Raw genomic sequence first — 139145 nt, 5'->3', positions numbered from 1 at the left:
CTCGTGNGTCCAGAAACTGATGCATCTCATGTACAAACCAGATAGTTTTGGAAAAGAACCTTACTTCTAAGACCTGCTAACTGCTATATTTGTGAAGGAAAGAAGTGGTAATGTTTGGAATAAGATGAACTGATGACTTAGATTTTGGATGTTCATCAATGATGTGATTATTCAGAGTATTTATATCCAGCTTCTAGGTGGTGAACTTGCCATGTCTGTTTTTATCCATAAAATGGTCATAGTCAATCTTCTATAAGATAGAATTGTGTCTAAAGTTCTTTTTGTTAAGCTTTTCCTCCCTTTCCATCATTTCTCTATTTTAGTTGTGTTAACTCTAAGAAAGAAGTTAACTGATTTTGGTGAATGAAGGTTGGAAAGCCAAATATATCACTGGAAGTTGGTTAAGATTGTAATGCCAAAAGAACTAGTGCTTAGCTGACATATTGGGATCTTAAAATTGGTGATCACTGGGAAGTTGTATGAAAACCACACATATTACAGGAAATTGAGTTAGAGAACATATTTTAGTTCTAAGTTTTCTGCCGAAGTGCGTAATAGATGCAGTGTGTTATAGACTCACTGTTACAGAGCTCAGGTGCACCTTTGTTAGCCTATTTATATCCATGTTTAAACTTACTTGGAATTTGGAAGAGATTTTTACTGCTTATTACACAGATATCAGGGAAGGAAATGAGTAATTTCTGTGTCTTGAATGATTGAAGTATTATGGAATTCATTCACGAATCCAGCAGTGTTATCTGTTGTTATGATTTCTTACAGCAGTATAATTAGGTTAGCAACTGCAAGTTCTTATTTTTTATGAAAATTCATCTGCTTGATTGATAGTTAATCTGATATCTTACCGCAACATAACTACGTCAACAACAGCTAAGGTTGAAGTTTACTTTTAAATTTTGATATCAACTGACTTGAGTGAGAAATGTCTCTAGTTGTCTACTTGTCTTTATTTCCTTCTTGCTAATAAAAATTCACTACGTCAAGGAAATAATTATCTTGAAGAATTTGTTTCCCTTATCTTTCTTATTCACCTTCAGCAGCCCCCTTCTCTTCCTCTGATATACCATCTTTTGCTATATAAGGAGGATGGATTCTAACGAACAAAAGCTCCTTATTACACATGATTTGCTTTTTAGAAAAATTGAGATACTCTTTGTAGTTAGACTTGGACTGGTGGTGTTTATTTGTTCCTTTCCTATTTTTGTGTCTTTATTTGGAATTTAGTCTTTTTCTCGTGTAGTAGATTTATGTACAACTAGCTCTCCATTGAAGGGAGGGGCTGGGACAACAAAAACAATCAGGGGCTGCAAGTGCCAATTATGAACACATTCTTTTTGGTAACATTTGTTATGTGCTTTATATATAAAGACTTTTGTGAATTTTCGAACTGGTTTTACTCCTCCGGACTGCTTTCTGTCTCCCTATTTGGTAGTTTGTTTTGTATGTTCTAATCAAGAAAAAGTCTTTTCGAAGCAGGAAAATTGCCTGAATAGTTTTATATGATCTTGAGATTTTCTTGGCGAAACATGAGGCTCCTGTATTATTTGACTTTCTTTCTAAAGCCAAGATTTCAAGTCTTCCCTCATTTAGGTGATCAATCTATATGAAGAGAGTGCATAGTGACAAACACTAGATAATATTTTCCAGAGGCAAAATTATCTGAGAATGAACAAAATTTTCTGGTACACCTACTGTGTTTTAATGTACAATTTAGGAAATTATATCAATTTCCCTTTTGCCTATTTAGAAGCTAGAGATTAAATATTGCTGATCTTTGTTGTTGTAGTCTTGCTGTAATTTTGATGATGACACTGAGTAGCGGCAACTGTCTAAAGACACAATTAGTGCTTTCTCCAAATCTCCATTTGCATGTCGTTGGAGAATAGAAATGGCATATTCCATGGAAGTCGAATCACATGGTAATGTGATAGGCCCTTCACTTATCAGTCCGAACTCTTCTTCTGCCATCCTGAAAAGCTCTCTTATTATCTCACTTTTAAGATATACTAAAGGAATCATAAATCGTCTTCCATCTGTTGTATAAATCACGAAATGACCCTTATTGGCCACTATTGGTGTTGGCCATGAAATCCTTCTTCTGCTGGCTGCTGCTAGCTTCTTCCACTTTCTTGCCATTTTGAGGAGCTTCTTGGTACTAATCATGTTTGGGATCTGAGGAAAATAGAGGCAGAATGAAATATGAAGCAAAAGGATGTAGAAACTAGAAATGGTTTAGGAATTGGTTTGTATTTGGCTTGAGCAAACTATGACTACTGCGCAAGTTTTTATAGCTCCTTCCTAGAGACATTTGGCTTTAATCTCTCTTGTAGCATACTAACATGCTACTTTTTGGTAGCAAAAAGCATGTGGATATGGGCCCATGCAACCTTGCCAAGCAGGTGGGCATGTCTGGCTAAGCTTATTACCCTGAAGCCATTATTAGAAGAGCAGTTGTGATCAAGTTCCTAAACCATGTAGGCCAAATGATATCTCCTTCTATTGATTTTAGCCATTATATTGCGAATTACTTTTAGAATTGCAACTATTCCAAGTTGGTGGCCATGTCTGGATTTTGTTTAATCTTAAGCTATCACTTGAAGTGCAGTTGTCATCAGATTCCTAAACCATGTAGGCCAGAAGATATCTCTTTGTATTAATTTAAGCATTAAGGCTAATATTTGCCACTTAAGTGTGATTGTGATCAACTTGAGACAGTTGATTTTGTCCTTTCTGTATAGAGAATCAGTTGTAAATGATGTCTCCTGCATCTGCTGTGTTGTTTATTTTGCTGGAATGCCAAGGATCTGTAGCTTCACTGAACATGATGATCTGTGCCAGCTAATCTAGGGCCCTCATGCTGGTTTGAAGTCCTAATCCAGAAGTTTTTATGTATCAAACTTTTTTCCCCTCCCATTGAATGTGTATTATTTGTTGGGAAAGAAGGTGTTATTACTTTATACGCCCCATGTCCCTGATTAGTTTACAGTTTGACTTTTCTGGTCAAACTTTACAAACTTTGACCTTAATTTTTCACGAATACATAAGAAAAAAATATAGTTGTGGAATCATGTTGGATTCGTCGCAATATTTCTACAATGATATAAATGGTCAAGGGTGTGTCATGGAGACCGTGAAAGTGACACCGTTAATCTGAGACATGGATTTTTTTTTTATTTCACTAGATTCAAAATGATTTTCTGTAGAAATATGGTAGGTATTTGTTGTCATTGAATCTTAGAATGGTACAGGATACTCAGTTTTGATCAGTCAACATACCTCGTACAAGTGACTTTAAATTCATTTGCTTGATATAAACTCCTTGTCTGTAGCCAACTTTTTTGTTGTCTATGAACATTGGAGATATTTCCCTTTGCATCACTTTTCAGTTACAGCTCTGTTCTAATTTCTAAGTAAGAAATCAAATTTCAATTAAAAACAGTTCCGAATTTCTGGGTCATAAGCTTTTTTTTTGACAACATACTTGACTATTGCTGTCATGTAGTTTCAGTTGAAACTGTTACTGCATCTGTTTCTGATGTGTATTTTTTATTTGAAATTCTATTATACTTAACTGTTTTTCTTATTTAAACATTGTCAAGGTGTGTATTTTGACGTTCACAGTTGCAAGATATGGGAATATTCTTGCAGGAGGGGAGGGGAGGAGAAGGACTGGAGGGTAAATAACACAAACAAATAGAGATGCTCACAAAATTGTATGAAATAAAATCCTCTTTACACCTATCTAGGTATCTAGGACTATCTTTTAAGTATACAAAATGGTAAAAGATGTTTCTACTTTCTCCTATCAATTCTAGAAGCTGTGGATTGGTAAATGTTGGTTGATTTGCTCTTGCTGTAAGCATGATGATGATGAGTGGCAAGTGCTCAAGGACAAGATCAATGCTTTCTCGAAATCCTTGGCTGCATGTCTTTGCAGTATTGAAATGGCATACTCTATGAAAGTAGAATCACATGGTACCGTAAGAGGTCCATCACTCATTAAGCCAAACTCTTCTTCTGCCATTCGAAAGAGCTGTGTGACAATCTCACTCTTGAGATATGTTAAGGGAATCATAAACCTTATACCATCTGTTGTGTAAATTACGAAGTGACCTTTATCAACAACTTTTGATCCCGGCCATGATACTCTTTTTCTGCTGGCTGCTGCTAGCCTTTGCCACTTCCTTGCTATTTTGATGAGTTTCTTAGAACTGATCATGTTTTTTGAATCTTGAGAAAAAGAGAGAGGGAAAATAAACTATGAATTAGAAGAATGTAAATACTTTTATAAGTAGTTTGTTCTGAGGAAATTTTGAGAAGTGACCAGATTTTATAGCTCTTAAGCAAAGCCCTAACTTTAATGGTGCTTGTTTTGCACCATTTTCTTGGTAGCAGAACCATGTGGATGTTGGCCGTGGAACTATTAAGCAGGTAGGCATGTTTGGATTTTGTTTGCTTGAAGCTTTTACATGAAGGGCAGTTGTCATCAATTATGGTGACCTAATCTACTTTTATGCGTTGTCATCAGTTAGTTGACACTAAACTTGTGTCTGTTCTTCATGAGACCTTGTTTATCCAATCTGTACTATTGTTTCCTGTCTAGATCTTTTGTGAGACATCAGAGTTCCAAGAGAGTTCTATTGCTTACGTTTTTGCAAAAACAACATATCTAGTGATAGGGAAATTAAGTTCTCTGTGTCTTATGAATCTGAAAGACAGCAATATTTTCACATGCCCAAGCAAGGATGACAAAGGATATAAGAATTTGGATATGAAAATTGTATTTTTTAAATCAATTATGATAAGATTTAATTCTTAATAATTTTTTTTAATGATTACAATGAAAAGCTGCCAAAGTTGTTGTGGCTAAGCCAAAGATATATGTCTTCAATGACGTTTTTCTTATTGTTTTGGTAGACAAGGGATAATCCATTGTTTTGAGTGGAACTTGATATCAAATATCTAACTTGTAGGTTGTAAGCTAAAATTTATTTCCTCATATTGATATATAACAATTTAGTTTCTTGTGCTCTTGCGTACTAAAAAAGTAGTCTTTTATAAGCTTCTAGAACAATGGATGATTTTGAGTTCATCCTAATTGTACAGAATTTTATCATTTGACATCAAAGATCCCTTACTAACAATTATCTTGATCATGTATGCTTTTCTAATGTAATTAGCTTGATTTGTTTATAAATGAAAATTTAAGATTTTGTGTGCACCGTCTTAATGACATTGTACAGCAATAACCTGCTTATATATGTCATGTTACTGCCAACTTTATACTTCTAGCTAGAAAGAGGATGTTATGTAGGTTCCTCAAGTTGTTGATGACTTGATGTAGGTAGAAATGCCGCATTCTATCTTGTGTACTGGAAATATTTTAGGTGCAAGTGTGCTTGTTCTCTCTTGGGAAAAACTCTTTTCCTATAAGAAGAAAATGATAATCGAGTGGCAGTGAAACTTATAGAAGTACTCTAAGAAGATATATCTTTTCACTAGATTGATGTAGGTCAACTAATGTTTATCTTTATACAAAAGATAAAGAAATTCTCATCTTGAATTTACATATTAGCATTTGATGGTTTGTCTACCTTCATGTACTGACAATGTTGAGTGTCTGCAGTTAAGCTAATGATTTGATCAAAGCTTCCTCGAAAACCTTTGCTGCATGTCTTTGGAGAGTAAAGATCACAAACTCCATGCATTGAATCACAAGGCAGCATCACTGACATGCAGCTGCTAACCAATCTCTTCCTCAGCTATTCTGCAGAGCTCTCTAAAGTCTAAATATCTCACTCTCGAGGTATGTTAAAGGAATCATATATTGTTAACCAACTTTTGTGAAATGACAGTGGTTCATGAGCCACTGGTTTTAGCCAGGAAATTCTTCTTCTGCTTGCTGCTGCTAGCTTTTACACTTTTTTGCCATTGTGACGAGCTTCTGTATATTTATTAGGATCTGTGAATCATTGGATAATATAGCTTAAGGAGGAGAAAACTATGTAAGTAATTCAAAGTGGAAGTTAGTGGTCCTTGGTTGAGAAGATAGAGGACACAGTCCAGCTTTATAGCTCCACTTCTTAGAGATATTGCTTCATCTTTGGCTTTCAGTTGTCTTTTCTTGAAAGCGAAACCACATAAATTTTCAGGTGGGTATGTTTCGGCCTTATCTGAATCGGAGCAATTGTTTTAGAAGTCATGGGGGCATGGTTAATATAAGCTTCTTGTGAGCCAGATTAGATCATAAGAGTACAATTGATTCCTATTAGAGAAGCAATGATATTTTGCTAATATGAAGTAAGCTCTTTTAATTGGAATAGCTTCTGCAGGTATCTTCATTTATATCTGTCTAGGTAAAACCACATCTATTTTGTACAGGAGGCGACAAATTTTAGAAACTACTTCTAAGCAAGTGGTGATTGCTTTCGTCTTGAAGTTTGTAAGAGCATGACGAATACTTGCAGCTGGCTAAAGATAAAATCACTGCTTCCAAATCTTTAGCTACATGTCTCTGGATCATAGAGATCGCATACTCCATGAACACTGAATTGCATGGCAGTATGATCGGCATGTCATGTCACTTGCTACTCCAAACTCTTCTTCAGCCATTCTGAATAGCTCTGTGAATATCTTGCTCTTTTGGTATATCAAGGGAATAATGAACGGTCTTTTGTCACTTGTGTAAACAACAAAATGACCCTTAGTGGCTGCTGGTTCTGACCATGAAATCTTCTTTCTGCTTGCAGCTGCTATTTTTTGCCACTTGCTTGCCATTTTCACAATATTGTTAGCACTGATCATGTTGTGGGTGTCCAGATAGATAAATGAGATAATATTTCGAAGATGACTTTGATTTGGAGGATTGTATTGAAGAATATGGTGGATGAGTATGCTTTGGGAAAGTGATCAGAATTTATAGCTTCAAGCTTTAGACATATCAATTTGAGTCTTGGACATTGTCTGCCTTGTTTACATCCTTCAAATGCCAAGCCATGTGGATATTCCGGAGGGCATGTTTGGTTTGTTTTTCCATCCAGGATCCATTTAAAGAATCTTAGTACATGTAGGCCAAATATTTCACCAGATAATTGATAGCAGTTCTTACCATCCACTAGACTAGAATACTAGATTAAGTTTAATCTCAAGTTGATGTATCTATACTTTAAGATAAAGTTCCATCCCCAACAAAAAGCAAATGGAGATAAGAGTTTCATCTGACATCTAATTTGTAATTGTCATCTTCCCTACATTGCTAGAAAACCAAGAAAAATCATGTTGGAGATATGCAATCCATATAGTACAGTAGGAAGTCTAGGAACTAACATGTATTTTTTCTATTATTATTGTGGAGTTCATAGTTTTTATTTTTTGAGATGATTTAACATAATTATCGGGGGTATTACTTAGAGATGGGGTGCACGAGTCCCTAGAAATGTAGGCTATTCTTTTGTTGACCATTTGCAGTGTATGATAAGTGCCACTAAAAAGTAACGATGAAGTGGGAATAGCTTTAATTTGAATGATATTTTTCTCAATTGTCATTAACTTTCTATGCAAAAATGTACGGTCTTTTACAGAAGAGGGGAACAAATTCTTTTTTCTTTTCTTGAAGCTACAGATAAACAATTGTGGATCAGTTTGTTCTTGATGTTCATGAGATGATGTTGAGTATCTGCAGCTAGCTAAGGACATGATTAATGCCTTCTGCAAAACTGAAGTTACATGTCTTTGGGTCATGGAGATTACGTACTCCATGAAATTTGAATCGCAAGGCAGCATAATTGGCCCTGAAGTTGATACCCCAAACTCTTCCCCCGCTATTTTGAAGAGCTCTATGACTAGCCCACTCTTCATATATGTAAGGAATCATAAACTGTCTTCCATCCGTTGTGTAGATGACAAAGTGACCCTCATTAGCCACTGTTCGCTGCCAGGAGATCCTCTCCGGCTGGCGGCTGCCATCTTTTGCCACTTTCTTGCCATCTTGATAAGCTTCTTTGTGCTAATCATGTTGTGGGTTTTAAGAGGGAAATCTGTAGTGTCTTGAAGGGTTCTTCTACGAAGAAGTGTTGGTGCCCGTTTGAAAAGAAGGGAAACTGGTACCATTTTATAGCACCAAAATAATGACACATCATCCCTTTAGAAGCAGAACATGTGAAGATTTGGGTGGACATGTTTACTTTGTTTGGCTCATAATGTAAAAACATGTAGGTCAAATGTGTCTCAATTCCTGTTAGGCCAACCTTTCTTGTGAACCACCGCAATTTGGAGGATACTCCACATCGTTGCTATAAACATTATTACACTCTGATTCTCTTTCTCCTCCAGATGTGTTTGGCCCCTTCTCTTAAAATAGTGCATGAAGTTCGTCAGCCAATCCTTTAATGAAATAGAAGAAGAGGAATGCGCATGTCTAATCCCCATAGTAGCCATCCAAATTCTATTGGAGAATTGACAATCTCGAAAGAGATGCTCCAAGGTCTCTGGATGTTCATTGCACAATTTGCAATTTGTATCCACCTAAATATTTCTTTTGCCTAATCCTTGAGATGTAGGAAAGGCGTTGTTAAGAATTCTCCATAAGAAAATTTTCCATTTGGGCAAGATTTTAATCCTGCAGAAGAATTTCGAAATTTGACAGATGTTAGTTGGCTCCTTGGAATTTTGTTGGAGGTGCCAGTACTCCGACCGGACAGTGTAATCGCTAGCTTCATTTTGATCCGACCCATAGTATCCTCATGGTTTCCATCCAGGAGCTGAATGGAAAGAATTCTTTCCGCATCTTGTCTCTTGAAGACCCTCCAAATAATCCTAGCATCCCAACGCCCATTCGCATCAATCAGATTCGCAACTCTAGTGCATTGAAGAAGCTCCTGATCCACTAAACTAGGGTCAAGCGCTTTCTTATGAATTCTTTCCCCAGCCCAAATATCATTTTCTATATCTATAGTTTCCCCATTTCCCACATGCTTGTAGAATCTGCCTTTCATTTGGGACGACGCATACCACATACTTCTGTATGCGTAGGAGCTATTATGAGGTTTCTTCCTTGTTGAGATAGCCGCAGCAAGAGGGTCATTGTGATACTTTGCTTGGTAGATCTTGTGGATGATAGATGACTTGTTCTGATCTATTCGCCAAGCCTGCTTTGCAAGCAGAGAAATGTTCATGTTCCTTATATTCCTCAGGCTTAACCCACCTTCCTCTTTATGTTTTTCCAGAAGTGTTCTTTTCCTCCAATATATTGGTTTTCTTTCCTGAGAAGTGCTCCGCCAATACCTTAAGAGAAAAGAAGTGACCTTCTTCTCCACTTTGAGAGGGAGTAAGTAAATAGAGATAATATGGGTTGCGAGAGATGCGAGGATTGTGTTAATGATGATGAGTTTCCCTGCGGGTGAGATATGCATAAACTTCCAAGTGGAGATCTTTTGGCGGATCCTAGAAATGATATCATTTAGGGGGGTAGTGTTCCTACCGTCTACTTCCATAGGACACCCAAGGTATGCGCCAAAGGAGTTTGAGTTAGGAACTCCTAGTGGCCTCCTCATGAGTTTGTAGCATCTCCTTGGTGTATTGGGACTAAAAACCACATGAGATTTGTCGTAATTGATGAGCTCACCTGTCTTAATGCAGAATTCTTTAAGGAGGTTTATGAGGAACTAACAATTTTTGGGAATTGCTTTAAAGAAGAATAGGGCATCGTCCGCAAAGAATAGATGGGAGAGGGAGGGGGCAGCTCTAGCTATCTTGATACCTTGGATCTCTTTCGTAATTTGCGTCGCGCACAGTTTTGTAGAGAGTGTCTCCATACATAAAATGAATAGATACGGCGAGAGCGTCGTAGTCCAGCTGAAGGGTTGAAAAATCTCGTAGGTTCACCATTGACTAAAATTGAATAGGAAACCGTTGAGATACACCGGGTAATCCACTTGATCCAGACTTCCGGAAAATTCATCTTCTTCAAAATAGCTTCTACAAAATCCCACCTAATTCTATCGTATGCTTTATTTAGATCCACCTTCAGAATACCTGCTTAAAGAGTACCTTTTTTCCTCTTTTTGATCCAGTTGAAAACTTCATTTGTCTTCCCGGAACAAACGCATTTTGAAAATCTCCCACCTAGAGGATGGGTTTCAGCCGATTCACCATGATTTTTGCGATGATTTTGTAGGAGGAATTGCATAGGCTAATAGGTCTAAACTCTTTCACCAATTGTGGTCTTTCAATTTTTTGTATAAGAGTTATGAAGGTCCTATTTTGCTCTCTAAGGAGAACCCACTAGAGAAGAAACCTAGAACACTTTTGTTAATGCTGTCCTCCACTATCCCCTAGTTTTGCTGAATGAAAGAGAAGGGAATACCATCTGGCCCGGGAGACTTGAGTGGCTTAGAGCTGAAAGCTGCATTCTTGATTTCTTCCTTAGTGAAGGGGAGGGAGAGCCATTCAATATGGCTAGGAGTAAGCACATGGAGATTTGATAGTAGGGGGTCTGCATGGGAGATCTTTTCTTCTCCTAAAGGTCTCTTAAACAGGTCCTTAAAAGAGGAGGAGAAATATTCTTTGATGCCTGCTTCGTCAGAAATTGAGGAACCATCGTCTCGAATAAGAGTTTTAATCTCGTTCCTAGCTGCCCTTAATTTCACGCTCTTGTAGAAAAAGGAAGTTGTCTGATCTCCTAGCAAGTCCCACTTAGATTTCGATCTTTGTTTCGAGAATGTCCATTTGTTGTCTATTTAACCAGAGCAGCTTCCCTAGCTTTTATGTCTGAAGAGGCATCCTCCTGAGATGAAATGTCTTCCTGAGTTTGAGAAAGCTCCTTGTTGATTTCCTGCCAATCAATCTTGAACTTCCTCTTGTAATCTAAGCACCAAGCTTTAGCAAACTGTATTAAATTCTCAAATTTCCTTTGGAGGGAAAAAGCGTGGGCTCCCTGTGAGCTTTGCTTCCAAATCTGGGAGACTTTCTCCACTATTTCTTGTTTATCCAGGCACCAACTCTCTAGTTTATACGGTCTTTTCCTTACCTTTTCCCTGGTGAGAACTCTAGGATAATTGGGCTATAATCCGAGAGTAGGACGAGAAGATTATTGACAAAAACATCACGGAATCTAGACATCCATGAATCGTTACAAAAGGCCTTGTCTATACTCTCATCGATCACTTCTTGTCCCTCATGATTGTTTGTCCAGGTAAATCTTACACCATGAAACGGGATATCCAGGAGGTTATTGGAAGTCTTCCACTCTTGGAAGGATCTGACTCCCTGGATTATCTTTGAACCCCTTAGTTTTTCGGAGTGATTTTCAACTTGGTTAAAGTCCCCCATAAGTAACCAAGGTCCATGGGAGGAGTCTATACACTCCGAGATATGGTTCCAAACATTATGACGTTCCTTGGCATAAGGCGAACCGTACACAAACGCAACATTGTAATTACTAGCTTGAGGGTCAGAGACCGAGCATACAATTACATTTTTAGAAAACACTAAAACAGAAACTACTTCGCTTTTTGCCCAACAGAGGAACAACCCTCCACTATTGGACTCAGCATCTACTCCTACACACCCAGTGAACCCCATATTCAAGAAAATTGGTTCGAGGGAATCCACACTACACTTTGTTTCACTAAGAAAAGATGAAATTAACACTAAAGCTACTAGCGATATTACAAATAAAGTGATTAATAGGAGCTGAGATGTTGCTAAGACCCAAACTGTGGAGAGCACTCTTGCTACTAGAAGAAAATACAAGATCCTGCAGCTTCTTGAATTTCAATTCATCCTCATCTTCATCACTAAGCCCAAATTTGAGGACACTTTTTCCTTTGTTTTTCTTTTGAATCTTCTTCCTCTTTCTTGCTCTTGTCTCTTGTTCTCTTGGAGTGATGTTTAGGTCTGGGAGAGAAAAGGAGGACAACAACTTCCTTTTCTGGGAGCGAGGCTTGGGCTTGGGCAAGGGTAGTTGGTTGAGCTGTGGATTGGGGGGGGGGGGTTGGGTTTACAAGTTGGGTGGTAGGCTTAGGAACGCTCGAACTAGCCTCAAAGATACTCATGGCTAAGAAACCCATAGGGACCCAGGGATGGACTCTATCTTTTTCATCTATTCTTTTTGTCCTTTTCACCTTTGAAGGACCAAGATTCACATCAACACTTTGGTCAACAGGATAATTGGGAGGAGGAGGGGGGGACCGATTATTCATGAATTGGGAGAAGTCAAGTAGGTTATTTTGGATGGGAAACTCAGAATTTGCTGAGATAAAGGAGTTTGTAGAACTTGGAGAGTTTGGAGGACGGTGGGTAAAGGATTCACAAGAGATGTTAAATCCTTTAGCAGGGTCGAAATTGCCTACCATTTCCTCTTGGGCCAGGGGGGCTTTTCGTCAAAGCCTCTTGGTTTTTCTTGAGGGTCAAGACTCAGGTCAACTCGGGGGAATCTATTTGCGCAGCAGTTTCTGGATGGGGGTTTAAACATGGACTAGGTAGAGGAGGATTGTTTATGAAAATGTTATTGGCATCCAAATACTCAAGCGAACCGAATGGTATGAACGGGTCAGCAAAAGATCTTAGGGAATATATAATCTATCCGAAAATGTGAGGTTGATAGTGTTGAAGAGGTCAGCAAGATGAACTCCCTCTTCAAAAACATTCTGACGTGTCAGAGTTTGGTTGAGAGTGATTCATCAATGGAAAGACCTGGGATGGTGAGAGGTGGGGAGCCATGAGGGAATATAAACTGAAAGTGGAAGCAGAAAGGATAGGAATGCTTCCTCTTTTTTAGATAATGTTGTTTAAATAAAGGGTAGATAGAGTTGAGTCAAGTCCTAGTCCTTCCCTTGTAAAGCAGTGATTCAGGGTGTAGCTTAGAGTCTTTAATGGAGATGGTTGGGAGGTTAAGTAATGATAGGGAAACGCAGACCTATTCTTAGCTTTTCCCCATGCAATGATTTACAGAGATACCCTTGTTGATGAAACTCGCAGAGTATGCAAGGGTAGGGGCATTTTTGTAATCCACTAGGCATCGATTAATATGGTGGTTGGAGAGAGTAATACCTGGAAGGATTTCCAAATCTCTATCATTAGGAGATTTCTCGAGAATTGGACAGGCCACAGTCCCTTCGATCAACTCTTCGCGTGTTCACGCCCGTTTTCCTTTTGGCGTGATGATTTTGCGAGCTTTTCGCTTCGACCTCCGCGCTTGTTTTGTACCCCACTCTATCACTCTGCGGTGAACTAATTTTTGCTTTTTGGAAGGGGGTTGTGAAGAGCTTTCCCCAATCTCTTTCCTCTTGTGGGAAGAGGATGGACGTGGCGAATTATTGGCCTGACTGTGCGGGTTTCTGGACTGTTGATCTCTTGGGTTATATCTTCTCCTCCATGGGAGCTTTCCGAGTCACCTGATCTGCTCGGACTTTAATGTTCATGTTGATCGTCGTCACTATTGAGGAACGAGTCTTCTGATTGACTATCTCCCTCCTTATCCCTTTCCCAGAAAAACTCGACAAGATTGACATGAGAGATTCTATTTCTTTGGACCCTCTTGAGCCCAATCAATTTGTTTGAGAATAGCGGGTGAAAAGTAGGAGATATGAGGGGTTGATCCACTCCTTGACCTATATCGTTCATCACCATGCGAAAATGCCTTTGTGATGTACATCTGGGTCTTCTATGACCTATCCTCCCACATTTTGCGTAGAACACAAATACTCCCTCATAGCAAAAGTCCACCCAGTCAGGCTCATGATTTTCCGAGACAAAGTAGAAGCGTGGAACCAGGGGATTGTTGATTGGGATGATCACCTTAGCCATCAAGAAATCTTTAATTCCTCAAGTGGATGACAGATTATCAAAGTAAAGGACTCTTCTATTATATAATAAAGGAAGGTCTTCAACCTTTATCCATATTGGTGCCCGAGGGAGAAAGAGGGACTTCTTGGGTGATCTAGGTTCACATTTTGAGAAAAGAAATAGGGCTCCTTGATAGTTTGTTGTTCCAAGGGAAACTAGGTTTGATCTATCTCTTATGTCAGGAACTGAGGACAAATAAAGAAGAAGAGTTTACCTACCTTCCTTACTTTGATTTCGTTGTTAGTAATCCAAAGTTGGTTTACCCATTCTCTGATTTCCTCTTCATGGAAGTCTCTTATGTCTTTTACTCTACCCACAACAGCTTGAAGTAGCTCGCAGTCCTCTGGTCCTGAATCTTCCTCTTCCTTGAGGATGCGAATTCCCATTCTTCTTGTCGTTTCATTTCCGATGTTACGCACATTGTTTTCATTTCCCACTGTTGGGTTCATTGTGGTTGGGCGTCGGAGGAGAATGAGGGAGGGGTGGTAAAAGGGGTTGAGAGGTTTAAGGTGTTTGTATTTTCGTCTAACTCCAAGTTTTCTTAGAGAGAGATGCTCTCTCTTTTTCCTAGAGAGAATATTTCACGTGAGGAAAAAGTTTTTTTTTTTTATAGTAGTCTACAAGTTTTAGAGTCTAGTAGTGTATTTAGAGTTAAGTTCATTTTCACAACTATTCTAGTCATAATGTTGATCGTTTTTTTCGTGAATGTAATTTTTAAAAAAGAGAAAAATATATTAAAAAAAAAGAGACAAAAAAGTTTATCATCACCTAAACAAGATGCAGCCAAGAACAAGTCGTGGAGGTAATAATCAACCACGCCCTGATCGTGATACCATTGTAGCTGATATGCAACAAGAAATTCAAAGGCTTCAACAACGACTTGAACGTTATGAAGGTGAAAGAGGTCCATCTCATCTATTTGATAAGGAACGATTAAATGATGAAGAGGAAGAGTTCAATCCATTTCACCCATTTCACCAATCTGATGGTGAATCATCAGTATCATCTATTGGCACACGATGGTATTCATCCAAATGAGTTCATTGAATGGCTCCACACCATGGAATGTGTCCTTGATTTCAAAGACATTTTTGATGATCGCAAGGTTAAGTTAGGTCGCTATCAAATTTAAAAAGCATGCATCCACCTGGTGGAGAACTTAAAGCGTCAACGTGAAGGAGAAGGCCGTAGTAAGATTCGTACATGGGACAAATTGAAGCCTGAACTCAAACGCAAATTTTTGCCTAGTCATTATCACTAAGATATGTTTCTCAAGTTCCATCACTTGGAACAAGGAAGCAAATCTATGGCTGAGCATGCTGCTAGATTTGAAGATTTGTAACGAAGTGTGATAATTCGGAGTTCGAAGAACAAACCATAGTAAGATTTTTAACAGGTTTGGATATGAATGTCTCTAAAATCGTACAACTTCAGCAATATTTGACGCTCAACAATGTTATCAAACTAGCCTTGAAAGTTGAATGGCAATAGTCTAAGGAGAAAACAAGTTCAAAATCGTTCTCCAGGGAAGCACCTTACCGTGGGAACACCTCAACAAGATTTTCACTAAAGACCAACCCGAGCACAACAACAACAAAGAAGACTGAAAGTCCAGCCGAAACAAGCAAGCCTTTCAAGCAAGCAAATAACCCTACATCAAGAAGATGTTTCAAACGTCAAGGGTTTGGACATATTGCTTTAGAATGTCCAAATGTTAGAATGATCTTATTTGTTGAAGAATACATTTTAGAGGAAGAAGTGCAGAGGAAGAAAGTCAAGGAGATAACAATGACCAAGAAGTCCTACACGCAGATGAAGGTGAATCCTTCGTTGTTCGTCGTATTCTCAATGCCACCCCGTCTGAAGAAGATGAATGGTTGCGCAACCATATCTTCCACACTAGATGCATATCCCATGGAAAGATATGTGATGTCATCATTGATAGTGTTAGTTGCGAGAATGTGGTTGCTGCAACGATGATTGAGAAGTTAAACTGCCTACCAAAAACCATTTTCATACTTATAAGCTTGCATGGTTGAAGAAGGAAAAAGATATCAAAATCACCAAGCGAGGTTTAATTGATTTTCCCATCGCAAAAAATATCAAGATCAAGTATGGTGTGATGTCATTCCTATGGATGCTTGTCACCTACTCTTGGGTCATCCTTGGCAATATGATCGTCAAGCGATTCATGATGGCTTGAAAAATACATACTCCTTTAAAAAAGATGGTGTTAAAATAGTTTCAGCACCATTAAAAAGGTCTTTGTTGGGCAAACCGAGTCCAGATTCAACATTGTGTCCGAGTCAATGTTCGTTACGGCACTAGAGGAATCTGGAGTTGCTTATGCTCTAGTAATAGTCGAAGGGATTAAAGAAGATCAAGAGCATCCTAAAGATATTCAGCCTCTACTTCATGAATACAATGACGTGGTGCAGGAGAGATCCCACATGTTTGCCTCCGATGCGCGATATTCAACATTCAATTGACTTTGTTCTCTTCCACATAAAGCCACCTATCCAATGAGTCTGAAAGAGCACAAAGAACTTTAGATACAAGTCACTCTAGTCACGCAAAAGGATTTAGTACGTGAGAGTATTAGTCCTTGTCCAGTTCCAACACTTGTTGTTCCAGAGAAAGATGGATCATGGCGAATGTGCATTGACACTCGAGCTGTTAATCTGAGCACTACCGAGTACCGCTTTTCCAAGATTGATCTCTGAAGCGGTTATCATCATATTCGAATGCATATTAAATTAGAGAATGGAAGACTGCTTTTAATACCAGAGATGTCTTGTATGAATGGATGGTCATGCCATTTGGTCTTTGTAATGCTCCTAGTACATTTATGCGACTCATGAATCACGTATTCCGTCCTTTCATAGGAAAGTTTATTGTCGTTTATTTCGATGACATGCTTATATATAGTCGGAATTCTGAAGAACACATAGAGCATTTGCAACAACTTTTTCAAGTTCTTTGTGAATAGAAGTTGTATGCCAATTTGAGGAAACGTCATTTCTTAACCCACAATGTAGTGTTTCTTGGGTATATTGTCTCGAGTAATGGAATTGAGGTGGATCCTAGCAAAGGTTGAAGCCATCACTAACTGGCCAACCCTTCAATCATTACACGATGTTCGGATTTTTCATGGGTTAGCATCTTTTTATCGACGATTTGTCATGAATTTCAACACCATTACCGTGCCAATCACAGAGGTGTCAAAGAAAGAGAAGTTTGAGTGGAATCCAACACCCCAACGAAGTTTTGAGGAGCTCAAGGAAACAATCATAAGAGCACCAATACTAGCCTACCAGATTTTGAGAAGCTCTTTCAAGTAGATTGTGATGCTTCAGGGGTTGGTATAGTTGAGTCAAGAAGGACGACCAATTGCTTTCTTCACTCAGAAACTCAATGACTCAAGGCGTAAGTACTCGACGTATGAAAAGGAATCTTCTGTCATTGCTTGCCCTGGATCATTGGAGCCATTACTTGCTCGCTAAGGAGTTCGTGCTATATTCTGATCATGAGTCACTTAAGTATCTTTACAACCAACAAAAACTCCAACGTTGTCATGCCAAGTAGCGTGAATTCCTATCCCCTTTTCACTTCGTCGTTAAGTATAAATCAGGAAACTCAAAATAAGGTTGTTGATGCTTTAAGTAGACGACATGCTTTGCTTTCCACTCTTCAACTTAAGGTTATTGGTTTTGAGGTTCTTAAAGATTTATATGAAGATGATGAATTGGAGAGCTTTGGAAAAAGTGTGTTGAAGGTTCTCACCGTCAATTTCACCGACAAGATGGATACTTATTCAAGGGAAATCAATTGTGTTTACCAAGGTGTTCATTGCGTGAGATGATACTTAATGAGTGTCAAGCTGGTGGTCTTGCTGGACATTTTGGTCGAGATAAGACGGTGAGCATCGTTGGAGAAAACTTCTATTGGTCGCACATGATCGTAGATATTGATCGATATGTTAAGAGATGTTGTGCATGTCATATTGCGAGAGCTCATGATCAAAGCACTCAGCTTGAAGCCCCATAGGAAGATGTAAGCATGGATTTTGTTGTTGGATTGCCTCGTACCCAACCAAAATAAATATTCCATCATGGTCGTGGTAAATTGATTTTCGAGAATGGCTCATTTTGTTCTATACAACAAGACTAATGATGCCACAGAAAAGGATCTTTATTTTCGTGCGGTTGTATGTTTACATTGTATTCCAAAGACCATCATTTCACATCGAGATGTGAATTCGAAGTTCATGAGTCATTTTTGGAGGACTTTGTGGCGCAAATTGGGAACTAAGCTACAATTTAGCTCTAGAGCACATCCTCAAACTGATTGTCAAACTGAAGCAGTCAATAGGACTCTTGGAAACATGTTGAGAAGTCTTGTCAATATGAATCTCCGACAATGGGACGTGATGTTACCTCAAGCTGAATTCGCCTAAAATTGCTCCCATAGTCAAATTACTGGTGAAAGTCCTTCCAAGATCGTATATGGTAAGAATCCAACTACATCGGTTGATAGCTCCGTTACCTTCCCCTCACCGCTTTATTAGTGATGCTGATGAATGAGCTAAAGAGATTAAGAGTTTACATGAGAAAGTTCCAGCCCAGATCATAAGACAAGATCAGCGTTATCAAGCGCAAACGAATAAATTTCACAAAGTAGCTGATTTTAAGGAAGGGGATTTAGTTTGGATTCACCTAAGAAAGGAAAGGTTTCCACGAGGACCACATGGTAAGTTGAAACCTAGAGCTGATGGACCGTACAAGGTGTTAGAACGAATTGGAGAAAATGCATACAAGATTGAGCTTCCAGGGAATACAATGTTTCTCCAACCTTCAATGTTGCAGATTTGTCTGCATATTATGAAGATTGGGAAGAGCAAAGACCCGAGGACGAGTCTTCTCCAACAAGGGGAGTTTGACACAGAAGAACACCATATTTGACGATATAGCACATCCCTATTGCCACCCCCTACAAGGCTACAACCACCTACCACCCCTATGGCACCCTATGTTTGCGATGGTAGAAATTTACTTCCTGTAGCACAAGTATGCGGACTTTGTGCTTCCCATTCTGATTTTGCATTAATTATGTTGTAATAGTATTTGAACTAAGGCTATAAATAGCCATGGATGTAAATGACGGAAAGCAAGTTGTTTTGTATCAAAAATTTAGGTTGAGTGAATCTCTCTGTATCCAAGGTTCCCTCTCTATTCATTTCTAGTGGTGTTTCTGTATTCAGAAATTATAGAGTTGTATCGCCGGAGTTGTCGACCGGCGTGGTGTTTTGGCTAACTTTATCAAACTCATGCCTTGTTTTCATTCTTTGCAAGGAAAACCATGTGAACATGTCTAGTTTACTACATCCAACTGGCATTCTTTTTGGCAGAACTGAATTCATGTAGGCCAAAGATGTCCCTTTTAATAATTCTTTGAAGGTTCTTGGCGGCCACTAAGTTAGGTTATAGTATAAATCTGGAGTGGATAAGTTCTAGATTTTCATTAGATGCCTAACCCATATACTAATCTTGGCGGCCACTAAACATGCTTGTACTTATCCAAAAATTTGCTGTGTTGAATTAATCTTATTCGGGCTTGCAAACTAAAAAATCAAGCTAATGAGAAATTACTTAAAGCTGGTTTTTTTTAAAAAGGTTGTGTTCCCCCCAATCTTAAAATGAAAAAGAAAATTATATAAGGTCTCTTCCAAAATGATGCTTCTATAATGGTTCCGTCACCCGTTCTTCATTAGTTGGTAAATGATTCTATGGAGTCGAGCTGTTACTTTGTCGCAAAAGATTAGATGTGGTCATCTTTAGGCAATTTCAGCTGCAATGATATTTTGAAGGCCAACGCAGGTCAGACTGATGTACACATGCAATCTTTATCTTACAAATTTAATTTACCAACTGTAACTGATTATATTCTAGAGAAAGCAAAAGTTAATTGCAAGGCCAGATAGATTAGCCATAGCATTTATGGTTGTTTTGTTGTGTGTAGGGTTCAATATGAAACATAAGCATGTGACAGGTTTATGTTACTATAGAATGAAGGGCATTTTTAAGTAATATTACACTGTTAGTCTGTTATATTTGCATCCTGTGGTGGATACTGGATCATATATCTTTACTATAGTTACTCGAATTCTGCAGTATCCAATTCCTAAAGTTAAAATACCATATTCACCACTTAGATTTTTACAGCTCCATTCTGTTATTGTAGCCTTTGTCTGTAATGTGTAGTTGAAAAGCACTATTAAGGATAATGTGGAAAATTTCAAAGTTAAAACGGACTTTAGCTTACTGAATTTAGATAGTGGTTTTTTGTTTTGAGACTATTTTACAAAAAACTGTGGCTTATTCTCTAGAGATGGTGGGAGTATATGACTTTCTAGAAAGGTAGGATATAGATTTGCTGATCATTTAGCAGTCATCGTGAAGTGCCACAAGGAAATAAAGGTAAAAGTTCCAGTTTCAACAATGAAATATGAGTTTAATTTGAACGATTTCTTTATATTAACTGTCATTAAGTTTCTATACAAAATTGTACTACAATACTACCTCTTTTGTACAAAAGGAGAACAGTAATTTCTGTAAGAGAACAGTAATTTCTGTCCTAAAAACTACAGATAGATAATTGTGGGTTGGTTTGTTCTTGATATTCATGTGACAATGATGCATATCCACAGCTACTTAAGGACGTTAGTAGTGCCTTCTTCAAGTCCTCAGTTACATGTCTTTGGATCATGGAGATCACATACTCCATGAAGTTTGAATCACAAGGCACCATAATTCGCCCCGAACTTGGTACTCCAAACTCTTCCTCAGCTATTTTTAAGAGCTCTATGAAAATCTCGCTCTTGAGATATATCAAAGGAATGATGAATCGTTTTCCATCAGTTGTATAGACAACAAAGTGGCCCTCATTAGCCACTGATTTTGGCCAGGAGACCCTCTTCCTGCTGGCCGCTGCCTTCTTTTGCCACTTTCTTGCCATCTTTATAAGCTTCTTTGTGCTGATCATGTTGTGGATTTCAAGAGGGATATGAGAGTTTATTTTTTGAAGATGAGAAATTAAAACAAAGATTTAGAAGTTTTGTGTTGGGACTTAGGATGTGTTTGGGATATCTGAATGGTCAAGTTATATAGCTTCAATTTGAAGACATATCATTTCATTAGTAAGTGCCTTGGTCTCATTCTATTGAAGCAAACCATGTGGCTTAGGTTTTGTTGCTTTGGGTTATCTAATAACATGTATGCCAAAAGATGTCTCTTGATAATTAATACTCCTATAAGCCTCTTGTCAGCCCCTCAATAACATGACTGTGTTTTAAGTGGAGTGGTTGTGCCTTTTTGTTTTTGGTTTTTTTTTAAGAAAAAGAAATTTACTTTTTTTTTGTACACTTGATCCTTCTATAATCTAACCTGCACGGCTGTAGTACACTAGGACTTGATCTTTCTATATTGTGTAAGGTATACTAGAAACCTACTAACATGTTATTTACTGCTAGCTATAAGGTTATGAGGCTACTGTTGAAGCTTATCATATCATAACAAATCTTTTTATTGTGTTTGTACGGATTAGTACCTAATCTTTCTGTATTGAACAACCCTAGTACTGTGTTTCTTAGTTATAATATTTTGACTTTGACTATCCATATACAAATTCTGGTTAAATTTTTTTGTCTAGTAATATATATATATATATATATGATCTATGGAATGTAAGATGGTGTTGGATTTATCTCAATTTATATTTTCAAAATATTTAATTTTTATAATCTTTACTAGAAGATAATCAAGTATATTAACAGTTAGATTTATGTGCTGACATGTGTAAAAATCAAAGTCTTGACTTAAGTATACAGAGGGGGTATCAATTTAAATCTACTGTTGTCGGTTATTGTTCTTTTGGTGTACTTCTATTGATGTAAGTCTTGGGGTGAGATCGTAATACACTAATTTGTTGTGAGACTTGAACATGTGCCATGGAAAATATGAAAGCTTATATAGCTAAAAGGACAAGACCTTTTGATACGAACGTCCACTAGAACTTTATAAACTTTCTCTCAGAAATGTACTATTGCATGTTTTGTACAAAGGAGCTAGGAAAATTTTCTATAAACTACATATAAACAATTGTTGATTATATTTTTCTTGATGGTCATTTGCCAATGATGAATATCCACAGGAGGCTAAGCCGCTAAGGACATGAGTAATGCCTTCTCCAAGTCCTCAGCAGTGTCTTTGGATCCTAAAGATTGCGTACTCTCTGAATCTTGAATCATAAGGTAACATAATTGGCCGTGAATATGATGCTACTTCAAAGTCTTCCTCTGCCATTTTAAAGAGCTCTGCTGAAATCTCACTCTTCAGGTATGTCAAAGGAATTATAATCGTCTCTTATCTCTTGTATAAACGACAAAGTGACCTTTTACAGCCAGTAGTTTTGTCCAAGAAATCCTTCTCCTACTCGCGGCTGCTTTTTTCCGCCACTTCCTCGCCATTTTGAGAGCTTCTTAATACTGATCATATTGTGGGCTTTTTAGATGGAAAAGGATAAAAGTTTGAAAAGAGAAATTAGATTGGAATCTTCTTAGGAAATAAGTCTGAAGATATCATATCAATTTGACGTGAAATGTCTGCATCTGCTTCACTTTTCCATCTCTCAAGTGGCAACCATTTGACAGATCTTAGAACATATAGGCCAAATGTGTTACATGATAATTAATACTAGCCTCTTGACAGCCAGTAAGTTGAGTGGATATTGCTTTCTTTCGGCTCGACACCTGAGATTTTCTGCTTTTGATACTGCCAAGTAGTTACCAACTAATTAAATGCAGATGTTTTGGTTGCCATGTGCACTAGAGAACAACTTGTTTATGCAGATAAGATATTAGATGAACAAAAAAGTATGACCATTCAACATTTGGTACAATAATCTAATTGAGTGGGTGAGCAAGAGGCTTATATCAATCATCAAATATCAAGAGACAACGTTGGGCATCATGTTTTGGGATCATCCAAGAAAGCAAAAACTTGCCCGCATGGTTATGCTTCCAAATAATAATGAGGACAATGTAGTCAGCTGTCAATGATATATCATGAGTTTGAAGCTATAAAACCTGACTATGTCCTCACTTCTTTTCAAAAAGTAAACTGCTATATTCTTCTATCAAGAAAAACTCTGCTCTTTGTAAAAATCTCCTTTGTTTTTAGTCTTAAACCCACAATATGATCAGCACAAAGATACTTATTAAGATGGCAAGAAAGTGGCAAAAGATAGCAGCAGCCAGTAGGAAGAGAATCTCCTGGTCACGACAAGTGGCTGACGAGGGTCACTTTGTTGTCTACACAACTGATGGAAGACGATTTGTCATTCCTTTGGCTTATCTCAAGAGTGAGATTATCATAGAGCTCTTTAGAATAGCCGAGGAAGAGTTTGGAGTAACAAGTTCGGGGGCAATTATGATGCCTTGTGATTCAAATTTCATGGAGTACGCAATTTCTTTGATCCAGAGATGTGTAGCTGGCGACTTGCAAAGGGCCTTGATGATGTCCTTAGCTAGCTGCAAAAACTCATCGTTGTCACATGAATATCAAGAACAAATGAACCCAAAATCGTTGATTTGTAGTTTCTAGAAAAACTAAATAGCTTTCTGTTTTGTATAGAACATATGTACAGAATGATTACAATTAGAATTTTAATGAGATTCTGAAAGAATTTATTTGATCCAAATTTTTTTGCCATTATATTAATGTGCCCATCTATTAACTTCTACTGCCGTACGGTATGAGCTGCAATATACAGATTGTAGAAATTCATGTGTTTTTTGGACCCTGGTGTTGGATAAAGTAACTTTTACTGAAACTAATAGCTGGAGAATTTCGGTGAATATTTGTATATAGCAATATATCTTTTATCTGCTCCAGCTGGCTACAAAATTTTGATTTCGTTCGTCCCTGGCGTCTGTGAATTTGGTTGCAGCTGAAAATGGCAAAAGATGACCAGTAAATTTTAAGAGTATTTTTTCAGCTTGATTGCTCTTTTACTTTTTATTAAATTCAGATTCATTTACCAACCAATGAATAGAAGAACAGCCTCTCTACAATAAAGTATTAGATAAGGCTTTATTTTCCGCAAAATAATGGTCATAGCTAGTGGGAGTTTCACAAGAGATACTACTGGATAAGGAACAGTGCTGATATATCCCTAGGAACAAAAATTATATTCTAGATGTGGAAAGTTCAAGTGTTTTTATATCGATGTATGTCAACTAGTTTAGGTGGTAATGTTGTTGCTAGGTACCTAAGACTAATAGAGTCTCGTCTGTGTCACTGCTGTTTGTGGCTCCTTATAGACCTAAAAAGGGAAGGAAATAAATAATCGTGTTGACATGTGTTCACGTATATTACTGGGAACTCTTTAATATGGTTCCTTGATGATCCAAGTTGATATTACCTGACCCTTAAAATTAGTTAATCCAAGTCATATTTTGTTCATCAATTTTGCAAATTATACCATAGGCCATCAAGAGGTATAAGAGATTGGCACCAAGTGATTTGAACAAATTTATCTAAGAACTCTCATTGACTTTTCTAGGTAAAATTCTACTATGTGTTTGTTTGGTACAAGGAGATAACATAATTAATTCTAGAACTACAGATAAATAATGCATATAAGCTCCGAAGTTTATCCATTTTGATAAGCTTTTTCATACTGATCATTTTGTGGAGATTTTTTTGGTAAAAATGATTTTTTTTTTTAAATTGGAGGCTCTACTAATGCGGAATTTTGAAAAGTGCAGTTTGTTTGAGAAAGCTTTGGGGAATTATCAGGTGGATTGGCTTGTTTTCATTCATGCGGATTTTCAGATGGCTATATATGTATGGTTTACTATCCCCAACTTGCATTCATCTTGACAAATTAAAAATCATGTAGGCCAGAATATATCATCTAATAGTTGATATCATCTTCTTGGCAACCACTAAATTAGATTGTGTATAATCTGGAGTGGACATTGTATGATTTTGGATAAGGTGCTACTAAATAGTTGAACTCAATCAAGAAATGTTCTTAAGCTTAGGTACTCATATACCGGCAAGAAAGAAAGATGAAACTATTGATAATCTAAAAAATTTGTTTAAAATAGGTTAGAGTAGTATTGATAATCTATTCCGACTCCGCCACTGGTTGTTATTGTTCTTTAATTTGTAAATGATCTTGAGGTTGAATAAATTAAACAAGTTGGCAATCTTACCGAAGATTTAAGATTTATCATCCTTCGGCAATTCCAGCTGCAATGAGATTGTGAGGGACCAATGCCGATCTAAGTGGTGTAGACCAATAAATTTTTTCTTATAGATTATTACCAACTGATGTAGACCGACAATTTTTTTTCCTTACACATCATTTATCAACTGACGGACATTCAAACTCTATAATCTGAAGCTCCTACACTGTGATCAGATGTCTAGAGAGAGAAAACCCCTCAATAAATGTCATCCCTCCCTACACCGCCTTGCTGAAAGCCCTCCTCCCCTAACCGTGCAAGCCACCAGTGCCCCTGCTGTTCGAGATGATACCAACTCCCCAAGCCCATTTCAGTCTAAAATCCCCATCCCAACTGGAAAAATCTACGGTGTTCGGAGGAGGCCCATGGTTCATCTTGGGTTGTATGGTTTGAAGGACTGGTCACCTGGATTTAACCCATCCCTTGCCAAAATTAACCAGTTTCCGATAGGGATGCACTTACCAATCTCCCTATAGAATTTTATAGAAGAGACATGTTGAAAGATAGGTAATAATGTGGGAAAAAGTGTGAAAATTGATTCTCACACTGTAGATGGGGGGAGACGAAGATTTGTAGCCGTATGTACGCTTGTGGACGATCGGAAAATGCTACCTAAAAAAGCGTGTATCGGAAAATTTACTCATGCGTAGGACGAAGGCCCATGGTGGTGTTTTTATTGTCATATGGTGGGCCACAGCTAGGGATGAAAATGGATCGTATTCGGGACGGGTGGAGCTTCACCCGCATCCATCCGCTCCACCATCATCCATCCATCACCCGCTAAGGTAGACTAATAGAGATGATCATTCCTAATTGAGAAGATCATTCCTCCACAAGTGGATGGGTATTCCTCCTTGGGAGAGGTGTTATATCTTCGGCTTCCAAGAAACAAACTTGTATTGCGGATTTATCAATGACATCGGAGTTTATAGCTCTGTCATCGGCAAGCAAAGAAGTCGAGTGGTTAAGGAATCTCATGTTTGAGATAACTTTGTTGCCAAAACCGATTTCACCAATTGCTACACATTGTGATAGTGATGTAGCATTGGCAAGGGCTTATAGTCAAGTTTACAATGGTAAATCAAGGCACATCGGTGTGAGACATAGTTATGTCAAAGGATTGATGAAAGATAGTGTCATTACAGTTGACTATATAAGGACTACGTATAATCTAGCGGATTGCTTCACTAAGGCTTTAGCTAGAGATACGATAAAGAGGATGACAATCGGTTTAGGATTGGTGCCCATTGAAAATCACGAGTAGGGAAATCTTAACTTAACGCCCAATAAGACGTTGGGTCTTAAGTTCACGACATGTAAGACACTATTCAATGTTTTATTTTAATGTTGGCTACTTTGTTCACAAAAAAAAAAAAAAAAAACTTTGTAATCTAAAGCAATCATAATTGCATGGCCAGATATATTAGGCATAACCATTATGGATGTTTTGCTGTCTGTAGGGTTCAATATATAGCACAAGCATGTGGCAGGTGAATGTTCAAATTTCAGGCATTATAACAAAATTCAAAGGTGCTGTTGCATTTGCCTATCTCTCCTGTTCATGGACCATATATATATTTACCTATGTTACTTAAAAAACTTCTTTTCTATACAAGTTATTTCATCTCCCATCAGAATTTGCGCGCAGTTTGACTCTTTGCCTCTTTCGGATGGGTTCTATTCAACCACAACTGTCTTTATCATAAATATTTTTTAAACTTATTCTTGTTATGAATTAAAACACTTTTAACTCATCTTAACTTCTTTGAACTGTTGAATTTCTTCTGTTATTATTAGCAACATATATCAAACACCAAGAAATTAAGGGTTAACTGAAGAAATACTACAGTGACAAAACTGTTCAAATGACAAAAAAGGTTTCTCAACTGTCCTTTACTTTGTAGGCAAAATTGCACTATATACTTTGTACAAATGGGATAAGCGAAGAAAAAATTCTAGAAACTACATACTAACGAATGTGGGTTGAATTGCTCTTGATTATCTAGTGACATGATGAGTATTTGCAGGTAGCTAACGACATGATTAATGCCTTTTCCAAGTCCTGAGTCACATGTCTTTGAATCATAGAGATCATGTACTCCATGAAATCTGAATCACAAGGCAGTGTGATGGGCCCTGCGCTTGCTACTCCATACTCTTCATCGGCTATTCTGAAGAGTTCTATGAATATCTCAGTCTTGAGATATTTCAAAGGAATCATAAACCGTCTTTTGTCAGTTGTGTAGACAACAAAGTGGCCTTCATTAGCCAATGGTCGTGGCCAGGAGATCCTCTTTCTGCTGGCGGCTGCTATTTTTTGCCACTTTCTGGCCATCTTGATAAGCTTCTTTGTGCTGATCATGTTTGGTTTAAGAGGGATATGAAATTAAGGAGTTGTACTGAAGATGAGAAAATTTTGAAATATAAAAAGCTGAAAAATGTAGAAGCTATTGGCTAAGATGAGTTTGGGAAATGGGTAATGGTCAGGTTATATAGCTTCAAACTGAAAGACATTACCTCATTGGTGACTACCTTGCCCTATTTCTTTGGAAGCAAAACCATGTGAGTAAGGTTTTTTGCTTTGTATTATCTGAAAACATGTATTGCCAACATTGTCTCTTTATAATTAATACAATCCTCTTGTCAGCCACTCACTTAGACTAGTGCTTTAGGACTTAAGTCAAGTGGCTGTACCCTTTTTATTTTTTGTGGTTTTAATTACTTCATTCATGATTACAATGTACAATTTACTGTGTATACTAACTGAGATCTACTGCTGTCAATTCTTCGTGTGCTTGTTCAGCCACTTTTTCTTATTCTTTTTCTTTTTTTATGACAGATTGCTGTGACTGATTCACATCATCTACGCAAGGCAGATAATATATTTGAGATTGATGAAGAGCAATCACTCTCAAAGGTATCTTACTATTAGTACATCATAGTTCACAGGCTTGCTTTAAACTCTATGAGAAACAATCCTAACATGTAATATTACCATTATAGGTAAATTCTTGTGTGATTATATCACTTTGACTGTTTGACATAACTGGTGTGTGTTATTTTCTGGAACAAATTCATGTGGATAATCAGGTGGCTATGTCTGGTTTACTATTTTTGACTTGCATTCGTTTTGACATATTCCAAAACATGTAGGCCAAAAAAGTATAAGCTTCTTGATAGCTACTAAATTAGATTATGTATAATCTGGAGTGGATTTTGCATTGTTTGGATAAGTTGCTAATTAATAAAGGTTGTTCAGCTTCTTTACTCATATTCCTGCGATACTAATAGGTTATATATTATATTAATAATTAGTCTCTCCCAAAATTAAAACCCTAGCTACTTTATTGGTCGTTTTTACTCTATGGTAAATAATTTTCAGGTCCAATTAATAGAAGAAGTTGGTAATGTGTCCCAATACTTCAGTTCTTGTCATATCTCGACAGTTCCAGCTGCAATGAGATACTTAGGGGCCAAGGAAGATCTAATCGATGAAGATTTGCAATTCTTTTTACAGTTTTTTTTATAACATATTTGGATGGTCATTCTGGCTGTTTTGATGTGTAGGGTTCAATAAGAAGCACAAGCATGTGGCAGGTGAATGTTACTAAAAGATTAGAGGCATTCTTATGTATAAAGAAAATCTAAAGATGCTGTCACATTTGCCTGTCAATGTTGTTCGTGGACCCTATATATTCACTTGTGTTAATCTACCTCTTTTTTCTATCCAAGTAAGTTCTTCGTCCATCATTAGAATATGCTATGCAACTTTGACCGTTTAGGGTGTATTCAACTCAAGTGAAACTGTCTTATATGAATTTATTTGAACTTGTCAAAATTGGTTGTTATTGTGTTGAATTTATTCGACCTTATGAAACTTTGTAACTATTTGCAATTTATATCGAGCATCAAGAAGTAAAGGAGAAGTGTAAATTTGTACAATGTCAAAACTATTTCGTTGACAATTTCTTTTATCAATGTCATTAACATTCTTGGCAATTGATGTATATATTTTGTACAGAGGGTGTAACAGAATTATCTATTTTCCTAGAAACTACAAATAAACAATTGTGGATTAGCTCGTTCTCGATGTTCATCATGTGATAATGATGAGTATCTGCAGCTAGCTAAGGACATGACTAATGCCTTCTCCATGTCCTCAGTTACACTTCTTTGGATCATAGAGATCGCATAATCCATGAAGTTTGAATCACAAGGTAGCATAATTGGCCCCGAACTTGGAACTCCATACTCTTCCTCGGCTATCTTTAAGAGCTCTATGAAAATCTGGCTCTTTAGATATGCCAAAGGAATGATGAATCGTTTTCCATCAGTTGTGTAGACAACAAAGTGGCCCTCATTAGCCACTGATTTTGGCCAGGAGACCCTCTTCCTGCTGGCAGCTGCCTTCTTTTGCCACTTTCTTGCCATCTTTATAAGCTTCTTTGTGCTGATCATGTTGTGGGTTTTAAGAGGGATATGGGAGAATTTTTTTTGAGAATGAGAAATTAAAACAAGGAATTTAGAAGATTTTGGTTGGGATGAGTTTGGGAAATGGGAGATGGTCAAGTTTTATAGCTTCAATCGAAAGACATATCATTTCATTATTGGTATGTGCCTTGTTCTCATTTCGTGGAAAAAAACCATGTGGCTTAGGTTTTTTTGGTTTGGGTTATCTCGGAACATGTAGCCCAAAGATGTTTCTTGATAATTAATACTCTATCCTGTCAGCCCCTCAATTGAATGATTGTTTTAAGTAGAGTGGTTGTGCTTCTTCTTGTTTTTCTTTTACAATTGCTACTTGGAATATCTAACCTGCACGGTGTAGTACACTAGTCACTAGGACTTGATGTTTCTATACCGTGTAACTAGACACCTACAAATCTGTGATTTACTAGTATTACTACTATAAGGTTATGAGGCTACTGTCGCAGATAAATCTTCTGGTTGTGTTATACAGATTGGTACCTATTCCATTTATATGTATGACCCTACTACTTCCGTTTTTTTAGTTTTACTAGTGAGTGTCCCGGGCGATGCTCCGGGTTGAATCTTTTCTTAAATTTTTGTCTTGTGAGAAAAAAATTGACCACTATAGTCTATTATCATTACCATTAATGTCTTAAGTATCTAACTACTTGTATAGTCTTTTAATGAGAAATAATTACAAGACCTTATTATAATTTATTTTAAAATATTAATCAATGAACAATGTTATGTTGGATGAATGGTTAAGCTCTCACTTTTCCTTTCGTATAGATATTTTGAGTTTTGACTTTGACTATAATTTTTTGTCTAATACATATATAAATAATTATACGGTATGTAAGATGATACTGGAGTTATCTCCATTTGTTTTTAAAATATAGTTAATCAGGGGAAATTAGATCCCTCACTCCCCCTCCTCCCCTCCCCTTCCCTTCCCTTCCCTTCCCTTCCCTTCCTTCCGTCTGACTTCTCTCATTCTAAAGACACCATAAAAAGTTACCTCACGGTTTTTTTTTTGAGTCAACCCAATTTGATAATAAGTTATTGTGAGACTGCCTCATACAAAATTTTGCTCCTATGTAGCCACAAAATGGACAACACGCTACATCATTACTTAGAGGTGGCCGCGAGGAATTAATAAAGTTTATGGACGCAGGGACTGGTGGTAACAACAACAACCAGCATCCTTGAAACTAACAGTATATATATTGTTCTAAAATGTATGCTTTTCTATCAAATTTATTATTCCCTGTTAAGTCAAAAATTATATCATGGCAAGATTATGCCTGTTAAATTCTTAACGAAAGAATATATGGTGACTGTTTGGTTTCATTCCTGATTGAAGGTTGCTTATTCTATTTCTTATGGAGATGCCGGATAGCTAATGACCAATGGACATAGCTGCAGCTTAAGGATGATATTTAATGTAGGAACCTGGATCGACAACTTCAGTTATGATCTTCTTTTTCTATAAGTTCCTTTTTATTCAGGTATTGTTGATCATAAGCATTTTGCAGTTTAGAACATGTGCCATTAAAAAATAAACACGACCTTTTGATTCAAACTTTCGCAGGAACTTTTATAAACTCTCTCAGTAAATTGTACTACTACATGTTCTGTACAAAAGAGCTAGGAAAATTTTCTAAAAGCTACATATAAACAATTGTTGATTATGTTGTTCTTGATGGTCATTTGCCAATGATGAATATCTGCATGAGGCTAAAGACATGATCAGTGCCTTTTTCCAAGTCTTCATCGACATGTCTTTGGATCATAGAGATTGCGTACTCCATGAATCTCGAATCACAAGGCAACATAATTGGCCCTGAATCTGCTACTCCAAACTCTTCCTCTGCTATTTTGAAGAGCTCTGTTAAAATCTCGCTCTTCAGGTATGTTAAAGGAATTATAAATCGTCTCTTATCACTTGTATAGACGACAAAATGACCTTTTTCAGCCACTGGTCTTGGCCAGGAAATCCTTCTCCTACTCGCAGCTGCTAAATTTTGCCACTTCCCGCCATTTTGACAAGCTTCTTAGTACTGATCATATTGTGAGCTTTTCAGATGGAAATAGGATAAAATCTTGAAAAGATAAATTAAATTGAAATCTTCTGCGGAAATTATCGTGCTTGGTTAAGAAGAATCTAAACAAATCATCAAGCTTTATAGCTCCAAAAAAGTTATCAATTCGACATGGAAGCACAATCTTGTGGATATTCAGGTGACTATGTCTGCTTAACTTTAACATTTGCCAACCATTTGATAGATCTTAGAACATATAGGCCGAATGTGTTACATGATAATTAATACTATCCTCTTGACAGTCAGTAAGTTGAGTGGATATTTCTTTGTTTTGGCTCCACACCTGAGATTTCCTGCTTTTGATTGTGCCAAGTAGTTACCAACTAATTAAATGTAGATGTTTTGAGTTGCCATGTGCATTAGAGAACAACTTTTTTATGCAGATAAGATAATTGATGAATTAAAAAGCATTACCATTCAACATTGTGTAGAATAGTCTAATTGAGTGGCTGAGCAAGAGGTTTACACCAAACATCAAATGTCAAGAGACATATTTGGGCAACATGTTTTGGGATTATTCAAAGAAACAAAAACTTACCCATGTGGTTATGCTTCTTAATTATAAGGGCAATGGTCAGCTATGAAATGATATGTCTTTAATTTGAAGCTATAAAACTTTTCCATTTCCTCACCACATTTCAACAAGTAATCTGCTACATTCTTGACATATCCAGAAAAACTCTGCTCTTTGTAAAATCTCCTTTGTTTTTAGTCTTAAACCCACAATATGATCAGCACAAAGATACTCATTAAGATGGCAAGAAAGTGGCAAAAGATAGCAGCAGCCAGTAGGAAGAGAATCTCCTGGTCACGACAAGTGGCTGACGAGGGTCACTTTGTTGTCTACACAACTGATGGAAGACGATTTGTCATTCCTTTGGCTTATCTCAAGAGTGAGATTATCATAGAGCTCTTTAGTATAGCCGAGGAAGAGTTTGGAGTAACAAGTTCGGGGGCAATTATGATGCCTTGTGATTCAAATTTCATGAAGTACGCAATTTCTTTGATCCAGAGATGTGTAGCTGGCGACTTGCAAAGGGCCTTGATGATGTCCTTAGCTAGCTGCAAAAACTCATCGTTGTCACATGAATATCAAGAACATATGAACCCAAAATCGCTGATTTGTAGTTTCTAGAAAAACTAAATAGCTTTCTCTTTTGTATAGAACATATGTACAGAATGATTACAATTAGAATTTTAATGAGATTCTGAAAGAATTTATTTGATCCAAAATTTTTTGCCATTATATTAATGTTCCCATCTATTAACTTCTACTACCGTACGGTATGAGCTGCAATATACAGATTGTAGAAATTCATGTGTTTTTTACTTTCGGTCTATATGAATGGTCCAAGAGCCATACATTGCATTCTTGGACCCTGGTGTTGGATAAAGTAGCTTTAACTGAAACTAATAGCTGGAGAATTTCGGTGAATATTTGTATATAGCTGGAGAATCCAGGTTAATATTACCTGACCCTTAAAATTAGTTAATCCAAGTCATATTTTGTTCATCAATTTTGCAAATTATACCATAGGCCATCAAGAGGTATAAGAGATTGGCACCAAGTGATTTGAACAAATTTATCTAAGAACTTTCATTGACTTTTCTAGGTAAAATTCTACTATGTGTTTGGTACAAGGAGATAACATAATTAATTCTAGAACTACAGATAAATAATGCATATAAGCTCCGAAGTTTATCCATTTTGATAAGCTTTTTCATACTGATCATTTTGTGGAGATTTTTTTGGTAAAAATGATTTTTTTGAAATTGGAGGCTCTACTAATGCGGAATTTTGAAAAGTGCAGTTTGTTTAAGAAAGCTTTGGGGAATTATTAGGTGGATTGGCTTGTTTTCATTCATGTGGATTTTCAGATGGCTATATGTGTGAGGGACCAATGCTGATCTAAGTGGTGTAGACCAATAAATTTTTTCTTATAGATTATTACCAACTGATGTAGACCGACAATTTTTTTTCCTTACATATTATTTATCAACTGATGGACATTCAAACTCTATAATCTGAAGTTCCTACACTGTGATCTGTCTAGAGAGAGAAAACCCCTCAATAAATGTCATTCATCCCTACACCGCCCTCAAGGCTGAAAGCCCCCCTCCCCTAACCGTGCAAGCCACCAGTGTCCCTGCTGTTCGACATGATACCAAGTCCCCAAGCCCATTTCAGTTTAAAATCCCCATCCCAACTGGAAAAATCTACGGTGTTCGGAGGAGGCCCATGGTTCATCTTGGGCTGTATGGTTTGGGTGCAGGACTGGTCACCTGGATTTAACCCATCCCTTGCCAAAATTAACCTGTTTCTGATAGGGATGCACTTACCAATCTCCCTATGAGATTTTATAGAAGTGACATGTTGAAAGATAGGTAATAGTGTGGGAAAGAGTGTGAAAATTGATTCTCACTCTCTAGATGGGGGCAGATGAAGATTTGCAGCCGTATGTATGCTTGTGGACGATCGGAAAATGCTACCTAAAAAAGCGTGCATCGGAAAATTTACTGATGCGTAGGACGAAGGCCCATGGTGGTGTTTTTATTGTCATATGGTGGGCGACAGCTAGGGATGGAAATGGATCGGGTTCGGGACGGGTGGAGCTTCACCCGCATCCATCCGCTCCACCAGCATCCATCCATCACCCGCTAAGGTAGACTATAGAGAAGATCATTCCTAATAGAGAAGATCATTCCTCCACAAGTGGATGGGTATTCCTCCTTGGGAGAGGTGTTATATCTTGGGCTTCCAAGAAACAAACTTGTATTGCCGATTCTTCAATGACATCGGAGTTTATAGCTCTGTCATCGGCAAGCAAAGAAGCCGAGTGGTTAAGGAATCTCATGTTTGAGATAACTTTGTTGCCAAAACCGATTTCACCAATTGCTACACATTGTGATAGTGATGCAGCATTGGCAAGGGCTTATAGTCAAGTTTACAATGGTAAATCAAGGCACATCGGTGTGAGACATAGTTATGTCAAAGGATTGATGAAAGATAGTGTCATTACAGTTGACTATATAAGGACTACGTATAATCTAGCGGATTGCTTCACTAAGGCTTTAGCTAGAGATACGATAAAGAGGATGACAATCGGTTTAGGATTGGTGCCCATTGAAAATCACGAGTAGGGAAATCTTAACTTAACGCCCAATAAGACGTTGGGTCTTAAGTTCACGACATGTAAGACACTATTCAATGTTTTATTTTAATGTTGGCTACTTTGTTCACAAAAAAAAAAAAAAAAAAACTCTGTAATATAAAGCAATCATAATTGCATGGCCAGATATATTAGGCATAACCATTATGGATGTTTTGCTGTCTATAGGGTTCAATATATAGCACAAGCATGTGGCAGGTGAATGTTCAAATTTCAGGCATTATAACAAAATTCAAAGGTGCTGTTGCATTTGCCTATCCCTCCTGTTCATGGACCATATATAAATTTACCTATGTTACTTAAAAAACTTCTATTCTATACAAGTTATTTCATCTCCCATCAGAATTTGCGCGCAGTTTGACTCTTTGCCTCTTTCGGATGGGTTCTATTCAACCACAACTGTCTTTATCAGAAACGTTTTTTAAACTTATTCTTGTTATGAATTAAAACACTTTTAACTCATCTTAACTTCTTTGAACTGTTGAATTTCTTCTGTTATTATTAGCAACATATATCAAACACCAAGAAATTAAGGGTTAAGTGAAGAAATACTACAGTGACAAAACTGTTCAATTGACAAAAAAGTTTCTCAACTGTCCTTTACTTTGTAGGCAAAATTCCACTATATACTTTGTACAAATGGGATAACCGAAGAAAAAATTCTAGAAACTACATACTAACGAATGTGGGTTGAATTGCTCTTGATTATCTAGTGACAATGATGAGTATTTGCAGGTAGCTAACGACATGATTAATGCCTTTTCCAAGTCCTGAGTCACATGTCTTTGAATCATAGAGATCATGTACTCCATGAAATCTGAATCACAAGGCAGTGTGATGGGCCCTGTGCTTGCTACTCCATACTCTTCATCCGTTCATCGGCTATTCTGAAGAGTTCTATGAATATCTCAGTCTTGAGATATTTCAAAGGAATCATAAACCGTCTTCTGTCAGTTGTGTAGACAACAAAGTGGCCTTCATTAGCCAATGGTCGTGGCCAGGAGATCCTCTTTCTGCTGGCAGCTGCTATTTTTTGCCACTTTCTGGCCATCTTGATAAGCTTCTTTGTGCTGATAATGTTGGGTTTAAGAGGGATATGAAATTAAGGAGTTGTACTGAAGATGAGAAAATATTGGAATGAGAAAACTGAAGAATGTAGAAGGTATTGGCTAAGATGAGTTTGGGAAATCGGTAATGGTCAACTTATATAGCTTCAAACTGAAAGACATATCACCTCATTGGTGACTACCTTGTCCTATTTCTTTGGAAGCAAAACCATGTGAGTAAGGTTTTTTGCTTTGTATTATCTCAAAACATGTATTCCCAACATTGTCTCTTTATAATTAATACAATCCTCTTGTCAGCCACTCACTTAGACTAGTGCTTTAGGACTTAAGTCAAGTGGCTGTACCCTTTTTATTTTTTGTGGTTTTAATTACTTCATGCATGATTACAATGTACAATTTACTGTGTATACTAACTGAGATCTACTGCTGTCAATTCTTGGTGTGCTTGTTCAGCCACTTTTTCTTTTTCTTTTTTTATGACAGATTGCTGTGACTGATTCACATCATCTACGCATGGCAGATAATATATTTGAGATTGATGAAGAGCAATCACTATCAAAGGTATTTTACTACTATATAAGTACATCATACTTCACAGGCTAGCTATAAACTGTATGAGAAACAATCTTAACATGTAATTATTACCATTACAGGTAAATTCTTGTGTGATCATATCACTTTGACATAACTGGTGTGTGTTATTTTTTGGAACAAATTCATGTGGATAATCAGGTGGCTATGTCTGGTTTACTATTTTCAACTTGCATTCGTTTTGACATATTCCAAAACATGTAGGCCAAAAAAGTATAAGCTTCTTGATAGCTACTGAATTAGAATATGTATAATCTGGAGTGGATTTTGCATTGTTTGGATAAGTTGCTAATTAATAAATGTTGTTCAGCTTCTCTACTCATATTCCTGCGAAACTAATAGGTTATATATTATATTAATAATTAGTCTCTCCCAAAATTAAAACCCTAGCTACTTTATTGGTCGTTTTTACTCTATCGTAAATAATTTTCAGGTCCAATTAATAGAAGAAGTTGGTAATGTGTCCCAATACTTCAGTTCTTGTCATATCTCGACAGTTCCAGCTGCAATGAGATACTTAGGGGCCAAGGAAGATCAAATCGATGAAGATGTGCAATTCTTTTTACAGTTTTTTTTATAACATATTTGGATGGTCATTATGGCTGTTTTGATGTGTAGGGTTCAATAAGAAGCACAAGCATGTGGCAGGTGAATGTTACTAAAAGATTAGAGGCATTCTTATGTATAAAGAAAATCTAAAGATGCTGTCATATTTGCCTGTCAATCTTGTACGTGGACCCTATATATTCACTTGTGTTACTCTACCTCTTTTTTCTATCCAAGTAAGTTTTTCGTCCATCATTAGAATATGCTATGCAACTTTGACCGTTTAGGGTGTGTTCAACTCAAGTGAAACTGTCGTATATGAATTTATTTGAACTTGTCAAAATTGGTTTTTATTGTGTTGAATTTATTCGAACTTATGAAACTTTGTAACTATTTGCAATTTATATCGAGCATCAAGAAGTAAAGGAGAAGTGTAAATTTGTACAGTGTCAAAACTATTTCATTGACAATTTCTTTTATCAATGTCATTAACATTCTTGGCAATTGATGTATATATTTTGTACAGAGGGTGTAACAGAATTATCTATTTTCCTAGAAACTACAAATAAACAGTTGTGGATTAGCTCGTTCTCGATGTTCATCATGTGATGATAATGATGAGTATCTGCAGCTAGCTAAGGACATGACTAATGCCTTCTCCATGTCCTCAGTTACACTTCTTTGGATCATAGAGATCGCATAATCCATGAAGTTTGAATCACAAGGTAGCATAATTGGCCCCGAACTTGGTACTCCATACTCTTCCTCGGCTATCTTTAAGAGCTCTATGAAAATCTGGCTCTTGAGATATGCCAAAGGAATGATGAATCGTTTTCCATCAGTTGTGTAGACAACAAAATGGCCCTCATTAGCCACTGATTTTGGCCAGGACACCCTCTTCCTGCTGGCAGCTGCCTTCTTTTGCCACTTTCTTGCCATCTTTATAAGCTTCTTTGTGCTGATCATGTTGTAGGTTTCAAGAGGGATATGGGAGAATTTTTTTTGAGGATGAGAAATTAAAACAAGGAATTTAGAAGTTTTTGGTTGGGATGAGTTTGAAAATGGGAGATGGTCAAGTTTTATAGCTTCAATTTGAAGACATATCATTTCATTGGTAAGTGCCTTGTTATCATTTCGTGGAAGAAAACCATGTGGCTTAGGTTTTTTTGCTTTGGGTGATCTCGGAACATGTAGCCCAAAGATGTTTCTTGATAATTAATACTCTATCCTGTCAGCCCCTCAATTGAATGATTGTTTTAAGTAGAGTGGTTGTGCTTCTTCTTGTTTTTCTTTTACAATTGCTACTTGGAATATCTAACCTGCACGGTGTAGTACACTAGTCACTACTCACTAGGACTTGATGTTTCTATACCGTGTAACTAGACACCTACAAACCTGTGATTTACTACTATAAGGTTATGAGGCTACTGTTGCAGATAAATCTTCTAGTTGTGCTATACGGATTGGTACCTAATCCATTTGTATGTATGACCCTACTACTTCCGTTTTTTTAGTTTCAATATTTTGAGTTTTAACTTTGACTATAATATTTTGTCTAATACATATATAAATAATTCTATGGTATGTAAGATTATACTAGAGTTATCTCCATTTGTTTTTAAAATATAGTTAATCAGGGGAAATTAGACCCCTCACTTGCCCCCTCTCCTCCCCTCCCTTTCCCTTCCCTTCCCTTCCTTCCGTCTGACTTCTCTCGTTCTAAAGACACCATAAAAAGTTACCTCACGTTTTTTTTTGAGTCAACCCAATTTGACAATAAGTTATTGTGAGACTGCCTCATACAAAATGTTGCTCCTATATAGCCACATATTGGACAACACGCTATATCATTAATTACTTTGAGGTGTCCGCGAGGAATGTAATAAAGGTCGTGGATGCAGGGACTGGTGGTAACAACAACAACCAGCATCTTTGAAACTGACAGTAAATATATTGTTCTAAAATGTATGCTTTTCTATCAAATTTATTATTCCCTGTTAAGTCAAAAATTATATCATGGCAAGATTATGCCTGTTAAATTCTTAACGAAAGAATATAGGGTGACTGTTTGGTTTCATTCCTGATTGAAGGTTGCTTCTTCTATTTCTTATGGAGATGCCGGATAGCTAATGACCAATGGACATAGCTGCAGCTTAAGGATAATATTTAATGTAGTCCACCTTGATCGACAACTTCAGTTATGATCTCCTTTTTCTATAAGTTCCTTTTTATTCAGGTATTGTTGATCATATGCATTTTGCAGTTTATAACATGTGCCATTAAAAAATAAACAAGACCTTTTGATTCAAACTTTCGCAGGAACTTGTATAAACTCTCTCAGTAAATTGTACTACTACATGTTCTGTACAAAAGAAAAGAGCTAAGAAAATTTTCTAAAAGCTACATATAAACAATTGTTGATTATGTTGTTCTTGATGGTCATTTGCCAATGATGAATATCTGCATGAGGCTAAAGACATGATCAGTGCCTTTTTCAAGTCTTTATCTACATGTCTTTGGATCATAGAGATTGCGTACTCCAGGAATCTTGAATCACATGGCAACATAATCGGCCCTGAATTTACTACTCCAAACTCTTCCTCTGCTATTTTGAAGAGCTCTGTTAAAATCTCGCTCTTTAGATATGTCAAAGGAATTATAAATCGTCTCTTATCACTTGTATAGACGACAAAGTGACCTTCTTCAGCCACTGGCCTTGGCCAGGAAATCCTTCTCCTACTCGCAGCTGCTAATTTTTGCCACTTCCTCGCCATTTTGACAAGCTTCTTAGTACTGATCATATTGTGGGATTTTCAGAAGGAAATAGGATAATATTTTGAAAAGACAAATTAAATTGAAATCTTCTGAGGAAATTATCGTGCTTGGTTAAGAAGAATCTAAACAAATCATCAACCTTTATAGCTCCAAGAAAACTTATCATTCGACGTGGAAGCAGAATCATGTGGATATTCAGGTGACTATGTCTGCTTAACTTTTAACATTTGCCAACCATTTGATAGATCTTAGAACATATAGGCCAAATGTGTTACATGATAATTAATACTATCCTCTTGACAGTCAGTAAGTTGAGTAGATATTGATTTGTTTTGGCTCGACACCTGAGATTTCCTGCTTCTGATTGTGCCAAGCAGTTACCAACTAATTAAATGCAGATGTTTGGGTTGCCATGTGCATTAGAGAACAACTTATTTATGCAGATAAGATAATAGATGAATTTAAAAAAAAAAAAAAACCATTCAACATTGAGTGGTTGAGCAAGAGGTTTACACCAAACATCAAATGTCAAGAGATATCTCTGGGCAACATGTTTTGGGATTATTCAAAGAAACAAAAACTTACCCATGTGGTTATGCTTCTTAATTATAAGGGCAATGGTCCGCTATGAAATGATGTCTTTAGTTTGAAGCTATAAAACTTGACCATTTCCTCACCAAATTTCAACAAGTAATCTGCTATATTCTTGACATATCCAGAAAAACTCTGCTCTTTGGAAAAATCTCCTTTGTTTTTAGTCTTAAATCCACAAAATGATCAGCACAAAGAAACTTCTTAAGATGGCAAGAAAGTGGCAAAAGATAGCAGCAGCCAGTAGGAAGAGAATCTCCTGGTCACGACCAGTGGCCGATGAGGGTCACTTTGTTGTCTACACAACTGATGGAAGACGATTTGTCATTCCTTTGGCTTATCTCAAGAGTGAGATTATCATAGAGCTCTTTAGTATAGCCGAGGAAGAGTTTGGAGTAACAAGTTCAGGGGCAATTATGATGCCTTGTGATTCCAATTTCATGGAGTACGCAATTTCTTTGATCCAAAGATGTGTAGCTGGCGACTTGCAAAAGGCTTTGATAATGTCCTTAGCTAGCTGCAAATACTCATCATTGTCACATGAATATCAAGAACAAATGAACCCAAAATCATTGATTTGTAGTTTCTAGAAAAAATAAATTGCTTCCTCTTTTGTATAGAACATATGTACAGTATGATTACAATTAGAATTTTAATGAGATTCTGAAAGAATTTATTTGATCCATATTTTTTGCCATTGAAAATATGTGTCCATCTCTTTACTTCTACATCCTGTAAGGTACGAACTGCAATATTATCACAAACGTATAGCCTACAGGTTAAAGAAGTTCATGTGTTTTCAAATTTTCGTCTATAGGAAGGGTCAAAGAGCCATATATTGCATCCCTGGTGTTGGATAAAGTAACATTAACTGGCACTAATAGTTGGAACATATCGGTATGTTTTATCTGCTCTACAAGGCTACGAAGTTTTGATTTATTCTTTCATGCAGTATGTCTGTGAATTTTGTTGCAACTAGAAATGCCAACAGATGACCAGTAAGTTTTAAGAATGTTTTCAACTTGATCAGGTTTTTCAATTTTTAATAGATTTAGAATCATTTACCAAGGATAAGGTAATATTAGATTCAGGATTTATACGTCATATATTTCTGTGAAAAAACGGTCATAGCAAGGGAACTTCATAAGAGATACTATTGGGTAAGGAATGGTGTTGATATATCCCTGGGACTGGAGCAAAAATCATTGTAGGTTTCGATTGTGGAAAGTTCAAATCTGTTGCTACTGTGTATCCCAACTAGTTTGATAATGTTGTGGGTAGGTACCTAAGACTTTGAGACGGACGAATAGTATCTCGCCTGTGTCACTGCTGTTTGTGGCTCCTTATAGACCCAAAAAAAGGGGAAGAAAATAAACAATCGTGTCGACATATGACTCGTATGTTCACCTATATTACTTGAACTCTTTATTATGGTTCCTTTATGATCCAAGTTACTTTGTTCATCACCGCGATGTGGTAATGAGTCTAATTACCTGACCCTTATTAATCCAAGCCATCAATTTGTTCATCAATTTTGCAAATTATACCATAGGCCACCAAGAGGTATAAGAGAAAGGAAAGTTATCAGTGCTGCAAAGTACCAAGTGATTTGAACAAATTTATCTATTAACTTTTTCTTGGAAAAATTCTACTATATGTTATGTACAAAGGAAATAACAGAACTTATTTCTAGAAACTACAGATAAATAAGTGTTGATTAGTGTGTTCATGTGACAATGATGAGTATCTACAGATACCTAAGGACATAATCAATGCCTTCTCCAAGTCTTCTGCTACATGTCTTTGGATCATAGAGATTGCATACTCCATGAAATTTGAATCACAAGGCAGCATAATTGGCCCCGAACTTGTCACTCCAAACTCTTCCTCGGCTATTCTGAGGAGCTCTCTGAAAATCTCATTATTCAGGTACACCAAAGGAATCATAAAGCGTTTTTTATCATTTGTGTAAACAATGAAGTGACCCTTATCAGCCACTGGCTTCGACCAGGAAATCCTCTTTCTGCTGGAAGCTGCGAACTGTTTCCATTTCTTTGCCATTTTGATAAGCTTTTTAGTACTGATCATGTTGTGGAGATTTTTAATAAGAATGAATTTTTTTTTCTGAAGATGAGAGAGTAATTTGGAGGCTGTACTAATGAGGAATTTTGCAGTGCAGTTTGGTTGAGAAAGCTTTGGGGAAATTATCAAGTTTTAAAGATCCAAGTTGAAGACATATCACTTCAACGTGAACTGGCTTGTTTTCATTGTTTGTGAACATCTTCATGTGGATGTTCAGATGGCTATGTCTTGTTTACTATTTCCAACTTGCATTCATTTTGACAGATTGCAATATATGTGTAGGCCAAAAAATATCAGTTGATGATTGATAAAAGCTTATTGACAACGACTAACTTAGATTATGTATAATGTGGAGTGTATGTTGTATGAGTTTGGATAAGGTGCTACTATAATAGTTGCACTCAATCAAGAAATATTCTTAAGCTTAATTACTCGTATACCTGCAAGAACTCAAAGAAAGATGAAACTAATGAGAATTTAGATTAAAATTTGTTAGTAATAGGTTAGAGTAGTGTTTTTTATTTTGACCCGCCTAGATTTTTAAAATATAAGTGAACACTTGGTTTCGTTAAAAGAAAATCCTGGATTCGCCACTAGTTATTGTTCATTAGTTGGTAAATGATTTTCAGGTTGATTGAACAAGTTGTTAATCTGTCCCAACACTTGAGGTTTGTCATCCTTCGGCAATTCCAGCTGCAATGAGATTCTGGGGGACCAAAGCAGATCTAGCTAGCTGATGTAGACCAGCAATTTTTTTGTTACAGGTTAATTACCAACTGATATAGACCGACAATATTTTTTCTTACAGATTACTTACCAACTGATGGACATTAAAAAAAAACTTTGTACTAGAGCAATCATAATTGCATGGCCAGATAGATTAGGCATAACCATTATGGTTGTTTTGCTGTCAGTAGGGTTCAATATGAAGCACAAGCATGTGGCAGGTTAATGTTACTACAAATTTTAGGCATTCTCACATAAGAAAATTCAAAGGTGCTGTTACATCTGCATATTAATCCTTTTCATGGACCATACATATATATTCACCCATGTTACTGAAACACTTCTTCTGATCTCTATACAAGTTATTCCGTCCTCAATCAGAATATGTAGTTTGACTCTTTACCTCTTTAGCTAGGTTGTGTTTAATTTAACCACAATTGTACTTGTCAGAAAATATTTCTTAACTTATCTGAACTTATTGTTGTTGTGAATCGAACCACTTTTAACTTATCTTAACTTCTTTGAACTGTTGAAGTTTTTTTTTTTGTTATTAGTAGCAATTTATATCAAGCACCAAGAAATAAAAGGATAAGTGAAGAAATACTACAATGGCAAAACTGTTCAATTGACAAAAAATTTCTCAATTATCCATTACTCTGCAGGCAAAAATGCACTATATATTTTGTACAAATGGGATAACAGAAAGAAAAAAATTCTAGAAACTACATATCAACAAATGTGGGTTCATTTGCTCTTGATTTTCTAGTGACAATGATGAGTATTTGCAGGCAGCTAAGGACATGATTAATGCCTTCTCTAAGTCCTCAGTCACATGTCTTTGGACCATAGAGATCATGTACTCCATGAATTCCGAATCACAAGGTAGCGTGATAGGCCCAGCACTTGTTACTCCATACTCTTCATCGGCTATTTTGAAGAGTTCTATGAATATCTCAGTCTTGAGATATTTCAAAGGAATCATAAACCGTCTTCCATCAGTTGTGTAGACAACAAAGTGACCTTCGTTAGCCAATGATCGTGGCCAGGAGATCCTCTTTCTGCTGGCGGCTGCTATTTTTTGCCACTTTCTAGCCATCTTGATAAGCTTCTTTGTGCTGATCATGTTGTGGGTTTTAAAAGGGATATGAGAGAGTTGTACCGAAGATGAGAAAATATTGGAATATGAAAAGCTAAGGAATGTAGAAGCTCTTGGTTGGGATGAGTTTGGGAAATGGGAAATGGTCAAGTTATATAGCTTCAAACTGAAAGACACATCACTTCATTAGTGATTGCTTTGTTCTATTTCCTTGGAAGCAAAACCATGTGACTAGGGTTTGTTGCTTTGTATTATCTCAAAACATGTATACCAACAATGTCTCTTTATAATTAATACAATCCTCTTATCAGCCACTCACTTGGACTAGTGTTTTAAGTCAAGTGGTTCTACCCTTTTTATTTTCTGTGGTTCTAGTTACTTATTCATGCATGATTTTTCAATGTAAAATTTACTGTGATTAGTAAATGAGAACTACTGCTGTCAATTCTTGGTGTGCTTGTTCAGCCTCTTAAATTTTTTTTTGACAGATTGCTATAAATGAGCTACATCATTTACCCGAGGCAGATGATATATTTGAGATTGATGAATCGCAACAACTCTCAAAGGTATTTTACTATATTAGTAAACCATAGAAGTATTTCACAGGATATAAACTGTATGAGAAACCATTCTAACATGTAATCTTACCATTACAGGTGATTTTTTTTTTGTGATCATATCACTTTGGGATGAACTGGCGTGTTTTCATATTTGGGGAACAAATTCATGTGGTTATTCAGGTGGCTATGTCTGGTTTACTATTTTCAACTTGCATTCTAAAACATGTATGCCAAAAATGTACTTCCTTCGTTTTTTTTTTTTTACTTGCAGCACTTTTTTTCATCAACTCCAATGCAAACTTTGGATAGGAGAAAGGTAGAGAGGAGAAATGAGAAGACCCCATGTGATTAGAAAGAGATAGAGAGAAAGGAAAAGCAAAAATACAAAGTGTTGCAAGTAATTAATTATTTCCCTTTTAAAAAAGTGTTACAAGTAAAAAAAACAGAGAAAGTATAAGCTTCTTGACAGCCACTAGATACTCCATTGTTGATTGTGTGGATAAGTTGCTGCAGCCTGCAGTAATAACTACACTCAATAAAAGATATTGTTCAGGTTTTTACTCATATTCCTGCAAGAAATCGAAAAACAATGAAACTAATAGGTTATATTTTATACTAATAATTAGTCTCTCCCCAAAATTAAAATCCTGGGTATGTTATTGGTTGTTATAGTTCATCTTATGGTAAATGATTTAGAGGTCAAATTAATAGAACAGGTTGGTGATCTTTCCTCTGTTTCTTTAATAGCAACAAATGAATTTTTGGTGAGTGTATTAAAATAATCAAATATTTGCGACTAAATAAAACAGAGGTAGTATGTCCCAGCACTTGAGTTGTTTTCATCTCTCACAATTCCATCTGCAATGAGATTCTTAGGGGCCAACCGGCCAAGGAAGATCAAATTGATGTAGACTTGCAATTCTTTTTACAGTTTTGTTATTACTATGTTATTGAAAAAAAAATAGAACGTACTTCAGCATAAAAGGAATCATAATTGCATGGCTAGATAGATTAGGCATAGCCTTTGTGGTTGTTTTGATGTGTGTAGGGTTCAATAAGAAGCACAAGCATGTGGCAGGTGATGTTACTGCAAAATTAGAGGCATTTTCATATAAGGAATATTCAAAGATGCTGTTACATTTGCCTATCAATTGTACATGGACCATAGATATTCACCTGTGTTACACTAACTCTTCTTTCTCTCCAAGTAAATTCGTCTACCATCCGAATATGCTATGTGAATATTTGACCTTTTAGGATGTGCTCTATTCAAGTTAAAACTATTTTACGTGAAATTAGTTGAACTTATCAAAGTGATTGTTTGCAAATTGCAATTTATATTGAGCACCAACAAGTATGGGAGAAGTGTAAATGTTTACAATGTCAAAACTATTTAATTGACAATTTTTTCAATGTCATTAACTTGGACAAAATTGCTCTATATGTTTTGTACAAAACTAACAAAAGGGTTAACAGAATTATTTATCTCCCTAGAAACTACAGAGAAACAATTGTGAGTACGTCTTTTCTTGATGTTCATGTGACAATGATGAGTGTCTGCAGCTAGCTAAAGACATGATTAATGCCTTCTCCAAGTCCTCAGCTACACTTCTTTGGATCATAGAGATTGCATACTCCATGAAATTTGAATCGCAAGGCAACTTGATTGGCCCTGAACTTGCTACTCCGAACTCTTCCTCAGCTATTCGGAAGAGCTCTATAAAAATCTCGCTCTTCAAATATACCAAAGGAATCATAAACCGTCTTCCATCAGTTGTGTAGACGACAAAATGACCCTCACTAGCCACTGGTCGTGGCCAGGAGATCTTCTTCCTGCTGGCGGCTGCTATTTTTCGCCACTTTCTTGCCATCTTGATAAGCTTCTTTGTGCTGATCATGTTGTGGTTTTTAAGAGGGAAATGAGAGTTTTTCTGAGGATGTGAAAATATTGGAATCAAAGAAGGAATGAAGAAGTAATTGGTTGAGATGAGTTTTGGAATGGTAAGTGGTTATGTTTTATAGCTTCAAGTTAAAGACACATCACTTCATTGTGACTGGCTTATCCTATTCTTTAGAAGCAAAGCCATGTGACTAAGGTTTGTTGCCTTAGATTAACTCGAATCATGTATCCCAACAATGTTTGCTTATAATTAATACAAGCCTCTTGTCAGCCACTCAATTAGACTAGAGTGTTTTAAGTCAAGTTGTACCCTTTTTTTTTGTGTGGTTACAACTTGATCTTATATCTGACCTACATGCATATTTACAGTATCTGTGACTTGATCTTTTCCTACCGTGCAAAATCCACTACAAATGTCATATCATTACCCAGACAGATAATATATTCAAGATGATCCGCTCTCATATCTTACTATATTGGTAATAACTGTATGAGAAACAAACTGAAACATGTGAACTTATTGTTACAGGGAAATCAGGAAACATAATTGTTGGACTACACTCAAAGGTATCCCGGCAGGCACAATTATCATTTTTTGTCGAAAGGATGAGTTAGGTTGCTCCTATATCAGGAGTTAACGTAGTTTTTCTTCGGTGATCAAAGGAAAGAAAAGTACCAATAGTTAGTAATGGGAACTCAGCTAAGTTTTGTTATTGTTGATCATTTTAGGATCTGAAAATTGCGTCAAGCAGAATTGATTAGTTCAGTAATCTTCAGCACAGCACATCTTTCTGGTGACAAATAGATAAAACTACTCTTAGCGAAGTTTTAATAATAGATATTAAACTCTAACAATCTCTGAAAAATAAGTTCAAAGGCTAAACTTACTGCTTTTAAATTGGCAGGCATCTACCAACTAGTTAAATACAGATGTTTGGATATACATGTGCATCAAAGAAACAACACAACTATGCAAATTAGATGTTCAGAGCCATTCAACTTAAAATAATAATCTGAATGGCTTAAATTAATCATCAAGAAACATGTTTGGGCTACATGTTTTGAGATAACATACACCAGCCTTAGTCACATGTACTGCTTCCAGAAAAAATAGAAGGAGACGGTCACCAATGAAGTGATGTGTCTTCTGCTACAAGCTATATATAACTCCACAATTCCCTGAGAGCTTTTCAACCAAATTAACTGCTAAATTCCTCTTTACTTCATATATTTTCTCATCTTTGAAAAATTCTCTGCTTTTTGTACTCTTAACCCACAACATGATCAGCACAAAGAAGCTTATCAAGATGGCAAGAAAGTGGCAAAAGATAGCAGCCGCCAGTAGGCGGAAGATCTCTTGGCCACGACCATTGGCTGATAAGGGTCACTTTGTCGTCTACACCACTGATGGAAGGCGGTTTATCATTCCTTTGGCTTACCTCAAGAACGAGATTTTTGTAGAGCTCCTCAAATTAGCTGAGGAAGAGTTTGGAGTGGCAAGTTTGGGGGCAATTATGATGCCTTGTGATTCGAGTTTCATGGAGTACGCAATTTCAATGATCCAGAGATGTGTAGCTGAGGACTTGCAAAAGGCATTGATTGTGTCCTTAGCTGACTGCAGATACTCATCATTGTCACATGAACATCAAGAACACACTAATCAACACTTATCCATATGTAGTTTCTAGAAGATCTAAATGATTCCACATGTGTATAGAACTTGTACAGATTGAAATTTTACTTAGAAAGCTAATGAGAATTCCAGAAAGAAGTCGTTCAAATTAAACACTTTTGCAATTGTATTCAAGTTCTCTTCTTCTTTTTTATATTTATGCATGCTATAAGTTAATCACAAAGAAATTTCTAACAAGTTTGGCCTAATATCAGTGGTTAATTCGACGAGTGATGATTCGAACATTAATGGTCTTGGAGGGCACAGTCGTTGTAAGATAGGGGAATACAGGGATCCAGTAACAACCCAAATAAACCCAACTCTCCAACTTGAGAAAATAACTGGTCCATTGAAGCCATCTTGATGGAAAAATATAGAAGGGCATTTGCATTATTAAAACAGCCTTAATTTTGAAGATTTACCAATCACATATTTTGCTTCATTTTGAACCCTACATGCTACAATATATGATTCCTTCTTCCAGTTGTATCAAAGTTATACTGAATCTGAAAAATTGCTGAGCTTAATTACTCATATTTCAAAAGCAGACTATGAAAAATCAAGCTACAGATTACATATTTGTTGTAAAATGATACTGAATTTAAAACTGAATCAAGTTGGTAATTTGTCCCAAAGGTTAGTTTTGATCATCTTTAGACAATTTTAGCTGCAATGAGATTTTGAGGGGCCAAGGCAGATCAAACTGATGTAGACATAAAAATTTATCTTACAGTTTTATTACCCAACTCATGGACTTGAAAAAAAAACCTTCTATTATAGCATGAAGCAACCATAATTGCAAGGCCAGATATATTTGCCATAGCATTTATGATTGTTTATTGTGTGTAGGGTTCGATAAGAAACACAAGCATGTGGCTGCTGAATGTTACTGTAGAGTGAAAGACATATTTAACTAAGGAAAATTCAAAGGTGGTGTTAATTTAAGATGTTATTAAGTATTTGCCTATCAATCTTGTGGGTAGATCATATATGCATTCACCAAATGTCACATATGATTGCAGGTTAATTAAGTTAATATACCACAGTCGTTTATCCTCTGCTTAAATTTTACATCCCCGCCATGTTATTGTAGCCTCTGTCCATATATCATAGTTAAAAGCATCATATGTTTATATGGGGTGTGTTCAATACATTTGATTTTGACGTACCTGAAATAATCTGAACTTATCTGGACTTATTTAAATATGTTCCTGAACTTGTTTTATAACTCGTTAAAACTTATTGGAACTTGTGTAAATTGATGTGAACTATTATCTTGAACTTATTTTTTGCTAAATTAAGTCAATAGAAGCTGAAGATGTCATAACATAAAACAGATGAATCTTTTCAAAGCTCAACTTACTGACTTTAGATGGAGATTTACTCCTTATTTTTAGATGTTTCAACATAAATATTTGGATTATTATGTAGAGATGGTGAGAATATGAGAGTAGTCCCTAAAATTGTTGGGTATTCCTCTGTTATCATTTGCAATTAAAGTGCCACAAAGAAGGAAAGGTGAACAGCAAATTGCTACAATGGAAGAAGTGTTTAATTTGAATTTTTTTTTTTATCAGTTCTCATTAATTTTCTAGGCAAAAATGTACTATATGCTTTGTACAAACAATCTATTTTTCTAGAAACTACAGATAAACAATTGTGGATTTGTTCGTTCTTGATGTTCATGTGACAATGATGAGTATCTGCAGCTAGCCAAGGACATGATCAATGCCTTCTCCAAGTCCTCATTTACATGTCTTTGTATCATAGAGATCACGTACTCCATGAATTTCGAATCATAAGGCAGCGTAATTGGCCCTGAACTTGTTATTCCAAATTCTTCCTCGGCTATTCTGAAGAGCTCTATGAAAATCTCACTCTTGAGATATGCCAAAGGAATCATAAACCGTCTTCCATCAGTTGTGTAGACAACAAAGTGACCTTCATTAGCCACTGGTCTTGGCCAAGAGATCCTCTTTCTGCTGGCGGCTGCTATCTTTTGCCACTTTCTGGCCATCTTGATAAGCTTCTTTGTACTGATCATTATTGCTTTGAAGAGGGAATTGAGAGTGTTTCTGAAGATGAGAAAATATTGAAATCAAACAAGGAAGTTAGAAGTTGTTGGTTTGGTGAGTTTTGGAATTGTGAAATGATCTAGTTTTATAGCTTCAAGCTGAAGACATATCACTTCTTTGGTGACTAATTTGTTCTCTATTATTGGAAGCAAAACCATGTGACTAGGGTTTGTTGCTTAGTCCTATATCTCAAAACATGTAGCCCAAAGATGTCTCTTGATAATTTATATAAGCCTCTTCTCAACCACTCAGTTACATCATTATCTTATAAGTTTAATGCTTATGCATTACTGTTCTTGTAGTATATCTAATTTGCATAATTGTGCTGCTCTCTGATGCACATGCCAACCCAAACATCTGCATTTATTTATCAGATAAACTGCTGAAGTTTAGTAGCTTGTATTCCATCAAGTAGCCCAGGAAAATTGTCTAACATCTGACAGAAAACAAACATACATAAGTCCTTGTTTCGTATGATATCAGGATAAATGAAATTGTTTGAACATTGCTTAAACAACTGGCATTAACATAAATAGCCCATATCTTGACATATATATCCTACAGGAATGAAACTCTAGCCCGCAGGACTAATTTTCTGTACCTTATAAGGCATACAGTACGAAAAAAGTAACCATTGTTACTTGCACCCTTAGCTTGTTTTCTGGTAGAAACTAGAAACTAGAAAGATACCGAAATTACTAAATACTTTTACAAACTCTTATATGAAATGTCATGTACCACGCCATTAGTTGATGGTTCAACTTAAGTTACCGATAAATGCATATATGGCGTTGCTGATAACAGTCACTAAGATATTAATGGGATTCTTGACAAATGACAAGCACAAATCAGAAAACTGATAACATATATTTGGGGTGACTTGAAACGCTGCATCTGATGGGCTGAAATATTTTTTGATTTAATGTTATATGAGCATACTTATATACATTCGTTTTGTTGGCTGGTTGGACTTATTACAGCCACTGGCGATATATATTGAGTGTGTGTGTGTGCGCGCGTTTACCTGAATTTACATTGAGTGACTAGCAGTTCATATCAAGGCATCAAGCTACTTAAAAGCATTATTACAAAGTAGAAGAAAGAAAACATGAATCTCATAATTAAGCTAATTAGTCCCAAAGATGAGCAGCAGAAAAGTCAGCTAGTTAAGAAGAGAACTAAGAAGCGCCTCATTTAGATCAACAATTCCATGGTTGCTGATTATAAACATTGCATATTCCATGAAACCTGAATCACACGGCAGCGTGATAGGTCCATCACTAGGCACCCCAAACTCTTCTTCTGCCATTCGAAACAGTTCTCTGAATACCGCGCTCTTTAGATATAACAACGGAACCATAAACCGGTTTCCATCATTCGTGTACAACACAAAATGACCTTTGTCAGCTATTCTTATAGCCTTAGACCATGTAACTCTTCTTCTTCTAGCTGCTGCTTTCTTTTGCCACTTTCTTGCCAGTGTGATCAGTTTCTTAGTACTCATTACCATATTTTCTTGGAAAAAAATTAGATCTTCTTAGCTTCAAGATAAAAATCCAGAAGTTCTAAGGGAAAGAAGAAATGGTATAAGTTACTATATATAATGCACAAACTAAATAGATTTAGGTGATTAACCAAGGACACTCTTTTTGTACTTGACTTCTTAGAAGCTGGTTTTTTGGAGCAAAAACATGTAAAATTGGTAGAAATGTGAAAGTTTGCCTGTTAATATATGGACTAGATCACTAGAGTACTAATAATGCTATGAATATGCATTTTTTTCGTGCAAGTCTAAGCAAATGTGTCTCCTATGTCCTAACAGTAGCACGGCTGCACGAACAATCTGTGGTTCATCAGAAAGGAATTACTAGAAAGGAAATTAAATGAGGCCTTAAATTGTGTATGAATGATTCATGTCATTTGTGTGAAACCAAAAGGCTCCCTTGCTTGTCTGCTATGGAATGGCATATGGAATACTACATATTAAGATAATGATGTTATATAATTCTCATGTTAGTGGATTATATATTCCATACGTTATGTGTTACTATCAAAATATAGTTGTTTTTGACTTCTTTTAATTTTAGTGACCAACTATTTGGATAAGATACATGGAATCATAAGCAATGTTTGTTTACTTGTGTGTCTTGAGTTTATGCATATATTAAAGTGTTAGTTCTTGACTTCTTGTATTGGTATTGAAAAGTGGTGTAGTAGGACCATGTTCAATTCAACATAAATTAATATTAAAATTAAGTAAAAATTATTTTATATCACAAAAATAAGTTTTTCGGTAACAAATAATTTCAATTTGTACAAATACTTTCATTACGATTTAAATTGGTTGAGGTGAACACACAGTCTAATATGATGTAATCATAAGTTTAAGGAATAAATTATAATTTATTGGTATCTAGATAAAGTGGAACCAATAACACCAACTATGGTGCAACTAATGATGTAATTTACACCATTTGGTGCACGTAGTGACACATAGCTTACCTAAAGTTGTGCATTTTGTCGAAAGAAAATATTATTATGTGTCTTTTTTTAATCTATCATTATTTTTATATTGAGATTCATTATTTATGAGTTTTTTCACGACTAGAGAAATGATTAAGTTGACACATAACTAAATTAAGAGAATTAAGTCCAAGTCACTCCAAACAGCATCGCTTTAAAGTAAATATCTATACTAATATATTAAAAGGCGTTCATGAAATAGTTTGTGTCCCAGTAATCGATCACGTGACCTTTGAAACAAAAGTGAAAGCTTAACCATTAATCCAACATAACACCATTGTTTAGTATTTCAAAATAAAATATCATAAGGTCTTTTTTAAATATCTCATTAAAAGATTTGCACAAGTAGTTAGATAGCTAACATTTTTATGATAACAACAAGAGACTATTATAGACATAAACTCTTACTTCAATTCCTTGTAGAAAGTTAATTTATTGCTTTCATCCCAAAACTTTTAATGGTTTATTTTTCAAAAATCATGCAATTACGTATCATGTAATTACATCAATTTTTCCTAACTTGAAAAAAAAAGTTACAAAAAGTAACGACCCGGAGCATCACCCGGAACACTCACTAGTTTCATATCTATACTAATATATTAAAAGGCGTGCGTAAACCAGGCACGGTGCCACGTGGCGCTCTCCCTATGGAGTTTTAGATCATGTAATCCATGTACAAATAAAAAAAATTAGAAATTGCATAGTATAGGTTTATGTCCCGTGACCTCAAGTTCATGTACTAAAGTTTTAACCACTAGACCAAGTAGTATTTAGTGCTATTATATCAAAGTACAATTTTAATAAATGAAAATTTTCTTATCCGGGGCATAGCCCGGGCCTAATAACTAGTTAAAAGGAAAAAAGTGTGTTTGGATCCTCTAAAGTTCTAAAAATGTAGGAGAAATACAACAAAATAAATTACATTTATGAATAATGAGAAAATTCTAGGTTTATGCACGTGATACGTAAACTTAGTAAGTGTCATTAAGAAAAAGGTGGGCCCTATTGTGCTAAATTTCACTAAACTAGTTTTATGCACATGGTGCATGTTCATTAGGGAAGGGATGAAGGGGCCATTTTGTTTTTTTATCAAAAACAAAGGACAGGTGCGCGGAGCCAGAGCCCGGCATGTTGGCCCAGCTTTTGAAGTTGAGCTATAACTAGCTTTGGATCGCCAGGGAAGAGCAACCTTCCTGACACAGGCAACATATATAATGTGCAAGAGAAGGTATTGGGTCAGATGCGTCCGACCATAATATTTGGTCGGACGACTTTCAGTTGGTTTCAATTTTTTTCAGTTGGTTTCAAAAAAAAATCAGTTGGTTTCAATTTTTGTTCAGAAGACCAAATGAAAGAAAAACAACACAAGCTGAAAGAATTTACATAGCAACTGAAAGAACACAGAAGACCATATGAAAGAAAAACAACACAAGCTGAAAGAATTTACGTAGAAAACTTCTCTCAACTTCGTCTTCCTCATCTCCTTCCTCTCCAACTTCGTTCTCTCTCCGACGACCGCCATTGGCATGTTTCCTGGTGTGGTTCTTCCTCCTCTTCTACCGCCATCGAGGTTTTTTTCTTTCTTTCTCTCTTCTTATTTCATTTGATGTTCCTGTAATCTCGAATTTTTGTTCATCAGTTTTTATTGAAGAAAAGAATGAATTTATTGAAGAGGTTGAAGATAGACAAAGACGGTGAGTGTAAGAATGGCAGTGGAGGAAAAAAATGGGAAAGAGGAGAGGCGATTGATGCTATTTGCAGATGGAAGGCGGTCGTCCGACGGAAAGTATTGGGTCAGACAGTCTGACCCAATACTTTCACAATGTGCAAATAGAATGCTCAATTACATAATAATATTTACAAAAATTGCTCACAAAGTTCAGCGTATTGTTTTAAATTTGTAAAAAGAATCAACGAATTGGAGAAATTGTAATTGTCTTTTGTTAGTTGAGGGTATAACTGTAAGTAGAGATTTTTTTTCTTTTTCTTTAAAACCAATAAATGATAGAATTAAGCTGTAATTGTTTTTTCTTCGTTAGTTAAGGGTATAATTGTAAAAGGTGGTGGACACCATGTCCTCTCCTCTTCACTTATACTAGAGATTTTATGAGTAACAATAATTTAAGGACTTATGATTGTAGCCCCGATTATAATTTTTAACTAAAAACGATGACTTTAATTGGGAAATTTTATTTTTGAGGGAGCTTTACCTGGAAAAATGAATTTCTTCTTGACAAACTTATTTTCAAAGGCCCATAGCAATATAGCATAGCGTCGAGCCCAAAAATTATATAATTTCCTATTAATATATGGAGGTTCTTGTCTAGAAGAGGAAGAGACCTAAGGTGCAAAAAAGTAAGGAAATGCGGGAAAAATGTCAAGAAATCAATATTTTAAGTTTTGAAAGTAGATTAGGATTATACTTTGAGATATTTAAAGACATTGAAAGAAAAAGTAAGCTTTCTTAGGGAAAATATTTCTTCAAGTAACAAAAAACTATGTTAGTCTCGTTTCAAACCACTATCTACTTTCAAGAGAAAATATGAAGTTTTCGGAAGTTTTAAAAAGCATCGGAAACGGAAAAGTGCCTGAAACGTGGAAACATTGACCAAAAGAGAGTGTCAGTTTTAATAGAGTTCAGTTCCATTGAGTTCAGTTCAATTCAGACAAATTAAGTTCGATTTAGTTTAGTTCAGACAAATTAAGTTCAGTCCAAAAAAAAATGAATTTTATACTTTTACGAACTCTCTCTAATAATTCTCAAACAGAACACTCTTACCTTCTCTTACGTTAAAATGATCCTCCGTCAATCACCTTTAAAGACAAAAAAGTTTCACGTACAAATAAACTATCTAAATAAAAAAGGTATAGTTTCTAAGGGTCTATTCAATTCCAATTTTATTTATATTAACATTGATTTTATTATCGTTATGATGTAGATATTACATCATGGTAGTGAATTTTGTACATATATTTGTATTATGTTTTATTTCTCTTTAAATGTAATATGAATTTCCATGTTTTTTCAGTTGCTGTCTATTTGATTGTTATACATGGTCGATTTAACTTATTAGCATTCAGCGATCACATATCATACTTGTTAGGTACCTAGTAATTTAGTGTTTAATAAAGTGGTAACTCTAATTAAAACTAATAATTTGAGGATCAAAGTTGACCTAATGGTTGTGAGGCCTTCCTTCCACTTTTGTGACAAGGATTTGATTCTCATCCCTTGTAAGAAGGATCCTTAATATTTCTCCTTCTTTCAAGGGAACTCTCCTTACCTTTAAAAAAAATAGAACTTATACAAAGTTACACTTTCAATCGGTTTTTTCACCGGGTACCATTGTGGTTTTTCAAAATTCATGGGGTACCCTTACTTTGGGGGTAAAATGTACGAAATCCCTTAATGACTAATGGTGTCAAGTTTTCGTTAGTCATTAGGGTTAATTGACCCATCTAGCCCTAATTAACTAACTAAACCCTAACCTTTAACCCTACCCTAACCTCATAACTTCAAACCCTAACCTCACCAGCACCACCTTCTCCCCCCTCCAACCCTCACCCCATGCAGAAGCCCTCCTCCCTCGTCGATTTTCCCAACCCACCCCCACCCCCAGCAGCAACCCCCTTCCCCTGTCGATTTTCTCAAAACCTCACCCTCACTCATCCACCACCTTACCTCCTCTCATTAAGGGCTTAAGGGTTAGGTGTTAGAGAGTTGTTTAGGATTATAGGGTTAATTAGGATTAATGACTAACGGAAACTTAACACCGTTAGTCATTACAGGCATTTCGTGAATTTTATTGAAATAGTAAGGGTACCTAGTGCATTAAAAAAAAGTAGGGGTACCCCATAAATCTTGAAAAACCACAGGGGTACCTAGTGAAAAAACCATTTTCCAATTCTAGCAATTCTGATCACTCCCTATGAATTGGATGATATTGTTTGATTGAGCATAACAAGTTGGAATTCTAATGGAAAATTCTATTGACCTAGAAGATTCAAAAGTTCATGCTCATGTCAACCAAACAACCTCTTTTATTCTTATTTTATAGAAAGATAGACTACTCATAAATTATAATGTCAATCAAATAACACAGAAATATTTGTTTCTAAACCACAATTAATATGATTAAATAAAGGCTAATTTTTTGACCAATATGATTCATGACCTAATTTATCACACATAATAGGCACATTATCAATCATAACTCCGAAATCTCGAAGTTGTTGTCTTACCCATAATACCAGTGCACAACAAATATGATTAAACAAATGCTAATTTTTTGACCAATATGATTTATGATCATGACCTAATTTATTAGTTTTTGTAATTGTCTAGCCAGTAATTCATTAGATACCTACCAATTACCATAGATTATTAAAAATCTTAAACCCTAAAATTTGAGTTAGAGACCTTGATAACTTGTTATCGCAACATTATAACTAAAGTGAGATTCTTGTTTGGAAAAGGAGAAAACATGTGGATTATTTATCCCATAACTATCTAATAAGTATGGAAGCTTATCTTCTCTCTTCCATCCCTCCCAACTGTTAAATTAAACGGCCATATTTTCTGGTTCCGGATTAGAAAGAGAAAGTAGAGAGAGAAAACATTTAGTGAAGTAAAAATGGCGAGCCATGGGCTACTACCCACTTCGAGTTTAGTCTCGAGAACAAAACCCAGAATCGCCATTTCACATGGTATTCATTCTTCTTTCTAACTTTAAATCAATTTACTCTCTGTTTAAACTCTTTCTTTTCAATTAATTTGAATTTGAGCTCATGTTGGTGCTAATTCACTAGATTTTTGTGGGTATTGAAAAGAATAGCAGTATTGATTTTATCCGAACTGTTGAAATTGGCTGAATTGTGTTGTTGATTTTTCAAACTTATTTTCTATAGTTTGAAGTAGAATTTTTTGTGGCGATAACCTAGAGAATTAAGTTTATGTAAGTGTTTTTCTGAATACAACATGGAAGTAGTAACCCAAGTGAAGGAATTTCTTTGTTTTGATGGTTTATAACTTCATTTTGTGGATACTTTGAGTTAGGGGGTGTAATTAGGTAAATTGTGGAATGAAGTACAAAACTAATGGGAATGGGATTGTAGGATTAAGCGCTTTTTTAGTGATTGTTTAGAGTTTTATGAGGTAGCTTTATCAAAGCGTGGATTATGCACGAGGGTGCACAGTGCTCATTGTGCATCCGAAATAACATATTATTCTTATAAAAGAACACATAATATAAAATTAAAGAACATGTTAATCTCCAATTACAAAAGAACATAGGTCACAATGAAACGAACATATAGTAAATGAACATCTCGTCTAAACAAAAAGAACGTAACTTTAAAATTCAAATTTTTAAAAAAGGAATCTCGCTAACAATCATATTTGAAAAGGTGAAACAAGTTGCAAGATTTAAGGAAACAACAACATTTTTCTCAAAGTCATGGACTCTTAAAATGTTAAAACTACGTCGTTAGGAGCGGGTGCACCATCCTCTACATGAACTAGGTGCATGTTCCTATTTGATGAGATATCGTTTTCGAAAAGCTAAAGATTGTAGTTTTCGGGGTAGAGAGACAGAACTATGAAATTCAAACTTATGTGACAAGTCAAGGTCTTGCAATGGTCACTAGCGAGATACCGCATTTAGAATCTCATTTACTCTATTTTTACTTATACTAAAGCTAATTTAACCAACTAGTAATATGATATCTGAGGGTGCGTTATCTTCACCAGAACTTATTAGTTATTACTTGTCTGAATTGAACTTATAAGACTTGATTATTGGAACTCATCAGCCGTGATTTTATTTATGTTCATACTTGATTGGAACCTGATGAGACTTGACACCTTTTCTCTTTAGATGACGAGAATGCATCCTAATTGCTTCAAAAAGGCAATAACAACTACTTTGGCAAACATACCCGTAAGAAGAGTTGTAGTTGCCTAGTTGGGGTTGATGAATTTGGATTCTCTTGATTTCCTATTCTTTATTTCCTTTTTTCAAGACTATACATAAGCTATTAAAAAAAATTAACCCCCCCCCCCCCCATTTCTATTTTCTAAACTTAGAGGTGCAGTGATCTGACTTCTGAGGTTTATTGGGATTCCCTTGTAGATGTGGCTTTAATTTTGCTTCTGTTGCTGTAGCCTGTAGTTATATGCCCATTATTATCCTAACACTCTATGCTGATTGGATTCTTGCATATTACAACTGATTGCTGAGATCTTTGACCAAATTGAATGTTTACAACTCGTAGAATTCATGACTTCTATCATAAAAAAATGTCCTGCATTAGCTTTGTTTTATCTCATCAGTGGAGTTATGTGATTCTAGAATTTCTTACATATGTTAGATTTATATTATATAGGCTAAGAACTAAATATATGTGACCTTTTTTATATCTTTCTATAAATCTTGGAATTTTGTTATTGTGATAGGCAGTAGAAGTTACGCAAGTTTGATCTTAAGGACGCTGGTGTTAGCACCTTCTAGTAGTTTCCCTGGAGGGAAGTCTAATATTAGACAAGCACGAGCTGTTCGAACTCTCACCAGAAGTGTATCAGGTTCTTGATTGTATGTTTTGCTGTCACAAAAGTATGTAATTGTTCTGAGCTTCTATTAATGTGGATATTAAACTCAAATTATCAGTTTTCAGCGTCTGCACAGCCTTTGACTGAAGAGATGGTGGAGAAGCGTGTTGATCACCCCAATAGTGGGAATGCAATAAGACGGAGATTTCTCGAATTTTTTGCCACCCGTGGTCATAAGGTGCTTCCAAGTGCATCTCTTGTGCCAGACGATCCTACTGTCCTCTTGACAATCGCGGGAATGCTTCAGTTTAAGCCGATATTCTTGGGACAGGTATTCTGTTTTGCATTACCTTGCTTTCGATGCCTTGTTATTCATGAGGTTTATGTAACAATGATACTATTATCACTTTTCGGATGATGTTCGTATTATCTTACTTCGTTAATATACCTTCATGACCGTACTTTAACTTGCGGTGCTCTTTATATTATCTGTGGAGAAGTACGTCAAGGCATGTGATGTGTAGGTGCATGTGTTGTTTGATTTTGTATGACATGAATCGGAGGAGGGTTGTCATCCTAGGAGTGTATTTGTGTACCTTCCTAGACTGTTTCTAAAATTTGAAATTCTTAAACACCTTCATTATTGGCGGTGGATGTCTATTTTCATACTTGATTAAGTTTCTCATGTCCTTTGTTATAACCTTGAGCTTACTATGATTAGGTTCCTAGACAAGTGCCTCGGGCTACTACTGCTCAAAAGTGCATACGTACTAATGACGTGGAGAATGTTGGTCGGACGTCTCGCCATCACACGATGTTTATAATGTGTGGGAATTTCAGCTTTGGAGATTACTTCAAAAAAGAGGCTATTGTGTGGGCATGGGAGCTTTCAACGAAAGAGTAAGCTAAACTAATATATAAAGTTGATGAATTATAAGTGTGTGTATATTTTTAGGGGAAGACTCGTGTGAGAACACATCTCTTATATGAGAACACTTTTTTTATGTGAGAACAAATTTAGGTTTATAACATATGTAACATTTTTTAGAAATACATAATTTTTTTTTATGAAACATACTTAACTTTTTAGAAAATGTGAAACACCTTTTAGAACATATGCAAACACGTTTTAGAACAACATACTTAACCTTTTTTTTCTAGGAAATACCTTTTTAATAACATAATTTTTTTTAGGGAACATACTTACATATTTTTTTAGGAAAACAAACTTAAATTTTTAGAACATACGCAACACTTTTTAGAACAACATATTTATTTAACTTTTTTTTTTTGAGGATACATACTTAGGTTTTTTTTTTTTTTTTTTTTTAGGAAGTATGTACTTCAATTTCTAGAGCATATGTTTCATAACATATTTTTCTCCCCATGTTAATTTTGTGCTTATTTTGTTGATACTAAAAAAGGTTGTTTTATGTGGTTGTTCTTATGCTCTAAATATAGTAAATCATATGTTCTAAAATAGTTGTTCTAGTGTTCTAAATAGTTCTTTTAGTGTTCTAAATAATCATTGTTCTGTTCTAAATAGTTCTTATTATGTTCCAAATAGTTCTTACTGTGTTCTTAATAGCTCTTGTTGTGCTCTATATACTTGTCATGTTCTAAATAGTCGCACTTGAGTTTTGATGTTCCTAATTTATAAATTTATGAAAAAATTAAATATAAATAGTGTTGTATCCTTTAATTCTGCATTTTTTGAATAAAAAAAAATCAACTGAAAATTACCAAAAACACACCGAAATTTCTCGGAATTATTTGTAAATTACTTGCTTTCTTCTTTGGAACATGTTTAAAATATTTTAGAACATACTTGAAATAGTTTGGGACACACTTAAAATATTTTAGAATATACTTGAAATAATTTACGACATAAGGTTGAAATTTTAAAACATGTATATATCAGTATTTGTATATGTGTTGATTAGGTTTTTACGTAAAAAGATGTTTTCATATTCTAAAAATCATAGCATATGTTCTATAAGTTATTGTTATGAAAATCATAGCATATGTTCTAGAAAGTGTTGAATACGTTCTAAAGCCAAAAATTTAAGTATGTTCTAAAAAGTATTGCATATGCTCTAAAAAGTGTTGGTGTATGTGCTAAACATGAATCTGTTCTCATATATGATATAAGTTCTCACATAAGTATAGGCATGGGAGCTTTCAATGAAAGAGTAAGTTAAACTAATATCTAAAGTTAATGAATTATAAGTGTATATATATATATATATATAGATGGCTGGTTGTTAGTATAGAAATTGTCTTTTGGTGATGTTCTTAATACCATCTTGAAATAGTTATAACACGTCAAGTTACAAGTGGCACATATTTAAGGGGAAGCCTTCTCTAAAGGTTTGTGGAAAAGGATAGGGTAAAACATTTCTATATGGAGAATCTATTAGTATCTGGATTTTCAAAGTCAAAACATCTGAAAACGGACTTCAGAGATACTTATGATACTGTGCTAAATGATAGTGAATATCCTGGTGGTTTACTGAAATTTATTCAAAGCTCTATAATCCTGTTAATAACACTCATCCTTTTCATGGAACTTGGTACATAGAGAACAAGTAATTGATACATGAAGTGTCTTCTTACAGATATGGTTTGCCAGCTGACAATTTATGGGTTAGTGTTTATGAAGATGATGACGAAGCTTTCGCAATATGGCGTGATGAGGTGAGCTGGTTTAGAAATTAAAATCATTATATTTATCTAGAATTTGGCTAGGTTGTTTACAGATTTTTTTCTCTGCCTATTTATAATCTGAGTTTTTTTTTTTGAATTTATACTGTGTCACAAACTCATAGTAGTTTTTCAGTGAAGGTCCATTTGCTACTATTTTCATTCTTCTAGGGCCCTAGGCTGACATATTTGAACTTTTTTCATGTGATATTCGTAGTTGTTTCCAATTTGATTGAGCTGAATTGAACATTATAACTCTTCAGTAATTCAACTTCTAAAGTACATCTTGCATGATATATTTACAATTTGGAAACCTAGGATTGAAGTATCATACAAACTTGTTGTCATGGCTCAGGTTGGTGTTCCCGTAGAGCGGATTAAAAGGATGGGAGAAGAAGATAACTTTTGGTCTAGTGGAGTAACTGGTCCCTGTGGTCCATGCTCTGAACTTTATTATGATCTCCATCCTGAAAGAGGTGGTCTGAACGTAGTACGTATACATCTTAACTCCACTCTTAGTTATTTCTTCATGCTCTTCCTCATCATTTTGAACATATTTACTGATGAAAATTAACTACATATATGAAAATTATATCTGTTATTTATGCTCATCAACGCAGGATCTAGGGGATGATACAAGGTTCCTTGAATTCTACAATTTGGTTTTCATGCAGTACAACAGGACAGAAGATGGATCACTTGAGCCTTTAAAGCAGCAAAATATAGATACTGGTCTTGGTCTAGAAAGGCTAGCCCGTATACTTCAGAAGGTAAACAAAAATTATTTGCTCACAGGAAATTCGATCATTAACAGCCTGCTTTTTTTGGAAACCGAAACTTTCTTTTAAGGATCCTATTCATGAAGCTTGTAGTAGATATGCTCCATTTTATGTTCAATTTCATGATATTTATTACCCAGCATAGTTTTCAGCCATCTGTTCCTTGCAGGTTCCAAATAATTACGAAACAGACTTAATTTATCCAATAATGGAGAAGGCTTCAGAATTGGCAAATGTATCCTATGTTGTTGCTGATGATTCCACGAAAACAAAACTTAAAGTATGTGGTGGATGTATTTGTTCATAAAAAGAAGAGTTAATCTTGTCCTTTAAGCTTGTCCGTTTTCATCTGAAAGCTTTATTCTTTTCAGATAATTGGGGATCATATTCGTGCTGCTGTTTATCTTATATCAGATGGTGTTATGCCATCAAATATTGGAAGAGGTTATGTAGTACGTCGACTTATCAGGAGGACTGTCCGCACAGGAAGGCTGCTTGGCATAAAAGGTGATGGTAAAGGAAACCCAGAAGGGGCATTCTTGCCAATTATAGCGCAGAAAGTAATAGAACTAAGCACTGAAATAGACCCAGATGTGAGAGGCCAGGCAGCTCGCATTCTTGAGGAGTTAAGAAGGGAAGAACTACGGTTTGTACAGACATTGGAGAGAGGAGAAAAGTTACTTGACCAGATGTTAATAGAAGCGTTATCAGTTGGCAGTAGAAACGGATGTCCGCCTTGTTTATCTGGGAAAGATGCGTTTCTTTTGTATGATACTTATGGATTTCCTGTGGAGATAACCATAGAAGTTGCGCAAGAGCGTGGAGTTGAGGTAGATATGAATGAATTTCATGTTGAGATGGAGAATCAAAGACAGCAGTCCCAGAAAGCTCATAACGCTGTTAAACTTACAGTTGGAAGTGACGCCGATCTAGCGGAAACCATTTCCGAGACTGAATTCCTGGGATATGAAACCCTATCTTCAAGAGCTATGGTGGAAGGTTTGTTGGTGAAGGGAAAGCCTGCAAAGCAGGTTGATGAAGGAAATGAAGTAGAAGTGTTGCTGGATAAAACTCCGTTTTATGCTGAATCAGGTGGCCAAATAGGAGACCATGGGTTTCTCTATGTCAGCGGTGCTGATAGTCAAACTAATGGTGTTGTGCAGGTGAAAGATGTTCAGAAAATTTCTGGCAGCATATTTGTTCATAAGGGAATCGTAACAGAGGGTGCTTTGGAAGTTGGTCAACTAGTAGAGGCTGCAGTTGATCCCAAACTCAGACAAAGGGCTGAGGTACGTATTTCAGTCTAGTGTTATTTCAAGTAGAATTTCTTAGATTTATACTGAGAAGAAATTGTTGATGCAATTGAGGTTTAGGTCCTAGAGAAGAAAATGTAGTGATAGGAGTGAGGAATGGAGGATGAAGAGAGAGTAGTGTGTGACTGATAATTGAATTGTAGCATAACGCTACTTAGTGTGTTTAAGATCAGTATCTTAAGTTTAGTTTTTCCGTCTTGGTTTACCTTGCACTACTCTTTGATGCATGAGATTTTTTATATATATAATCTGCGTTCAGGTTCATCATACTGCTACTCATTTGCTACAAACTGCACTCAAGAAAGTCGTAGGGCAGGAGACATCACAAGCTGGTTCTTTGGTGGCCTTTGACCGGCTAAGGTTTGATTTTAACTTCCATCGTCCACTTTCAGACAACGAAATTGTTGAAATTGAAGGGCTTATCAATGGATGGGTTGGGGATGCTACCCTCCTTCAAACTAAAGTGATGGCACTAGATGATGCTAAAAGAGCTGGGGCTATTGCAATGTTTGGAGAAAAATATGGAGAACAGGTTAGATTTTTATATCCATAATGTGTTCTATAACAAATAATAATAGAAACTTGATCTTCAAGACTTAAACAAGTACTCTGTTCTCGCCTAACCGTTTGCTGGGAGTCTTCTTTTACCCTCTTTCCCCAGTACACCATCTGAATTCAACAGGACAATCTTCCACACTTCATGGATCCAGCCATTTTCCTACCTTCTTTTCCATGCAAACAACCTCTTTGGCCTTTATATATTAATGCGATTTATCTAAAATAGAGATGGCCAAAAGTGCAGGCCAATCCAACCCATCTAGCCCAGCCTACCTCGTGGGTCGGGCCCGCAAAAAGCCCGGTCCAGCCAAACTCGAACCTTGAAATGGTGGGCGGGCTAGATTTCTTGATCCCAGCCCGTTAAAGCCCGCTACTAAAACCACCCAGTCGGGACCACGAAACCGATTCGGCTCGGCCCATGAATCGGACCAGCCTAGTCCAAGTAAATATTGAACCAAGTATATGTTAATCAAATTGTATATATTTAATCAAATTGCATATAATATAATTCAATCAAATTTAAAAATAATGAAATTATTCATTAATATTAATAATTGTATATATTTTAATTCATTTTAAAGATTCTTTATAACAATAATGAATAATTTCAATGATTATAAAATTTTGAAAAAAAAATTCTCATGCCGGCCCGCCATCCTGGTCCAACCCACTAGACCCACGAACCGCCAGAACCCCGATCAAAAACTTTATTTCTTAAAAGGAATTAATCCTTTCCCTCTCAATGAAAAATTTGAGAAAAATTATACATTCTTGGAGTGTTTGAAAAAGTTCTATTTCGATACAATAATCCAACTGTAGCGGGCATCCTTCCCGAACCGTGAAAACCGATAACAGACCGGTGTAGGCCAAGACTTTTCAGCCCACGGACCAGCCCACCCAACCCATGAATTTCACACTGGGCCGTGAAATCTCAGCCCACCCCGCTACGGCCCACGGCCCGGCCTGCGCAGCGCGCACTAGTGGCCATCACTAAATTCTAAAATAAAACTAAGGGTAAAAGCTACAGACAGAAAAACTAAGGACAAATGATGAAGAGCGGACCGAGATACTCCCATCCTCTTGGTATAAGCTTTACAAACTTGTAACTTCCAAAGGTACATTTGCTGTTGGGATCTTCTTTTTCTAGACAACTTCTGAAGGGGGGGGAGGGAAGAAATGAAGAACAGAGCTCTGAAGGACAATTGTCTTCCATAACTATAATGGATTGAATATTTGCCGTGCAAATTTCTTGTTCATTTTCTTAATCTAATTACTATATCACAACAGCTGAACTTTCACCTTGATAATCCATAAGGAAGTGAGTCACATACAGGAACCTATCTAGACAGCATGATCATTTTGATAATCTATCAAGCCAATTTAGGCTGTTAAGTAGATCTGCTACATTCTAACTCCCTGCTAATGATCTGGATCACTTTGGCCTTTAACCTATCTAGAGCTGACTCTCGTACATCAGGTGACAGTTTCAAACACTTGTACTTGACTGTCAACATTAAACTTGTATGAACATAAGGGGATAAAAACCAGGTATCTTCTTACCAAACAGTGGTTTGCTAGAAAATGCACTAAGAATGTATTCTGCTAGGTAACCATTCAGAGCCTTCAGAAGCAAAAAAAAAACAGGAAAGAGTTGCATAGTCTTAATTGAGACAATTTCCTGCCAATTACATAAGTTCTAAAACTTTTACTATGCGAAAGAAAAAAGAATGACTCATTGTGTGTGCAAATTCCTTGACTTTGTTGTGCCTAGGTACGTGTTGTAGAAGTTCCTGGTGTATCCTTGGAGCTCTGTGGTGGCACTCATGTGAGCAATACATCTGAAATACGTGGCTTCAAAATAATCTCAGAGCAGGCGGTCGCATCTGGCATCCGACGTATCGAAGCTGTGGCAGGTGATGCTTTCATTGAATACATCACAACCAGGGACAACTATATGAAGAATTTATGCTCTACCCTCAAAGTACGTTCTCTGATATTCACTGCAAATGCATAATGTCATTTTATTCCTTGCCACTTTGATCAGAGGAAATGGCTCAGTTCAAGCCAATAGATCCCTGATGTAAAGCTATAGGCGTCAATTGCATTCACAGTACACCATTTACACGATGAACCTGTATATTGAACATTTTCAGTTTTGGCTACTCTAATATGCATTTATGGCAGGGCCTAACCCTGTAAATTATGTTTTGTTTATTTCTTAACATTTTCTTATTATGATGCTTTTGATTTATGAAGGTTAAAGCAGAGGAAGTTACGCCGAGGGTAGAAGCCCTGTTAGAAGAGTTACGACAGGCAAGAACTGAAGTCTCAGCTGCACGTGCAAAAGCTGCTGTATATAAAGCATCATCCATTCTTGATAAAGCGTTTCCTGTAGGGAACTCAAAGAAAATTAGGTAATTTTCGTTGTTACATAATACAGATACCTGGAGCTTATTTCAATAGAACTAGTACAGGTAATCTCGCAGTCACGACTTGATGTTTCTCTTCCTCTTAATATTAGGGTAATAGTCGAGTCTATGGATGACACTGATGCTGATTCACTCAAGAGCGCGGCTGAGTTCTTGATGAATCATCTGGAAGATCCAGCAGCTGTAATTTTGGGATCTTCTCCTGGTGAAGGAAAAGTCAGTTTAGTTGCTGCATTTACACCAGGAGTTGTTGATCTGGGGATTCAAGCTGGGAAATTTATTGGACCTATAGCCAAATTATGTGGTGGTGGAGGTGGCGGAAGGCCTAACTTTGCACAAGCAGGCGGAAGGAAGCCTGAGAATTTGTTAGCTGCTCTTGATAAAGCGCGGGATGATATTATCTCGGTTCTCTCAGAGAAATCAATCTGAAACTGAAGCAACTCCACTGTTGATTTATCTCAAGAAAAAGGGAAAAAATAAATTATTATTGATACGCTATTTTGGCTTAGAAGAAAACATGGGTACAGTTACAGTGCATATATCTCCATGTGTAGTAGCTTAGTGATTGCAAATATGTACAGCACACTTCATTTCCAAGTCTAGTAAAGGAATTTTATTCATTTTTATGGTTGTTCTTGGGAACTTGGACCTGCCCAGTTACAAGTTCCTGATCCGTCAAAATACTAAATACAAAACTAATACTTCCTTCGTTTCTTTTAAATGCAACAAAAGAATATTTTATATCTCACAAAAAATATCCCTTTTTTGCATTTAAAAATTAATGGAGGAAGTATATATTTAGTGTGATAGGTTCTAGTTTGTATGCTTAAATGGTGGTGTGGTATAGTCGATTGTGAGTAACACTGTATGAGCATTAATAGGTTATGGCATTACAATCTTACTAATTCTTATTAGTAACAACGTTTGTTAGTTAAAAAATGTCTGCATTGATGATAGTCAGAATTTCAGAGATGCAAGCATTAGAGCATTAGAGATGATCTCGTTAAAAAGTATTACAAACAATGTGTGATGTGGTTTTGTGATATTTCATAAATGGGTTCGGATTCGGTGGAGTTTGATGAAAACTCTACATAGTGGAGTTGAATCCTAACCTTATATTTTAAAATTAACGACTCAGATTTTATGGAAAGAGATAAGGAGGGGGAGGATTTTTGGGGAAAATAGGGGGAATTTTGGGAAAGAATATATAAACCATTGATTTCAAAATCAATGGCTATGATTTGTTAAACTCTACGTGTTAGAGTTATTTACTAACTCTACTGGATCTAAACTCTTCATAAATGGGGTTAGCAACAACACGTAAATGAGCTTACTCTTTAAACTCAACTTTCTTTAAAAATAATAATGGTGAAAACCCTAAGTTTTGAAAATGATTTAACCATAAAAAGATACTTGTATTATTTTATGTATGATGTTAGGTTATTCATGGAAGAACAAAGAGAATACTTGATCGAAGATTAAAGAAAGGAGAATTAATCAAGATCGAAGTGAAGATGTTTATGAGATGAAGAATCAAGCTTGGAATGAAGATTAGAATGCATTAGGAGGTATTATATTTTTTGTGTTAAGGTCGAGTAAAGGTAAAAGATGTTTGGAGTTGAATTCTCAAAAGAACGTAGTTATGTTCTCATGACAGGAACAGACACTGGTAGAGTTTAGGAACTATGATTGGGAATTGACTTAGAAACGTAATTAAGAACACCTAAACCGAATTAATGTTGAGCCTATAATAGTAAAATAGGAGTCCTAGTTAAGTTTGGCCTAGATCCGCTAATTTATTAGGGAATTAGTTAGGAAAAGATTTTTAAATTGTTTCTTTTAATTGAAAAAGATATTATTCTATGGGAAATTCTCACTGGTACCATCTAACTATCGACTTTTCTCAATGGTAGGCATTATTCTTTTACCTTCCCAATGGTACCACTATGTTTATGACTTCTTAATTAAATTGATTTTTTTATTAAAAATAAGTTAAAATTATTAATGGCTATAAATTAGAAATACAATCTTACCCATTATCTTAACTTTTCCTCCTATAATTCAATATCCCAACGATTCATCACATTCCAATTAACAGAGGAAGGTCCAATTTTGATGAGGATGAATTTTTGGTGTTGGGTAGTGCGTATGGCAGCCAAGTATTAGATTAGGGTAGATATTCTTTTTTTAAAAATATTTATTAGTTACTTTTAAAGTTTAGCCTAATTTCTGTTAAGAATAAAACACTTTAAATATAAAGTCATAAATATAGTGGTATTATTGGGAAGATAATTAAAAAAATGTCTACCATTGAGAAATGTCGATAGTTAGATGGTACTAGTGAGAATTTCCCTTATTCTATTTTAAAATCTTATCTTTTATTTTTAATGAATAAAACGATTTTCTTCTTTAATTAAATCTGTTTTTTGGGTGGATTTCATATAAATTGAAAATATATTTTTCTTAAATTGAATTATTTTAAAAGGTTCAATTATTCCCCAAGTAACCACTTATCACATAATACTTACTGCTACACGTTTAATGAGTTAGTGGGTTAGCTTCTTTGTTCCCAAATAATTTAATTAGTTGAGATCATGGGCTTAGTGGGTTAATTAGTGGTAAATTAATTCGTGACTACTTACTCTGTAAATAGGCGCCTAATCCCAAGATTAATTTGTGTCTGACATAACTTAAAATATTAAGTTGTCTAAAGTGTCAGTGTCTTGTTCCAAAGAGAATTCATACTTACTATCTTTTGTTTTTACTCTTCCATTGTTATCAGAAATTGTATTTATTTGGTTAAGGGATATGAGTGAACTTTTGTAAGTGTGAGAAAGCTTTGAGTGAAGCAAGAGAAAGGAAAAAGGAAAGGAACTTCAAGTAAAGTTTGAGAGGAACAACAGTTAGTGGGAACTTTTGTTGTGAACTTGAGTTTAGGAACTCAAGTTGTGGCTCGAGAGAATTAATAGGTTTGTAACAGAGTTGGCCTATTTTCGTGGAAAGTTTGAGTTAAAATCCCTTGTGGTCGAGGTTGTTTCTTCCTATTGGGCCTAAGAAGTTTTTCCTCATTAAAATCTCTTGTGTTCTTATTGTGTGTTCCCTAGCTAGCTTTTAATTCCGCAAAAAGTTACGCTTATTCTCTTACTATAATTCACCCCCCCTTTTATAGTGTTCATATTATACAACAAATGGTTATAGTGGCATTATTGTTAATGGATCGATAAGGTTATTGTTGAAATTCGTAAAGGAGTTACAAATTTAACTTGACGAAGTACATAAATAAGTGGGCGAGCGAAGTTAATGAGGGTAAGAGAGCGTTTGGTTCATATGATTATGGTATGACGTATGGGTTTACAATAAGTAAATCCTATGCCTAGTGTTTGTTTAAGAAAGTGATAGATTAAAAACCATACCTCAAACCCGTAAGGTATAGGGTTTAGAAACCCAAGGGGAGTAGTTGGGTATGGTTCGTATCAATACCTTTAGGTATAATTTTTCATTCCTAAATTAAACCAGACACATGATATTAGGTATCAAGTTCCAAACCTGTCACCTTGATTTCATTCATGATTCCAAACCCATATCACACCATATGAACCATCCCCTCTAAGTGAGACTTCTAGGTATGGATATTCGAGTGTAAATGACGATTATAAAAATGAACGGATAAAGACAAAGAGTAAGTGGAAATAAGTAGAACCTGTTAAGTAGGATATTAGGGAATAAATTGGAAAATATTGCCCATAAAAATTAAAATTTTAAACAAAAACAAAAAACGCTTTAATAAGGAATTTAACAAAAGAATAAAGAAAAAAAAAAAGGATAGAACACCTCAATAGAGTAATAGTTGTAATTTTGTTCTAATCCTAGAAAAAAAAAAGTCTTAATCTTGTAATGGTCTTTTACATTTTGTACAATCCAATGAATACTTTGACAAATTGTGCCTCAAAGGATTAGGTAACATATGGTTCTAGAAACTATTGGCCAAAGTCCCAACCCAATGGTGAGTTTGACTTTTAATTTAGTAATCTACTATATGGTCAATGCTTTGTACATTGTTCTTCTTAAGTACGTAAGAACTAAAAAATAAGTAAGGCAAAACTTGGAACGAGTATTTTTTTTTTTAAAGTTCCACTGTTAATACTACAATTGTATTGGACTGATTAATAGTTTTTCCCTGGATTTTACTTGATAAAAGCAGCTACTAAGCCTTTAATCTACAGCAAGAAACAGGTGCATGGCCTATATATATAGCTTCCGAACTCCATATATGCTTCATCCATCATAACTCAAATCTCATAACATATTACATATATACTAATTATTGAATTAAGAATAATGGCACTCATTGTTCTAAGCTTCCTCTTCATTCTCTTGTCATCTGCATCTGCTTGTGATCGTTGTTTGCATCAATCAAAGGCTACTTACACCGGCTCCCTATTTACATGTAATCTTCGTTTTCATTTCTTCCTTCCTTTCGTTTCTGCATATACATCTTAAGTTATACCAATATTATACGTGCAGATACTATTATATATTATTTGGGAGTATCATACGCAAATCCTTTTTCTTGTTCATTTGGGCGGACCTAAATAAGCAAATAAGAGAAACGGCATGATTTCAAATGAGTAAAAAAATACCCTTATATGTGTATAATAAGCAATGTATAGAAGAGGCCGGTTGTAAAATAAATGTGTTGAAATTGTACCATTGCATGCATGAGCAACATGATAACACACTAAGATATAATTATATACTTCTCTGGCTACTTTTGATGAGTTTCGTTCATTCATGCAGCTGGATCATGTGGATATGGGCCTTTGGCCATGAATTTCAACGGGGGACTACTTGCCGCTGGGCAGCCTTCTCTTTATAAAGAAGGTGCTGGCTGTGGTGCCTGTTATAAGGTCTGGTTTTTTTTATTTAACTAGGAGTCGTCTAGGACCAACCAACTGTTTTCTTTTTGTTTTAATTTATACACCTCCATCAATAATTGAAAAGATTCTCTCCACAAACAAAGTCGAAATTTCAAGTGAAAAAGATAAAAAAAAAACAGCGAATGTATATTTCAATGGAATATGATTTGTTTGAAACTTATTATGCAGGTGAGATGTAAGCACCCGGGACTTTGCAGGAGCCAAGGGACCACGGTAATGCTAGCCGATTCTCACGGTGATAGTAGTCGAGACTTTGTCCTTAACAAAAAGGCTATGATAACAATGGCTAACAAAGGCCACTCAGAAAACCTCTTGAAACTTGGAGTTGTTGACATTGAGTACAAGAGGTAAGAATGAGGACATTGAATTTGCTTCTTATTCTCATTGCATAGAATAATTACAATTATGTAACTTTTTACATCATGATTATGCAATCTTAACTATGTTAGTTGTATTTTATATGATGTAGGGTGCCTTGTTATTACCGAGGAAACCTTGCACTACGAGTTGAAGAGGCCAGCAACAAACCCTATTATTTGGCCATTAAGATCTTATACCAAGGTGGTCAAACTGAAATCACTGCAGTTGATGTAGCTATGGTAAGTTTTGAAGATATATCTAAGAGTTGTGAAGCATGAAAAAGACCGTTAATATCCATTGGCCTTTTGCTAATAAAACACGGAAAATGGCAAGGATCTGGAGTATTTTAGTATCAAACATGTTTTTCAGCCATTTTTTCACTACATAGCATCTAAATTCTAAGAGTATCAAGAAAAATAATGTTTTCAATTAACCGCGTGCACAATAAATGTGGGGCACACTGGTAATTTTACGCGTTGGAGAGTAAGTTCTATATTGGTAACAACTTGACGCTATATTGGTATAATTACCAACAATTTTGATACCAAATTAAATTCACTCTATTTAGTATAATATTGTTATTTGTTAGTACCAAAATATAACAGTTGATACCATTTGAGTTTTGGTACTATATTGTAATTTTGTACTAATTTGACTATATTTGATATTAAATTGTAACCTCGGCAAACTCAAACCCCTTCATATGTGCGTAGTGTACATGTATCAGACGGAGAACACCATATTGCATTGGTACTCTAAACTCTAAAGTGCATAAAAACCTCGTTAGAAAGTAACATTATTATTATGTATTTTCCTTACAATAATCAATAATGGTAAGTAACATTATACTTTTTTTTCTTCTTTACTTTTGTTTGGGCAGGTGGGCTCAAGGAACTGGAACCCAATGAGGAGAACTCATGGAGCAGTGTGGGATGCACAAAAAATGTTATCAGGCCCACTAAAATTTAGGTTCTTGGTAAATTCTGGGTATTACTACAGAAAGTATTATGAAACTCGATCTGTCTTGCCTTCTAACTGGAGATCAGGGGTGATATATGATGCTGGTATACAAATTAAGGACATTGCTCAAGAGAAATGTTACCGATGTGATGCTACCTTTTGGTAATTAAATGCATGCTTATGGGGTTCTACATCTTTGTAATATAGGGGTTTTCAACCTAAATAAAAAATATATCAAATAAATAAATATTGGCCATATGCCTCTTGAATAAAACTATTGTATGTGTGAATTTTTATATTTGTGAATTTTGTAAAATCTTCCTTCTGGTAGGTTATGGGTGTATTGATTATGGTATTTCCTCATGTAAGAAATATCTATTTCAATAAATAATACTAAAGTGTGTTTCTATTTTTATTATTTATTGTGTACATATGAACGATAAAAAAATATAGTAGTACTACTACTGCATTATTATTATTATTATTATTATTATATTATTATTATTATTATTATTATTATTATTATTATTATTTATTGTTATTGTTATTGTTTTTAGTATTATTATTATTATTATTTATTATATTATTATTATTTTCATTATCAGTTCAATTTAATTCGTTTCAGTTCAGTTTAGTTTCAAGCAGTCCAAAAGAACGGGGCTTAAATATGTTCCATCCAATGTAAAAAAAAAATCAACCTTTTGATTATTCCAAAACAATGCAACCTTTATACCCCTTTTTTTTAGTAGAATAAAGCCAGATAAAACCTAGAAAAGAGCTAAACTTGACGGTGGACAATTGGTGAAAAGGTTACATAAAAAGGTTGCTTAAAACATATAAAAAGAAAAGAAATTACCAATTTTCTAAGTAAACTTTCATTTCATCCTACACAAAGAAAATCAGGTATAGAGATTGTATTATTCAGAATTAATCAAAAAAATACATTATTATTTGCGAAATACCAAAAGGTTAAATTATTAGAAGCAATTATTCCTTGAAAAAATTTAGAAGCGAAATTCGAAAAGAAATGACTTTAGTACTAATGTACATTTATGATTTATCTAGAGGCTAATCGAGTTTCACTCCGTTGGCGTTATGTTAAAAATTGTGGGTTACTTGTGTACTACCCATCATATGAGTAATTTTTTTTTTGAACATGAAGATATTATCTTTAGTTTTTGGTGTGCTAACTCGGAAAAGAAAAAGCTACCTCTTATTGCGTGGCACACTCTTGAGCTCCCCAAGCAATATGGGAGCTTGAACTTGGCCAACCTCCAAGACAAAAATATAGCTCTCCTCTTCAAATGGGTTTCGAGGCTATCCAAGAGCCTAATTCTCTTTGGCGAAACGTGATCATGTCCAAATATGGGTACGACTCTACCCTCTCAATACATAATCTCTCACCACCTTAAAAGGGGGGTCCTTGGAACCAAATATGCAATATTATTCTTAACCATGAGGTGGCAAAAAAATTCATTCCTACGTTGGTTTGAAGAAAATTGGTGATGGAATTAATGTTCTCTTTTGGCATGACCTTTGGGTGGGTGATCTCCCCCTCAAATCAGTTTGCCAACGCCTCTTTTTACTCACCCAGTTCCCAAATGCTTTGGTTAGTTCGTGTGGGTTTTGGGATAGGAATGCATGGCAATGGAGTCTATCATGGAAAAGAGCCTTTAGGATTCATGACTCACAGGAAAGTGTAGCCCTTAACTCATTGCTTGGGAGGGTGGTTCTTCTGCAGGAAGGGGTAGACACACTGATTTGGACCCCAGAGAAAGCTGGAAAATTTTCAGTAAAGGCGTGTTCTCTATTAGAGCTGGCTAAAGCTCGATGCCATCATCACCTTGACTCTGTGAAAGGTATTTGGTGTGGACTCGTGCCTTACCACATTAAGATCTTCGCTTGGTTTGCCATCCTTGGTAGACTAAACACTAAAGATAAGTTGGTTCGACTTGGTACTATCCCCATTTTAGATTCTTTGTGCGTTTTTTGTAAGTTTCATCATGAAAATTCGGAACATCTCTTCCTTCATTATGATCTCTCTCGAAAATTATGGTGTTGGTGGATGCACTTGTGGGGAATTTCATGGGTATCCCCCTTTTCTTTGAAGGATGCTTTTGATCAATGGGACTTTCCAAACAAGGGAGCTTTCTTTAAGAAGGTATAGGCTGCAAGTTTTTTCATCATCTTATGGACAATCTGGAAGGAAAGGAATCCAAAACTATTTGAGGGAGTATCTACTCAATTACCACAGCTACAAGATCTTATTCTTTTGAGACTAAGCTGGTGGATTAAAGGGTGGATGGACCCTTTTCCATACTCCTCCAACGACATTATCAAAAATCCTCATTGTCTCATATGGCTCCCCATCACTGCAGCTCCTTGTCTCAACCCCTCGACCTTGTCCACATCAGAATGCTCCCCTCCACAATCGAATACTCTCAAGTGGAATGTGGACGCCTCGCTCAATCCATTCTGAGCAAAATCAGCTATAGGGGAGTTATTCGTGATCATGAGGGAAACTTCATCTACCTATTCTCTTCTCCTATACCCACCATGGAAATAAACAGTGCTGAAATTCTCGCCATCCATCGTGCCATCAAGATTCATCTGAGTAGTAAGCGTACCTCTTGCACAAAGTTTTGCATCGAATCAGATTCGCTCAACGCTGTCAAGTGGAGCAATGAGCCTTCGGGGGGGGGGGGTCGTGGAATCTGACTTTCATCCTTAACTTCATAAGGAGCTTAACTTTGAAGGGTGAAGTGGTTCTCTTGCACAAAGGGAGAAGCAGTAATTTTGTTGCTGATTCATTGGCTAAACAAGGCTTAGATAGGAATGATGAGTTTCTAGCTTGGTTGTAAGATGGGCCATGTCCCGTGTCTGTTGCTTTGTCTCATGAGTTTTCAGATTATGACCTAAGAAATTGGGCCTCGATTTGTAACAGGTTATTTGGACGCATTTGCTCCAAGCCTTAAATCTATTAATGAAGAGCCACTAATTATAAAAAAAGACAGTATGTCATATTCTTCCTACACCAGTGGGCCAGGTGATGAGCGTTGTCCACCTGTAGTCTGGGCACCTTCATTAGCATACACCACATAATGTTTTTGGCTATGGATCGGATGTTATCAATGGTGTGGTTGATTGTGATATCCAATCATCGACGCGACTTTAATATTTGTACGAGCAATGCAGAATATGTATGTACTTCTTCAGTTTCAATTTAGTTGTGACACTTTTAAAATCACGGACTCCTAGGTAATTTTTGGAGAGGAGAGATATAGAGAAAGAGAGAAGTTATCACCCAAAATAAAAGTGTAACATATAATTTGAAACTTACTAAAATATAAAGTGTCACAACTAAATTGAAATGGAGGAAGTAGTTAAATTAAGATGAAGCCAACATCTCTTGCCCATTGGAGAGCCTTAAGGCAGACTGTAGCTTCAGTTGACACATCCGAGTTAGCATAGTAGCATATCCCTTGAGAAATATGAGGCTGGCTTGTGGTGGGAGAGCAAACCCAGGCAACCCCAACCATTTTTGTGACTATATCCTAGGACCCATTTATGGTAAAGGTAGCAGAGGGGGATCCATGGTGGTGCTCACCTAGATGTGCTATGAGGAATCCTGGGGGATAAGGAGCTCCGAAGGATGAGTGAGATATGGTACATATTCCCTTGAATATAACACAAGTGTTGCCTACTACTTTCCTGGAACTGTTGAGTTAGAACGAAGATTGTTGCCCGCACATGATTGAAAATTTGTTGGTTGCGAGTTTTCCATATGGACCACAGCGTACCAATCATCAAAGGTAGGCGATTGCCATTATATCCATCTTCAAAGTAGTATGTGAGTGTCCAATGTACTAGTCATCGACGAAACAAGAGGTTAGGGGAATCCATGGCCTGAGCAGTTAGGTGGCTTAGATCCCAGAGTTTGCTAGCCAACGGGCAAAAGCGAAAGAGGTGTTGGCAATATTCAGGTCCTTCAAGGAAAACAGGAAATTGGTCAAGTGAAGATATTTGTCGCTTGAAAAGATTTTGTGCAATCACTAAACCATTATGCTAAAGCTTCCACGAGAAAGTATTCCATTTAGGCATGATGTTCAACCCCTAAATAATGCGAAAAAAATTCGTATCTCTGGGTTACAAATTTCATTTTGCTGTTGTCGGAGTAGAAGAGTATACCCCGACTTGGTGGTGTAGATCCTTGAACGAGTGAAGGGCCAATAGAGTTGGTCTTGTCGATCTATGTGGGTGGGGATTTCTAGACTTTTGATGCTGCGGCACTCGTGTTCTCAAACAATCGGTTGATCTTAGACACATCCTTGATGGTTGCGGGAAGGAGGAGATTTGCAACTTTGAGAAGAGAGTAGATTCCGGTCCTTAAAAACATGGGGACTAGTCCATGTACCCAGCGATGCGTAGAAGCTTGTATTTGAACCACACAATAGACTAAAGAAATGTTCCCCATCTATCCATTCTTCTTTAATCATATGTAGCCAGCGGCTAGCGGTACAAACTATCATCTAATTAAAGATTGTCCAAATTTGAGGCAAACTCACGTGTAGGTGATCATGGTAATTAATGACGGGATCTTATAAGATTACCATAACTAGAAGGAAAATGTCTGAGTAACTTCCACCATTGACAACTCTCTTAGACACATTTATTAGAATAAAATATTAATATTTATGTAATAAATAGAGGAAAAAAATCACATAAAAGTAATGTTTTAACGTATTTATAACCAATAATAAAAGGGTTGACTATCACTCACCACAACTATGATTATGAATAGATTCTATAATTAGGGTCACTCAATCACTCTTATTATGGCCAAGATCTGAAGAATCCTTAATGTCACAGTTAATCATAATCCAAGAAACGACAAAGAATCTTAATCTTATTCTACTATTTTTTTTTTTTTTTTTTTGAAAGATTATTCCACTAGTTTGATGGACACTTAGAGCATCTTTCAGAGCATTTAATTAGTAATTGATACTCTTGCATGGCTATTGGCTAACACTTCAAATATTTTAGCTATCCGTGTTCCGCGATACCAGTGATCACCTGACCACGGAGCTAAATTATTGTATACGTTGTTTTCTCAAACCTCGTGTAGTCGTGTGTGATATCTGTTCATGAATTGATTATTTATTCTACTGTTTCATGCTTCTAATCTCAGCTTCCTCAATCAAACAAAGTCGAAGCTTCGTTCAAATTTTGGGAATGGATTTGTAAATTATTAAATATCTTAAGCCGATGTATTGAACTATTAAACGTAATAATATAGGTAAGATTCAATCACATGACTAAGTTTCCTTTCTATATATAATAAGCATCAACTCAGAATCAATATTTCAAACAAAGTACTCAGTCCAAAACAAATCTAAATTTTAAAAAATGGCTTTTTTTCTGTGCTTCATCTTCCTATTCTTCTCATCTGCTTCTGCTGCTTGTAACCAATGTGTCTTAGCAAAAGCTGCTTTCTTTGCTAGCACCGAAGGTCTTTCAGGTGCATTCTTCTTTCTGTTTTATTAAGATTTAATATAGCTTTGGTTTAATTGACAAAAACCAATATAATAACATGTCAAAAAATGAAGTGTGTAATCTTTAATATGTTGAATTAGGATCTGTTCTCCCCACCTTATTTTCAATTCAGTTCAGTTCAGCTCTGGATAATACTTTTACTTTCACATATCACTATTTATTTCATTCATTTCAGTTCAGTTTAATTTAATTCAGTCCAGTTCAGCTGTTTTATGCCAAATAAAATAGGCCTTTAATGCTTTTTTTTGCAGGTGGAGCTTGTGGGTATGGTGCTTTATATGGTGGACATGTTGCAGCTGCTCTTCCTTCACTATACAAGAATGGTGAAGGTTGTGGTGCTTGCTATCGGGTATCTTTCTCCTGCTTCATTTCAAGAGCTACTCTTTAAAGCATATGATAAAACAAACTAAAGTTAAGGGCACGTTCGGTATTATTGTGGTTTTCTATTTTTTGATTTTTTTTTTCAAAGTTATATGAATATGTCCTATAGTGAATAAAAAATTGATCAAATTTATTGGGTACATGATGATTTTGAAAACTGACAACTGAAAAGTGAAAATCACTTTTTCTAGTTTTTAGTTTTTGGTTTTTAGTTTTCAAAAATACTGAAAAGAAAAAATATAACGAACAGGCTCTAAGATTTTTTTTTTCTTTTTGGGCTAGAAAAAGAAGTGATTATTGATTTTCTCTAAATATGATATGTGCCAACTTTAGGCTCATAAAAAATGTATTATAAGGCATGCCACATATATGATATTATGATGTAAATTCACACCTTCTACATTCTCCTCTACCACGTGACATATGAGTATTAGCATGGAGGGTGTTTAAAAATGTGAGAGAGTGTAAACATTATAGTCGGATGTATGATGAAAATGGTATTGGACTATTAGTAGATACTTTTGTTTTCAAGCATGAAAGAGCACAATGATGTTTTGACTTTAAAAAGTCAATAATGACCATATAGGTTAGAATTGCAAAAACACTTGTACGAGGAAAGTGGATCTGATTAATACCTCATTATGACATTTTTATTCCATTAGTTATGACTAGATAAGCAGTGAGATTTCCCCTCAAAAGAAAAAAACATGGCTTTGATTAATAAAGAGAGGTTTGGGGGTAAAATTAGAAATTTGAGCTTATATTAGAGGATTTGACTAGTCAATTCTCTAATTTGAGTGTTTAGTAAAAAGAGATTTTAATTAGCTCATAGAGTCCAAAAAGCTCTTTTTGAAGATGTTGGAAAGAGGAGTTTCTTGACATTAGAGGTTTGAGAATGAGTGGGCTAGTTACATTTATGTCTAGCTTAGAAAGTCGTTAAAAATTACATTAATAAATAATAAAAGGTACAAAAATAGATTATTCACATGTCCTCATTGATGATCTTACACAATAATGTAGCAATCAATTATCAGTTACTTACCAAACACTTTTATAGAAATTGTTAATACAATCAGCTAGTCAAATCGGCTAATACAATGAGCTAACAGCTATCAGCTAATACAATCAGCTAACAGTTAACAACTATCCGCTAATTGCCAAACATGACCTATGACTAGAGTCTAGAGAACTTACTTTCTATAATGGGAAAGTTGACTTTTGGGAAGTGAAAAATAGAAACAGAGCGATAATCAAATTTTGTGATCTCTACACTACTTTTAATTGTGTAGGTTCAGTATTTGCATAAATTAAAGGATAGCATTAATACAAGTTTGAATATCACTTTGAGTTATGGCCAAAATGTCTTTTAATTGATACTGCAAGTTATTGATTAATTTAGATGATTTGTTGTGTTGTACAGATAAGATGCAAGAAGAGAGAACTTTGCAGTAGAAAAGGGACAACAATAGTTGTAACTGATATCCACAATGATAAGAGCAACACCACTGATTTTGTGTTAAGTATCAGAGCGTTTAGAGCCATGGCCTTACTTGACAGGGACAAACAACTATTACAACATGGAATTGCTGATATCGAATATAAGAGGTATATATTACTACTGAAACGTTTGCCACAGTCGATGTATTTGTTTTATCAATCTATATTTGTATTGCTTCTGTTTTTCAAACTTGAGATGTATAACTCAATTTGTTGTATTATAAGTAAGCTAAGGTTTATGTTTCCAATGATATGTACTAATTATTCACTCTGTCTCATACATACTTCCTCCGTATTACAATAAGTGAAACATAGATAAAGTGGGGAGTTATCAAGGAATTTATAGAGAGAAAGTTGGGATCACAATAAAGTAGAGTGAAAAGTATTGAAGTTGTGGTCCCCTCTTACTTTTTAGTGGTACATTTGTAATAAAAGTGAACTTTTTTTACCATTTGGAGCTTGGTTTCACTTATTATGATTATTACAAATAAGGAAAGTGTTTCACTTATTGTGAAACGGCGGAAGTAATAATGAAGAAATTACGATGGATAAAGTTGGTAGGTGAAACTTTAGAGAAAAATGATATCCTAATTAAATGGAGCAAATAATTTGAGGTAGGGAAAATATCCATTTTTTATTATTTGAACTACATACTTACATTATTACATGTCATGCATTACCTATAATTTGACCTTAATATATATTTGCATCAAACCCTAATACTGTGATAAAGGAGGGAGTACTAAAGCCATGATTTTGAATGTACAACAGGGTGCCTTGTAATTACCATGGTAAAAACTTGTCTCTCCGGGTAGAAGAGTTCAGTAAACCTCCCAACTATTTGGCAATCAAAGTCCTCTACCAAGGTGGTCAAACCAGTATCTTAGGAGGTGATGTGGCTTCGGTAAGTAGTAAAGCTTTACATTTCCTGAACTGTTTGCCAATATGTTCTGTGCAACTTGAACTCCTTGAATTACCACACATCTTTGTGTCGGATCCTTAACACTCCGATATAGACATTTTAACACTTTATTTTGAGTCAAATTCATGCCTGTCTTTCATAAACTAGCTAAATCAGATACTTGAGCATGTACCTATTTCTAGCACAAGTACGCAAATTCGAGTGACATAGCCTTTAATTTGCAAAAACAAGTATACTCTTATTGATATTTTGTACTACTTTTGGCTATATTTTGCAAATAGGTTGATCAACCAAGTTCTTGGGTTTCGTTGACCCGAAATTATGGGGCAGTTTGGGACACAAACAATGCCCCAACCGGGAAGCTGATGTTCAGGTTTATGATTGGCTCAGGCTTCGATACTCGCTACTTCCAAGCCAATGAAGTTCTTCCCGCAAACTGGAAGCTTGGTGTTATATATAACTCTACTGAGCAAATCAGTGATGTTGCTTTAGATGGTTGCACTCCTTGTAAACCCTGGAAATAAACCAAGCTGGTTTGATCGCCTCAAATTGGTTCCATTAAAAATGTGTTGCTGATGAGTAATGAAATGTCTTAGATTTTGAAATGAAGTTATCTTTACTAGACAATGAATTGTAGTACATATATCTAGAGGCTAATCAGCCTTAAAAAAAATGAGTAATTGCCTTTAGTTGCAATTGAGGATGTCTATAATTAAAGGTTATCCAAGTTCTAGGTCAAGTCATGCATAGTTGTATTAGATATTCCGTCCATTCGACAGTTGATCAATGGTCATTAATGAAGGAATCCTTTCAAAATTATCATACGCCAAGTTGTTTGATGGCCAAGATCTTTGAATTTTCTACCTCAATGATATACTTCCTCCATTCTTTTTCTACAACAACAATTACCATCTTAGATAGTTTCACATCTAAATAAATAAATCTATTTTTGGTAAAAAAATACAACTTTAGTTATCATTTTTACTTTTACTCTATCTTGCTAAAACCATTATTAAGTACTCTCTTTGTCTCATAAAATTGTTCTTAATTTATTAAGGATTTATCTATCTCCTACTTTGATTTTTTTTTTTTTACAGAGGAGAATACAAAAGGAACATGTACCGCTCTCCTTTTCTAGCCATAGTAGACTAGTAGCTAGTTTATGAGCTTAGAATATGTTCAATGGTTAGACTATTCAAAGGGTTTATCAAATATTATATTAATTTCTCTTTCCTCCACATCACTCATACCCAATCTACTCAAAAACCTCTATTTTCTTACTCCCAATGGTTAGACTAACTGTTGGGGTCATCACATTTCCCATAAATCAATAATACTTTGCCACTTGTCACACCCAAGTGATACTTTTCATATTTTTTTCTTTTGTAAACGGTCCATATTCATGAACTGGGCAAGCCTCTCTTTCCTCCCTTTTTTTCCCTCTCTTAATTGTTTATTATTTTTTTAGCCTTCTCTCTCCTCATGAACTGTCAGTGGACCAACCACTGGACATACTCTTAGGAGACTTTATCTCTAGAACTATTAGTAATCGTAATGAGAGTAAAGACTAAGCTAAGGGTCCGTTCCGTATTATTGCGGTTTTTTGTTTTTTTGGTTTTTTGATTTTCAAAGTCATATGATATATGTCCTATAATGAATAAAAAAATTAGTCAAATTTATTGGGAACATGATGATTTTGAAAACTGACGACTAAAAAAAGTGAAATCACTTTTTCTTATTTCCTATTTTTGGTTTTTAGTTTTCAGAAAAACTGAAAATTGAAAACAAAAAACGATAATGAACGGACCCTAAAGTAAGAAAATCAAGCTGGATACTTTCGATACTGGAATCGCAGCTCTTTGGATGTAGGAGATATTAAATAATACTACCTCTGTTTTTATTTAGTTGCAACATTTACTTTTTTGCACAAACTTTAAGAAATGAGAAAAGAGAGTATAATTGACCCACTTTTCCACTAATACTATAATTAAATGGGGAGAGCAGGTAAAGTAAGGGCAATATAGTTAAATTATCCCAAAAGCTTTCCTAAAAAAGAAAATGTTCACTAGGGGAAAAAACATAAAGGGTTGCGCAGGAAGGGCTGCGCTTTTCGTAAAAGCGCAGCCCTAATAGTGAAGGGCTGCGCTTTTTTAATAAAGCGCAGCCCTACTAAGCAGAAGGGCTGCGCTTTTTTAAAAAAGCGCAGCCCTTCACTAGTAGGGCTGCGCTTTTTTAATAAAGCGCAGCCCTTCTGTAGGTAAGAAAAAAAGCGCAGCCCTACTAAGTGAAGGGCTGCGCTTTTTTAAAAAGCGCAGCCCTTCTGCTTAGTAGGGCTGCGCTTTTTTAAAAAAGCGCAGCCCTTCCTGAAAAAATTTGAAATTTCGGAATCGCGGGCTTTGAAATATTGAGCGGGGATTCGTCAAATATATTATCCCTCATTCTCTCTCTCTCTCACGTCCCTCATTATTCCTTTCCTCCTTCTCTCTCATCCTCTCTTCTCTATCATCCTCTCTTCTCTCTCAAAAACTCCCATAAATATTTGCAACAAAAACCTTGAAATGATTTGCACTAAACATGGCGACGGAGTCCGATTGCCTATTGTGATACCTTTTCGGAAGCGAACGAGCCAACGAGTCAAACTCACGCCACCGTGATGTTTAGGCTTTTTAAGCCATCCGAGTTCGTTTAAGCCTCCAAATAGCCATTTTAAGTTTTTCCGAAATTTTTTTTTTCCCTTAAATTATGTATTTGGGTTTTGTTTTATGTATTTAAACATTATTAGGTTGTAGTTCTTGTATTTTCAGATCTATAATGTTCTTGTATACTTCTCTTTGTTTATATATTTTGATTAATGTTCTTGTATACTTCTCTTTGTTTTGATTAATGTTCTTGTATACTTCTCTTTGTTTATTTTGATTAATGTTATTCTTGTATACTTCTCTTTGTTTATTTTGATTAATGTTTTTGTATACTTCTCTTTGTATATAATTTCTTGTATTTTCATCTTTGTTTGATTAATGTTCTTGTATACTTCTTGTATACTTATTGTATACTTCTCTTTGTATATTAGTTTTTGTTCCTTTTTTTCATTTTCGTTTCATTCTTTTTATTGTTTTGGTTTAGTATTTTCGTTTCGTTTCCTTCTCTTCTTTTTAATTTCAGAAAATGTGAGATTATGAGTAAAAAAATGCAAAAAAAAAATTTTTTTTATTTTTTTTTTTGGTAGGAAGGGCTGCGCTAGTTAGGAAAAAGCGCAGCCCTTCTAGAGCTAGAAGGGCTGCGCTTTTTCCTAACTAGCGCAGCCCTTCTGGGCTAGAAGGGCTGCGCTTTTTCCTAACTAGCGCAGCCCTTCTAGCTTAAGGGCTGCGCTTTTCTAGCGCAGCCCTACTTAAAAAGTGAAGGGCTGCTACTGAAAGGGCTGCTGTCAAAAAGCGCAGTCCTACATGCCTTTTTTAGCGCAGCCCTTCTACATTTTTCCACTAGTGGTTGCAACTAATAAAAAACACCTAAAAGTAGAAATTGTTGCAACTAAATAAAATCAGAGGTAATATTTAATGAGTCTATCTTCATTGTGACGGACCTTGAATTTTGAATTGCATCTTGGGTAGCTTAGAGGAGGGAATAAGCTTTGGCTTCAAGAGCAGAGCTAGCATATATTCTTCTTGAGCCTAACTGGATATGAGCTCCCATAGGCTATAGCTGATGACTGATGTTATATAGTATATACCAAACAATACCGGCTTCCCACTCTTCTCTTTTACCCCTTTTAAGCACTTTCCAAGCCCCATCAATTTGAACAGTAATAGTTTTCGAGGGAGCGAGGCTGCCAAGAGACCATGAAGTGATGTTTGTGGTGGAGGGATTAGTAATAATTGTGGTACTCACATACTCTCTCCGTCTCATAATATAGTGGTTATTTCTTTTTTACACGGTCTTCAAGACGTAACTTTGATTTTCAATTTCGTATCAATAAAAAATATAAAAAGTTGATATTATGAAACTACATATTGAGAAGAATCTAACAAGATCCCACATGAATATGTTTTTCTATATATAGAAATGAGAATATTCGGTCAAAGATTTTAAAGCTTGACCCACCAAAAATGAAGTAGGCACTATATTATGGGACGGAGGGAGTAGTTTTGAGCTAAAAATGGCTTTTACACCTGTTAAAAGAGTCTTCCTCACCTCGATGATGGTGCAGTGATTGGGTGAAGAGTGTCGAAATATGATGGTGTTTCCATGGAGCCAAAGGAAAGCTATAAATCTGATTAAACTGTGGAGATCGTCCTCGCCTTGAAAAGCAAGGTAGGAGACGAAATTTTTAACCTAATCGGCTAAATTGAGGTTGTTATTGGGATAAGTACAAATTCCTATATACGAGGCGCACCAAACTCTAGTCAAAATTTGGGAATCCCTAAATAAATTGTTTGAAGTCTCAGAAAAATTACCATAAAGCTTACAAGAAGGGTTGTGGAAACAATTTATTAAGAATTGTGTTTGAATCCATTGTTGCAACAGAGAACGAAGGAAGTATTACGGTGGGTTTAACTTAAATTTACTCAAAATTCAAGTTGTTTGGGTGTCAAAATGTTATTGGACAAGGCACAAATATGTAACCTAAAAGAGCAAATCAAGGGTTACTAGGACAGAGTCGGGCGGGCAGGTGAGTAATTTTGTCTGATTCAGCTTCCTTCATATTTTTTTGGCTTTCGTTTAGTTTATAAATGTTACTAGTTGAAATAGTTTAGAGTTTCTTGGAAATTTTTAAGGTCTTAATGAAGTAACTTGTCAATCGGAAAAATTCGGAGGTCGTGAAGTGAATAGAAGAAAATGTGAGCTTCTTTTGGACACCATGAATATTTGTAACTTAATTGACTTAGGGTACCATGGGTCTTAATACACTTGGACATAAAAAGACGTAGTAACCCCATACTTGAATAGCTTGTTAGAAGTTGGGCAAATAATTAGTGGATTAACATGTTCCCTAACTCTAATGTATGGCATCTTCTCGGTATTACTTCCGATCATTGTCCTATTCTTCGTAGGCTAGATAACCCTATTTTTAGAGTAGGTAGCAAGCCTTTTAGATACGAAACAACGTAGTTTGGGGACCCTTCCTTTGATATCATGGTTGACCATGCCTGGGGATTAGTGGCAAATAATGTGCATGGTAAACTCAAAAATGTGAGGGAGGCTTTGTTTGAGTGGAATGAAATTTTTTTTTTGGTAATGCCTACCTTAGGAAGAAAAGGTTTAATGCGCCTCCAAGGAACCCAAATCGCATCGCATAATAATCCACATTCCCCTTTTCTTTTAGATCTTGAAAACGAACTCCAAACAGAGCTTGTTGAAACCCTTAATCAAGAAGAGTGGCTGTGGTTTATGAAATGTAGGTTACGATCAACACCTCTTTTTTCCATTGAAGCGTTGTCACTAAGAGGAAGGGTAATATAATTCTTAAAATTACATCGAGGGTGGGGGAAGATATTGTTGACCCAATATATTTTGATTAGAAACCACATAATTGTTGGCTTCATTGAGCATTACTCGACCGATAATTTGGTTAGTCATATGTCGGCTCTCCATAACTCCAACATATTGAACATTGTTGGCATTCCTTCCAAAGTTGAAGTAGAGCAGGCTTTGTTTAATATGAAACCAAATAAAACTACAGGTCCAGATGGTTTTCATCCAATTTTTTTCCAAAAAAAGTGGGGTGTGATCGGGGACGATATTTGTAATAATATTAACATGTGGTTTGCCAACCAAAATATTTCGGAAAATATGTGTCAAGCTCTAACTTGCCTAATCCCGAAGCAACCTTGTTCGGAGACGGTTAAACACTTTAGGCCGCTTAGTTTGTGCAACACCCTTTATAAGGTGGTTACCAAGATCATTGTTAATAGGCTCAAACCACTTATCCCCCCATGAATATCTCATAATCAAAATGGGTTTATAAAAGGTAGAGGATCGAGGGTCAATCTTGTGGTTGCTACTGAGGTTCTCCACTCCATGAACAAGAAAAAAGGAAAGTCAGGGTGGTTTGCTTTAAAAGTTTATCTTGAAAAGGCCTATGATAGGATGCAATGGATCTTCGTTAGGAAATGCTTATCTTTTTATGAGCTTGATGAGAAACCCATAAAACCTTATTATGGATTGCATTTCGAAGGCTTCATCCTTTATCCTTATCAATGGTCAAAAGACAAGCAACTTTAAGCACTCTAGAGGGTTGAGACAAGGAGATCCCAAATCCCCTTACATTTTCAACATTTGCCTCGAGTACCTTACATCCTGAATTAACCATACTTGCCATAACAAGCTTTGGACCCCCTTTTGGGTTGGTGCTAAGAAAGTGCCAATCTCTCACCTCTGTATTTGCGGATGATTTGCTTCTTTTGGGGAAGGTTGATGAGGTTACGACCTTTAAAGTAAGGGAGTTGGTTGAATCCTTTTGTTAAATCTTCGGGTAAAAATTTAATGATAATAAAAGTCGTCTCATTTTTTTCCCTAATACCCCAAGTGATGTTAGAGACCTTTTCCAAAACACTATCAATGTTTGTGAATCCCAAAATCTAGATATTTATCTAGGAATGCCTGTTTCTCATAAAAGGCCTAGGGAAAAGGATGTGCAATTTGTGGTTGAGAAAGTGAGAACTATGTTAGGCAATTGGAAAACTAAGTTCCTCTCTAGGACAGGGCGATTAGTTCTAATTTCATCGACTCTCAACACTATCCCTAACTACTATATGCTATCTACTTTTTCCCTATATCTACCCTAAATGAGTTGGATCGAGTTTGTAATAATTTTTTATTGTAACGCCCTGAAAATTCATAACCTTAATAAAACGTAATTGCTCATACTTAGCAGCGGAAATGGAACTTAAGCATGTGGGATATGGCCCACTAATACAATGCAACCTTAAATAGTCCTTGATAACTATACATAAATACTCAACTCAAATAATAATAATAATTTCTCTAACACCAGATACCACACACTTTCCCTTGAACATGTTCCTTATTAACAGTGTGCTTGCAATGGCTATGCTCATACCTAAAACAGAAAACAAAACATCATGAGCCGAAGCTCAGTAACATACTACCCTAACAGCGTAAATTCATTTCAATTCATTTTATTTGCAAACAGGGAGAAGAGAATATAGTAAAACATATTTCAAATTCGTAATAATATAATAGGAAAGTAAACATTACGAATAGCATCTTGATACTTCATAAGTTCTCATCATCTTTTCATCTTTTAGCTTGGTAACTGGCGAGTATAGACATGTGATGACCGTCAAGGAGCCCAGCTCCCTTTTTGGGTACACCACCATGTGATGATCCTCAAGGAGCCCAGCTCCCTTTTTGGATACACCACCATGCGATGATCCTCAAGGAGCCCCGCTCTCTTTGGATACACCGCTCGCACCAAAATAGCATGCGGTACCCCTCAAGGAGCCCAGCTCCCTTTTCGGGTGTACGGCGGGTGCGAAGGTACGTGCACGACCATAAAGTAGATAAGCGTAACATTATACTGCCATAACCTCTTTCACTTTTATTTATCATGTTTCGTTCGTTTAACATTCATCGGCATAAGCCATAGATCTTTCATGAATCATACTTGAGCATCAATAACTCATAAGATCATCATTTACGAAAATCATTCGAAGGCAATTTAATCCCACAATCCATATAAGAATCACATTGCAAAATCCTTAACATAATTATAAACATCATTTCATAAACACATTTCGAAGGGGATCGTGGGTGTTAGCAATAGATGTTACCTCGATTCCTGCTTAATAACCTTGAAAGCCGGGGGAGGCTTGCAATATCTCTTCCTTTTTAATCTAATCAATCCAGGAATTAATAAAAAGACTTGTTAATATTTTATTCTAAATTTGAGTTTCTTGATCCGTTTCCATCAAGTGTCCATTTTAGGAGGTGTGTAGGAGTTTTATATATTAACTTCTTTGGTGGTTGATATAAAGTCTTAGGCTCCCTTTCCACTTAACAACTTAGCGTCTAAGTCGTAATTCATTATTTGTGAGCATGAACGTCTTGTTATAACCCTTTCGTATTTTATAAATTGAACATTAAGATCATGTTATACTCTTGTTAACCTTTAGTTCGAAACTTCATTCCACTAGTCATAGGGTCCCTTTAAACATATTCGTCATTTTATAAATTAAAATAGTGGTCGTTGGTGTCATGGTTCGTGACTCAGGTTTAATAACTTGTATTTATGGACCTCGTAATAAAACACATTAATTCTTGAATCTGATCTCTATACATAAGTGTCTGCTACTTTATTATATATAAATTTAACAAGTAAACTATACTTAATTAATATTACTCTTTAGTTGATATATTAGAGTTATATCAAATACACTATTAAGTATTATCCTTATTTAATTGTTTATTAATCACCAAATCACAAGTATTATATAATATATAGTGAGTTGTTATTATGTTTTAGATACTAGGTAAAGAATCTATCAACATTAATCCAAATAACTATCAGGTCATCTTACTTGATCAATTTTAATTACTGATTTATAAAATTAGTCCAATTAATAAAACACAATATAAATTCTAAGCCCAATAAGTTAAATATATGAATTCAGTTAATTAGTTTAACTAAAATTAAAACTAGAGTTTTGGGCCAACATTATGAGAAATCAATAGGTGTTTTTGGGCTCAACTACTTAAATCAAATATTCAAAACAACAGAAGGGAGGTATTTTTATACCTCTGCTCCAACTGAGCACACGTGAAAAGAGAGAGCAGACGAGGGAGGTCGGCTGGGAGTGGGTCGGGCTCCGACGACTTGGACGGCGAGGCGAGGGAGAGGCGTGAGGTGCGGTGGTGCTGGGCGGTGCGAACAGCAGACCAGGCAGAGGAGAGAGGAAGAACTGGGCGAGAGAGAGGAGTTCGGGCTGGCGGTAGGTGCGGTGGGTGGTTGTTGGTTCGCACAGAGCAAGCGGCGGTACCAGGTGATAGTGGTTATGTGCGACGGTGGTTGTCGGTGGAGGGTGGCGTACAGGAGGCGCAATGGTGGCAGCGACAAGAGGTGGTGCCACGGTGGTGAAAACAGAGGAGTTATAGAGAAAGGAGTTGTGCGAAAACAAGAGAGTTTGAGGGTGGTTCTTGAGTGGCGGTTTCTGGCGAAGGTTGGAAGTTTTCCGGCGAAGGTTAGTGGGGTTATGAGTGGGCGATAATGGTGGAGAAACCATGGCTATTTATAGCCTTGTTGGGGGTTGAATTTTCTGAATTTGGGTGGATTGATTTGATGAAGAAAACTGAAATTTGGGTGGGTTTGATTTGATAAATATTAGATTTTTGGATGGGTTTGAATTGAATTGAGGTTTTTAATTGTAGAATAGATTGTTTGTGTATAAGAATTCATAAGTGGAGTTAAAACTCCATTGTCGGGTTGTTTGAGAAGGAAAAATAGGGATGGGTTGAAATGTAATGAAACAGTAGCTTCTGTTTTTTTTATTTTCCCTTTTTTCTTTTTCTTTTCTTTTTTTTCTTTTTCTTCTCTTTTCTTTTCTCTTTTTCTTTTCCTTTTTATTCTTAATACTAAAATATTTGATTAGAACTTAGAAGTACTTCTAGTAATTCATTGGTTCATTATTTTGTTTTCTTACTACCGCTAATGTTATTATTTAATCTAACATAACTTGTTATTATTTGCAACATATATTTGTTTAACGAATTAATTATCACTTTACTTGGGTATAGAGCAACAAAATTTAGTCATACCTCATAATTAAAGGAAAATTTTAATCACTAATTATTATTAATTAATTTAGGAAAGTTTAAATTTTCTGGATATTACACTTATGGAGGGAGATAGATGGAAAATGTAGAATGCATCTTGTAGCCAAATCTTCTTCATTTCTTCCTAAGGATTTAGGGGGATTGGGGATTAGGGACCATAGAACTCCTAATAAATCTCTTATGGCAAAGCTTGGTTGGAAACTTTGTCATGGCCCCGATAACCTTACCAAACAATGGATCTGCTCAAAATACATCCATAACTCGTATGTAACCAAATTCAATAAGGGTTCCCAAATTTGGCATAGGATGACCCCTCATTGAGATCTTGTTGTATGTGGGTCATTGGGGATGGTTCTAGTGTGTCGCTTTGGGATGATAATTGGCTCGGGTGGGGAAGATTAGAAGCCTTGTAAGTGGGCCTCTTTTGAGAGAAAGTGGGCTTAAGGTTAATTACTTTGGGTTAATGGGAAATGGGAACTTCCGACTTTATCAATTTGTTCACCCAAGAATATTGAGGAAATAGTGGAGGGGTTACAGTGGCAACCCTCGTCGGAAGAGGACATGACATGCTCTGCGTTTGTTGAAAATAATTCCTTCTCGATGAAGCGAGCGTTTAGGAAGGAAGTTAGTGGTGAGAACTCGAAGGGTAGGGTTGTTAGCTGGGTATGGAATGGCTCGATTCCCCCTAAAATCCATTTCTTTTTTGGCTGCTTTGGCACGAAAAGATCCCCACTCAAAAATGTCTTTATCATCGTAATAACGTCCCAAACTTCATCTGTAATTTGTGTGACTCCTTTGAGGAATATGTGTTACATGTCCTACGGGACTATGACCATGCCTCGCAATACTGGCTATTTGCGTTAAGTGATGAACTTATGGGGGACAAGGATACTTAGTTGAGCAAAAACTGACAATGTACCAAGCCTGTGTCCAATACCCCTTGGAACATTCCGTTCCATTCATTTGCTATGAAATCTGGAAATCGAGAAATCAGAAACTCTTTGAAAACTTGTCTCACCCAACTTTGGAAATTTTAACGAAAAAAGCTACTTTTAATGCTAAAGAATTCATATCTGCTCAAATCTCCCCTAAAACTCCTCTCTCTAATACTTCGAATAGTCTCTCCTCCATCTTCTCTTGCGCGCAAACTCTCTATATACATGTTGACGCTTCATTCGTCGACTGATTTCAACCAACGGGTGAAGCGGCTTGTATTAGAAATTGTTTCGGATCTTGGAGCATGGGTTGCCAAAAATTCATATATGTTACATAAATTCTTATGCCAGAGTTGTGTGGTATTTGTGAAGGTCTAAAGCTAGCACAAAATCAAATGGTCACTCATTTAATGGTGCTTTCCGACTGTCAGATGGTAATTCAACGACTAAACCTGGAAGATATTTTCATGACATATATGCTAGTGTGCTAAAAATATGCAGGGCAATCACGCAGGGGTTCATGGAAGTGAAATTTGAACTCGTGAAGAGGGAGAATAATCAGGTAGCTGATGTTATGGCTAAGGAGAGCAGAGTTAAGGCTCGAAATATTAATGTTATTAGGGAGCTTCCCCGTCCCCCGAACTATTATAACGAACTTATCTTGGATGATTATAATAGGATATTGAAGCCCTAAACTGTGATATGCCATGCCATTTTAACCAAAAAAAAAAATCGACTTTCTAAGGTTATTGTTATATTACTGCCATGATGCCGATGTAATAGAAAGGAGGCGGAGAAGATGTGAGAATTGAGCCTCTGACTTTTTTATATAGTGCTCTGTAACAACTAACAAGAATTCGCATACGAAAAACTTCTTAATCACTTAATTCCCATCAAGAAAAGAAAATGAAGAACTAGCTAATGTGGTTCAAACATTTAGTATTGCTGCTGGTTTTCCTATTACAAATCCAACAAAAAATAGTAAGGTTGTTAATATATGTAATTTTCCTCCTAATGAAACAACCACTTGATGGTTATTACAACTGCCAGCTCAGCAGGTTGTTATAAAAAACTTTCTTCTTGTTATAACTAACTCTAGATATTTCCCTTTCTCTTGTAATGACAGTAGTATATAAACTGTCTTCTTAGTTCAATCTAAGAAATGATGTAATAATATTCATTCTAGAAATATTACACACCTTCTCTCTCTAAATCCTCTCAATCACTTTTATATTATTCACAATTGCTGAAATGAAGTCCAGTTCATGAATTTCTTCATGGTATCAGAGCTAAGCTCAATTATTTCGATCATTTTTTTGAGGTTTGATCATTCTGATTTCTTTTCTTCTTCTGTTCTATCTTGTGAAGTTGTCTGAATTCTAAAATTGATCATATTGTTGCTGTGAAATTCATATCTCTTGTCGCCATCTTGATATTGCTGTTTGAAATCATTTCTTTGTTGTTGAATCCTCATTATTGTGTAGTATTCAATCATAATTTCTCAATATCTTCATTCTGATTTCTTGAAATTCTTTTTTGCTTCATTGCAAAATGTCTGAACAAACCTCAAATCCTTCAAATTCTTCAATTTCCCTCACACAAAATCCTTCCAGTGTGTATTTAATCCATCCTTCTGAAAATCCAGCAAATTCTCTTGTGTCTGTGAAGTTTACTGGCACTACTAGAAAAAGAGTGTTTTCTCAACGCTTTTCCTCAATATTCTAGACGGAAAAATGCGTTGAGAAATTGATTCTCAACGCTTTGAAAAAGCGTCGAGATTTTAGGCGTGGAGAATTCTCGACGCTTTCTTGCGTTGAGATTCTCAACGCAGAGACGCGTCCAGTATGACTTGTGACGCTTTTTTTGTGTTGAGTTTCTCAACGCTTTTCTGCGACTTGAAATGTGCGTGACGCTGTTTTGTGTTGGGTTTCTCAACGCTTTTTTGCGTCGCGCAATATGCTCTAGACACATTCTAGCGTCAAGATTATTTTACCTCCACAAATAAATTTTTAGAACCAAAATAACTCTTAACACGAAAAAGTGTCGAGATTTTAGCCTAGAAAAAACATCTACAAACAATAGAATGCATAAGTTAATAATAATAATAATAATAATAATAATAATAATAATAATAATAATAATAATAATAATAATAATAATAACAATAATAATAATAACCCACTATTTAATTGGATATGGATCAAATATAATATATTACAATTAAGCGATTTTCCAATTAAAAAAAATTTAGGTAGAAATGACGACCAATATATAATAATATTAATGATTAAATACACACTAAAATATTCTGTTCGATCACAAATAAAATAAGTCAATTAAATAATGTCTACTATCAACTTCTTCAAACCTTACAAAAAAGAGCATAACAAGCATAACAAAAGAAATATATCTTTTACAAGGCCTTTTAAAATCATTAATAGCTTTATGAGTTGTACTAATTTAATGGATGATCCTTGACTTCTTTTCCTTCACCATCACCTTGAACCTTGAAAAAAAACAAAGAATAATGACATAAGTAATCTTAATTATATAATGTGATATATTATATATAGTGAGCGCCAATTATAAAAGATGTAAAAAAGTTAGTTAATGACAAAAGAAAAGAATATGTAAGTTCACCCTAAGAATCTGCTAAAGAAAAAATATGAAACCATGAAAAAGTGGGAATATTCAAGGATAGGGGGTGGTAAGGTGGGCAGTAGCTAGCAGGGTTGCAGCAGTTAGCAGGATTGGCAGAAAGGGGTAGGGGGCTACAGGGGGCAATACCTAGGAGAGGAGGTGGCAGTGTGGGCAGTAGCTAGCAGGGTGGCAGGGTGTGGCAGCAGTTAGCAGGTCGGCAGTAGCTAGGGGAGGGGTGGTAGGGTGGCAGCAGGGTATGGCAGTAGGTGGGGGGTGGCAGCAGGGGGTGGTAGTAGGTTGGAGGATGACAGCAGGAGGGTGTGACAGTAGTTAGCAAGTTGGCGATAACTAGGGGAGGGGGTGGGAGGTGGCAGTAGTGGGGGGGTGGCAGTAGGTGGAAGCCAAAACACCATAACTTCATGAGAATCATTGATAGAAACGAGTCACATAACAAAATTCACCAATAAGGCCGCAAGTATTATGTTATGATGCACAAGGACATATAAATAACATTATTTAGTTACAAAATCAGCTAATCATGTAAATATTCAAGGATTTACTTATTCATATAAATAATTTGGTCTCACAGTTATTTTACAATAAACTTCACATTGTTGAAGAGTACATTTATGCAGCAAGCGAATGAGTATTAACTAATAGTTCATTAGCCACCCATTGATTTACTCAATGGAAATGAAATTTCAGACGAAAATTTCTTTCACCCCCTGACCCTGAATTTAGGCTGCCTAAATTTAGCAAAAATCAGAATTTCATCTCTCCTCTCTAATCGCACAACAGCTTGAGTCACCAGTCAATTGTAAAGGCGGCAATTTTATCATCTTCTTTATTGTTCTAAGCTATTTGGTTGTTTAATTAGCTATCGCAATGGGAAAGAAGAAGTCCGATGAAGCAAGCACAAAAGAAGCACCTAAAGCTGGAAATAAGCTCTTAGTTTCCGAAGCCAACAAAAAATTTATGACAACAAGTTTAGCTAGTCTCTTATTTAGCCACTACCCCTGTATGCAAACGATGCAATCAAATGGCCACACTTATACATAGTGCTGAACTAGAAAACTTATCTACTAGACCGAAAACACGACCAACTAGCCTAGTAATAATAGTCAAAAAGCAATTTTCAGTATCCATAAAATATACTAGATTTTTTTCAACAGCACTAAGATCAAACAGTTCTGATACTCAATGAGAAACCCTCACTTCTATTCTTATTATGGTTCAATAATGTCTACTAGAAACAGATTTTTGTACCAAAGCATTGTAACAATTTATGTGGCAACAAGCAATCGTCGGAGAAATAGCAGTTGCCATGTATTAACATAACACAAAGGTAACATCTCATAGCAAGGAAGAACCAATTAAAACATTTAACAGCACGTGAGTGTGGAATGTTTGCAAAACACGCTAGCATGACAATCAAATAAATCAATTGGACACAAGACAAAAAGTTAAATCATAGGAGTGACTAAATTTGACACTAAAAATACTATCTTAGCCTCAACAGCAGGATCAATATCAACGTTAGCTTTCACAAAGAGATAGCCAACAACCTTGACAATAACCAACTTCATATCATCTACTCTTTAGAGTCCATCATTCCATGAGTTAATAATGTGGCACATCAGATTTTTAGTACTTTCACGAGGTACGTACTGTCACATTGACTTAAGCAGAACCTACTACCTTGACCTCATAATAGAATGTAATTGAGGCGGGAGGATGATACGATGAAACTAGAGAATAATCGGATGGTTTTGCTGCTTAAGCAAAAGGAAATGGTGCTAGGTATGCAAACGTCAAAAATATCATTAGAGCGCACTTCCCTTAGCATTGACAGGCTCCAAGGAAGAGATGGAACCAAGAATGAGTCAAGTGTGGGCAGGTTAGTAGCTAGGGGTTGCGGAAAGGGGGAGGGGGAGGGGGCAGAAGCTAGCAGGGTGGGCAGAAAGAGGGAGGAGGGCTACAGGGGGAGGGCAGTACCTAGGAAAGGGAGTGGTAGTGTGGGCAGTAGCTAGCAGGGTGGCAGCAGTTAGCAGGTTGGCAGTAGCTAGGGGAGGGGAGTGGCAGGGTGGTGGCAGGGTGGCGGCAGGGGGTGGAGCAGGTGGTCTGGAGGATGACAGCAGGGGTGGTAGGCTGTGGAGGGGGTCTAAAGGTTGGCGGGGGGGGTAACATGGGAAGGGGGTGGCAGGGGTGGGCAGCAAGCTATAGTCTCTTTGTCAAATGAAAAGAGAATAGATTGTAGCATCTTTGTAAGCCATCGAAATACTATATGACATTCATCTTATACTAAAAGCACTTGGACGCATTGATTGTATATCGAACTCGTCTTCATAGATATCAATTCGACAACAAAGCTGATTATGCTTCTCCAAAGAAAACCAAACAGTAGTGAGTATTAAACAGAGAGAGTAATTTAATTTGTATTGCTAATAATGCTAATTAATAACCACTATATTCTTGAATCTGACTATTGACAATGATACTCCATTGCAGCTGATCATTAAAAAAGAAGCAAAAATTAGCTAAAGGTGGGGTGAAAGAGTAAAACAAGAGACTATGATTAGTCAAGACAGGGTGGAAACAATCATCATTACACTAGTAATTAGCAAAGACAGATAAATCTTCTCAGGAGAATGTAGAGGCTTTAAACGACAAACAAATGATTGAGATTATTATGGAAACATTTAGATGATATATTAAATTAGTACTTAGAACTAAGCATGGATCATATTAACTAAATCAGCAGGAAACAATTCAAATCAAGTACATAATACCCCGAGAACATAGCAGCAGGAAACAAATCAAATCAAGTAATGGATTCTCTCTAATGCACTTAAACAGTAAGCCAGCATCTCACACTCATACTTCAACAACTTAAAAGTCACTGAAACATGTTGATAATGAGAAGCTTAAATCGATAACGTTTTGATTGCTCTAAGTATGATGATATAAGAGACAACCATTGTATATCTTGATGCTTTAAACTTGAAGTGCTATTTTCTTTACCTACCAAAACATTACAAAATTAAACAATAGCTATAAATTAGAGAGCAATTGCAAGATATTCCCAGTTATGGGTTGTTGAAGGTTAAAATAAACAAATAGATAAGACTAGAATCAGTTAATGGAGATGATGCAAGTGAAAGGGGTAGCAACATCAAATTATAGTTCCTTCCTATGGCCCAAGGAATTGGTACGGGTTCACCAGAAAGAGGAAACAAATGATGAAGCTATGGACATAAATGATAACCATATCTATAAGGACGAGAATAGGGATGTGAAGGAAAAAGTAAAAGATAAAGATGGAGCTTTGACGAAGCCAATCAGCTCATATTCAATCTGCTACGAACATCACGAAATTTAAAACTACTAGCACAATCTAAGCGAGCATTTTGCTGATGTTTATAGCAGTAAATATAAATAAGATCACCCGAATATCACAAATTGCTGCTTCTGCCTATCCTTGTTCGTGTAATAAAGGGTCTAAAGTAAAAGAGCATTACTATGCTACTTACATGATTCCTCATTTAGAGTAATCAAGGCTCTGCAATCATTGCTATGCTTTGCTTCCCTGCTCCCCTTCCTTGCTTCTGCAGTCTGCAACAAAAAAAATCTGAACTTCTTGCCAATATGAAAGAAGATAAGGGGAGAGAATAGAATTTGTAGATGTTACAAGATATTTCTAAAGAACTGACGTATGCCCATAACTAAAAAATAGGGAATGATTTTCTTTCCAGAATATTTCAAAGAAACAAAAGACTAACTGTGGACAAACTCAACTATAGTTGAAATTACAGGTAAGTGTTTTCTTTCCAGAATATTTCAAGAACTTCATGAATCCCAAATATATATATATATATATATATATATATATATATATATATATATATATATATATATATTTATTTATATGAAATTGGAGGATTTTAACCTCCTTTTAGCAAATTCAATGAAATAACACAAGCCCAAATATAAATCTAGTGCAAATACAACCTAGAAAACAAAAAATAGCATAAAGTCACAGAAAACCCATTGAATTTCAACAAAATTCCCAAGAATTCACTTAGGTGTTGCGTGAACAAAAGAGGATATGGAAATTAGGGAATTTATGACTTCGTCGGAACTAATTGAATGAGAGTTGGGATTAATCTGGAACTTTTTTCGTTTCATAAACAACAAAATATGAAGAATTTGCTCAAAAGCACTGACCTTGAGTAATTTGCAGAAGAAAATCAACCGATCGAGTATGGAGTTTGCGTCAATTAGCAGCTTGAATTTCCAGAATTTGTGTCCTGTAATTTGAGCATGAACATTAACCTAACCTTGAATATGAAGAATTTGCTCAAAAAACATTAATCTTGAATATGAAGATGAATTTGCTCACCCTTAGCAAATTCAAGCACGGTGCAAAAACTGCGAGATTACGGTTGAGAATTTGCTCACACTCGAGCGAGTATTCCAGTACTTAGTGGTTAGTGGTTACCGCTTAATACGCGGTTAAGAGAGAGATCAAAAAAATTGAAAGTAGCGGGTTTAGGTTGACATGTGGTGGGCACGTGTTATTAATTCGCGACGCTTTTATGTGATGCGAAATACTACAACATAAAAAAGCGTTGAGAAAATACGCGATTCATTAATTATATTTGACACTTAAGTAAAGTGTTGAGACAATTGTGTTGAGAAAGTACTCTATTTCTAGTAGTGTGGTGATAATTTTGGAGAATGGTAAAGAGGTGTGAAGATTGCCTTATCATGTAAGAATAAAATTGCATTTATTGATGGAACCCTCGCTAGAACTACTTCATCTGATGATCCTGCATTTGCTGCTTGGGAAAGATGCAATTCAATGGTGATTTCTTATCTTTTGCACTCTCTAGACACTACTATTGCTAGAAGTGTCATCTATTTCACCACTCCAAGGGAGATCTGGAAAGATCTTGAAGAGCGATACTCTCATAATTCAGGTGCACAATTGTATTCAATCCAACAAACTCTTCATGAACTGACTCAAGGATCAAATCCAGTAGCAGATTTTTTCACTCAGATTAAAGGTCTTTGGGATCAACTAAATGGAATTAATCCAATTCCAATGTGTACATGCAGTGGTTGTACTTGTAATCTTAGTCAAAAGATCATGAAACAACAGCAAGAAGAAAGACTTATTCAACTTCTCATGAAGTTAAACACACATTATGCCAATGTGAGGACTAACATCTTGATGATGCAGCCTCTTCCGAATGTCTCTATGGCTTACAGATTGTTAATTCAAGAGGAGAAACAAAGGAGTGTTACTAACATTACTACTGGAGATGTTAGTCATAATGCTATGGCATTTGCTGTTGAAGACAAAAGAGTTGCACCTCAGAGACCCGCACCTTACAGGCCACCATTTTATAACACTTGGCAACGCTCCTATAATCCAACCACAACTGCTGGAAGAGGCTATAATCGATATAGGAGACCTTCACAATTCTACTCTGAACATTGCAAAATGTCTGGTCACTCTATTGACAGATGTTTTCGAGTTCATGGATTTCCTACTAATTTCAAAGGAGGAAAGGGGAAGAAAATTGCTACTATTGTCTATGGAGATGATGATAATGATCAGTCAGTTGATTATGAACTAGCTCAACTCACTGAAGAGCAGTATCAAAAGTTGTTGAATCTAGTGCAAACTCAGAATCATTCTCCTTTTCTAATCACTGATCAGACAATCAATAGTTCAGCAAATGTAGCAGGTACATGTTTAATTTCATGTTCCAACTCTAAGTGGATTATAGACAGTGGTGCTACTGACCACATATGTTCTAATATTGAATTGTTTCATTCCTTTAAGAAATTCACTAAAACACCAAATACGATAACCATTGCTGATGGGAAATAAGTTGTTGTTGAGCATATTGGTGTTGTCAGATTTCAAAATGGAGTAGAACTGACAAATGTTCTTCATGTGCCTGGGTTCACTTTCAATCTCATCAGTACACATAAGTTGTGTAAAGACCTATATTATGATATTATTTTCACACATGATACTTGTTTACTTTAGGATCATTCTCAGAGCAGTTCCCTAGTTCTTGGTAAACTGGATTGTGGCCTTTAATCTGCTGGAGATGATTACAATGTCTTGAAGAAAGCCTCCATGCCTAGCACAACTTGTATAGCTAATAATGAAACAATAAAACTCTGGCATTTAAGGCTAGGACACCTTCCTTTCAATAAACTTCATCATGTGATTTCTGATGTCTCTTTTTCTAGTCAATGTGATGATATCTGTACCATATGTCCACAGGCTAAGCACACTAGGTCTCCTTTTCCTAGTAGTTTTATCAAAACGAATGTTTGTTTTGAGCTTTTACACATTGATACATGGGTTCCCTATAAGGTGTCTACTCATGATGGTTATAATCAGTTTTTAACCATAGTAGATGATTACTCAAGACACACTTGGATTTTCTTCATGAAATGTAAATCATATGCTGTTACTATACTTGGCCATTTTCTTATTTTCTTGCAAACTCAGTTTGATGCTCATGTTAAGTGCATAAGGTCAGACAATGCTAAAGAGTTTTGTGAAGGTGATATTATGCAAATATATAACAACATGGTATAATTCATCAAAGAAGTTGTACTCATACTCCACAACAGAATGGGGTTGTGGAGAAAAAGCACGGGCATCTTTTAGAAACTGTCAGGGCTTTATACTTTCAGTCCCATGTTCCAGCTTCTCTTTGGGGTGAGTGTTTACCTTGTGCAACTCACCTTATTAATAGAATGCCCTTACGTTCTATCAATTTTTGTACACCTTATGAAAGATTCATGGCACTAAACCTGACCTCTCTCATCTAAAGGTTTTTGGTTGCTTGTGTTTTGTTGCTACTAACTCAGTTCACATGAGCAAATTTGATGCCAGAGCTTCTTCTTGTGTCTTCATTGGCTATCCCCCTGATCATAAGGCATATAAAGTGATGGATTTGAGTACTAAAAAAATTGTTATCAACAGAGATATTCATTTCCATGAAAAGCACTTGCCATTTCATTACTCTTCCTCTCAGACTCATTCCTCTCCTCCTATTTTTCTCCCTCACAATACATCTGTTGTTCATGACTACTCTTTTCCTATTCCTGAACCTTCTCAATTTTCTGAAACACTTACACCTTCTTCCCCATCCACTTTACACAATGACTCTTTCTCTCCTTCTTCTATACCACCACAGAATGATACTTCTCTCCCTCCTTCACCTGTCCTTAGACACTCTACTAGAGTTCATACTCCTCCTACTTGGATGACTGATTATGTTGCTTTTCTTTCTTTTTCTCCTCACTGGTGCAACATTATCTCTTTCAATGACCTCCCTTCCTCTTCTAAAGCCCTTGTTTCTCACACCTCTTCCATTTCTGAACCTGAAAGTTACTTAGAAGCTTCACAACATGAGGGGTGGGTTGAAGCAATGCACAAAGAAATAACTGCCTTAGAAGCTAATGGCACTTGGGAGCTCACCACTTTACCTAAGGGCAAGAAGGCTATTGGGTGCAAATGGGTATTTGAAGTTAAGCTTAAAGCAGATGGGTCATTGGAGAGGCTCAAAGCCAGATTAGTTGCCAAGGGCTTCACCCAACAATATGGGATTGACTTTAAGGAAAATTTTTCACCAGTTGTGAAAATGTCCACTGTGAGATGTTTACTTGCTATTGTAGCTAGTAGAAGATGGCCCTTGTTCCAATTGGACATTAACAATGCATTTCTACATGGTGACCTTACTGAAGAAATCTATATAAAGATGCCTCAAGGTATTCCTAATCCGAAGAACCTTGTATGTAAGCTCAGAAAATCTTTGTATGGCCTTAAGCAAGCCTCAAGGCAATGGTTTGCTAGGCTTACTTCTGAATTACTACAACAAGGCTACTATCAATCAAAGAATGACTATTCTTTGTTTCTTAACAAATTTGGCTCCCACATTTGCCATCTATATATGTGGATGATATCATCCTCACTGGTACTAATCCTTCTGCTCTGGAGACTCTCAAGCTTCATTTACATCAAGTCTTTAGCATTAAAGACTTGGGGTCTTTAAAATATTTTTTGGGCATGGAAATCACTTCTGTTTCTCAAGGTCTTATTATGACTCAAAGAAAGTTTTCCAAGGAATTGCTAGCTGCTTGCAACATGAATCTCTCTAAGACAGCCAAAACTCCTCTCCCTATTAGTCTTAAACTCTCTGGTGATTATGGTGCTTTCTATGCTGATCCAGCTCTATACAGAAGTTTAATGGGGGAAACTAAACTTCTTAACTCACACCAGGCCTGATATATGCTATGCAGTGCAAACTCTTAGCCATTATATGCACCAGCCTCGAGTTCAACATTATGAAGCTTTACACCATGTTCTTAGGTACTTAGCTGGGTCCCTAGGGCAAGGCATATTGCTCACTGCCACTGATCAGCTTACTTTGAAGGCCTATTCTGACTCAGACTGGGCTTCCTACCCTGATACTCGCAGGTCTGTCACTGGTTATGTGATGTTACTTGGCTCTTCACCTATTTCTTGGAAATCCAAGAAGCAAGCTACAATCTCTAAGTCTTCTTCAGAGGCTGAGTACAGAGCAATGTCAGCAGCAGCCTCTGAAATCACTTGGCTTGTCAGACTTTTGCAAGAACCTGGGGTTCCTGATTTAACTCTTGTTAAGTTATTATGTGACAACCAATCTTCCATTCACATTGGTAGAAATCCAGTTCTCCATGAGAGAACCAAACATATAGAACTTGACTGTCACTTTACTAGAGAGAAGGTTATGGAAGGTTTACTTGAACTCTCATATTTGCCTACTCAAGATCAACTTGGTGATCTATTTACCAAGGCCTTGAATTCTCCTCAGCACATGAAACTTAGCTCCAAGCTAGGTTTGATTGAAGATCAATCACTCCCTAGCTTGAGGGGGGGGTGTTGATATATGTAATTTTCCTCCTAATGAAACAACCACTTGATGGTTATTACAACTGCCAGCTCAGCAGGTTGTTATAAATAACTTTCTTCTTGTTATAACTAACTCTAGATATTTCCCTTTCTCTTGTAATGATAGTAGTATATAAATTGTCTTCTTAGTTCAATCTAAGCAATGATGTAATAATATTCATTCTGGAAATATTACATACCTTCTCTCTCTAAATCCTCTCAATCACTTTTATATTGTTCACAATTGCTGAAATGAAGTTCAGTTCATGAATTTCTTCAAAGGTAAAGGATGGATAACATGGATTTATAACATCAAAAGGGATCATTGCAAGAACGTCGGGTTTCAATTATTCTGTATTTGTGTTCATATAGAGTATAGACCTCTTCAATACTCCCCTGGCTCTCCTCTAATAGTGAACACATTTTCCAAGAATTTCTCCGATACAAGTCTTACTTGTTTTTCAAGAATTAATTTTAAGGATTATAATTTAAGATTAATCAATGATTTTGTACCAAAAAGATGTACGAAGGCAATATTTTTTACAGAAATTTATATGGTTAGGTACATTTTAAGATTGTTTTTTAATTGTAATGATTTTTCTTTTGCTTAATATAATGAAAACTTTGGGATTTTCTATGATATGCCCTTGTATTTTTTAAAATTCTATGTTGTATCCCTACTTTATTCTATTTTGCACTCTTGAGGTTTTTAAGTTTTCTATAGAGTACCCATCCGTTAAGTGTACGTAACGTTTACTGCTAATTACCTATTATCCCTCCAACCCTTTTCTCCATTGGTCCTTCTATCTCTTAAATTCGCATTGCTAAACTTCTCTCTCTCTCTCTTAAGTTCTCATTACTTATCTTCTCCTCCATTAAGAAAAATTAACAACTCAATCAAACCCTAACTTCGCCAAAACAACGCAAGTGCACAAATTTAACAACTTATAATCAAGAAAATTACCTGAATTTTGCGTCTCCCTTTCGGATTACTCTTGGTTCTACACTTTAGTCTTTAATTTCGTCTTCCTTCTCCTCTTTCGTCTTAATTAAAACTCCAATTTTCAGGAAAGAGCAAATTTTTAGGGTTCTACAATATGATTTAGAGATTTCAAGTGACAGGGGTATAACTAAGGGGACGTTTGGTTCGTATAGTGATATGGGTTTGGAATCAGGAATGAAACCAAGGTGGTATAGGTTGGGAACTTGATACCTAATACCATGTGTTTGGTTTTATTTGGGAATGAAATTTTTTCTTCTATTTGATACCTTGATGTATTGGTATGAGTCATACCCACCTCCCCCCTTGGGTTTCTAAACCCCATACCTTATGGGTTTGAGGTAATTGTTTTAAATCTATTAATTTTGTAAACAAACACTAGGTATGGATTTTGCACATTCTAAACCCATACCTCATACCAGAATCATATAAACCAAACGCCCCCTGAGAAGGTTTAAGGAAGAACTTATAAGATTGAAATGAAGAAGTTTAGGGGGTCATTTATACTACTTAACGGAGATTTGTTTGGGATTTCAAATATCATTAACGTCCATCTTCAATAATACATATCTATAGATACTTTATAGAAAATTTAAAAACTTAAGAGTACAATATAAAATAAAAAATATTAGAGATATAGCATAGAATTTTCAAAAACACATGAGTATATCATAGAAAACCCCAAAACTTTCTATTAGAATTTTATACTTAAATATCTCGTGTATTAGGAGCCCATTTTTTAATTTTTGTCCCGAGTCCAATATTTTTCAGGAACGACAGTTTGTTTTCAGGTTGTATTCTTGAACTTTTTATTTGTTCTACATACTCCTTTGTTAAGTCAATATTAAATTTTTCGTTTATTTTCTAAAGATTTAAAAACACTAAAACATAGAGGTACAGGTACCCCATAAAAAAAAGTTTTCTAGTAAGTTGATAAACCAATGAACCATAGTTGATAGTTGTACACTTGTACAGTTGTAAAACATGGCTAAGATGATGCATAAAGCTAATACGACAACGTTCTAGCCATCTGCAAAAAACATGTGAGATACTGACGCAATTCAGTCGACTATCAGGCGAAGTAATCAACTACCACAAATCCCATATTCTATTCAGTCCTAACACTCCAAATAGATTCAAAAGGTTCATGAGAAGTATAGTGGGAACCCCTTCAGCTGATTCTCTTGGATGTTATCTGGGATGTAATATCGAAGTGGATGGTAGAAGTTCCCGAAAATTTCAACCGCTGGTGGAAAAGGTGGAACAAAGAATCTCCAAATGGCATCATCTTTCTCTGTCGCATGCAGGCAGAGTTATGCTAATCAATGGCGTCCTGTCCATGCTCAGCCTCAATATCCTAAGCGTCTTCCTTATCCCAAAGGCTACAGCCGACAAATTGAACTCGATATTCGCAAGATTTTTATGGAATGAATCCAAGCTCACGAGACCCATCTATTGGAAAAGTATGGCTACCATTGAGCTTCCAAAAGGAGGAGGAGGGCTTGGCATCAGAAATGTTCACTTGTTTAACAAAGCCATGCTTGCTAAACAAGCAGTGCGGCTTCACGAATCCGGAAACTCCCTGTTATCCCAACTTTATTGTGCCAAGTATAAAGCCTCCCCAGTGAATTTTGTGCTTCAAAGAAGGCGAACAAGCAGAGCCTCGTGGGGTTTCAGAGGACAGTGTAGAGCAATTCAAGATTGTCAGGACGGCTTCACGAAATCAATAGGAGATGGATCCAGCACAAAAATTCTAGCGGAAAAATGGATAAAAGGAGATCCAATTCATCCCAAGCAAGGAGTTAACTTGGACGATCTGGGCCTGCGGAATGTCAATGATTTGATGACTCGGACTCAAAAATCGTGGAACATTCCGCTTATCAGAGAGATTTTCGAGCACAATTCTGCCAATAGAATCCTCACCACGCACATACCAACAGAGAGCATGCAAGATAGATATAGATGGAGTGATTCCAAAACAGGAATTTTCACAGTCAAAGAAGCTTATGCCCACTATCTTCAACTTAAAGGAAATTTAAGCGCTCCCCAGGAGATCAGACGATTTTGGAATAAGTTATGGGCTTCGGATCTCAGACCTAAATGGAAATTTTTTCTATGGAGAATTCTAACAAACGCCATCGCCACAAACTCAAATCTAAGAAAGAGAAACATTCCAGTCCAGGAACGTTGCTATCTATGTAAATCGTCTTTGGAAGATACAAGCCATTTGTTTCGAGATTGCGAGTTCACAATGCATATTTGGAAATGCTCCTCTTTGGGAATTCAACCCCATTCCACCAAAAACATACCGATCAATGATTGGATCAGAAACTTCCTGAGACTGTTCTGGAAAGAAGACGGAATAAAGTCTGAGAGAGCACAAGAATTTATTCTCATACTCTGGTCTATTTGGATATTCAGAAATAACATCGTCTTTCGAAACCAACATGACAATCCGACCACCATCTTTCAAAGAAAAGAGACTCTCCTACGGGAGTATGATGAAAGTAAGAAGTTAAAGACGGCAGCCACTTTACCAGTCAAAAAGGACCAGACACCAGAATCACATCAAGGCTTTATTAACCAAGGTCAGTCAGGATACAATATTATAGTGGATGGTGCCTGGAAAAAACACAAGAAGCTACATCCAAGAGCATGAATAGGATGGGTTGTCAAGGCCAATGAGAACATCGTATTCGAGGGCAATGCCAACATTATGGCGGCAACACCTATACAGACAGAGGCCTATGCCTTGTATCACGGTATGTGCGTAGCATATAACAGCCGAATCAGACAGGCCTCTTTCAAATCTGACTGTTTAGAGCTTGTTCGGGCAATGAATAGCCAACAACATCCGTTCGAGATATCCACGATCATACATGATATCACCGCCCTTAAAAATAAATTTGATGTTTGTAATATCCAAAAGGTTAGTAGAATAGAAGTAGAACAAGCACATGTTCTAGCGCGAGCGGCTAGACAAGGTAAGGTAATAGTATAGGTTGTTTGTGCTGTTTGTTCTTGTCGCCAAAAAAAAAAAAAAAAAAAAAAACGTTCTAGCCATCTGCTAACATAGATGGCTAGATTATTGTACAACTCCTGTAAGATGTTTTGCTAAATCCTCGTGTTTAGTATCTATCGATAAATTGATTGTTTATTCTACCGATTCATGCTTCGAATAAAGAGTTCCCCAAATAAAGCCGAAGCTTCGTTTAGAAATTAGAAAAAGATTTATAAACTTTCCATTCTTTTCATTGTAAACTTTTCTAAAGTCGATTTTGTATTTTATTCCATATGTCATATTATGTGGAGTATCTTTGTCCGAACACAATTATACCTTAAAGTTGTAACTTTTTGGTAATTATTTATCAAGAATTGAAATTGACTTAAATGGTGATATACAAATGAACCAAATAGTCACGTGTCATCTGAATGTACATGCTGATATAGTGGTATGTAATTCAATTAATTTAATATAGAAACAATAGACAAATTATATACAATGACGTTTGTCGTCGTCCGGACCAACAACTCATTACATAAATACAATAACAATAATTCAAAATATGTATTGAACCTACCCGCTAAAAGAAATATGTATTAGAGTACTCATTATCTTTGATACTCTTTATTTAATTCAATCAAACCAAATCATTATGCACATTCTTTTTGTTCAAAATTCATTCACAACAAATTAATATTAAAAAACATTAACAATCTTTTTAAATTTTTTTACATTGACCAATTATTATATCTAAATTTATTTAACTATTAATCTTTCACATTATAAGTATAATCATAATTATAATACAGATGGAGTATATAATAAAATAATAAGTTTTGAAATTAACGCACACATCACTTACATACAAGATTTGTAAATAATAGCCGTAGTCCGTAACAGAGAAAGAAAACATTATTGCAACTTTAATTTGCAAGGCCACATATATTAGCCATAGCATTTATGGTTGCTTTGTTGTGTGTAGGCCTGTGGGATTTAATATGAAACACAAGCATGTGACAGGTGAATGTTACTATAGATTGAGGGGCACTTTTAGTATGTTACATTGTTATATTAACATCCTGCTATTCAAGGTTATTAGGATAGAGAACCCACTTTAGATCGATAAAGGCGTATAGTTGAATCGATAGAATTGGATTGTAGGATTCTAAGATCCTACCAAATTGCAAAAAAAAGTAACAAAAATGCTTCCAAATGAATAAATACACATATTTCAAACAATATGGATGTTAAATACATAGTTTTCTCACATCATATTGATATTTCTAAGTTAATATGGCTTCCCAAGAGTTATAAGGATTAGGGAAGAGATATATTTGCGTGTATGAAGTTGGGTTATCATTTATTAGGCTAAGAGAAAAAGTTAGTTGCTTTAAGGATCATTTTAATAAGTAAAAAAGTAGGATCTTCAAATCCTAACAAGTCTTGACCGAACCTACTCCGATCCTGATCGATCTTGCAACAGTCTAAGTGAAGATAAGGATCGTCCGATCCTACTCCGGTCCTACCAACTTGTACGATCATACTGCTGCTACGATTCTGATAGGTCCTGCTGCAATTCTACCAACTTTGCAATTTTGTACGATCCGGATCGTTATGCTAAAACCGGATCATAAGATCATACGATTCTACAATCCGGATCGTGATTCTAACCACAATGTTCTCATCCTATGCAGCTGGATACCAGATTATAGTATATCTTTACGGAAGTTACTCGAACACTTCTTCAAAGTCCAAGTCATCAAGTTAAAATTCCACAACTATCCATTATCACTTTAAAAGATATGAATAATAGATCTGTGAAACTTTTCAAGATAATTTTCAAACATATTAATCAACATAATACAAAACTTCACTATCATCATTAGTGTTTCATATATTTCTTGAAAAGTATAAAATTAAATAACATTTTTTTGGCTTGGATTTTAAAATATACTTACTATGTTTCTAAAAAAAAGTGGAACTTTTTTACTTTCACGCTTCACGCTTGTCAAGTGTCAAAACACAACGTTGAATATTAATATCTTTAATTATATATTTGTAAAAAATTTTAAGAAATTGATATTATGAAAATATGTATTGAAACAAATCAAATAATTAACATTTTATATCATTAGTGTTGTTTTTTTATATTAGTAAAATGTACGATCAAATTAAGATGTGTGAATAGTGTAAAAATAAAAGTGTTGCAATTAGAAAGAAAGAAAAAGTATATGATAGAAAAAAATTTATAAAAGTATTATATATATAAACAACATTCTCATGTAACATTAGTGCTTGAAAATTTGTACCACCAGAACTCTCTCTTTTAAACTCTAGTTCACCATAGATAAACTAGGGGTTGGGAACTTGGGATCATTATATTAAATTTGTCGATTGAAGCCTCATTTTGTTTCTTCTTTTTAGATTTTTAGTCAATAATGACCATCATGTTAGTCATGGTGGGATTCTAAGTTTTGTTTTCTTGTTTGTGTTTTTGTGCAGTAATGCAAATTTAAAAGGTTTATCTTGCAGATTTGTGCACCTAAAAGTTTTTTTGATATAGGATTGTAGATTAAATGTCAACCCTGCCAATTTGCTGATTTGGAGACTCCGTAAATTGTATTACCTCGAGCTAATCAAAAGTGACGTTATTACGGTTTTTTCCCCAGCTAACTCTAAGGTTTTACAATATTCGCATTTTCCAAAATTCACCAAGTACTCTTGTGGTTTGGAAAAATACCTCATGTGACCCTATCGTCAACTTTCTGTTAAACATAACCCTAAAAAAACTTAATTAACTTTAATATCTACCCCTAACCCTTACCCTCACACCACCCCTGCCCCTCCCACCACCGCAACCTTTCCCCCCCAACCTCACCCTTCGCGCAACACCTCCCCCCACCCCCACCCCTCGCGCAGCGATTCCCCTACTCCCCATCGAATTTCGCGCTCCCCTCCCCCACCCCCGTCGAAGATCGACTCAGGGGAGGCGCTGCGTGAAATTCGACAGGGGGCACAACAAGAATCCGTCTTTATAGCATCTGCACGTAGCGTCCGCCAAAAAATCAGACGGTATCCGTCAAAATACCGTCCGTTCTCAGTGCAGACGCTAAATAGCGTCCGATATTTGACATTTACCATCCGCCAAAAAGTCAGACGTAATTTAACGTCCGCTTTTGAAATTTACCGTCCGCTTTTTGGCGGACGCTAAATTTACGTCCGTCAGGCGGACGCTACCAGGGCCCAGGCGGACGCTAAAATCCCGGGTATAACATTAGCAAACAACCAAGTTTCTCTCATTTTCATTGGCTAAGTGTCTTAAACTTGCTTAGAATCATACAACCAAGTAGTAGAAAGCTTAAATGAGTATTCTAGGACTTGCATGAGCCATTAGAACTTGAAATAGGCATAGAGGTAGGATTATAGGAACATGAAACCCAAAAAAGGTCGAAATGGCTTAGTTTCTCATTTTCATTGGCTAAGTGTCTTAAACTTGCTTAGAATCATACAACCAAGTAGTAGAAAGTTTAAATGAGTATTCTAGGACTTGCATGAGCCATTAGAACTTGAAATAGGCATAGAGGTAGGATTATAGGAACATGAAACCCAAAAAAGGCTCGAAATGGCTTAGTTTCTCTCATTTTCATTGGCTAAGTGTCTTAAACTTGCTTAGAATCATACAACCAAGTAGTAGAAAGTTTAAATGAGTATTCTAGGACTTGCATGAGCCATTAGAACTTGAAATAGGCATAGAGGTAGGATTATAGGAACATGAAACCCAAAAAAGGCTCGAAATGGCTTAGTTTCTCTCATTTTCATTGGCTAAGTGTCTTAAACTTGCTTAGAATCATACAACCAAGTAGTAGAAAGTTTAAATGAGTATTCTAGGACTTGCATGAGCCATTAGAACTTGAAATAGGCATAGAGGTAGGATTATAGGAACATGAAACCCAAAAAAGGGCTCGAAATGGCTTAGTTTCTCTCATTTTCATTGGCTAAGTGTCTTAAACTTGCTTAATCCATTCTTGCAGGAAAGTTATGACAAAATCTTGCTCAATGTGAAGAAAGAGGTGAAACCAAGGCCCCGAACCAGATTTTCTTTGAGACTGTTGGTGGCAGAAAGAAAGGGTGGGTTCCTGGTTTGGGGACGAGTGCAGACCTCTATTTTGAGAGGTCTTCGAGGGGAGGAGGTAGTTCGTCCTCCAGTTGCACTCCTTCCATGTTTTCTCAGTTGTCTGCGAAGTTCGAGGAAGAGAGAGCCGAGATGCAAAGAGAACGTGAGCGGATGCAGAAGGAGAGAGAAGAGGAACGCATCGCCAGGCAAAAGGAGAGAGAGGAGGATCGCAGGGTGTATGATGAGTACCTGGCGCAGATGAGGGCGACTATGGAGACATACAGCCAGATGATGAGCCAGTGTGGTGGTTCATTCCCTCTCCCGGGCCTCGAGACCCCCCACCGGCGGTGGTGATGCGTGTGCGACTTAGGATCCTACATTAGCTTACACTATCTATCTTGTTTATATTTCGGACGTGAAAACATATAATTTAGTTAAAACCGTTAACTTATGTTTATGTATGTATGAATTTATATTAGTGTATTTATGAATTTATATTTAATGCAAACAGGTCATTAGTGCAGAATTCGGCGCATTAGCGGACAGCTTGAGTATATATTTTGTTGGAAAATGATACAGGTTAAAAACTATTCAAATACAATTAGCATTGTAATAAAAAATAAAAAAAAGGAAATTAGCGTCCGCCTATGAAGTTAACGTCCGCTAAAAGAAATTTGAACCATGCAAGAGGTCGAGAAATTAGCGACTGTTTACAACATTTAGCGTCCGATAAAGCAGACGCCAAGTAGCGTCCGTTGTACTGACGGACGCTAATTAGCGTCCGGCCTGACAGACGCTAACTAGCGTCCGCTGTCAAAACGGACGCTAATTGGCGTCATGTTGACGAGCAGACGTTACCTTTTAAAAAGCGGTCGCTAAAGTTTAGCGTCCGTCGTGCGGACGCTAAACTAGTTATTAGCGACCAGGGGTTTTGCATCAGCTATTTTGCGTCTGTTGGCGGACGCTAATTTATTTAGCGACCGACGCCGTGTTTTTACCGTCCGATGTTGGCGGACGCTAAATCCTTACATTCTTGTTGTGGGATGGGGGGAGGGGAGCGCAAAATTCTACGGGAGGTGGGGTGGGGGAGGCGCTGCGCGAGGGCGGGGGGGGGGAGGCGCTGCGCGAGGGGAGGGGCAGGGATGGTGGGAGGGGCTGGGGTGGTGGGAGGGTTAAGGGTGGTGGGGTTTGGGTGGTTAGGGTGAGGTGGGGTCAGGTGGTGGGGTTAGGGGTTAGGGAGAGATAGGTTAATTAGGTTTTTAAATTATTAATTAAGTTTAATTAGAATTAATTAATATTAATTAGGTTAGTTAGGGGTTAATTTGGTTGATTTTAATGACTAACGGAGTTGACGCCCGTTAGTCATTAAGGGTATTTTGAGTATTTTTCAAAACCTCAAAGGCACCAGGTGAATTGTTGAAGACGCAAGGGTATTAGGTGGATATTGTGAAACCTCAAGGATACCTGGTGGAAAATCGATGTTATTAATATTAGAATAAGTGACATATTTAAACCTGAATTGCAATAATAATGCGAAAATAGCTCAAATGTAAGCATCACTACCATGTTTTTCCATAGCAATCCTTAGCCCCACACTATATTCTTCAAATAATTAATATTTCCATACCCAACAATTTATAAATATGAATATAATGCATTGATTATAGGTAAACTTGGTTTCAACATCTTTAACTATAGTTCAGCTGCACCTAACACCAACAACTACGATTAGTAACCTAATCTACTAAACACCATCAACTATGGGGTGGGGTGCATTTTGTAGTATGTTAAAACAATTTTCCCGCCCTTTGCGCACTTGCTATGTCTCTTTGTGACTGATGAAAGTACCATACGTCCATATCATGATATCACATGTATGTAATTACGGAGGAATAGTAAATAAATTCACTCCATTTATAGTAAAATAATCCATAATTATATACGAAAATTTCTTGCTCACCTGTCCTCCACTCCACAGTCCACACTATACTACTATAGTCCCCTCTCACAGTCTCACTCCTCGTTTTCCTTTCTATAAATAGCAAGCGCCACCGTCACACAACTCAATATCTCAAACAACACAAAAAGAAAAAAAAATGGCTCTTTTTCTCTGCTTCATCTTCATGCTCTTCTCATCTGCTTCTGCTGCTTGTAACCAATGTGTCTTAGCAAAAGCTGCTTTCTTTGCTAGCTCTAAAGGTCTTTCAAGTAACTTTCTCTCCCATTTTCTTAGGGCTTTTAAAATTTATTTTTCTTGAATTGATTTTATTAGAAACCCAGATGATTTTTAACTTAGTTTTGCCTAAATTGACAAAAACCCAGATGATAATATGTCAAAAAATGAAGTGGGTAACCTTCAATTTGTTGAATTATTAGCATTTTGATATTTGCAGGTGGAGCTTGTGGTTATGGTCCTTTAGCTCTGAATTTATATGGTGGACATGTTGCTGCTGCTCTTCCTCCACTTTACAAGAAGGGTGAAGGTTGTGGTGCTTGCTATCAGGTATTATCTCTCTTTTGCTTCACTTTAAGATCTAGTCGTAAAACTTCTTTTACTTTTTTTTTGGGTGGTAATTTTCTGAAGTAATTAAAGACTAAAGATTGAAGTGTTTTTCTCTCAAAAATAAATGTTTGATCTGCATTGCTTTGTGAATGAGTTATACTTTTAAAAAAAATGATAATATTGAGGTCTCAGATAGAGTTAAAGGTATGTTGGCCATTTTGGCAGAACATTTTTGTTTTCCACCATGATAGAAAACAAAAAAACAAAAATGGTTTTCTTAAATGGTCAAAAATAAAAGTTAAAAATTACTTCTATGTAAAAAGTGGGTCTGTTGAACATTTCAAAATGACATTTGTAAACCAATTGCTAAGCATCTTGTGTTATTAACTTATTATTAGGTAAAGTACTTGAATATGACTTTAGACAGTGACTAGAGAAATTAGAATGGGATAGTTATCTGTTGGGAAGTGGAAAAAAGAAACAGAGCAACACTCACCATTTTATAATTTGTACACTAGTTTAACTTGTTTATGTTTAAGGATTGCATAAAAAATTACAGTAATACAAGTTGAAAGCTCACTTCGAGGCGATTTTGGCCAAAATGTTTTTTCTTTCCACTTAATGTAGTTCAATTGATGTTGCTAGTTAATAGTTATTGATTAGCTTCATTTTCTTACTTCCTCCATTTCATATTAATTGCAACACTTTGACAAAAAAGCTCTCATATTTTTTGTTAAAGTGTTGCAAGTAATTTAGAACGGAGGAAGTATAACGATAGTTCTTAATTAACTGAAGTGAGTTTTTTTGTTGAGCAGATAAGATGCAAGAAAATTGGTGTTTGCAATACAAAAGGGACAACAATAGTTGTGACTGATATCCACACTGATAAGAGCAATACAACTGATTTTGTGTTAAGTAGTAGAGCTTTCAGGGCAATGGCCTTACCTGCCAAAGATAAACAACTCTTACAAATTGGGATTGCAGATGTCGAATATAAGAGGTGAAGATGACAACCTTAAGCTTGTTTGAAACTTTTGACACCATTGATCTATATTCATTCATTATGTCTTTTAGACTTTAATTTATATTTGTCGAACTTTGTTTTATTTATAAGCTTTGGTTGGTATCTATTATTGTTGTTGTGAGTTGCTATAATTTTTCTCTTTCGATTTAAGTAATACTCCTAGGTCACATTTGATAAGGGTTCATATTTTTAAAGGATTGAGATAATGCCACAACCATCTCTTTAGTTTTTAAATTCTTTGTTAAGGGTGAAATAGTGAAGTTTAAAGGTTTGATTACTAGAGAATCACGTGGGAGTCCAAATGGATACAAATCCCAATTTTCCATTTTTTGGAAAGTTTCCTTATGGGTTAGGATCCTCTTGTAACCCAATAATTCATGAGGGCTGAGACCAGTTAATTACTGAATTAAAAAAAAAAAGGTTTGATTACTAGATTAGTATAGTGAGTACCATGGCTATAGAGTAAGAGCTCTTAACTAGATAATGTTGAACTATTGTTGATTTATATGCTATTACCAGCTCATCGTACTAGCGTGCCAAACATAGCCCAACTTAGAACATCATTGCTTGTGTGATGGTGTATGCTTTTGAGGCATGCTTTTATAATAATAGAATACTTAATTTGTAACACCTCCATAATTTTTGGCTTTGTATTTACTGTCGTGAACACAAGTCATTATATCAATATTTCATCCCACATTTTAGGCAATAGATTGTATGATTCAACCTTTTTTTTATCCTTTGTTTGCCTTTTCTTGGTTGGCCTGGAGTACTTTTGGGCTAGATCATCAACAATTACTAATTATTACAATGCTATTAAAATAACATTCATCTGAACTCATCGCTCTTCTATGGATGCCAACTAGCTTAGTTGATAAGTTACCTAAGGTCTAATATAGAATTTCATCTACATCAGTGTCGTATGTGGCTCTCTATATACAAAAACTTGTCGCCCTTGTCTACGCTATTTCTCTTTCTCTTAATATTTATCTTTTTAAGATGAAAAACAAAGCCTAAAAAAACATTACAACATTGACAATGCAACAGGGTGCCCTGTGTTTACAAAGGTCAAAACCTGGCTATCCGGGTGGAGGAATTCAGCAAACCTTCTAACTATTTGGCAATCAAAGTCCTCTACCAAGGAGGCCAAACCAACATCTTAGGAGCTGAAGTAGCTTCGGTAACTTCTAAAGCTTTAAATTTTCTTGATCTCTTACTACTTAACCTTGAGTTGCAAAAAAATGTACTGTCAGTAACTTATTCTTCTGTTGGCTTTATGATGCATGTAGGTTAATCAACCAAGTAACTGGATTTCGATGAGCCGAAATTATGGGGTTGTCTGGGACACAAGCAAGGCTCCAACTGGGAAGCTTATGTTCAGGTTTATCATTAACTCAGGCTTTGATGCTCAGTATTTCTATACTCAGGAAATCCTGCCTGCGAATTGGAAACCTGGTGTCACATACACCACTAAAGTGCAAATTAATAATGTTGCTTTAGATGGTTGTACTCCTTGTAAACCCTGGAAATAAATCAAACTGCCTTGATCTCCTATGAGTAGTAGTGTTGTGGGTCTGAAGGTTTTGTTGTAGTAAGTGTTGTCAGAGCTGAAAATTGCACCCAAGGAAGCCGAAGAGGGAAGTTTGATCGTGTCATGCTTGTTATCTTTGTATGTCTCTCATGAAACTTTAGTTACTTAGTGTGCTCCTTATATGAGTTGTTTTATGAAGCCTGTGAATCTTATGATCCCATAATAATAATCCATCTAGTTTTTACTTGCCTCCTCGGAGTTCACTCGTCATCTTTCTCCTCTTGATTTATAGGGAAAACGGCCATCTTCTGATATATTTTTAGTTTTATTGCTTGTTAAAAGCTCGGGTAAGGCCTTGTTCAGTTGATAATTAGCGAAATTAGAATGAGTTAATATCAATGTTTACTAGTTCAAATTTATTACTCAGACTAGCATAATTAAGTTATATTGCGCATTTTGTGTACATTAGTCTTTTGTATGGTTGTTACTACTTACTAGGCCATCAAAGAGGATTTGCAAATTGTAAAGTGGCGTAGGATCTGTTCTCTTCGGTATAAAACAACTCAACATAACTGAACTGAACTGATTGCAATTGGACTCAATTAAATTTTAGTTAATAGTAATGATAATAAATAAATTAGGAATTGAACTGAATTGAATTTATTGAAACTGAACTGATTGCAATTGAAACGGATTGAACTAAAAATAGGTTGGGGAGAATAGGTTTTTATAATACTCCTCTCATCTCCAATAATGAGGTCCATTGTTTGAATTAGTCAGATTGTATTAACCTCTTACAGTCTTACAGTAGGTGTTTCATAATTATTTGTTTCCTCTTGATCTATGCATAATTTTTTGGAAAAATTATTTTTAATAAGTCAACCTTTGATTGATCTTCTCAAAATAAGTCAACATTTGATTGATATTCTCGAAATAAGTCAACCTTGTATTTACTGCTATTGTAAATGAGTTAATGACGTTGAAATTATGATACGTGTTACATTTAAATAGGATGACATTGTGATTTAACTCATTTATAATAAAATTAGATACCAAGGTTAAGTTATTCATAGTTAATCGAAAAATTGACTTATTTTAAGTAGAATGCGGAAAGGTTAACTTATTAAAAATATATTATTTTTCCTATTTTTTATATATATTTAGGAGCCATTTTGATAACTAGCACGCAGACCAATGCCCAATATGTTTAAGGACCTAGATTGTTACATGATGGCTGATAGGCTGTTGCCTCGATGAGCATAATTTGTATAATTAGCAACTATACATGGCCACGGTCCGGTCCGGGTTGGTTCAGCTTGGCATGAATCTAAATTGGACCGATTTGGTCTGGGTCCGGTTCAGATTCAAGGTTGGGTTTTCTCAAATCTGAATCAGTTCAGCCTCAGTTCATTCATGTTCAGGGTTCGGGTCGGGGTGGGTCGGTTCACTTTTTTCTTTTTTGCGAAGATGAAAATGTGTTTTGTTTTTAAAATTTCAATTGTATATACACTATTTACAATAAATATCGGTATTTTCCATATCCACTAGTGTTGACAATTGGGCCGAGGATGAAGTATTTTTATGCATTTTCTCGACTGGTTCGATGGGCCAAGTATGGTTTAATGTTCAATTTAGGGCTGAGTGCGGTTCACAATCCACTTCAAAGCTAGGGCCGGGTTGGTTTCCTCACTTATCATTTTCCCACGAGAACCCATTTGGTTATCTGGTTTCCGGCTGGTTCAGGCCCCCGTCATCTGGCGATCGGGCCCGAGCCAGTATTTTTATGGGTTGATACAAGGGTGGGTCCGGTTGAGCTCCGAAATGGCCACCTCTATATGCAACCATAGGTTATGTGTTGATGGATAAAACAATCAAGAAGGTTAAAGGATGTCTGATCAGTTGTATTGAATCGTCTGATATTTTTCTGTTGTCAGATTGATGTTTTAATGGGTGTTTGGCGTTATCGCTATTGTTTTTATGTGATTTGGTTCATGTGATTATCTCGTGTGGTGGGCTTCCACTTTGTAGATCCATATCCTTATCAGGATACCCCTTTTTTTAGGATTATAACAACTTATATACTATTCATATATTCTAGTTAATTTTTTAACTAATAGTATATTTAGATAAATGTTATTATGCATTATGTAATTAATTTTGTATCAATATATATATTTAAAATATTAAAATTTGTAGACTATTAAGTAGTTAGATATACAAATAGTCATAGTTGTGCATTGATAAGCGTAAAAGTAAAGATATTGTAATTTTTAAAAAATAGATAAAAATATGTTTAACTAGATTTTTTTTGGGAGGTTAGCGCCCTTGTTGATTGAAAATTCTATTGTGCTTCCGGGAGCACGGTGCACACCGTGCATCTAGTAAATTTGTTCTATTTCCGATAAGTAAATGTTCTATTTCAACAAATGTTTATTTTAAGCATATTTTTCAGCAAAAAAATATGTTCTAGTTTTTGTAAGAAAATGTTATATTTTCAAGAGTTTTTTGTCAGAAACAATCTTTTATAAGTGTCATTTTGTCAGAAACAACCTTATAAAATTTTTTTTGTCAAAAACAACCTTTAAACTCAATTTTTTTGTAAAATCAGACCCGGTGTCTATTTTCCGGCATTGACCGAGATTTTTCGGCCTTGACTTTATTTTTACCCCCCTTCCCTCTCTTTTATTTTACTTGGTATTAACTTTCCCTCCAATTTCATGCTTATAATCCACCCTTATATAACTATTTCTTCTCTCTCTTTTTCATTAATCCCAAATTCGAAAATTCCCCAACCAAAATCCCTAAATCTGGTGTGTTCTATTTTAGGGTTTTTCAATTGGTAAGTTTATGATTTTTCATCTCAATTAATTTCTTCTTGTTCATAACATTTAGGGTTATCTTTTGAATTGAATTAAGGCTTATCTTATTAATTGAATTAGGACATTCCTTTGAACTTAATCTGTTATTTTCATCACACAAAAAGGGAAAACACACAATCACCAAAATTAGCAAAAAGAAGAGAAAAATGTACAGTTAAGAGAGAGAATTACTGAAGAAAAAGAGAAGTAATTTACTGAAGAGAGAGAAATTACAGCATGGGAAGTTTAATGGCTCTTACTTGCTATTGCACAGAAGCATTCAATCACAGTAGATAAGGTCTTCAATGCCTCTACAGTTCCAAAGAGAGGAGAGAGAAAAATAGGGTGTGGGTTTTAAAATAGGGTGGGTTTTAAGAATGAAATTGGAGGGAAAATTAATACCAACTTAAAATAAAAGAGAGGGAGGGGGGTAAAAAAAAGTCAAGGCCGGAAAATCCCAGTCAATGCCGGAAAATAGCCACCAGGTCTGATCTTACAAAAAAATTGAGTTTAAAGGTTGTTTTTGACAAAAAAAATTTTATAAGGTTGTTTCTGACAAAATGACACTTATAAAAGGTTGTTTCTGACAAAAAACTCTATTTTCAATAAACAAATGTTCTATTTCAACAAATGTTCGTTTTAAGCTTATTTTTCAGCAAAAATTTATGTTCTAGTTTTCGTAAAAGATGTTCTATTTTCAATAAACAAATGTTCTATTTCAACAAATGTTCGTTTTATGCTTATTTTTCAGCAAAAAATTATGTTCTAGTTTTCGTAAAAGATGTTCTATTTCAACAAATGTTCGTTTTAAGCTTATTTTTCAGCAAAAAATTATGTTCTATATTTTGTGAATCTGTTTTATTTTCGATAAGCAAATGTTCAATTTTAAAAAATGTTCTTTTAAAACTTATTTTCCAACAAAAATTATGTTCTATTTTCACTAAAAATAAGTTCTATATTTGATAAGCATATGTTCTATTTAAGTAATTGAATTTTAGTAATGTTCCACTTCAACCAAAAATGTTCATTTTCGTATTTGGATTTTGGTAATGTTCCACTTCAACAGTAAAATGTTCTTTTTCATAAATGAATCTTGTAATGTTCAATTTCATCAATAAAATGTTGTTTTTCGTAAATGAATTTTGTAATGTTCCACTTCCACAATAAAATGTTCGTTTTCGTATTCGTAAATGTTCTATCTTGTATTGTGGGAGCACAATTCTCAATTGTGCTTCCGGGAGCACAATGCACGCATTACTTGTTGATAAGTTGAGGAGGGTAGCATCACGAAGAATGAACATAATGAAGAGGTGGTTGAAGCGTGGAAGGTTTGCTTTAACATCAAGCCTAGGTGTTGAGCTTGTGTCTTTCTGGAGTTCGTCCTTCAGATTGTATCCGATTGTTTTAGTGTTTATCTTGACTTTGCAAGTGGAAGCATAATCAACTTTGCAAAAGTTGACACAAAAGAAATCAAACTATGGGTGTAAATCTTGTGAATAATTCGTGCACATATTCGGTCAAAATTTATTTCGTCGACTAACAAATGCGCATGAAAAAACATTTCCAAACTCGCTTTTAAAATTAGCCTAATTTGAATAATTTGGTGTTCAACAAGTCATTTTTCTTATGTGTTCCTTTGTTTATAACTTATTCAAACTCATTCAACCTTCACAAATAATTAGAATAAACATTTTAATTTTCCCATAAAATTAGACAAATTCAAACCTATATTTTTTTAACAAGCTCATTCATGTTACTCTAACCCAACACTATCCCTAGACATCTCGCACCAATTTAGTCGTCCCTTCTTTTCTCCTTTTTTTGTTTCCTTTGAATTTCGTACTACAATGAAAGATTATAGACTAATTGAGTTTTAACGAATGGATTAAACTAGCCAATAAAGAAATTAAACTAGTGATTAAATGGATTAAAGAATGTGAGAACTAAAGGGATTAAACGGGTCACTAAATAGATTAAACTAGTCACTGTATTCAGAAAGATGACATGTTCTTTTTTTAATATCGAGCTTGAGTCGTCTAATTTTAAATTAAAAGTAAACGGTCTATTACAAGACCAACTATTCAACCCTAGCGATAGTTGTGAAATAACTATTTAAGTTTTGAGATGAAGCTCTTAATTATTTAAATAAATTTTGTTATTCCAAGACTCCATTATATTCATGTACGACAACCCTTCCTTGAGTATTTATATATGCCTATATATATGGATAATGGATTAAACATTTTTCAAGAGGATTTACATATTTACTCCTATATGTTTGGAATTCAAAATGGTTTTTTTTTATCCTTTTTGGAAAAAGAAATAGTTCATTTGTTTCAAAAATAGATAACACGCTTTGACTTTTGCACTATTCACGCACTTTTCTTTAACCGTAGTTTGTGATTTTTACATAAGGTAAAAATATAATCAGGTAAGATGTTGTTAGATTCATCTCGATATATACTTATAGACTAATATACACTTTTTATAATATTTAAAGTTATATGTAGACAAACATGCCCGGAGAAGTATGTTAAGGCCTTGTCTGGCACTAGCGTTTAGGTAGCGGGTAGCGGTTGGTCTAGGTCAAAATGTTGTTTAAGAAAGTTATGAGTGTTTGGTAAGGTAGTGGTTGTAGTAATGAGTAGTGGTTGTAGTAACAAGCAGTGGTTGGAGTAGATCATAGGTAGGGGTTGTAGAACGTTACTAGAAATAACGTTTGAGATTTATATGTAGTGATCTATCAAATAAACACTATATTTTTTTTGAAGGGAAAAATAAGCTAATATTACTCGAAGTACAAATTATCCATAAGTACATAAGGAACCACTTCTAAAGGAAAGTGGTTCTCGCACAATTGTTCAATACCAAAAGGAATAGCTTAGCTAATGAAAAGAAACAAAGTCTCCGTCACGTTTCACATGTGACCATACTATGGATTTAAAGGCGACACGAGAGTAGAGAATATCATGGAGAATAATGAATAAACGCTATATAATAGCATAGGGTAGAACCATTAACCAGTGTTTTTATTTCTTTTTTCTTATTATGTTAATTAATTACTTTATATGGATATGATTGTATATCTATTTCAAATATATATATATATATATATATTATATAATATATATATATATATATATATATTATATATAGAGAGAGAGAGAGAGAGAGAGAGAGAGAGAGAGAGAGAATAAGATCTTGTGAAAACCATCCTTATGCTGAAAACTGAAAACAAGCAATATTAGCCATCGGATTTAGAAGAAAAAATTAGATGGCCACGATTTAGCCAGGTCGCGTGCCCAAGTTTTTTTTTCTCCTACCTGATTTTCTCTCTCTTGTTCCCCAGCTCTCAATCACGTTATTTCTCTCTCTTAAAAGGGCGATTTTCACGCTCTCAATTCTCACGCTCTCAATTCTCTCTTTCAATCATTGTTAATCCTTCTTCAATTTCAGTTTTCGAAATCCCTAGCTATCGAAATCCCTAATTTTTGATTGCTCTTAATTTCGAAATCTGTAATTGATTGAAAATTGTTGAAGATCTGAAGCTATTGATCCTGACTAAGACCAAAAAAAAGGTATTTTCGATTTGTACTAGTGTGCGATTATTTTGTTCAAATTATTAACATTCGTGGATTATTTGTTGCTTTTCGTGGATTGGTTTTTGCTTTTTGTGGATTAATTTGAGTAGTTCGATTTCCTATAATTTCGAATCAAACTTAGAATTTTGATTTTTCGAGAAACTCATACTGCTTGTAATGTAGTTCGAGTGCTTCAAAGTAGTGATTTTTGGTTTTTGTTATGTTTATAGTTTATTTGTGATGTGATTCTAAATGCTATTAGTTATACTATGATTAATTTATTGAATTCATGAATTTGTATGTTAGATATAGATATTGCTGCACGAAGATTATCGAAGTCTTGAAACATGGTGGACAGGGGTGAGTATGGTTGGGGACGATTCATTCATTCCTAATAGTTCCCCCACTACACAAATCCTATGTATAAGAAAAAAATTATCGAGTTATTATTATTGTTTTGATGTTTTTTTATAGTTACCTTAGAAGTGGAAGAAGTTACTTTTATAGCATATAAAGTTATCTTAAAAGTGCTAAAAGTTACCCTTGAAATATACTATATAAAACTACCCTAAAATTGCTAAAAGTTACCCTAAAAATAGTAAAATTTACCCTAAGGTAATAGTTACTCTTATAATAAATAAAATTATCCTTGAAATATATAGAACTACCCTTAATATAATAAAGTTACCCCAAAACTGGAAAAAGTTACCCTAAAAGTGTTAAAAGTTATCCTAAAGGGGTTGAAAGTTACCCTTGTTTTCAGTTTTAAGATTAAGCGTTGTTTTTAGCGGATCCTACCCCCATATAGTAAAATATATATATATATATATATATATATATATATATATATTATATATATATTAATATATATATAATATTAATATATATATAATATATATTATATTATATATATATAGAAGAAGAGAGAGAGAGGAGAGAGAGAGAGAGAGAGAGAGAGAGAGAGAGGTGAGTTCATATGAGAATGCATACTTACATGAGAAATGAGAATTAATGTTACGCCCCATAACTCTTATGAATAAGTGATATAATTCCAAAAAAAAAAAGAATATTAGAAAAATAATTCAAATTTTATTTTTTTTGGGCTTCAAATTTTTTAAGGGAGTATGACTCTAATGAACAACTGTTGTAATTCTAATCCAATCGTGTGGTTGAGATTCATTCTCATTTCTCATGTAAGGAACATTCTCATGTGATCTCGACCCTATATATATAAAACTAATATCTCACAATACATTATACTCCAACTTTCACAAGCATTTTAGTTAAAATAGATAATACAAATTTTTTGAGTGTTGAATATTTCTTAAATTTATACTTCTTTTTTTGTGTAAATTCTTTGAAAAATAAATATGGAATTTATCTATTGAACTTACTAATGAAATTGTTGTAGTTTATTTCATATTTGTATAACTGTCATTGATTGTCTTTTACAATTTCAAGAGCTAATTTTGCCAAACACTTATAGTTAACTACTTTAAACGTTCATCGCTAAAAGCTACTAGTAGATAGCTAGCAGCTACCCTGACAACTACAACTACTGCACAACAAACAACTACTCGAAACGTTAATTTCGCTAAACAAGCCCTAAGTATTTTGAAACTGCGGAAATATAACTCGAGCCTATAGATGATTAAAACAAAAGAATCACATATGAATCAAAAGGCATTTTACACGTGGATGTGGAAATCAAATATTATCTATATTCGTTAGCTTTTGCCTTTTTAGTATAATCTATAAAAAAATTATACATAGATCTCAATAAAGACAACTACTTAACTAGTTAATTAATAGTATTACTATAGTGAGTAATTATCATTAATTAGGTGAATTTGTTTTCCCAAGCTTGGATATCAAAAGAAATTTACTTAGGTAAACCATGAATTTAATCAATTTTCTAATAAGTGAAAGAAAATGAAATTTTATCCAACGACATGATGCATACGGATTTCGAAATACAAAGATTTTGAATTCAATTTCAAAATCTTGAACGCTGATTTTGAAATAGATAATATTCAATTTCGTTGATTTTTCGAAATATAACTCATTACTAGGCTAAACCACGAGTTTTAATTACAGAAAGAAAATCATATTATCAAATTTTAGTTACTAAGGGCCTGTTCTCTTCGGCATAAAACAGCTGAACTGAACTGAACTGAACTTATTGGAGCTGAACTGAACTGAACTTATCAGAGCTGAACTGAACTGAACTGAACTGAACTGAACTGAATTGAATTAAATTAAATTAAATTGAAATAAACTGAATGTAATAAATATATAAATAATATGAATATTAAATAATAATTATAATGATAAGTAATAATAATGAATTATAATAATAATAGTATTTTGGATATTTTTAAATGATAGTTATAAATAAATAATAATAATAATCATAAATTATTAATAATAATAATTAATGATTATAATGATAATTAATAATAATTATTTTATATTATTTGTATTAATATATTAATACTTGATGATGATATATAATAACAATAATATCTAAGAAGTAAATTAATATTATATTTTAATAATTAGATTTAATAATTATAAAATATTAATATAAAAATAATGATTGGGTTGGACGCCAAAATTACATCAGAACCGTCTTGACGCGATTTGATTGGTTAATGGGCTAAAAAAAGTGGGTTTATTTGTGCTTTGACTAAATCATGTTCCTCTAATAATAATAGTAATAATAATGAGTAAAGTTATAATAAACAAAATAATATATAGAAACAACAATAATAATACTTAATAGTAATGATATATATTTAAATAATAATAATAATAATAATAATAATAATAATAATAATATAATAATAATAATAATGATAATAATAATAAGAGTAATTAGTAAAATAAATTATACCAACATAATAATAATATTTAACAAAATGGTTATAAAAAAAATGGAGCTGAACTGAACTGAACTGATTGGAGTTGAACTGAACTGATTGAAACTGAACTGAACTGAACTGAAAATAAGCTGGAGAGAACAGGCCCTAAAATCTATATATTATTAGACAGACCATGGAATTGCATTTGTCGTCTTAATTCTCTGCAGCAAGTAGAACACAGAAATTAGTAACCCTTAGCTTGAACGTTGACAAAATTGACGAATCTTTTATGGAAGTAAAAAGTTATATTCCATTTACTTCCTCCGTTTCTTTTTACTCGCTACACTTCTCATTTCACGGACTCCTAGGCAATTTTTGGAGAAGAGAGAGGTAGAGAGTAAAAAGAAAAGGGACCCATGTGGGAGGAGAGAGATAGAGAGAGTTTATTTCCCAAAAAAGAAGTGTAGCAAGTAATGTAAAACTTCTCATAATGGAAAGTGTAGCGAATAAAAAGAAACGGAGGAAGTATATAAATTAAGTCATTCCTTTATTTAGTACAAAAAAAACCTTTTGCATTTTAGTCAACAAAACATATCAGTTCTAATTATTAAAAAAACCGTTTCATTCATGAATATAATTACAATTCAGTAAAATTCTAAGAAGGCGATACATCCCTCAAAGGGTAAATTCCTTGAAAATTAACAAATAATATACTTTAAAAAGCACTTTAAGGCCCTTATCTTTCTCCTACAATTTTAATTATGCTCAATTCAGTTCACTTGAGTTATTTTCCTCTCACAGTTTTACTTCAATTCAATTCACCCCAAACAAAAACATGATCTAAGTACCTTATTTGAAGTTCTTGTTTAATTTAAGTGCAGTCCAAATCAATAAGCACTAAAGTTGGCAAAAACTTTGACTACCAAAAAAACAACCATACTATAATTAGAAGTCAAAAAACTTGTGTGATCCATCTCCATGAGCCATAGTAATTAAATAAAGTATATGATTGTAATTTCTCTTTAAATTTATCAACAGTTTTGATTAATGTTTTCCCTTGGTTAAGTTTTTACAAGTAGCTTAGATTTTGCAGGTTTTTAAATATCAAACGGCGACAAGTTGGCCAGAATCTTATCATTCCCCCTAAATAAATAGCTATATCACATGCATGGTTCTCCTCATCATTATCTCTTAATTCTTCCTTAATCAAATCATCTCATAATTCATTATTATCTGATTAGTTATTAATTAGTAACTAAACCAATGTCGTTCACTTTATTTTCCTTCCTCTTCATTCTCGTGTCATCTGCTTCAGCTCAATGTGATCGTTGCTTGCACAAATCAAAGGCCACTTACACCTCTCAAATATACTGTAATGTTTCATATAATTATTTACTTTATTTTCTTACGTTAAATTTTGTATTTCCTCCGTTCTATAATAAGTGAAACATTTTTCTCTTTTATGTGAGAGTTTTTTAAGAGAAGTGTTTCACTCATTATGTAACGGAGGAAGTATTATTATTTTTTTGCTATAATAAAATTTGGCTAATATGAGTTATTTTGGTGTAGCGGGAGGATGTGGATATGGGCCTTTGGCCTGGAACTTTGATGGAGGACTACTTGGTTCTGGCCTTCCTTCACTTTTCCAAAAAGGTGCTGGTTGTGGTGCTTGTTTCAAGGTTTGCCTCCATTTTTGTTGGAATTGTCTCTTATTTCAATTAGAGTAAATTTTTTTTTGTTTATATTAAGAGCATTATATGCTTAATTAGAGGATTTCAGATTATAAGTTATTGGTGTGTCATCAACTACTACCACACAAATAATTACAATAGGCGGTCTAATTTTAACATAAAATTAGATGAATCCAATATTGAATTTTTTTAAAAAGCCCATTCTATTTTACTATAACCCAACACTATTCTAGTTATCCATTCTCTTCTCCTTTGTTTGGTTTTTTGATTCTCGAAGTACAACAGACAATTTCGAAAAATAACTCGTTAGTCTTACGGAACGGATTAAACTAGTCACTAAATGTATTAAGCTAGTCACTGAATAGGTTAAAAAATATCATTACTGAATAGATTAAATTGGTCACGAAATAAATCAAATTGGTCCATAAATAGATTAAATTTGTCACAATATTTAAAAAGGTGACATATTCTCTTCTTAATGTGGGCTTGGGCCGAGCCTAATTTTAAATTAAAAGTAGCCTGTCTCTTACAAGACCAACCGATGATATATATAAGCATGCATCCCTGAAGGGAGATTAATATAAGAAATAGTGGAAACATTAATCATTTCAGAATATATGCAAATCGAAGCGTGATTTAAGTTATAAATCTAGGGAGTAATATCATTTTAGAATTATATATAATGATTGCTAGGATTGCATATACCAAAACTACATTTTCTCGTAATTTTTCATTTTAGGTGTATCATAGAAGCATAGTATTATACTTTGATAATATGTCATTTTAGTTGCTAGGAATTAGGATTGTATATACCAAAACTGGCGAGTAAGTCTATAATGCAATAATGCTTGCTTGTCTAGTTGTCTTACGATTTTCATGCACATATTACTTACTTTTCTACCTCCTTATTATGATAGGTAAGGTGCAAGAATAGTGCACTCTGCAGAGAAGAAGGGACTCCGATAATATTAACTGATAGTCAAGGTGATAATAGGACAGATTTTGTTCTCAATAAAGATGCTTTTTCTGCCATGGCAAACTACGGCATGTCAGAAAACCTCTTGAACCTCGGCATTGTCGACATTGAGTATAAGAGGTTAGCTTCTCTCTAGCATAATTATATTGTATAAAATAAAAAAAAAATCCTGAAATTACTATTTATAATGGCATTTATTTTATTATAAATGAGTATTCTAATTAATTTGGTATCTTACGGAGTTACAATATTATGAGAATACTACGTACAAACAAAAGGACATGTGCATTAGCGTGTCTTATTATGCGTTATACAAGTTATTGCACATGTCTGATGACGCATCATTCTCGATGCTCTTGAAAAATGTCATGAATTAGATATATTTATAACTTATAAACCATGTATATTATGATTAAATTATGACTATATACCAAACTAATTATATATTACATTTATACTACATAAATTAGGGTACCTTGTGCTTACTACCGCAAAAACCTATCCGTTCGAGTGGAGAGCTATAGCCAAAGGCCCAATTATCTTGCGATCACAATCTTATACCAAGGTGGTCAAACACGGATTCAAGCAGTTGATATAGCCACGGTAAAAATATTCATTAGTTTCCTTAACTCTGAAAAAATAATACTTTCTCTGTTTCATAATAGATGTCACATGGTACATTTTTGGGTGTTTCAAAATAGATGTAACAATGTTTTTTTTCCTTATTTAGTAACTTTTGCCTTATACTTTTACTATTTTACCCTTACTAATTTGTTTGACCTGGCAAAGTTGGTCCTGATCCGAAAATCCGGTCCGAAATATCCGATCCGTGGTCCGATCTGGGTCCGAACGTTGATCCGAATCCGAAACGGTCCCGATCCGGTCCGAATCCCGATCCGAAATAATCTTGATCCGAAACTCATCCGAAATCCGAATGATCCGATATAATCTTACCCGATCCGAAACCGATCTGAACCGATATAAAACCGTTCCGACCCGAAGGTAAACTGATCTGAAATTATTGGTTTCGATTAGGCTTTGATCCGAAATACCCGAAACTTACCCGTTTTTTTATAATTTTCAAAATCTTATAAATTTTCCTTCATATTTTCCAAATCTTATAATTTATATAATTATATTACAACGTTTCTAAGAATAAATAAACAAAACTTTGGAAGAATTTCATGTAAGTATATGTAACGAATACTCAAATAGTTAGACGGAATAATTTTAAAAAATGTAGGGACTAGGGAGTACTAACTACTAAACAATTAATATAATTAATAACTCCAAAGATTAGTATAGAATAAAATTTATTTACGTAGGACAAGTGGACAACCCTTTTCCTACTAAAAAAGCTCAAAATATTTCTTGCCCAATCCGAAATCCGATACGATGATCTGAAACCATAATCCGAAATAATAGTCCGAACGATGTCCTAATCCGAAACGATCCGATCCCGGTCCGAATGTAACTTGATCCGAAAACGGTCCGATCTGAATTGGTCTGGTCCGATTCTGATCCGAAATAATTGTCCGAACGATGACCCAATCCGAAACGGTCCGATCCGGTCCGATCCCAGTCCGAATGTAACTTGATCCGAAAACGGTCCGATCTGAATTGGTCCGGTCCGAATCCGATCCGATTGGTCCGATTGCCAGGTCTATTTTAAGTACACTAATCTACTTCACTTTATATGTGGTCCCCAATAATTTTTTTCCCTCCTCTTCACATGGGGACCACTATAATTAATCTACTTCATTTTATACTACTTAAACATGCCTAGGAAATTTTGCCTAAAAGTCCGTTTTAACAACAATGTGGCATCTATTATGAAACGGATGAAGTATGATCTATACTATTTCTTGGATTAATAATTTTCATGATTATTAATATTTGTTCTAGGTGGGTGCACGTGTTTGGACTACCTTGAGGCATAGTTATGGGGCAGTATGGCAAACAAATCACGTACCAGCAGGCCCATTAAGATTTGGGTTTCTAGTCACTTCTGGAGATGATGATTTCAACTATTATAGAACTCAAGTAATATTACCTTCTGATTGGACACCTGGAGTGATTTATGATACTGGAGTTCAGATTACTGATATTGCTCAACAGAATTGTTATCCTCTTCCTTGTGATAATAGCACTTGGTAAATTTGCATCTTTTGATAGGAAATAAGATTTGGGATTCAACATAGTCATATAAATTAATAAATAACAAGGGTTATGGCCCCTGGGAAGTGAAATAGAAATTAAATATGGTTTTATATGTGTGTTTTCTTTATTTTTACCTTGTTTTAGTGTGAATTGTAAGGTTTTAAGATGGATTGATGGTTAAGATGTTTCATATTATGTAGCTAAGAAAACTTCATAATATAATTGTGATTTATTACTATGATGATTAATACGAGCTTTATCGAAATATGGCCGACCTCACTCGTTCGTGACTATATATAGACGAGGCTGTGTAGCTAGTATGGTTACTCACTTACTCCCCAACACCAACTCATGCTTCCTTTGTTTCTCAATATGTGTAAAATTTGATCTTTCACGCTTGCCAAAGTAGAATAAAGATTGAGGTGACAATTGTATTGTTCATTTTGCATTTAAATTGGATCATTTTAAGTTGGCTAAGTTCGATTATGGTCTTTTTTAGATTTTAGTCCATCAGAATTCAGTTTTACTTTGGATCAATGGATTATGGGTTGGGTATCTATCTAGTGGGGTCAATATTAAGTAACATTTGGATTTGTGTCAATACTAGACAGTAGTATAAGATATGACATGTATAATTTATATATAATTTTTTTGCACTCAAATTGGATGTTACATGTACATGAATTGGTGCAAGAGTTCCAAATTAATGAAACTATCATCTGAAACATGAATGTTTCGTGATGTTTGTTCCAAAACTATACCAAGTCAAACTATGTGAACTTTGATCATTCTCATTTCTCAATAAGAATGTTGCAGAAAGTCATCTAATGATCTAAATACTCAAAAATCATAAAAACTGTCAAATATTAGGTTAAGCTTAGCCCTTTCATTAAGCAGCAGTGAGCAACATATACAAGAGAGTCATTAGGAAGCCTTTACAAACAAGGAAACAATCTAACCTTTCATGAATATATTAACAGTATAGCCTACTATTACTCTAACACCCCCTCAAGTTGGAGCATGCAAGTCACAAATGCCCAACTTGGAAAGTAGGAACTCAAATTGCTTCTTCCCAAGTGCCTTGGTGAAGATATCAGCTAGTTGATCCGTGGTAAGGACATATGAGGGAGCAATGAGATCCTCCTGAATATGTTGACAACATTGCCATGAAAACTTTGTTTCATTCATGCTCTATCTGTGAGCTCATCATTTTCATTCATTCTCTCTTAACGGCACACCAGGCCTTACAACCTATATATATATATTACTTAGCATCCCTAGGTTACAAACAAGACCAGTCATACAGAGACAACTGTCCCACTACCAGACAACAGACAACAGAGAGAATCAGCCTGAGTAAAGTGTCTTGTTGTCGAATTGGTAGGACTTTGGTGAACACATCAGCAACATTTTCTTGAGATGGAACATAAGAAGGTTGAATTACACCTTCATTAGTCTTATCTCTTAGGAAGTGGCAATCAATATCTACATGCTTCGTTTTTTCATGGTGATCTGGATTTGCTGCTATAGCTAAGGCAGCTTGATTATCACAATAGATAGAAGTAGCAGAGGAGTTTTTGATCCCCAAGTCCTTTAGGAGCTGCTTGATCCACATCACTTCACACACATCAAGAGCCATTGATCTATACTCAACCTTTGCACTACTCCTTGCCACTACATACTGTCTCTTGGATTTCCAAGATATGGGAGAGTTCCCAAGAAGGACATAGTACCCTGATGTTGACCTCCTGGTTGTTGAACATCCAACCCAATCACTATCACAAAATGCAGATAGCTGAGCACTTGAGTTGTTAGCTAGCAAGATGCCTTGATCCATAGAGCTTGAGAAATATCTCACCACTCTCTTTGCAGCTTGTAAGTGTATGTTAGTAGGGCAGTGCATGAATTTGCTCAGCACATGGACTGTGAAGGAAATATCTGGTCCTGTGATGGTTAAGTAGATTAGCTTTCCTACCAACCTTTGATATACACCAGCTTCTGGGAGAGCTTCACCACTGTCAGCAGATAGTTTGATGTGTGTGTCCATAGGAAGTCTCAAGGCCCTGCAGTTTCTTAGACCATATTCATCAACGAGATCCTTCACATATTTTCTTTGACATAGAAAGAGACCTTCATTGCATTGATCAACCTCTATTCCCAGAAAATACCTGAGAGTGCCCATGTCTTTCATTTGAAATTGACTTGCAAGAAATTCCTTGCTTTCATCAATAGCCTTCATGTTATTTCTAGCTAAGATTAGGTCATCTACATACACAAGAATGGCAATGAAGCTGTCCTTGTGATGTTTGAAGAAAAGGGAGTAGTCACACTTTGACTGACTGTATCCATTTTCTTTCAAAGCATTACTCAGCTTGGCAAACCATTGCCTGGGAGCTTGCTTCAAGCCATACAGAGACTTAAGCAGCTTGCATACTTGTGGTTGACCTTCATCATTCTTCACATTTGTTTTCATCTCCCCCTCTCTGGTAACACAAACCCTGCTTCCATACTTGTTGTACCCAGGGGGAATCTATATGTAAACATTGTCCAATAAATCACCATGCAAGAAGGCATTCTTAACATCCATTTGATGAAGAAACCATCCTTTTATAGAGGCTACAACTAGGAGAGACCTCACAGTTGTCATTTTTGCAACTGGAGCAAAGGTTTGCTCATAGTCTATTCCATATTTCTGTCTGTTTCCCATGATAACAAGCCTGGTTTTGTGTCTACTAATAGTGCCATCAGTGTTATATTTGTTTTTGTATAGCCATTTGCATCCTATGGCTTGTTTTCCTGGTGGTAGGCTAGTTAGTTCCCATGTCTGGTTTTCTTCAAGAGCATCAAGCTCTTCATTCATTGCAGTTACCCACTGATGGTGATTAACTACTTGTTTGAATGTAGTAGGTTCAGTGTTGTCACAATTTCTAGCTAGAAAATAGGTGAAAGCACTAGATACACTTGCTGTAGTTTTATCAAGGATTTTTGTGGGGCTTAGCTTAGGAATGCTGGTGTTTATGGCTGAGTTTGACACAATGTAGTCATGATACTAGGAAGGTTTTTTCTGAGTCCTAGTAGATCTTCTAGGTTCTTCTTCCCTCACATGTTGTTCTAAGGGCTGATCTGTAGTAGGTTCAACCGTAGTTTCAGTTTGTGTTTCATCATTTTCTTTTTCTTCACACACATCATGAGGCAGTGAGTTGACAACTATGTTTCTCTCAGTGTCATCTTTCTTAAATACTTTATATGGAAAAATTCCTTCATAGAATTTTACATCTCTGCTCACAAATATCACATTGTTTGTCACATTCAACAGTTTATACCCCTTTTGACTTTGAGGGTATCCTAGGAACACACATGGGACCCCCTTAGCACCAAATTTGTCATGTATCCTACTTGGGTTACTAGCCATAGCAAGACACCCAAAGATCTTTAAATGATTATAGAGAGGAGAGTGTTTGAAGAGTACCTCATAAGGAGTTTTGCCAGCTAACACACTTGAGGGCAATCTGTTAGTTATGTGCACTACACACATCACACAATCTCCCTAGTACTGGAGTGGAAGGCCAGCTTCAAACCTCAGAGCCCTAGCCATTTCAAGCAGATTTCTATGTCTCCTCTCAGCTCTTCCATTCTGTTGTGGTCTATCCACACAGGAAGTCTGATGCATTATACCAAGCTTTGCAAAGAATGGCTTGCAATGCTTGTCTTGAAATTCCAATGCATTATCAGACCTGATCACCTTCACATCTTTTCCAAACTGAGTCTTTCCCATCTTCACAAATTTTCCAGGGCTATGAATGCATGAGATTTGTGTTTTAGAAGATTCACCTAGGTCACTCTTGAGTGATCATCAACTATTGTAAGAAAGTATCTCTGATTGTGTCTGGTGCTCACCTTGTAAGGACCCCAGATATCAATGTGAACCAGGTCAAACACTCCACTTGCCCTAGATTCACTCACATTGTAGGGCAGTTTAGTGAATTCAGCTAATGGACATGTCAAGCAGATTTCATCATCATTTCTTCTATAACCTTTCAGCCCCTTTATCTACTCTATCTTCTTCATTGGAGCATGCCCTAGTCTGTAATGCCATAGTTCACTTCCTGTGCCCTTCTTCACATTCTTCACTCTGCTTGGAACATCTAGAATAAAGTTACTATTCATAGCTGTCCTATCTTCCTCCTTTACTCTCCCTGCACTTCTTTCTCCCTTGATTTCACTTTCCCATTCTTTTATCACATCTCTCACAGGCTGGTTTATCAGGTAGTACAGGCCACTCACAGCTTTCCCAATACCTTTCACTTCATTCTTCACATCTTCATATATCACACAGTAGGTTCTGTGAAAATTCACCTTGCAACCAGTGTCCTGTGCCAACTTTTGCACTGAAACGAGGTTATGTTTGAACTCAGGTATATAGAGCACATTTTTCAACTCTATGTTGTTTTCAAGGATCACATCTCCACAGTATGGGATCTTTGAAGTGTGACCTGTAGGCAAATTTATCTTCTGATTCTTGTCCACACTAGGGGAAAAAAGCAGAAGGGCTGCGCATTTTAAAAAAGCGCAGCCCTATTGTTGAAGGGCCGCGCTTTCTAAAAAGTGCAGCCCTTCACCTAGAGAAGGGCTGCGATTTTTTGAAACTAGCGCAGCCCTACTAGCTGGGTTTTTTTTTTGATATGTTCTATGCATGCGCGCCTTACTTCATTCCCACTTTCCCTCTTTCACTTCTTACTACCCAAGTTGTGCGAAAATATATTCCCCCCTTCTCTTCGAGTGTTGCACCACCACCACCACCACTACTTTGCTGCCCTAATTCGAGCACCACCACTACTTTGCTCGCGCACCACCACTACTTTGCTCGCGCACCACCACTTTTCGCACCACCACATTTCGCGCACCACCACTTTTCGCACACCACCACAATTCGCACACCACCTTGCGCAGCACCCCCACATTGCGCACCACCACCTTGCGCACCACAATTCACTTCTTAGTTTCTTCTCTTCTCTTTTCTTCTCTTCTCCACCATTTGAGTGGTTAATTAGGTATGGATTAATTTTGTTTTTAAGTTACTTTTGTTTTGTTAATTGAATTAAATGGTTAATGTGCAATGTGGGTTTTGTCAATTGTAGGAAGAAGAGGCTAAGGAAGGCAAGTAAAGTTCCAAGTATCTCTTTTCTCTTCATTGCTCGTCGTTGGTGTTAAGAGGTAACTACTTTAACATGTAGACAAAGTTGATAATTTATTGATGTATATATGTATTTTTTATAATGTATATATATTATTTGTTGATATGAGATTGTATGAAAACGCAATGTGATTTAGCTATATATATGAAAATATATAACTAGTTGTTTGAATCATCATCATATATGCCTAGATACCCGTTCAAGACTTACTCATTAGGAATAAGTCTTGAATAGTCCCCGGTTTGGGACTGTTCTTGGACGTTTGATCTCACTTAGGTGGTGAATGTGTGTCTTCTTTTCAATTCTGAGGAAAATCTTGGCTTATCGTTTCGCTACATTGTTCTCTGGGTACATATGTAGATAAGCAATTATCTACATTGTGTACTTGGAGAACTGTAGGGAAATGCTGCCGGATTTTCCTTAGAATTGAAAAGTTGGCATATATTCACTAGTGATTAGACGTCCAAGGAGTTAGGTTGGAGTGATAAGGACCTTTGACTGCATGCATACAATTGAACATGTGACTATCTTAGCTTGTTGTATACTGTGTGTGTACTTTAATAATGATTGATGCATTATAATGAATGTTGTGTTTAATTATTAGAGGTGGTCTTCTTGAATGAGATGGATCGTACTTGGATGTATGGTAGTCGTGAATCGATTGAGTTTGTGAATGGGGTCTCGGAATTCTGTAGAAGTGCATTAGAATATCAAACATCCTCTGGAGCAGTCGACTTTTATTGTCCTTGTTTGGATTGTAGAAATGTGAGCAAGGTTAGTAGTATACATGTGGTTAGGGAGCATGTCTTTCGCCGTGGGTTTAGGCCTCAATACCACGTATGGATTTGGCATGGTGAGCAGGGGAGGTATATGGGAAGCTCTGGATTAAAGAATGATGTATGTGAAGAAAAAAAAGAAGGATGATGATGAGTTAGGGGATGAGAATTTGGATGATGAATTTGGAGATGATGATAGGGATCGGGTAGACGAGATGATACACGAGGTTGAAGATCAGTCGTGTAGACGACCTCGTATTTTTGAGTCTATGTCTAAGGCTGCTGAAAAGCCGTTGTATCCAGGTTGTACAAAGTACACCAAACTTTCCGCGGTGGTAACACTGTTCAACATTAAGTCGAACGCTGGTTGGACGGACTCTAGTTTCACATCGTTGTTGGAAGTTTTAGCTGAGATGCTCCCTGAAGGAAATGAACTGCCAAAGTCGTACTATTATGCGAAGAATTGATGTGTCCTTTGGGTTTAGAGTACGAGCGGATACATGCTTGTCCTAACGATTGTGTGCTTTATCGTAATGAGTATGAGCATTTACATGAGTGTCCACGTTGTGGATTGTCGAGGTACAAGCGTGAAGGAGCTGGAGGTAGTGAAGGACCACCAGCCAAGGTGTTGTGGTATCTACCCATAATACCTAGATTTAAGCGCATGTTCTCAATTAAAGGAGATGCGAAGAATTTGAGGTGGCATGCAGATCGTAGGAAGAAAGACGGTCTGCTCAAGCATCCGGCTGATTCGCCTGAGTGGAAAACTATCGACAGGGTGCATAAGTCATTTGGTAATGAGGATAGGAATCTGAGGCTTGGATTATGTACGGATGGCATGAACCCTTTTGGCAATCTCAGCTCGCAGCATAGCACATGGCCAGTAGTTTTAGTGGTTTACAACTTGCCTCCTTGGTTGTGCATGAAACGCAAGTACATGATGTTGTCGCTTCTTATATCGGGGCCCAAACAACCTGGAAATGACATAGATGTATACCTTCAGCCGCTTGTTGAAGATTTACAGAAGATTTGCAAAATCTAGGAAGCACTATCACCATCTGGGTTCTCAGTCGTATGGTCAGGCGTGAGAATCGTGGATGTATGACCATTACCCCACGATTGCGTCGACCACGACATCGGGCACTAGCTCTACGACGACAGTTGCACAGCGGCAACCAGATAAAGTGCTCGATTGGTGGTGTTCCATGCATGGGGTTGATGCAAAGGGACAGAGAGTCATACATGATTCCGGAACAAAACAGATAGTTAATGCCATTGTAAGTACATATTATAAGTTTTTGATAAGGTTTACACAATATTATAACTTGTGCGCTCACGAGTATTTCTCTCTTATCATTATGCAGATTGGCTTGAAGGAAAAGGAGGCAGCTGGTGAGTTCACTCCTAGATCGAGGACAAGTTGATGCCTTACACGAGACTCTAGGACGGGACCAATATGGACGTGTGAGGGGCGTAGGAG

At 35.7% G+C, this 139145-nt stretch overlaps 13 protein-coding genes and 2 pseudogenes across 16 annotated transcripts; 6 read left to right on the top strand and 9 right to left on the bottom strand.

Moving 5' to 3' along the window:
- Positions 1-6244: 6244 nt before the first annotated feature.
- Positions 6245-6822, bottom strand: LOC130590031 (auxin-responsive protein SAUR64-like; annotated as a pseudogene).
- Positions 6823-29103: 22281 nt separating this feature from the next.
- LOC104903848 (auxin-responsive protein SAUR64-like) lies at positions 29104-29857 on the bottom strand. The gene has a single exon (XM_010691974.3). The coding sequence runs from the start codon at positions 29630-29632 to the stop codon at positions 29222-29224; it is 411 nt and encodes a 136-aa protein (XP_010690276.3). The 5' UTR covers positions 29633-29857; the 3' UTR covers positions 29104-29221.
- A 1192-nt stretch (positions 29858-31049) lies between these two features.
- On the bottom strand, positions 31050-32131 carry LOC104903849 (auxin-responsive protein SAUR64-like; annotated as a pseudogene).
- Positions 32132-37375: 5244 nt separating this feature from the next.
- On the bottom strand, positions 37376-38421 carry LOC104904183 (auxin-responsive protein SAUR64). The gene has a single exon (XM_010692379.4). The coding sequence runs from the start codon at positions 38225-38227 to the stop codon at positions 37673-37675; it is 555 nt and encodes a 184-aa protein (XP_010690681.2). The 5' UTR covers positions 38228-38421; the 3' UTR covers positions 37376-37672.
- A 1092-nt stretch (positions 38422-39513) lies between these two features.
- On the bottom strand, positions 39514-39894 carry LOC125493680 (auxin-responsive protein SAUR64-like). Its single transcript, XM_048637164.1, has one exon. It carries the CDS (start codon positions 39892-39894, stop codon positions 39514-39516), a length of 381 nt encoding a protein of 126 aa, XP_048493121.1.
- Positions 39895-42091: 2197 nt separating this feature from the next.
- LOC104903851 (auxin-responsive protein SAUR66-like) lies at positions 42092-42795 on the bottom strand. Its single transcript, XM_010691976.4, has one exon. It carries the CDS (start codon positions 42572-42574, stop codon positions 42176-42178), a length of 399 nt encoding a protein of 132 aa, XP_010690278.1. The 5' UTR covers positions 42575-42795; the 3' UTR covers positions 42092-42175.
- A 1214-nt stretch (positions 42796-44009) lies between these two features.
- Positions 44010-44390, bottom strand: LOC104903852 (hypothetical protein). The gene has a single exon (XM_010691977.3). It carries the CDS (start codon positions 44388-44390, stop codon positions 44010-44012), a length of 381 nt encoding a protein of 126 aa, XP_010690279.2.
- A 3767-nt stretch (positions 44391-48157) lies between these two features.
- Positions 48158-48538, top strand: LOC104904181 (auxin-responsive protein SAUR64). Its single transcript, XM_010692377.2, has one exon. The coding sequence runs from the start codon at positions 48158-48160 to the stop codon at positions 48536-48538; it is 381 nt and encodes a 126-aa protein (XP_010690679.2).
- Positions 48539-49936: 1398 nt separating this feature from the next.
- Positions 49937-50639, bottom strand: LOC125493679 (auxin-responsive protein SAUR64-like). Its single transcript, XM_048637163.2, has one exon. The coding sequence runs from the start codon at positions 50564-50566 to the stop codon at positions 50159-50161; it is 408 nt and encodes a 135-aa protein (XP_048493120.1). The 5' UTR covers positions 50567-50639; the 3' UTR covers positions 49937-50158.
- A 1120-nt stretch (positions 50640-51759) lies between these two features.
- On the bottom strand, positions 51760-52107 carry LOC125493678 (auxin-responsive protein SAUR64-like). Its single transcript, XM_048637162.1, has one exon. It carries the CDS (start codon positions 52105-52107, stop codon positions 51760-51762), a length of 348 nt encoding a protein of 115 aa, XP_048493119.1.
- A 5512-nt stretch (positions 52108-57619) lies between these two features.
- On the top strand, positions 57620-68075 carry LOC104903847 (alanine--tRNA ligase, chloroplastic/mitochondrial). 3 transcript variants are annotated; one of them, XM_010691971.4, is made up of 13 exons: positions 57620-57827; positions 59575-59700; positions 59793-59998; positions 60389-60567; positions 62286-62364; positions 62726-62860; positions 62991-63140; positions 63319-63429; positions 63521-64438; positions 64722-64994; positions 66792-67001; positions 67277-67434; positions 67542-68075. In XM_010691971.4, exons 1-13 carry the CDS (start codon positions 57755-57757, stop codon positions 67876-67878), a joined length of 2955 nt encoding a protein of 984 aa, XP_010690273.2. In that variant the 5' UTR covers positions 57620-57754; the 3' UTR covers positions 67879-68075. The 3 variants fall into 3 exon arrangements, with proteins under 3 accessions (XP_010690273.2, XP_010690275.2, XP_010690274.2); XM_010691973.3 differs by lacking the exon at positions 57620-57827 and having other exon boundaries at positions 59574-59710; positions 59786-59998; XM_010691972.3 differs by lacking the exon at positions 57620-57827 and having other exon boundaries at positions 59786-59998.
- Positions 68076-71571: 3496 nt separating this feature from the next.
- On the top strand, positions 71572-74121 carry LOC104904178 (expansin-like A1). The gene is made up of 5 exons (XM_048636317.2): positions 71572-71896; positions 72247-72356; positions 72555-72733; positions 72856-72985; positions 73627-74121. The coding sequence occupies exons 1-5, from the start codon at positions 71788-71790 to the stop codon at positions 73870-73872; spliced, it is 774 nt and encodes a 257-aa protein (XP_048492274.1). The 5' UTR covers positions 71572-71787; the 3' UTR covers positions 73873-74121.
- Positions 74122-79045: 4924 nt separating this feature from the next.
- Positions 79046-82883, top strand: LOC104903845 (expansin-like A1). The gene is made up of 5 exons (XM_048636237.2): positions 79046-79224; positions 79511-79608; positions 81061-81245; positions 81909-82041; positions 82341-82883. The coding sequence occupies exons 1-5, from the start codon at positions 79113-79115 to the stop codon at positions 82581-82583; spliced, it is 771 nt and encodes a 256-aa protein (XP_048492194.1). The 5' UTR covers positions 79046-79112; the 3' UTR covers positions 82584-82883.
- A 31657-nt stretch (positions 82884-114540) lies between these two features.
- Positions 114541-117814, top strand: LOC104903843 (expansin-like A1). 2 transcript variants are annotated; one of them, XM_048636628.2, is made up of 5 exons: positions 114541-114705; positions 114900-115009; positions 115825-116009; positions 117081-117213; positions 117323-117814. In XM_048636628.2, the coding sequence occupies exons 1-5, from the start codon at positions 114603-114605 to the stop codon at positions 117563-117565; spliced, it is 774 nt and encodes a 257-aa protein (XP_048492585.1). In that variant the 5' UTR covers positions 114541-114602; the 3' UTR covers positions 117566-117814. The 2 variants fall into 2 exon arrangements, with proteins under 2 accessions (XP_048492585.1, XP_010690271.2); XM_010691969.4 differs by having other exon boundaries at positions 114544-114714.
- A 10040-nt stretch (positions 117815-127854) lies between these two features.
- On the top strand, positions 127855-132057 carry LOC104904176 (expansin-like A3). Its single transcript, XM_010692371.4, has 5 exons — positions 127855-128239; positions 128437-128546; positions 129476-129654; positions 130005-130137; positions 131440-132057. The coding sequence occupies exons 1-5, from the start codon at positions 128131-128133 to the stop codon at positions 131689-131691; spliced, it is 783 nt and encodes a 260-aa protein (XP_010690673.2). The 5' UTR covers positions 127855-128130; the 3' UTR covers positions 131692-132057.
- The last annotated feature ends 7088 nt before the right edge of the window (positions 132058-139145 follow it).

Source organism: Beta vulgaris, chromosome 9 (assembly GCF_026745355.1).
Source record: "Beta vulgaris subsp. vulgaris cultivar EL10 chromosome 9, EL10.2, whole genome shotgun sequence".
NCBI lineage: Eukaryota > Viridiplantae > Streptophyta > Magnoliopsida > Caryophyllales > Amaranthaceae > Beta > Beta vulgaris.
The sequence above is the reverse complement of the archived record's forward strand: the minus strand, read 5'-3'. Positions and strand labels throughout refer to the sequence as shown.

Excerpts from the sequence above, each read along its gene's own strand:
- LOC104903848 (XM_010691974.3), bottom strand. The coding sequence starts at position 29,632 with ATGATCAGCACAAAGAAGCTTATAAAGATGGCAAGAAAGTGGCAAAAG.
- LOC104904183 (XM_010692379.4), bottom strand. The coding sequence starts at position 38,227 with ATGATATGTCTTCAAATTGAAGCTATAAAACTTGACCATCTCCCATTT.
- LOC125493680 (XM_048637164.1), bottom strand. The coding sequence starts at position 39,894 with ATGGCGAGGAAGTGGCAAAAATTAGCAGCTGCGAGTAGGAGAAGGATT.
- LOC104903851 (XM_010691976.4), bottom strand. The coding sequence starts at position 42,574 with ATGATCAGTACTAAAAAGCTTATCAAAATGGCAAAGAAATGGAAACAG.
- LOC104903852 (XM_010691977.3), bottom strand. The coding sequence starts at position 44,390 with ATGGCTAGAAAGTGGCAAAAAATAGCAGCCGCCAGCAGAAAGAGGATC.
- LOC104904181 (XM_010692377.2), top strand. The coding sequence starts at position 48,158 with ATGGCAAGAAAGTGGCAAAAGATAGCAGCCGCCAGTAGGCGGAAGATC.
- LOC125493679 (XM_048637163.2), bottom strand. The coding sequence starts at position 50,566 with ATGATCAGTACAAAGAAGCTTATCAAGATGGCCAGAAAGTGGCAAAAG.
- LOC125493678 (XM_048637162.1), bottom strand. The coding sequence starts at position 52,107 with ATGGTAATGAGTACTAAGAAACTGATCACACTGGCAAGAAAGTGGCAA.
- LOC104903847 (XM_010691971.4), top strand. The coding sequence starts at position 57,755 with ATGGCGAGCCATGGGCTACTACCCACTTCGAGTTTAGTCTCGAGAACA. Across the intron at positions 57,828-59,574 it reads CAGAATCGCCATTTCACATG|GCAGTAGAAGTTACGCAAGT; the intron begins GTATTCATTCTT and ends TTATTGTGATAG. Across the intron at positions 59,701-59,792 it reads TCTCACCAGAAGTGTATCAG|CGTCTGCACAGCCTTTGACT; the intron begins GTTCTTGATTGT and ends ATCAGTTTTCAG.
- LOC104904178 (XM_048636317.2), top strand. The coding sequence starts at position 71,788 with ATGGCACTCATTGTTCTAAGCTTCCTCTTCATTCTCTTGTCATCTGCA. Across the intron at positions 71,897-72,246 it reads CACCGGCTCCCTATTTACAT|CTGGATCATGTGGATATGGG; the intron begins GTAATCTTCGTT and ends TCATTCATGCAG. Across the intron at positions 72,986-73,626 it reads CTGCAGTTGATGTAGCTATG|GTGGGCTCAAGGAACTGGAA; the intron begins GTAAGTTTTGAA and ends TTGTTTGGGCAG.
- LOC104903845 (XM_048636237.2), top strand. The coding sequence starts at position 79,113 with ATGGCTTTTTTTCTGTGCTTCATCTTCCTATTCTTCTCATCTGCTTCT. Across the intron at positions 79,225-79,510 it reads TAGCACCGAAGGTCTTTCAG|GTGGAGCTTGTGGGTATGGT; the intron begins GTGCATTCTTCT and ends TTTTTTTTGCAG. Across the intron at positions 79,609-81,060 it reads GTTGTGGTGCTTGCTATCGG|ATAAGATGCAAGAAGAGAGA; the intron begins GTATCTTTCTCC and ends TGTGTTGTACAG.
- LOC104903843 (XM_010691969.4), top strand. The coding sequence starts at position 114,603 with ATGGCTCTTTTTCTCTGCTTCATCTTCATGCTCTTCTCATCTGCTTCT. Across the intron at positions 114,715-114,899 it reads TAGCTCTAAAGGTCTTTCAA|GTGGAGCTTGTGGTTATGGT; the intron begins GTAACTTTCTCT and ends TGATATTTGCAG. Across the intron at positions 115,010-115,824 it reads GTTGTGGTGCTTGCTATCAG|ATAAGATGCAAGAAAATTGG; the intron begins GTATTATCTCTC and ends TTTGTTGAGCAG.
- LOC104904176 (XM_010692371.4), top strand. The coding sequence starts at position 128,131 with ATGTCGTTCACTTTATTTTCCTTCCTCTTCATTCTCGTGTCATCTGCT. Across the intron at positions 128,240-128,436 it reads TTACACCTCTCAAATATACT|CGGGAGGATGTGGATATGGG; the intron begins GTAATGTTTCAT and ends ATTTTGGTGTAG. Across the intron at positions 130,138-131,439 it reads AAGCAGTTGATATAGCCACG|GTGGGTGCACGTGTTTGGAC; the intron begins GTAAAAATATTC and ends TATTTGTTCTAG.